Source organism: Motacilla alba, chromosome 19 (genome assembly GCF_015832195.1).
Source record: "Motacilla alba alba isolate MOTALB_02 chromosome 19, Motacilla_alba_V1.0_pri, whole genome shotgun sequence".
Classification (NCBI taxonomy): Eukaryota; Metazoa; Chordata; class Aves; order Passeriformes; family Motacillidae; genus Motacilla; species Motacilla alba.
Genome location: NC_052034.1, coordinates 1,159,791 through 1,279,390, shown reverse-complemented (window position 1 = coordinate 1,279,390; position 119,600 = coordinate 1,159,791). Strand labels below are relative to the sequence as shown.

The window sequence follows — 119,600 nt, the reverse complement described above, 5'->3', positions numbered from 1 at the left end:
GCTGAGTCATGAAACCTGCCCGAGCGAGATACCAGCCGAGGGCTCGGGCTGGGGGAAGCTTCCTGAGAGGGATTTGGGCTATTTCAGTCGGAGCGTGCGACAACAAAACCAGAAAGCGAACAAAAGCGGGCTGGGGTGGCCACGCTGCGCTCCAGCAGCCGCGGGGTTAAGGCAGAGGCTGCCCCCCTCCTCCACCTCCTCCTCCTCCCACCTCCTCCTCCTCCTCTGCCAGTGCCAGCCTTGTCCCGTCCCTGCCATGGTGGTGAGGCAGTGGCAGCAGAGCCTTCACCTCAATCCCACAGTTTGCAGCCGAAGACAAACTCTGTCCCCTGTGCTGTGCGGATCCCCTAAGCCACGGCATCCCTCCTCGGGGATCCCCATCCCTCCATGGGGATCCCAGCCTGTGGCATCCCTCCTCAGGGATCCCTATCCCTCCATGGGGATCCCAGCCCATGGCATCCCTCCTCGGGGATCCCAGCCTGTGGCATCCCTCCTCGGGGATCCCCATCCCTCCATGGGGATCCCAGCCCGTGGCATCCCTCCTCAGGGATCCCCATCCCTCCTTGGGTATCCCAATCCATGCCATCTCTCCACGGGGATCCCAGCCCATTCCAGCTCTCCACAGATACCTGAGCCCACCCTGCCCTGGGCCAGGGTCCAGCCTGGCCCCCAGGACGGTGCCACAAGAAGCCCTGGGAGCCACAGGGCCACCTGACATTCCTTCACTGTGCTCCCAGCGTGGGGAGGATTGTGGCTTGGGGTGCCCTGAGTCACAAAAACCAGGTCCATCTCCCTCTCTCAAGGCTGAGCCCCTCCCCAGTGAGCACCCATCGAGCTGAGGGACTCTGGCACATCCCCATCCCCAAAGGGACCCCACCTTGTCCCCACACACGCTGGCAGGGTCCCCACAGGGACATGGCATGTCCCATCCCTAACAAGGGATGTCCTGCCACATCCCCCATGCTGTCCCATCCTCACCGAGACCCTGCCACATCCCTGTGCCCACAGCGACCACCTGTCCCTGCCACGTCCCTTCACTGACTTCGACACACCCCATCCCCACAGGGACCCCGTCATGTCCCCACTGGGATCCCCATTGTCCCCATCCCCACATGGACCCCATCATGTCCCCACTGGGACCCTCACTTGCTTCCACTCCCGCAGGGACTCCCATTTGTCCCCACACAGAGTCACATCCCCACCGGGACCCTGATGTGCCCCACAGAACACCCCAATTTCCCCTTCCCCGCAGAGCCCCCGTGTTTTCCGTGTTTTCTCCACAGTGACACTCAGCTGTCCCCATCCCCACAGGGACCCCGTCGTGTCCCCACTGGGATCCCCTCCTCCCGTCCCCACAGCAGCCGCCGCTCCCACAGGCCGCGGGGCCCGGCGGCGGCGGCGCCTTTAAGCGGGGCCGGTCTCCCGGAGCCCCCGCCCGGGGGCCGGGCCGGGCCGCCCCCCGTAGCCTGGTAACGGCGGCTCTGCGGGCGGGGGCGGCCCCGGCAGCCGCGGTCAGGTGGCACCGCCGAGACGGAGCCGGCCGAGCACGATAAAAGTCCCGGCCCGCCGCCGCCACGGCCGCGAGGGAGCGCGGAGCCGCCGCCCGGGAGCCATGGTAGGGCCGGGCAGGGCCGGGCGGGGGGAGCCGGGCCGCTCGGGCTGGGGGATGCCTCCGTTCCCCGCCGTGTTCGCTGTCCCCAGCCCGCCCCGCTCGCTTACGGTGCCTCCGGAGGGGCCCCCGGCGGGCGGGACGGGACGCGGGGAGGCTCCGGTCCGCGGCGGGCTCAGGGTAGCGGGGCTGTGCCGCGGGACGGGGCGGCGGCGGCGCTGCCGGGCTGCCCCGAGGAGCGGGACGCGGCGGGGAGCGCTGCTCCGAGAGCGGGGGCACCTCCGAGCCGCGCCGGAGCAGCCGCGGGCACGGCTCCGCGGGTTCCTCGGCGTGGCACCGGCCCCACCGCGGGCTGTGCTGTGACGGGGCTCCAGCCCTGCATCCTGGCTCAGCACCCACCGCTGGCTCCTGCCCTCGGCACCCCCAGCCCAGCATCCATCCCTGCATCCTGCTCCTGCACCCCTGCTGAGGGCTCCCATCCCTGGAGCCTGCCCTCGCTCCCATCCCTGGCTCCTGCCCATCAGCCTGCTGGAGTGGAGCGCCCATCCGTGGCTCTTGCCTTCTCCTCTCCACCCCTAGATCCTGCCCTTGCACTCCTGCTCTCTCTCCCATCCCTGGCTCCTGCCCATCAGCCTGCTGGAGTGGAGCACCTATCCCTGGCTCTTGCCCTCTCTCCCATCCCTAGATCCTGCCCTTGCACTCCTGCTCTGGGCATCCCTCCCTGGCTCCTGCCCTCGCTCCCCTCCCTGGCTCTTGCCCTCTCTCCCATCCCTTGATCCTGCCCTTGCACTCCTGCTCTGAGCATCCATCCCTGGATCATCCTGCTGGAGTGGAGGACCCATCCCTGGCTCCTGCCCTCGCTCCCATCTCCGGCTCCTGTCCCCAGTCCCTTCCCTGGCTCCTGCCCTCCCCACCCCCAGCTCCCAGGGCACCCCCGTGTCCCCAAGCCCCGGCGGGTGCCTGCAGCTGCCCGGCCTCACATCCAGCCCGGTTGCGTGCACGGCCCTTGACTCAGCTCCGGAGCAGCTGCTTTGAGCAACACCGGTAATCAATGAGTGGCATTTGGCTGTAGGGAGATGGGGCAGGATTATAACCTGTTCGACTGGGCAGCAAATGAGCCTTTTATTCGGGAGGTTTGAGTGTTGGCAGATGCCTTAATATCATGTTGCAAGTTCAGTTTATCCCTAATGCCCCTGCCTCAGGAATGGTGGAGGATTAGCACTGACAAAACACTGTTTTCCCTTATGATACACCGGATCAGCTGCCCTTCTCTGGCAGGGAGAGCATTCCTCCCCCAGGCCTCGCTGTAAACCTCGGTGTTTGCTGTGTTCTCGGTGCTTGGGACGGGCTCTGTGGCACTCTGGTTCCCAAGGAATGAGAAGGAAGGATCCCTAATTTGGGGGACACGTGCTGTTCCCCGCTGGCAGAGAGATCCGATGCCACGACTTGGCTGACGTGACCCTGGTGGACGTCAGGGGAGCAGTAATGCAGCAGGTTTTAATCAATTTGTGCCTGCAAGGTGTGAACGTGCAGCTCTGCCTGTCCTTCCTGCCCCCGAGGGCTCGCCTGGGTCCTGGACAGGGACACAGATCCCGGTTTCCTCCAGGAACAAAGGTGAAATCCCGGGGATTTCATCCGAGCCCTCGCTGCGGGGTCTGCTCTGGGCTCTGGCACTGCTTCCTCCTTGGTCAGGGCAAGATGGAAATTTGCATGGCTTAATTCAATACCTGATCCCAGCTGGAATCTCAGAGCTGGAAGGCCAGAGAGCTCATGCTGCTCCAGTGCTAGAAACGTACGGGGTGTGGGGGGAAATCTTCTGCCTGAGCCAGGCTCCATGGGAGGGAGGAAAGGGAGGCAGAGCTGCCCCAAAAAACTCTCAGGTCTGTGCTCTGGGAGCCAGAACCAGCTTTGTCCCACAGAACCAGCCACCTGCACGGCTGGGCATGCAGGAAAAGGCTGGGAATGAGGAGTGGGGAAAAGGCAGCTGGGCAGGGCAGGGGGGCCTGGGAGCACCATGCACTGACCCCACCAGAGCCATCTACTACAGGCTGTTCACCACAGGAGCCTTCCAGGCTTCCTGCCACTGCTGCAGGACTTTCCTTCCAGGGTGGTTTTCCCTGGAAGGGAGGGATGACACCTCAAACCAGGCACGGGAGCTTCTCCCAGCCCCTCCTCTCCAGGTACACAGCACACACGCCCATTTATCGCTTCAGAAAGGACACTCTGAGCAGCCCTAACATGCAGAGAGGGCTCTGGCATTTGGAAATGGCTGAGGAGTCTCTGAACAGGAGCCCCAGCTCCCTGGATGCTTGGGAATAAAGCCAGGAACTGGGAGGCAAAGGCACTGCCCACCCTTCCTGGGGCACCTGTGGTGCAGGCAGTGCGTGGGCTCAGCTCACACAGCTACTCCCCTGCTTTAAAAATAGTATAAAATTATAATTATCAGGCAGGTTTGGGGTTCCCAGCAGGAAGGATCAACAGGTGCTGCCACACTCACCCCTAGGCCAGGTGGGTCAGAGCTCCCAGGCCAGTGAGAATTAATTCTCCTTTATTTTCCCCATCCCACCCTGCAGTGTGGGGGGGTCTGCAGGTCCCTCCCTCGGGGGGCAGGAGTCCTTCACGGAGGAAATGTGATTTTGCACAGTATCCCTGGAAAAGAGAATTCCCCCACCCTGGAGCAGCCAGAGGGAGCTCCTGGGAGCCGAGGGGCGCTGGCCCCGTGCTGCTCACAGGGGAGGAACTCCACGTGTGAGCTCCATCCTCCCCGAATCGATTGAAATGGGCCTGTGTTGGGTAACAGGCAACCCCCTGGATAGGCTCGGAGCTGCCCTCATTCCTTCCAGCTGCTGCGGGCACATCCTGCTGCTCCCACCCTGCCCAGCCAGCCCTGCCCGCCGGGAATGCCTCCGGAGGGCAAGGTGCCACCCTCGGGTCCATCAGGCTGCCCGCTCGGAGCCCCCCCGGGAAGCCAGGCAGCTGAGAGCAGGCACCAGTTGGCCCTGGCTCTGGAAAAGGCCGGGGTGAGGCCAGCCTGGAGGCACCGGAGCGTTTCCAGGACACGTTGCAGTGAATTTGCAGCTGTCTTCAATTTCATGGGCTCTGGGGTGGGCTGGGGCAGAGCCCCAGGAGCAGCAGGCACAGCCCTGGGCCCGGCAGGGTCACACACCAGCAAACACGCCAGGTCCCCGTGTTTTGTTCCGCTAACAGGGAAGAGATTGTGTCCCTCCTGTCAGCTGTGACTGCGCAGGGCACGGCTCCGGAAAAAACAAGGCTCCATCTTGCAGCACCCCGGGAGCCGGAGCCAGGCGTGGGTCTGCTCCCTGAAAGTGCCCCCCCTGCTCTCCATCCACCTCCCCCGGGGTCACTCTTGGACACAGGGAGCAGGGGATGGAGCTTTCCTAAACTCCACCTGCAATCCAGATGCCATCAGCTGGCGCTGGAATAATCTGTGGCGCTCCAGAAGAGGCGGTGTCGCCACTCGGGGCTGGAAAACAGCCCTCAGCGCTCAGCCGAGGAGGGAACTGGTGCTGCACGCACTGTCGGATCCCTTCGTGCCTCCTCGGAGCTTAGTTCTGGATTTTAAAGCGTTTCACACGCCTCCCAGGAGTTTTTGAGCAGGATGCAGTTGGCCACGGCACTGCCCCGTGCTGGGGGAGCCCCGTGCCCCCGCTGCGCTCTCCCGGCGAGCAGCACACGGAGCCCGTGGCTCTGAGAGCACAGACGTGGCGTTTACAAGAAAGATGGTTTGTTTTTCTTGCATCAAATCCTCTCGCTGCTCGCCGAGGGAGGCTTGTCCTCGGAGCAGAGCGAGGATTTATAAATACCAGCGTGCCCCGGGTTGTGCCCGCCGCCCGGCTCGCTCCGTCCCTGCGGCCGGCAGCTCTCCCCGTGGCCAGAGGTCCAGCTGGCAGGACCCAGCTGGCAGCTGGAGAGGGAGCAGTGCCTGTTCCTGCTGTGGAAGGGGTTGATGCACGGCAGGAGCACAGCAGCGTGGCAGGGAGCACAGCAGGGTGACAGGGATCACGGCGTGGCCGTGGGCAGCGCCGCCGTCGCGGGAGCGGGTGGCAGTGGGACTCCAGAGGCTGCTGGGCTGCTGCCCTGCCCGTGGTGCCAAGTGGCATCCTCAGATGAGTCCTTGCACAAAGCTCACCGCCCATTCTTCCTGCTGGGAGAATGGCAGTCGGGGAGTGATTTTGGCTGGCAGGGCACTCAGACCCTGCTCAGCTGGGCACCCCGGGCTGGGTTAGAGTCACCACCCCTGAGCCTGGTGCCAGCCCGAGGCTCGGTGCTGCCCTGTGGGAGCAGAGCCTGGCCGTGGAGCGAGGGTGGCTCATCCTCAGCAGAGGCAGGAGGCAGTGGGTGAGCCTCGCCAAGCCTGGCGCCAGCGGGAGGGACACAGGAGTGTCAGCTGTCACCCCTCTGAAGGCAGCAGGCTGGGACAGGCTCCTGAGGGATTGCCAGCCCTGCATTCCAGGCACGGGGAGCAGGCAGGACTCTGTGCTTGCAGACTAACCTGCTTGCTCTGGGCTCGTTGAGCTTCCCCGGAGAGCCCGGGACTGGTTGCAGGGCGTCTTGTTGTGCGTTTTGGGCACGATTCCCCTTTTTGTGGATCCTCTGGGAAGTTACTGGTGTGTTCTGGCAAGCGCAGGGACCCAGCTGTGCTGGGAGCTGCACAAGCAGCCAGGCCTGCTCAGAGCTCCGGGCAGACAGATTATTATCTTGATTTAACATCTGACAGCTCCCATCCTGCTCGGAGAGGCCAGCCCAGGCTGCCAGCAGAATCAGTCGGGGGTTGGTCGCAGCATCCTCTGGCTCAGCCCAGATCACCCCGCCTGCTCCCCTTCCTTCTTTCCCGTTCCAAACCTGAGCCACTCGACCTTTCCATCGTGAGGATGTGCTGACGGCTCTGACCCACGCCAGAGGAGCCTGTAATGGCTCCAGGAGCACAACCAAAGGCAGGAGAGCAGAGCCAAGGGCTGGGAAGAGGCTCCCGCTCGTTCTCTCCCCTCCCGGCTCTGCTTTGGGCTCCCTTGGACTCAGCACAAGCAAGCCCTGACCCCAGAATGGCTGCAGTTTGTGCTGTCTGCTGAAATTTATTTGAAATGCCACTCTCCAGGACCATTTCTGAAGCAATTTGCTGTTCAGCCTGGCTGGGAAGAGCCCTGAGCAGGCTCGTTCATTCAGCGCCCGCGATATTGACTCTTCTCTTTACTGCAGGATTAGAGAGCATTTGTCATCTCCAAAATGAATAACTTTTCCTCTCCCGGGAGGGGGGAGAAGCCTTGCCTCAGTGCTGACATTTTGCACACCCAGCCCAGAAATCTTCTTCAAATCCCAGATGATGATCTGGGAATTAAACCAGGGGCTTCAGTGTCTCTGTTCCTTGAGCAGGGCCCACCCTGCACTGAAGCTGAGCTCCAGAGGGAGAGAGGCCTGGGGAGCTCTCACCTGTGCAGGTACCAGCCCCATGGTTGCGTTTCTGCCACACAACCCAACAGAAACTCAAGTGCCCCAGGGACAAGCCACAGCCTCAGCTCTCGAGACAGAGGAGCTGCATTAAAAAACAAACAAACAAACAAACAAAAAACCCTTAAAAATCAGAGCAAACCACCCGGCAGCACCAGAATAAGAAGGCAGAAGCTCAGACTTGCCAGCTCATTGTGTAGAGCCCGACCAGTTCTCCCTCCTGTCCTGGAGATCACAGTACTCAACTCGCAAACTCACCCTGTTTGTCATTTGAGCTTCCAGAGGTGTTTTCAAGTCTTTCTCGGGAGGTCCAGGAACCAGCAATGCTTTCCCGTGGGAATTTCAGCCTTTGTTAACAGGACTGCATTCCCGGGAATGAAAGCAAGGGAAACAAACTCCAGCTGTTGCAAGATCTGGAGGAGCAGAGCCACGAGCATTGCCAGCAGCAACCTTTCCAAGGGGCTGCACCACCACAACACCAAGCAGGGCATCGGGACTGCTGGATTGCTTTGGGAATCCTCTTACCTGGCAAGGAGCTGCTCTGGGGCCAGGAGATCCAGCCCAGGTGGGATCAGCCAGCCTTCCATGGGAGGCACCTCCTCCTGAGACTGGGGGAAGCACGAAGCTCAGCCTGGAGGTGCAGCAGGAGGTACACCTGAGAGCTGGAGAGAGCCAGTGGGTGCAAGATGAGATCCAGGCTGGATGGGGCTGGAGAAGTGTCCCCTCAGCAGGATGAGATCCAGGCTGGATGGGGCTGGAGAAGTGTCCCCTCAGCAGGATGAGATCCAGGTGGATGGGGCTGGAGAAGTGTCCCCTCAGCAGGATGAGATCCAGGCTGGATGGGGCTGGAGAAGTGTCCCCTCAGCAGGATGAGATCCAGGCTGGATGGGGCTGGAGAAGTGTCCCCTCAGCAGGATGAGATCAGGTGGATGGGGCTGGAGAAGTGTCCCCTCAGCAGGATGAGATCCAGGCTGGATGGGGCTGGAGAAGTGTCCCCTCAGCAGGATGAGATCCAGGTGGATGGGGCTGGCCAGGAGCACTGGGAAAGGACCTGGAGGCTTTGAAGAGCAGAGTGTTCTCCAGGCTGTAATTAGCCACTGGCTTCCCCCACCCCTGATTATGCAGAGGAGGGAAATGGCAGAACCCACCAGTCTGCCAGGGAGGGAGGAGGCTGCTCCAGTCCTGCCCCTGCCACCCCAGGGTCCCCCTGCCACCCCAGGGTCCCAGCCCTCCCCTCTGGGCTCTGTGCAAGAGCAAGGCACAGTGTGGAAAGGGATTTACTGTGGGTCAGGGCTGCAAGATTGATTAATTCATTCACTGGAGCCACCCAGAAAAAGGAGGATGTGATGGCAGGAGCACCTGGATGCCACCGGCCCGCTGCCAGCCTGAGTTCTCCTGAAGGACCACCTGCAGCCTCTGGGGATGTCAGGCCTTTGCAGGAAAGCCCAGTGACATCCCAGCTCCTTTGGAGAGCACTGCCAGTGCTGCTTTGGGGACAGCTCTGGATCCAGCCCTTGGCCAGGCTCCAGCACCTTTGGGCTGCTGTGACTCCCCAGCCTGTGCCAGCACTCAAAAACCCCAACCAAGGAGCGGTGGGAGAAGAGGTGGGGGTTTATTTCCCATGAGGTGGTGCACCCTGGCTGTAGCTAGCAGTGCAGAGGCTGAAGGGGCAGCCGGTGCCTCTCCCTGTGCCCTGCCAGGAGCCTCTTGTGCCATCAGCCTTCCCGGGCGCAGCCACGCCGGGCTGTGTGAGTGCTTTGTTCCATCTTCAGCGATTTTCTCCTTTTTTTTTTTCCTGCACTCAGCAACGGCTGGGAAGAGGCTTTTCATTCCTTTTCCCTTTCTCTGCCCCAGCACAATGAGGGGAATGGCTGCGTGGAGAGCAGCAGTGTTGGATTCCAGCGGAGTGCAGTGGGATAACGAGGATGGGCTGGGACAGGCAGGGGGACTCACGGGAGCAAACCAGGGGATGTGGGATGTGCTCGACTGGGACAGGCAGCTCACAAGCCCAGGGGATGTGGGATGTGCTGGGATAACGAGGATGGGCTGGGACAGGCAGGGGGACTCACGGGAGCAAACCAGGGGATGTGGGGTGTGCTGGGATAACGAGGATGGGCTGGGACAGGCAGGGGGACTCTCTCTGGAGCAAGCCAGGGCACTTTGGGCCGGGCAGGAGGGATGCAGGGCTGCAGCCCTGGGGATAGATCCCACCTGCTCACCTGGGGGAGCCGGAGCTGCTGCCAGCCCAGGCAGAGCAGCTGCTCAGCCTGGTGTGTGTGGGCAGCAGCGTGGCTCTGTCACATGCCTGAGCCAGCACATCGCAGCCGGTGGCACACGGTGGCATCCCGGGCAGCTCCCGCAGCACGGCAGGGACACGGGGACACGGCACCCGCCCCTCTGCCGTGCTGTGCCCCTGTGGCGGGCACCGTCTGCCCCCGGGCACGTGGGCTGTGGGCACAGCAGCCTCATCTCTCGCTGCAATAATGAGATTCTCCTCAAAATGTTCCCTCCTTCGGGCTGAGGGCTGCTCTGCCTCGGGGGGAGCTGTGTCAGCCATTCCGAGCCCCAGGGATGCCGTGTGTGCCTGCCATGGAACTGGGCAGAGCAGATGTGGCTGCCCTGGGTCCCTGGAGGAGTCCAGGGCCAGGCTGGATGGGGCTTGGAGCCACCTGGGATGGGATGGGATGGGATGGGATGGGATGGGATGGGATGGGATGGGATGGGATGGGATGGGATGGGATGGGATGGGACGAGCAGCTGTTTGCTGCTGGCATGGCAGCCCCAGTTTGCAGAGCGAGCCCAGCCTGTCACATGCAAATCCCTGGATAAGTTCCTGCCTGCAAACAGGAACCACTTTATGGAAAGCAGCAGAGCCCTTCCCAAAGTGCTCCAGCTCCCCCAGGAGCAGCCGGAGGCTCTGCCTTGCTCGGAGCTGGTTTGGGGTGGCTCTGCTCTCATCCAGCAGCGTTTCCCAGGTGATTCACCTCCACTCTGGGGGCGTCTGGGAAAGGAAGGGGGTGTTGGCCCCACGCTCAGCTTTTCGGGAGCACGGTGCTGTGGCTCTGGCATCAGCTCTGCCCCTTCCCATCCACAGGAACAGGGGGTCCCCCGTGGGTGGCACAGGCACCATCAGAAGGACACAGACTGCCCCAGCTGTCTGGACTTGGGCAGATGCTAAACAAGACATTAGAGCAAATTAATTACTTAAATGACTTAATTTTTTTTTTGAGCCATGACTTCTGTGCCAGCCTCAGATTCCTCTGTGCTCACCGTGACTCTGAGTGCCGTGCTGGCAGGGATTGGTGACATTGTGACGTTGGCAGCAAGTGCCACCCTGAGTCCTCATCTCTCTGGGGAAGCCGTGGTGCTCCCTCGCAGTTCTTGGACAGCCCCTAATTAGAGTCCAGCCCAGATCCCAGTACAATCCGTGCTCTTTTGTCTCCCCAGCCCAGCGTTGGCCAGTGTCCGTGAGCCAGCCCAGCCAGCAGCCCAGAGCACCGCGGCGCCGCTCCGTGACTTAGAGCAGGACTTGGTCACCAACTGTAAGTGCCCAAATCCTTGGCATTGCCAGTAAGAGCTGCTTGGGAGCAGGGATTTCCCCTGCTCAAAGAACTTTATTCCTCTGAAAAAAACCACACCTTTCCCTGCTGCTCCAGCTGGGTGACTGCAGTGGGGGAAGCTGAGCACCCGTAGCTGCAGCAAAACCCTTGTTGGGGTAGGAACTTTTGTAGCTTTAGTCCGCAGCTTCAGGAGCTGCTCAAGTGGCTGCCAGCAGGGAAGAGCCACGTTATGCTCATTAAGTTTCTGTACCACAGAGCCAAAAATCCACTGGCAGCACCACCAGCCGCTGCTGGGACCTGCTGGTGCTTCCCAGAGCATGACATGAGGGCACACAGCTGAGGGCAGGGGAAGCCACAGCCCTTTAAAGGACCCTCTTGACATAATTAGGAATTCTGGAGGGATAGATCCCTCTCCCCAAGGCCCTGAGCATCCCGAGTCCCCTCAGCTCTGCCAGTGCCACCAGGGTGGGCTCAGAGGTGCCTGGGCAGGAACTCCCCGGCCTGCACGGACTGGAGCCTTTCCCGTGCCCTTCTCCAAACAGAGAACACACAGACTGGCAAATTATCCATACTCAGGGCTCATCCCCTTGCCTGCAGCTTCTCCCTGGCTTTGGAGGTGCCCCAAAGGAGCAGGGGGAGTCAGAGCAGGGACCCTCCTGGCCCATGTGGCTCTCACGGGCGATCCCAGGCCTCGGCAGAGCATTAGTCAGGCATTAAAGCAGGACAAGAGCCTCCCCTGTCCCAGCCTCTGCTCTTGGGTTTTACTCCCAGCTTCTGACATAACCAGGTCACTCTTTCCACACTTGCCCTGCCCCCTGACTGATGGGCATGGACGTGACTCACTGCCTTTGCTAATGAGCCACTTTCCTCTGTTTATGTGCTTTGGCGGGGCCTTCCCTGCACCTAAAAAGGAGAAGAGTGGCACGGGGGAGAGGGCAGCGTGCTGGAAATCGCTGGCATCTGCTGTTCCTCACCATCCCTTTGAACCGTGGCCAGCTGGGAGGCTGTTGTGTGTAAGCATGGAGAAGGTGTAGCTCATCTTCCACGTGCTGCTCGGGGTGAGATGCTGTCCGGGCCCAAGGTAAACCCTTGGCGAGTAATCGCAGTTAATTAGGCTGAAGAGTTTTGTTGTCACTATCTGTAACGAGCACTGCGAGCCCAGCCCCACATTCCCCACGGAGCTTTGCCAGGCCACAGCGGGGCGAGCTGGGCTTTCCTGTTCCCTGGCACAGCCACGGCTCAGGGCCGGCTCCCCGCTCACGGCCCCGCTTGTGTTTTGCAGCGACTCAGCAGCGGGAGCTCTCGCCGTCCCGCCAGGCCAGAGCGTCCCTCCCTCGGCTGCAGATCCCCTCGGCTCTCTTCCCATAATGGAAGCCTGAGCGCCAGGATCCTCCATGACCTCCAGAAGCCACAACTCCCTGCCGAGAACTCTGATGGCTCCGCGAATGCTCTCCGAAGGCGCCCTGGGGGGCATCGCCCAGATCACGCCCTCGCTGTACCTGAGCCGGGGCAGCGTCGCCTCCAACCGGCACCTGCTGCTGTCCCGGGGCATCACCTGCATCATCAACGCCACCATCGAGATCCCCAACTTCAACTGGCCGCAGTTCGAGTACGTCAAAGTGCCTTTGGCCGACATGCCCAACGCCCCCATCTCGCTGTACTTCGACAGCGTGGCCGACAAGATCCACAGCGTGGCGCGCAAGCACGGCGCCGCGCTGGTGCACTGCGCCGCCGGCGTCAGCAGGTCGGCCACGCTCTGCATCGCCTTCCTCATGAAGTACCACAAGGTCTCCCTCTTCGAGGCCTACAACTGGGTCAAGGCGCGGCGCCCCGTGATCCGGCCCAACGTGGGCTTCTGGAGGCAGCTGATAGACTACGAGAGGAAGCTCTTTGGGAAGACCACGGTTAAAATGGTACAGACGCCCTATGGCATCATCCCAGACGTTTACGAGAGGGAGAGGAGACCCCTGATGCCTTACTGGGGAATTTAACGGGACTGCGGACGGGAAGCACGACGGAAGGGACGCGCCGTTCCGAGTCGACCAGACTGGAGATGTTCCCTTCTCCTTCTACGGCCAACTTTGGTTCTCTACCACACAGCAGAACCTCAATTCTCACCTCACTAACCTGCAAGGCCAACGATTCCCTTCAAAGCATTTTTCTCTAAGGGGATTTCCCATCTGCATCTCTGATTTAGCAAAACCAGGTCTCATCATAAGTTTATCCCTTCCCTAAAGCCTCCATCTTTTTTTCCTTTATTTTAGTCAGTTTATTAGGATCCTCCGAGGAAGGGCCTAAGAGGCACTGGGCAGAGTGGATGGCCCAAGTACTCTTCCTGCCACAGTAGTAGCCTGGATATTTCGTTATAGCTCGTTTGCTTCCTTGCAAAACCCTGCAGTGGCTCAGGAGCAGCACTGGCGCGGCCCTGCTGCACAGCAGCAGGTTTTCCAAGCACCAGGGAGGCAGGAATCAGGGGCTGTGGTGCTGGTGCTGGTGTTTTCTTGAACATCCGTAGTGACTCTCAGTATATAGCGTTTGAGATCTTTAGTCAGCTCTTAATTGTATTCAAAGTTAAGGGGAAAAAAAAAAAGGGAAAAAACGAACAAAAAGATTGAATCAGTCCGTGTCGGCCACAAGTAAAATAAAAATTGAGCAATTCAAATCAAATAAATACAAGATCCTTTTTCACTCATTCCATGCCAGGGCAATAGTCCTGGAATACGCTTCAACTGCTGGGAAACGCTGGTGTGTTTTGTGGGTGGAAAGCTGACAGATCTTGTCCAGATGTGGCTCAAGGCAGAAGCAGGAGGGTTGAAGCTGCTGGGCAGCCAAAGAGACGCTCAGGAATGTGTGCATGGCCCCTGCCCCGGCTGGGCTGTGTGTGCCAGCATCCCAGCAGCCAGCCCTGCCCAGGAGGGGTGAATCCCCTGGTTCCTGGGCTGGGCTGTGTGTGCCAGCATCCCAGCAGCCAGCCCTGCCCAGGAGGGGTGAATCCCCTGGTTCCTGGGCTGGGCTGTGTGTGCCAGCATCCCAGCAGCCAGCCCTGCCCAGGAGGGGTGAATCCCCTGGTTCCTGGGCTGGGCTGTGTGTGCCAGCATCCCAGCAGCCAGCCCTGCCCAGGAGGGTGTGAATCCCCCCGGGGAGGGGGTGAATCCCCCGGGTTCCTCAGCTCCAGCTCCCTCGGGTCCTGCCTTAGCCCGTTCCTGCCTCTCTCCATTCCGTCCTCAAGGTTATGCTGCATTCCAGGGCTGCTCCTCTCTGTCCCCAGGGTGGTGACAGAGGCCTGGCCCCGCTCAGAGCGTGCCAGGAGCGACTCCAGCCCAGCCCTTCCCTGGAGAAGCCTTGCTCCAGGGGCAGGGACTGGTTCCTTGGAGTGTGGCTGGAGCCCGGAGCGCCCCTGGTGCTCCTGAGAAGGCACCCGAGTTTCTGTTGCCTCTGGAGGAGGAGCAGGCAGAGTCCTGCGATCGCTGTCTGATTTAAATGAGATTCTATACTTGTAAAAAAAAAAATCAATAAAGATTAAACCAGAACATGTGTTGGTTTGCTGTTCCAAAGTGTGCCAGTGGAGCTCCAGCAGCAGCCTCAGGCCCAGCAGTGCCTTTCAACAGCTGTGGCTGAAGGATGTTTTCTGCTTTTCCACGAGTTCTGCCCCACTGAAATAAAGGTGAGGTTTGCCATCGGCTGCTCCCAGCTCAGGTTCCAGGGCTGGATCCCAGTTCCTGTGGCAGGCAGACACAGGAGACTCATCTTCCAAATTTATCAGGAGTTAAACTTCAGCCAGGGAACTGGAGAGTGAAAATCGAGATTAATCACTGGGCTGGAGACGTTCCAACACATGACATTTTAAAGGGAAAAAATGCTAAAAACTGAAATCTGCTCACAAAATTAAACTTTACCTAAAAATGGGCAAAGTAGGGTTTAACAGCATTTTTGGTATAAAAAAAAGGAAGCTTAAAAATTCTCCACTTTGAATTATTCTTTAGACTTTATGCACACGCTGCCCGAGGACTGAGGGGAGAGGGAGATGCTGATGTTCAGCCAAGAGGGCACCAAAGGCTGGCTTTAAACACAAGGGAAAGTTAGACCTATAAAAAGTGAAATTGCCTAATAAAACACACGAGGAAACAATTCACCTGAAATCCCCATTCAAGGTTCTATTACACTCTTGGTGCTTGTAGGGATTTCACTGCCAAAGCTCCTCTTGTATTCACTACAGCAAACGATTTTACACAAGTGTTTCCCCCCTCAAAATCCAGTTTTTTCTCCATTCTCAAATCTACAGAAACCAAGAAAAAAGAGCCCTGGTTTAGCTTGGACTGCTCGGAGCACACCCACTGGCTTTGAGGGGAACAGCCCTTCTCCTGCTCCCCACAGGCCTTTCCAAACGGTTTCTAAATTGTCTGAAGAATATTTTATATCTTCCAGTATTTGGTGAGACACCTTCCCCATCCCAGCCACAGAGCAGGTTTCACATTATGATATAAATATTTCAGCTTCCCAGGCTGTTCAGATATGAAACGAGCTTTTTATTCAACACGGGTTTGAATCTCAACACAGGATTTATAAATCATTGCAGGAATTAAGGGAGTAAACAAGGTACTGAAGTCAATTAATAACACTTATTCTCACTGGATTTAAAATAGCAGCAGCAACTCCAGCACAGCACAAACCCAAACAGCTCCAACTAATAATCACAAAACATTTCTGGAAGAAAAAGAACATTTGCCCAGAGGGCAGGAGAAGAATCACAATAGAAAGAGAAGTTTTCTGATTGCTCTTCTTCATCAAATTATGACACTCCTATTTTAACACCGAGAACTGGAATTAAATACAGGTGCAGAGTTAAAAGGAAATCCAAAGCAGCCGTTTGTACAATAGCAGCTTTTATTGGGAAGGCAGGATTTGTTTCAAGTTTATGGTTCCCAGTGCAGCTGCCAGGACTCAGAGCAGTCCACGGGTGTCCAGGAGCTCCTGCTCAGCCCACGGCAGGGATGGCAGGGGAGCAGGGCTCCCACCAAACCCAGCCAGGAGCAGCTGCTGCCAGGGAGGAAAGGTCTTGGAATGAAGGGCGAGTGCAGGAGGTGACAATGCCAGGGCACTGGGGACCTCGGGGGGCACACAGCAGCAGGGAGGGGCAGGGGAGAGGCTGGAGCAGCCTCCAGCACCAGGGGGAAGCTGCCACGGCAGGGGAGCACCAGGAACACAACGGGGTTAAGCCATAAATACATTAAATAACCCAGCAAATAATTCCTCAGAACTGCAAATGTGCACAAAGAGACAGAAACCCCACAGGTCACGCCAAGGCAGCCCCTTTTATCTATCTAAAAAAACCAAAGAAAATCTCGTTTCTCTTCTCCAGTGAGAGAATCCATGCAGGAAAAGGAGTCTCAGGTCTGGGACTGGACACAAGCAGAGGGAAGGCAGCGGGGGAAGGTGGGCTGTGACAATCCTGTCACCTTGGATACAGCTTGGAAGGACACTGGGCTTTGGCTGGCAACAACATCCGAGGATGCTGAATGCTCCAGTGAGTCACTGGGATGACTGGGACGTGCAGCTGATCCCTCTCATCCCGGGGATCTCCGTGCAGACCCTCCCGGTGTTCCCATGGCTGAAGCTGCTGCCCCACAAGGACGGGGATGGTGCCTGCTCCTGTCCCTGCTCTGGGGGCAGGAGAGCAGCAGTGTCACCCCTCAGTGAGCTCTGCTGCAGCTGGAATTGTAAACGTCCATCCCTTTTTTCATGGGCCAGAGGACACGCTGGCTGCAGCTCAGAGAGGGGCTGGCCTGGTAACAGGCACAGAAAGAGCTCTACCCTTCACACCATGGCCTCTCATTTGTGGCATTTTCTTTCCATTGAGGGGAAAAAAATTCCTCTCCAGCAAAGTGCTGGGGAGCTGTGGTGGCTGACATAAACTCCCTTTTCCCAACACAGCATTCCCTCAGCACCAGCCTCTCCCAGAGAACACCTGCCAGTGGCTCCCTGTCCCCCAAACCCTGTGGGAGCCCTGGTGAGGGGCTCAGCAGCCTCACTGTGCTGGAAAACAAGGGCTGTGGGCACGAGCTGTGCTGCTGGAGCTCCTTCCCACCTAATGAAAGAAAGGGAGAGGAGCAAGGAGCTGTTTCCCTGCTTTTTTGGTAATTGCTGGGCAGGATGTGGGAAGCACAGCCCGGGAAATCTGCCTCTGGATCAGCTGGAGCTGCAGGCACACGGTGCTTGCTTCATGAATGAGCTAATTTGAGGCAGCAAGGAGATTTATTGTAATTGGTGTAAGGAAGGAGCCAGACACCTCTGAGCCAAGATTCTTTCATTTGGGCTAATTAATAGTTTGGTATAACTAAGCCTGTTTGTTTTTGAAACACAAAGCATCGTTTTCCTCATTGTAATTTCTGTTTCAGCAAACAACCACAGGTCAGTGTCAGGTACTTGCAATGGGGGCAGGATTACCTTGCAGAAGCTGTTGAGCTCTCTGGAGGAAAGGAACAGATGTGAGAGACTAAGCCAAAGAATTAAGGAGAAAGTTGCACCCCACGGATTTACAGCCCACTGCACTCCCTGCAGCCCTGGACAGGCTCCTGGGATGTCTCTTGTAACACCATGAAGCTCCCCCAGGTTTAAAACCCTGTCAGCAGCACTCCACTGCCTGCACTGTCCTCTGGACATTGGGTCTGAAGGAGGAACCGGGTACTTTAGATGCACAGGTAACATTTAGAGAGATCTGAGACACAAACCTGTCCACACAGGCACCTACAAAAGCAGGGACACGGTGCCTGCTTCAAACACAGCTTCTGAGACCACCAGATTCCAGGGTTAATTCCCCTTGGCTGTTAAATCCCACTCCCTGCTGCAGGAGCCAGGGGGTGTGCTGCCAGCTCTGAGTCACAGGAACACGTTGCTACAGGTAGCAGACTGCAGGAGTCACACTCAGCCATCCCATCCCATCCCATCCCATCCCATCCCATCCCATCCCAACAGCATCTCCACAGCCAAAAAAGGGAAAGAATCTCCAGAGCAGCAGATGTGCTGCATCAGCAGAGCCCAGCTTTCAGCAGGGCTGCAGCCATGAGCTCCCAAAAGGTCAGGAGAGACAAAACCCTGCCTGCAGCTCAGGACAAATCCAGGGAAGTTCATCTGTATTTACAACAAGGACTGTGAGCTCTGAACCCCAGCTGCCTGCACTGCAGAGTCCACACAGCACAGGGAAAGGACAGCAGTGTTCCAGCCCTCACCTTCCAGCACTCACCAGTTCTGCATCCAGCACAACTTCCAGCACCCAGCAGGGGAAGCACCAACGCCCAGCAGCTCCTTCTGAGTCAGTAATTCACTCTGCCTGGATGCTGCTGTGACTCATGGGCTGTGATATCACAGCAGCAAATACTTAAAGAACATCAAGGTCTGCGTCCCAAAAACGTTAAGGAAAAGATTTGCTTGCAAATACAGACTTCAAGTATTTAAGTGTTTCTATGCAAATCAGGCCAGCATTGCAGGATCCCTGGGAAGCTCCGTGCTGGCCTCTCCCATGCACAGGTTTGTGCACGTGGTTACCAGGCTGCTTTTAGACAGGAGAACCTTTTCATCATCCTCACAAAGACTGAAATGCCACTTTTTTTTTTTTCCATACTACATATTATCCAGTTACTCCTGAAACCTTGGCCATTACAAGTGAATTCTTCACCATCTGTAACAGTGGCTTTAATCTGTTGATTTTTGGACCAAGAATCAACCCCAAAGGTTTCAAACCCTGGCCCCAGCTGCAGCCTCTCTGCAGAGCAGTTACCCCAAGTCCTGCAGGATGAGACCCAAGGCTCCCCCTGCGGTGCAGCTGCTCTCAGAGCAGGTCTGGCAGGATGAGGCCCGGGGGTTTGGGCTCCACGCAGTTGATCCAGAAGTTGGCACAGCTGGCGTGGTACTGGTGCCCTCCGTAGGCCAGCTTGAAGTTATCTGTCTCGGAATTAAAGGCCTGCAAGAAGAATTGAAACAAGTGTGACAGTCTGATCCCCTGCAGGGTCTAAGCCTAGAGTGGGAAACGGCCCAGGACTCTCCCCTGAGCACCCCACCCCAGCAACTCCATTTGATTTCAGCTGCAGGAGGACAGAACCTTCAGCCATCACACCCGAGCCAGCCTACGCCTGCAGGAGGGAGCCCTGGCCTGACCCCTGGCAGCTAACTCACCTTGCTCCCTGCATCTTCTGCTTCTGTTCCACCTCCCTAGCCAAGGAGAAGCTTGTCCTGCTTGCCAGCAGACAGCTCCTGCATTTATTTCCCTGGCTCCAGCCTGGCTGTGGGTTAGGCAGGTGCAATTCTTGCTATTAGTGTTATTTCAGGTTGAATTTGATCAACTTCCTCCTGCTAATTGAAGCTGCTTTACAATAGGAGCCTCTGAGCGTGTGAAGCCATGAACAGGCTGAAACCACCTCGCTGTTTGTTGCTAGGAGATATTTTCCAATGCCTCACAGCTCCCTATTTAAAAAAAAAAAACATCCCAGCCCTGCTCTCCACACCCTGGATTTCCTGCAGAGATTTCTAAAAATGCCACTGCCTGCTACACAAAGCCAAGAGTCAATATTTCCAGCACAAAGCCCCTGAAATCCCCCCTCTCTGGCTACAGACACCCAGGCAGCACAAATTCAGGAAGTCAGGGATTTTCTAGCACACAACAGGAGGAGCACAAGCCCAGAGAGCTGGGCACGAGGCATGCAGACACACAGGGGGAGGCTCTGGAGCGTGTTAGTTGATCAGATCAAGAGTTAACGGCCACAAAACACGACTGGAGAGGAGGATTAATGATTGGCACCACTGAAATGACAGCTGAGAGCCCATCAGCAGCTCAGCCTTCCACACTCAAGAAGAATGAGTCTAGAAAGAATGTTTTTCACGGGTTCATACTTTTTTGGGAAGCTCTTCCACAGGTTTCTCTTCTTTCTGCAATAACGTTGAAACCAGAAAAAGTCAGGAAAAGTGCCTGGTTTTAACTGGCTGGCACAGCTCTGCACGTGTCCTGGGAGGCCCTCCCAGCTCTGCTAGTGGCAACAGTCCCCTCTGCTAAGCCATTTCATGAAGAAAAGTCATTAAAAGGTTTTTATTTGTTAAAAAAAGTATGCATTTTTAAATCTTAGTATGCCAGTTTCTCGCCCATCACAAACAATTAAGCTCAACCCTTTCTCTGCAGCTGTGCCACACCAAAGCCCAAGGAGCACTGCACATTCCAATTTAGGGTTTTATTGAGACCCAGCTACAGGTCAGAGCTTACAAATTAGAACCAGGAGGTTTTTTTTTTCAATGCACTCATCCCTGGAAGGGTCCAAGGCCAGGCTGGACAGCCTGGGACAGGGGGAGGTGTCAGGGGGTGGCACTGGGTGGGCTTTGAGGGCCCTTCCAACCCAAACCAGTCTGGGATTCTACACGTGGCAGCCCAGACTGTAAATTCAAATGGAATTCCCAGCAGCACACACTTACTTTGCTTCTGGAATCCACGTTCAGGAGGCACACTCCACAGGCAAGGTCCTGGGCGTTTTTAATCCCGGGGCGCAGCATGCAGGAAGAGAAATCCAGGGAGTTTTCATCTGGCTGAAGAGAGCAGACAGGGACTTTCAGTGCCTGAGAAAGCTGCATGATCAACATCAGTGAGCACCAAGAGCCAGGGTGGCACCAGCAGAGCTGTCAGGATGGCTCTGCCATCTCCAGCAGCACCAATCTGTAACTCTCCACGTCTTCAGAGAGGCCCCAGCCACAAAGGAAGGAATTCTTGAGCTGCACATTCCCAGCTCCAAAGGGGAAGGAGCACTGGGAGCTGGGGGAAGGCAAACAGAGCAGCTGCAGGTGTTTGTGCAGCTGTGGGGAGGGAGCCCTCCCAGCCAGGCTGGCGAGGTAGCTGCAGCAGGGACCACTGTCCTGCTCTCCCTGGCATTGCCTCAGCAAAAAAGGGCAGCTGGTTTTGCTGGTTTTGGGTTTTTTTTGATCCTACAATATGGCAGAGCAGTACAAAATGGGATATTAAGGTTAACCCAACCATGGAGTTCAGGCCACCAGCCACACACATGCTCAGGTTAAAGACAGGCAAAGGGTGGGAGAATAAACCTGTAAATCATAAATTACTGTGGTCATTTTTCCAGTACTTAACCTCACATTTCAGCCACAGGATAAATGATCAATTAAAACATTGCATAAAGATGATACAAAACTGTTCAAATTTTGCATTGAAGACAGCAATGCAAATAAAAACAATGACTGGAAATGCAAGAAGCTTAAAAAATGCTGTGATCCCAGGCCACGTGTGTCTCAATCCCACTGTGGCTGTGCTGCTCACACTGCCCTGCTGAATGGCCGGAGAGGAACTGGAATCCTGGAAGAAACCACCCTTGAATCTCGAAGTAGATCAATCAAATTAATAAAGGCACTCTAATATCTGTTTACCAAATGCATGAGTGAAGCAAACGAGAAGGTCATCCTGCAATTTGCTGTGAAAAACCACAAGGCTGTGCATAAAATTACCTTGTAACAAAATCCTTTAAAAGATAAAGTTAACCTTTCCAAGCACATGCCTGGGAGCTGGAATCCTTCTCTGCAGTCAATTGGCACTGCTGCATCCCTGAGGATCCTGTAACACCAGAGCTGTGGCTTCCCTCCCAGTGAACCCCCAGTGGGGAAGAGAGGCAGGATCAGGGGTGATCTGGAGAATCCCAGGAGTCACAGGTCCCTGGTTTGTGCGAGTTCAGCTGGACCCTGTGCTTGCAGCTCCTGCTGTGCCTCAACTTCAGCTGCAGCTACGAGCCAGGAGCTGCTGGGGCTCAGAGGACACAGGGCCAAGCTTTGGACTTTCAGTAATCCCTGTAATCTTCCCAGGAAAAGCACTTCAGCAACTGTATTTCAATCCACCTGTTTAAATTAGGAAAAGATCCTGGCAGCTCGTGGGATTGCTCCTCCAGCAGTGCCAGAGCTCTAACAGGTGAATGCAGGTTTACCAACTTCCTCTGCCAGGCAGGAGAATGCTGAGGATATGGATTTCCCAGGGTGGCAGGCTCTGTGCATCACCAAAACACCTGGGGAGGTTTAAAAGGTGCAGAAGGTGTGTAGAAAGGGACTGGCCATTTCTCAAACCTGCCTTGCAGGGAGTGACAGTGAGCTGGAGATGGGCATTTCAAGCAGAAACCAGGAATCCCAAGCCTTACTTATAAATGACTGTTTATGGGGAAGGAAAAACCTTTTGTGGCCACAGCTGCAGTGCAAGGAGGAAGCCACAGATGGAAAAGCTCAGAGGAAACCTGCCCATGGTAATGATGTGCTCAGTGATGCCTGGGGGGGTGTGCTGACCCTGAAGGCTCCTTGGACATGCACTGAGTCAGAGGGATCCATCCACTGTGCCAGTCCACAGAAAGGGGTGATTCCCCAAAATGATGAGTTTTTCCACGGTTAAAGGAAGTGATTTTGCACATTGTATCTCCTGCATCACAAACCCCACAAGGTATTTAATGGCAGGGTGCTTTTCCTGCCTCTGTTTGTGTCTGTTCTGTGCCCCTCTAGCCCAGCTCCTCTGCAGACCCTTCCCATGGCATGCTCCTGCTCCCAAGGGGCACCCTCAGAGCAGCCCTGCCTGTCCCCAGCCATGCCCAAAGCTCTCCAGCTCCCACCAGCCTGTCTGGGAGCTTTTCCTGGCAGTGCAGAGCAGGAGAGGCTGTTCAGTCTGTGGCAGGAACCAAAACAAACTCGGGCATTTCCAAATGCAGAGAGAAGGGGAAAAAAAAAAGAAGTTTAGTTGTTCCTGTGCTGCTCCACGGGGTGTTGTGGAATTGTGAGCATTAAAGCCAATTTCAGGGACATTAAAAAACAAGACATGTCCATGTCATTCTGGCTCTGTAAAATGGCTTCTTTGGGTTTTATTAAATCTGCCTTGCTGGAGATGTCCACAGACACCCAGCTGTCACTTAAACCATGGAGGCACCAAGTAAGACAACATCATGTTTGTGCATAAATAACACTTTTCTTAGAGGGTTTGGAATGGCTTTCACCAATAAGTTCATTTCCATTTCCCAAGACAAGAAACACAAACAGTCAACTCAGGACACCCAGCAAAGCCTCTTCAAATAAAATGATGACATTTGTTTTCACAACCAGGCAGCTTGTTCGGGTCTTACCGTGAGAGCAGCCAGGGACATGAAGCTGATGAGGTTGTTCCACACTTTATCAATATCCTTCAGCAGCTGCTGCAGCTTCTCACTGCACACAGCAGTTGCTTTGATGCCCAGCTCCACCCTCTTTGTGACTCTGTAGACTTCCACAACCCCTGTGGATGCAAAACAGGGGAGGATTGCAGAGAGTGCACTGCAGCCCCAGCTGGAGCTCAGAAGTGGCAAAACCAGAGTGGCTCAGCAGGGGTGGCCGTGGAGGGTGAGTTCAAAGCTGGGGTTTACATTTATTTGGCAGAAGAGTTCTTCATTATTCAGATGCAGGCAAAGATTAGGATTAAAAATAATGCCATTTGGGGAAGAGTGATTCTATATTCCTGGTTTTTAGGGAGGAACTCTCAGTGTAAAGCACGTGGAAAATTAAAACATACCCTGTAAATATTCCATGCCTTGTGCAGACTGGATAACTTCAGTGCAAACAGATGAACTGCTGATTCCATTTAAGGTGTCGTTGGCTTTCTTTATGACCTGGTGGGAATGAATTTCATAAAATGATGGGGTTTCTATCTTTAAATAATCATTACAAACAAGATTGCCCCCAGCAGAAAGCGTTACTCAGAAAAGGAGGCAAATTAAACAAGAAGTGATTGCCACACTCCATCACATGTTTTACACACTCCTGCTTAAGAATATCAGGGGAAATTATGAACATTTAAAACCTTAATGTATTCCCCCCAATAGTTTAATTACCAAAATAAGAGTTTTAAGAGCATGCATGCCTTGCTGTCTAATTTAATAAGAGCATTCACAGTTTGGGCTGTATAATACTCAAATGCAAAGAAGAAATGTTCAGGAGCACTGATGTGGCTGTGAAACGTCTCACAGCAGCACAGGAATGGTCCCTGGGCACAGCACACCAGCAGTTCTGTCCCTCAGGAAGCCCCGAGGAGCCAGGCACGGGGACCAGTGCCCTGAGCACACAACCCTGGGCACCCAAACACAGGAGCACCCTGCTAAGCAGAGAGCTGGGATATTTAGGGAAAAGCCAAACTAATGCCCAGCGCCAGGGAGATCAGTGAGGGGCGTTCAGCTGAGCAGGTGGCAGCTTTTGGTTTAAAAACTGCAATTCCCAGGGCTGATTCCCACACTTTCCCAAACACTGAGTGAGGCAGGTCCTGCAGGGAGGAGGGAAGGATCTGGAGGAGGAGGAGCAGCCACACTCACCTGCAGGGCACTCTCCAGGCACCTCTGCCACTCGTAGGCGTACCTCTCGCTCTCCTAGAGAAAGAGAAGGACAGGCTCAGTCTTGTTCCTGCACACAGTCCTCTCCCTCTCTCCTACACAGCAGACACACAGCAGACAGGTACTTCAAAAGACCGTTTGCAGATCAGCTGTGTGAACTTTTAACAGATCTGCTCCTAATTTCTCCCCATTCTTTCAAGATTCTCCATGCACCTGAACTCTGAAATTTGATTTCTGGGAGTGGGACTGAGTTTCAAAGGGAGAATGTATAGGGGTGGGGAAAAGTTTCATTGCACACACCTCGTCCTGACACATTTGTTCCAGTCTGCTGTTCTAGCAACGGGGATTAGCAGAATTTAATCTGAGTCCTTTTCCCATCTCTTCTCAGGATGAGCGAGAGAAATAACTACCACACAGCCAAAAAGTGATGCCATTTCCCAAAGCAAACTGTCTCTGCCAAAGCCGGGATTAGATTTAAACTGTAACTAATTTCCAGTCATAAGCTTAGGCTGCAAGGTCAAGTGATTCTGTGTTTCAGACAACACTCTGTGTCTTCCCACCTCCCTTTAAAGATGTAAGAGAAGAAACTCCCAGGTTCCACTCCAAACATCCGACTGCAGCCGGACACATCTCCCAGTCACGCCCACACTCAAACAGGAAAAGCCCCAAAAGGTGGGACACAGGAGGCCCTTGATGTCAGTGCCAGCTCCAGAGAGCTCCTCACCTCCACCTCCCCAGTGAGGTCCTTGTACTTGTCCCTGATCACGGGCAGGGCTGGCTTCTCGCTCAGGGTGTTCGAGCGGTCCCTGAACGGCTGCTCCAGGGCTGGCAGGGGTGAGGAGCGACTGATCTCTCTGTCCCCCAGGCTCAGGCTCCTCTTATGAGACCCTAAAAAGTCAGGTTGTAAAAAGTTATTCCTTGGCTCTAAAGACCCCAGGCTATTTAAAATGAACGAAGTGGCAGCAAGGGTTGTCCCGTTCCTCCAGAAGAACAAATATTTCTCTTTACTCAGTCACTGCTGCAGACCTCCCCAAGTCCCTCCATTCTTACAGGTTTTTGGCACAACAAATATTTCCCTTGTAGAAAAAGACCTGCTCCAAATGCCACGGAAATCAATGAGAAGATTCAGGTCGTTTCCAGCAGCCTTTGGAACAATCCCCATTAGCTAATTTATAATTCGATTAGGAAAATCAGCCTTTGATGAGCGCACGCATCGTGAGGTTCCTCCACCGTGGGCAGGCTTACCTTGCACAGACAGGTCAAAGGTGGCCAGCTCGCTCTTGATCATCTCCTCACTGGATTTCACCTTGCCTTGGGAAGTTGCCACCAAGAAGTCGAACTTGCTGATTTTCGGTTTTTCACTTTGGAACTCTCCGAAGTCATCCGCGGCCTCTCTGTGCAGCTCGGAGGAGGCTCCAGCGAGGAAATCGGCGCCCGGGGCTGCGTCAGCCGCTGCTGCATCCTGACCTTCCGAGGGAAGCCGGGCAAAATCCCCGAAGTCCCCGACGTCGTCGTCGCCGGGACCGCCGCAGAGCGGCCCCGAGTCCCGAAAGCTGGCGAAGGCCGCGAAGGAAACGTCCTGCAGAGCATCCTCGCTGGAGAAGGTTGTCACTTTGGAAACTGTCGTCATGGTGATGTTTTCCGAGCTGCCGAAGAAGGTCTCCTTCTTCTGGAGGACAGCGGTGGCCGCGGGCTGGGCGAAGCAGGGGAGCCTCTTGCCCTGCTGGCCGTCGTCCCTGTCGGAGCCGGAGCAGTCGAAGCTCGCCAGGCTGCTGAGGGCAGAGCCGCTGTGGCAGCTTCCAAACGGGGCGCCCTTTAAGTCATCCACATCTGAAACAAAGCCCCACAGTTAGGAGCTGAAGTTCAAACCCTGAACTCTCCACGGCGCCCAAGAACGACTTTGCCGAGAGCCTGGAGGAACTGCAAGGACAAGCACAGTGAGTCGGTGTCTCGCTGAGGCTTGGACTGGAGTTTGCACAAAAATAACCTGGAAAACACCTGAGCGTTTCATGCAGAAATTTCACTGTTCAATGAATGTAAGCCTCGACCTTTGAATGCTGCCTTACATTTTAAGCTGAAAGTCACCATAGCACTACAGTAGTGAAGAAACACTAAAAAAAAAAAAAAATCAGTTTCTGGCCAGTCCAGGCTGCACAGATCACCGGTTGAGTTTTCTGGCTGCAGGATCTACAATCAAAATATAAATGTTACAAGTCAAACACCTTTAATGCGTTATTTCACCTTATCAAATCCAACCACACAGAAGACCGGGCTGACTTTTCCATTCCTCTGATAAAGTATTAATACACTTTAATTTTCTATTCGTGCTTTGATACAAATAACATGTAAAAATGTGCTGCAAGGATCTAAAAAAGCCTAGAAATCCTGTTTGAGCTTATCAGGGCTCCCGCAGTGCTGCACGGCCGACTCGTCAAACTTCCAGGTGCCAGCACTGACAGGGATATTGCAGAGATCATGTTTTCACCCAATAAATAGTTTGTAAAAAGCTAAGTCTGGAGAAAATCCAATTATTTTGCAGAAAGCTCCAAACATTTATACCCACCTGGTGATTACATGGCCCAATAGGTTCTTCTCCCTGCCAGGGGCAGGTGTGAGGGCAGAGGGGGCTCTGGCTGCTGCCACCCCCCTGATCTTTCACCTGCACACTCACACTGATCCCCCAAGGCACATGGAGCCAGGGCTGGGCAGTTTGCACTGCAGCATGAGCCCCCTCCCCAGCAAAGCAGCCCTCCTGCCCTACTTTTGGCACTGTTTTCCAGCAGGAACACTTGTCAGTTCGGGTTGCTCAGGGTCTGGTGGCTGCAGGGACAGCAAACCCAGAGCACAGAGAGTTTTCCCTGAGCCTCCCTGGGGCTGAGATGCTGGTGCTGAACGGGCTGGCACACGGGGCTCTGACAGAGCCACGCTGGGAACAAGCTGAATGCCCAGCTGTCCTCTTCCTTCACTCCAGCCACCAGCCCGGGGATGAAGCCATTCTAACAAACCTTTTCTGCCTCGGTTTGTTCATCTCACAGGAGGGGGAGAGCAGGCCAGGCTCCAGGCGTGCCCCACACCCGTGGGTCAGCGAGGCACAGCGTGTCACCCCCTGCTGCAGCTGCCACCTTGTCCTGCCAGCATCCCAATCCCAGAGCAGAGCCCCTGCACACAGATCTCCAAGTGCCCCTGGAATTGTGGATGTGCAGAGCAGCAGTGGGCAGGGTGAACAGAGAGATGGAACCACCTGAGTGAAAGGAGCCACAGGGGCAGGTGATTTATCACCACACACATCACCCGGCGCTCTCCAGCTTCTGCCTGAAGAAGGGAAACGAAAGCTTTGCATGAAAGAGAGAGCCAGAACCACCTCCAACACATGAGCCAGCTGTAACTAATCCTGGGATCCTGCAAACACCACCAGCTACCAGGCAAGCTCTGCTTGCCTTCACTTGGGGCTGGCTCCAAACCCCGGCACAGAGCTGAGCCTCTGCTCCAGACAGAGAGAGGAGGGCTGATCCCACCCCGAGCACCTGCACACTCTCATCCTGCTGGGAAGCATCCCTTTGGTCACTGCTAACCTCCTGAGCTGCTAGCACATCCTGAAGGCCCGGGTCAGGGCACTGCTGATCCAGCCCTGGCTCAGGCTCCAGGGGGAACCCTGAGCTGCCCTGCAATCAATAGGGCAGGGCAGGCAGAACAATAGTTTAATTATTCACAAACCAAGAGTCAGGATTCTCTGTCCGTGAATTCAGGCAGACACGAAACCTCTGCAGAGGTGCAAGGGCTCAGGAGAAATGTAATGGTTCAATTCTGTACATTTGATTTTTGTTTTGGATAATTCCAGAAGGATCACTCCAGTGAACAAACCTTTTTCTAGGAATATTATATTACTGGAAAAACACTGCATCCAGAGCCAGTGTTACCAGCTCAAGCAGTCCTAAAACACCTTAGTGAGAAGTATGAAAAATAAGAAGGTGGAACCCGAAGTCCAAGGTGCCTGATCATCACCTGGGAGCAGGTGCACGTGCAGGAGCCAGGCAAGGGAAAGCAGTGCACAGCAGGATGAAATACAGTTTAAAACACTGTTTCCCAGCGTTATCTAAAGAAAAGCTTCCCACCCCTGATTTGAGCCAACTATAATAATTTATTTCAGCTACCAGGGATTAAGTTATGGCTGGAGGCAATTTACGAGCTGGAGCCTTCAATGTCAACAGTTTAATCATTTCAGGAAAACCCTTGACAGCATTAGCGACTGTCTGAAGAAAACTGAGAAAGACAACTCAGGGACATGGGAATAAATCTGGGGATTTCAGGCAGCACAGGAGGCTTGCAGGTTTTCGTATTTCAGTGGGTGTTAGAGTCTGATGAATAAACCCAGCTCTGGTGCCACGGTTTGGTTGTTAGGGTGACACAGGTGGCAGCTGGGGAGCTCGGTGCTGTTACCCTGGGAACATCCCCTGCAGCCTGAGCAGCAGGCAGGGCCAGCTGGGGACAGCTCCACGGCTCCCTGTCCCTCACAAGGGGACAGAGGCTGCAGCACACACAGCTCCACGCGCTGCTGCCAGCAGTGCCGTGCCTGTCAGCAACCTGGAAAACCCCAAGCCTGCTTCTCAGCTGGGGAAGCCTGGAACAGTTAACTAAAAGGGAATTATTCCCATTTGCTTCCTCTAAAGCATGGCTGCAGCTAAGGAGGAAACCACCAAGAATGCCGACTGTAAGACAAATGAAAATGAAGGAAATAGGAGAGAAAAGGCTCCAAACCTTGTGGAATTACAGGATTTGCTAATTATTTTCAAATGATCATGACGAACAACGTTTCACAGCAGAATAAAACCCCAGAGCTGACACTGGGAGCACAGAGGCCCTTGGGAAGGCCGTGGCAAACACATCCACACCCTCCCTGGCAGAGCCTTCCCAGATAAACCAGGGGGGATAAGCTCCTCTGTGTGCAGAACTAACCCCGACGAGGGCAGGGGAGTCAATCTGGCTGCCCAGTCTGGACAAAAACAGAATAAAGACAGTCATGAAGGCTCCTCTGCCTCCTCCAGGAATGACTGGCTGAACAAACACAACTGCACCAGCCCTGCAGAACTAGGTCTCAGCTTTACGTTCAAAGCTTTGGTTTAAAACCTTGAGGGCAGGGCATGACCTGGGATCTCCACAATCAAGGAGGGGTGTTATGTTTTTCTCCCTTTTTCTTTTTTTTTCCCTTTTAAAGCCTCTCCAGCTTAGTGTAAAGAAGAAAAGCCACATTCTGCTTCCCGGGCTGGTTTCTGCTCTTGTGGCAACTCCAAAGCCCACAACAACATTTTAACTACTCCACATCTCAGTTATTTTTAGCTTTTTTCCTTGTCTGCTAATTTGATGCTAATCCCAAGCTGTCAGTGGCTCAGGAGCTGGAGGAATGAGAAGTGACATAACTGCATGCCAAAAATTTGCAGCTGTCATTCATGTTTGAAAGTTTCAGTATTTAAAAGGTAGAACTTCCCAAATGGAAAATGTACTTTGGGGTTCTGGTTAACTGACACTGGATTAGGTAAATAAAAATCAGAATATCATTGAGTGGGCTTCTACTCATAAAAGTCTAGACAGCAGCACAGTTTTTCAGTGCCAACTCACAGAAACAAGCCTGCCACCACACATTTCCTCCACTCCATCCCTCTCAAACACAGATCTCTGGAAAAATGTTATTTAGTTTGATATGTAAAGATTCAGGAGGCCACAGGGAGCGAGGTCAAGCGTTGGAAGAGGAGAAGGAAGCTCACCCACACCCTGCTCTGCAAGAGAAAGGCACCCACCAGCTTAAGGGGATACCAGAACCTTAAACTCTGTATTTTTGAGGAAGAAGAGATACATCGCTAGTTTGCAACAAATCACACACACCCCCACGTTTTCAAAATATGCCAAGATAATATTTATTAACACAGCAGGACTTACAGATCACAAAAGATAGTGATACAGAGGAGTCGGAAGGGCGCTATCAGAGAAAAGCATGCAGGGCAATACTTGCAGAAGAGAGATACCAAAGCAGATCTGAAAAGGCACATTCACACAGGAAATGTTTAGTTGAAATCAGACATTAGAAAAAGCAGCAAAAAAACCTGAAGTTGGTTAAAATTTACAGAGAATCTCCAGTAATGCCAAAGAAAAAGGTACTTTACAGGTGTGTGAGTGCAGCAGGTAACCCTTTGAGGGCGTCTGGGGCAGGGATCCCCTGGCTGCAGCCTTTGGCAGAAGAACAGATCAGGCTCACCCAAAGCAGCAGGTGCCCATTCAAACCTCTCAGCTCGGAGTGAAACGGAAATTTGGTGTAAAAGAAGCAGCCTGGTTCAAACTAACAGCATGCAGCCAGTGCTCAAAGGGTTACAGAGCAAATGCAGGGGAATCAGGCAACGTTAGTATCATCCACCTTCCAACTGAGATTAAGAGCTGAGTTTAAAGAGACTGTATCCCCTTTGCAGAGAGAAAATCTGGAAACCTTTCACCCCTCAAGAGAGGGCCCTGGCACGGGAAGCAAGGCAAGGATCTCTCCCTAATTCCCAGCAGAAGCACCTACCTGCCCAGACCTGGAAGCTACAAATGTCAAAGCTCACAGCCCGGGGACAAGCAGCTCTGTGTGGGCACGGCACAAATCAAACCATCTCTCTGCTCCTCGGTCCTGCTGCTGCTCCCCGGGAGGTGTGACACAGGGGCAGCTCCCCAGGACACTCTCCCATTTCCCAGCAGGGAGGTGACAAAGGGATGCTGTCCCTTTTTGACATTAGAGTGACAGATCGAAGGGAACAGTGAGGAAAGAGGAAAAAAATCTGCTTGTTAACTTCGTGTAAACTGAAATAAATAAATAAATAAATAAACAAACAAAGGACTTGAGCATCAGCAGTTCACAGCTTGAAATGCATCAAACACACAGAAAGGAACACATGAGCACAGGAGTGTTTGTAGCAGAGTGTCCAGAGCACGTCCTGCTACCAAATCCAAACACTTAAATGGAGCTAAACTCTCCCTTTTGGAACAACGTCTAACTTGGCACCATAGGAGAATACAGACTTGTTTAAGTTTAATAAAAATAGCTTCTAAGTAATACTTCAGAGTTCAAAAGTTTAGCAACAAGCACATGAAGGGCTAACCCCTTTAAACAAACCAAAAAAAGAGAGGCTTTCCTGCCACAAACAGCAATTATTCACCACGGATTGCTGTGGCAAAATCACACGTCCTGTAAAGAGCTACAGAAGTCAAACTACCACCAAAAGAGGCTAGAAAAATATTAGGAAAAAGTGCTTTCAAACCCAAAGTAAACATTCAAGAATACACTGTTGGTGCTACGTTTTGACAGCTCACTCAACTTGGAGTTTTCCCAAGCAGCAATATGAAAATTAAATGTCTTTGCTAATAAATTATTCCTGATATTTTGTACCCTGTTAGAGAGTATCTTCCACATCGAAGTTGCCGACTTAATTCTCTCCCCTACTTAAAAATATCATAGAATGCAAAATTACAGTACTGTATATCTTTTCTCTACCCATATCTGCAAAAAATGGAAGAAATATTTCATGTGGAAATAACCAATTCTTGCAGTAAGAGCTTTTACATGTACAGTTTGGGTGTTCCCCCTGTTCAGAAAAGCCTCTGACTGCTTAAAACCTGTCCTAGAACACAGTAATGGTTCCCGTGTTGTTGAAGGCCACAGAACATTTAACTACAGCTTATCTCCTATGTATATATGAAAAGAAGAAGCAGGACACTTGGGAAGTCTGTTTTATGATATGTGATCAGGTCAGAGGTGGTCAGTTCACTCCCTCAGGAACGCTGTCATAAAGGGAAATTAAAGGAGGTGGAAACCTGATAAAGTGAAAGTCCCATGGTTTAAATTTAGGTCCAAGAGCTCCCAGTCATGAGACCAGCACTCGCAGCCCCTTGGCACAACGATTTCCACGAGGGATTTGACACTGGAAGGTGTGTGAAATGCTCTACAGCTGCAGTCCTGCAAAATGCTGCCCACCCGGACTGAGCCCCGCTGTGGGGGAACACACTGGTGTTGGTGATTAGTCAGCTTCTCATTAACAGCCCCAATTAGTGACCCTTGGGAAGCGCCGATGGGGAAGTCCCCAAGCCAAATGCTTTGTGGAAAACAAGAGATGAAAGTGAGACTCTGCCATCATCTTGCTGCTCTAAATGGAATGACACTGTTTGCACTGGAACGTTTTCCACTCGAGTCCCTCAAGTGCCAATAGCGAACAGGTACCAGTATGATGCTGTTAAATCTCAAAAATAAACTGGCCTGGAGTTCAAACCGTTCCAGCTAGTTATATTTATAGTCTTCTAAGACAAAAACTAAAGAGCGCCCTGCTGAGGGGCCGTGGCTGGCGGGGACACACACTGAGGAGTCTTCCACTACCGAAAGACGAGTGCATAATACTGTAATTGAGCACAGAGAGCACGGAATCTGCACCACCTACGTTACCAGAGCAATCTAACCAGTTCCTCACCTGCTGCTGGTGGATGCTGGCCACTAACTGTTGGCAAATCCAAAGAGCTATCAGACATGACATGCTTAAGATCTCCTCCCACATCAGCCAGTTTCATGTCAAACTGAACGGACAGCGCGTCTTCGGAGTCCTCCTTGCCCACGCTGCTGCCGCCGATGGAAGGCAGATCCAGGGATTTCACTGAAGCCGAGTCTTCTTTGGCCTGCTTGAAAGCCGCCACTTTGTCCACCAGCGACTTCTCGGCGCCGCCGGAAGAAAACTTGCTGGAGTGGAAGTCGGCAAAGTCATCGTCGCTCTTCGCCGAGGAGAGCGCGCTGTCCTTGGCCTCCTCGAAGGCCGCGCCTCCGGAGCCCTCCAGGGACAGCTGCTTGAAGATGTCGTATTTGGTGGGCGTAGCAGTGGCGGCAGAGCTCTGCCCACCCTTCGCCGCGCTGCCTGAGGAGCCAGCCTGAGCACCAGGGCTGGCCTCCAGCTTGAGCGCGTTGTATTTGTCGTCAGGTTTCTGTTCGGAAAAGCCCCCGCTGTTGTTGAAAGCCATAAAATCTGCAAAGTCATCTTGTCCACCGGCTGACGCGCCGTTAGAAAATTCCCCAAAGAGGTTGAACTCTCCAAAGTCATCGGCTAAGCTTGAAGTTTTGCTGGGCGCTGGCTGGGCAGAGGCGGATGGAAGGGGTGGCGGGGGAAAGGAGCCCGGTTTTGAGGTGTTAAATGCAGGTGGGAAGGATGGCTGCTTGTTTTCTCCAGGAGAGGAAAAGAGCTCCAAGTCTGCCAGATTCAAAGGGGTCTTGGCTTGCGTTGGCTGTTTCGGCTGAGCAGGCAGAGGAGGGAAGGGCGCAGGGAAGGTTTTGTCTTTTGAGGGTGGCTCTAAGGGGGAGATGCTGTCAGCGGTTTTGAAATCGGTGAAACCATCGTCGGCTCCTGTGGGCTTGAACTCGGCAAGGTTCTCTCCTGGGAACGAAAACGGGGAGAAAACAACAATTAAACCCTGCACAACAAACACAGCGCACGCACACCATGCCAGCAAGCAAATCATTCCATGCAGTGTCAGAAGGTTTTAGGCAAATTGTTTAAATGAAGACCTCGGGGTGCACACGGAACTGCAAACTCAACCTCCACGAGCCACACGAGTGCCAGGGGCAGGGATTCTACTCCTCACTCCAGCAAACTCCTAATTCTCTCAAATAGCCTCAAAGTCATACTAAACTCCCCTTGCACTGAGTTAATACCAAAACACACCACGACAAATGGATTCCAAAGGAGATCGATACTGCCTCATTTGGCTTCCATGCAAGTTGTTCTCCCCACCTCATCCTCTCCGTGTTTGCCAAACAATGAATGTAATTTTGAATTTCACCTATACCAATACAGTATTTGCTTTTTATGGAAGCAATTCCTCCCTTCCTCCCTCTGAAACACTGCAGCTTTTTCAGGGGGGATCACCAGATGGCTGAGACAAAACCAACATGAGGTAAGAATGTTTTCATTGAATTTGCATTCAATATTTTGGTGTGCTAATTTTATAACTTTCTTCTTTTGAACATGAAAACATTGTTTAACCCATTCACCAGCATGTACATACTTGGACTACTTGTAATTTTCAAGTATTGATGCTTACTTTAAGCCAAGTGTCCAATAAACAGTTTTTTTCTGTTTTAGAAACACACCACTAGCATTTAATTACTGAGCTACCACAGTGTCACACTTGAAATCAGTTTCACCAAGATTTAAAACAATACTCAGTACTGGCAGTAAAGGAGCACAGCTACACCTGACCTTTTGTTCCATTCTCCCTCCCCTCCAAACCAATTCATTTGGCTCAGCAGCAATAGAAATATTCCTGAAAATGCTACTCATTGATCAAAACTGCAACAGCACAGCAAACTAAACTTACTGAAGAATTGCAAACTTTTCCATTAGAAATGTAAGCTGGTGAAAGGGTTAAGAGTGGTCAGACTTTGACAGCAGGCAAATACAGCAACTTTCTATATTTTAGAACATGTACAGAAAGAGATCAAATGTTATATTTCACTTTACTGCAAGCATTTAATCCTGAAGAGGTTCCAAGCACGAGAAGCTCACAAAACACCACAGGGGTTTCATAAATGAATGACTCCTTACTTAAAACAAATTCCAACCACATCATGACTTTAAAATAAAACTCAGGAGCACCCAGAAGAGATGCCAGCCTTCCAGAAATACCATCAGCACATCGTTCCAACAGGATATTGCCCTGTTTTTTCAAGATACTTCCTACCAAGTTTTTTTAGAGAAGCAGCAGCACCATTATTTTAGAATGGCAGAGACGGAAATTCTGCAGCTCAAAGAGAAATGCTACAAATGATAATGAAACCCAAGAAAGCCCCAGTGCTTACCCAAGTATTTGCTTTCTGCTGGTTGCTCCAGTTCCCGGAAAGCGCTGTACTTGTCCCCTCCATCTAGAGAAGAGGAGAAAAGAAACACATTTACACAGAGAAATGATCAGTTCATGCAGCAAAATGATGAATTCATACAGCAAACATTACATTAATTGCTCTGATTTTTAAAGATGAATATCTTATCAATGCCAAAAAGAAGACAGGTGAAATTGTACAATAAATTGCTCATAGTGGTTGTGTATTTATCCCTTTACCTCCAAAAGCAGCTGCGCTCTCAGAAGGCTTCTCAGCTGCCATTCCTTTAAACACAGCATATTTGTCAGCTGGTGAAAGTGGCTTAGTACCTGGGAGTGGCATTAGTAAAGAAGGAACACTAAAAACAAAAGAGATAAAAGCAAAGTTCCTTTATTCATCCATTAGAAATCTGCATTTCCAGGTTTAATTTAAAAGAGCCCCTTATTATGCCTACACAATTTGGTTCCTAAACATAAGCTTATGCCTTAATGAGTTTAATCCAGCCCCTGATGTAAGTGACCTCAGCTGGGTAAATTCCCACTTTATCTCCCCTAATCATATTTCTTTAGCTCAAAGTCAATTTGCACCATTCTTGATTTTAATTTCTATCAAAACCATGAACAAAACCCTCCGGAACTTCATCCCAAGGAATTGGTAGCCCAGGAGAGAACAAGCACACAGACACACCCCAGGAACCACTCCTGCCTAATTTATCCCTATGGAAATCCCCCTGATAGAACCAGATACAGGAAAGAGTTAAAACTGCATGAGATTTCAACAGCTCCACACTTTCAGCTTATCAAATTCTGATTATATCTCATTACATATTGTACAATTAAGATAATAAAGCGGGATCACTGTTCAAAGGAAGGGAAATAATAACTCTGAATTTCTGTCAGTGCCAATCAGCGAGTTCAGGCAGGTATCTAGTCAGCAAAATAAGGATTAGTGCACAGTTACACAAGCAAGTCTTTCTGCATAAACACACTCTATTTTATCCACTAAAACTGCCACAACAACCTAACACCTTGTTAGCAAAGGCTGGAAGATTTAGGAGAGAGCTTTGCTTGCCCTCCACACGAGCCCCCTTATCAGACCTTGGCAGCTCCACACAACAACATCCTTTCCATATGAATGATGCATTCTACCTCCAGTTTGTGTCACTCACATTGAAAACCTGAATGAATTTCTATTGCATTCTTCAGCCTGGAGCAAGAATCTTTCCAGAGCCATTTAAATCTCCTTATCAGCAGCCTACAAGCAACACACAAACCCAGCACTTGCACACATGTGCTGATGCTGGGGTGTGCTGCTTGCAGGCAGACACAGTGCAACGGGCAAAAAAACAGAGCTTATGGTAATATAATTAAATTTCCCATCCCTGCAAAGCAGGCTATTAGATATGCAATCTTGGCAAATGGAATGGTTAATCAGCTGTACTCCACAGATGGCTTTTTTTTTAAATAAAGCCCCATAAGCAATTAGATTATAGCTCATTGTAACATTTTGTTCAAAACTGAACGCTTTCACAACTGAATAAAGAGAGCTGCTGCAGTGAAAAAGAAACACCATTTTTTGAAATATTTCTTTATGATCCTCTGCTTCCCATTGTGCAATTAACAAACAGTTTTCTGTCAAAACTTTCATAACAGATTAGCTTCAGCTGCAAAATGCCACCTAACACAAGATACACTTAAATCAGCATCTTCAGAGCCGTGTGGCATGGACTGACACCCCTGGGAGTGTCCAAGGCCAGGCTGGACAGGGCTTGGAGCCTTTTGGTCTAATGGAAGGTGTCTCTGGCCCATGGTGGGGGGTGGAACTGATGATCTTTAATGTCCTTTCCAAACCAAAACATTCTGGACTTAATATATATTTAAAATGATATAAAATATAAAATTCTATTTCTTACACAGAAGCCATTTGCCACAGCATAAGAGAACAACTGGGTTGAGCATCCCCCTTTGATGTCACTGCTGAGGAAGCAGCTGGTAATCAGGGCTCACATGGAATTCAGAGCTCTGTTTGCCACTAAGAACTGCCAGTTCCCACCCAGAAAATGTGTCTGTCTACAATCAGACACCTGGGAGGTGCATAAAGAGGAGAGAAGGCTGAAATTTTGTAGTCTTTGTAGACCCTGAAAGGTCGATTGTAAACTATCAAAGGGAGGAAACATGTTTATCTATTTTGTTATCCAAAACCTGCCTGATCAGGAATTACATCTTGTCTCCCAAAGGAAAAGCCAGGACTGCTGGAGTCTGACAGATGTCTCAATTGAGATTTATAGTCAGGTATCAAAAGGTGAGGCACTGGCCAGAGAAATGACAGAAACACCAAGGACCTGGTACCTGCTCCGGTGCTGTGAGCTGCCTGCTTTGGCTGCCTCCCCCTGGAAATCAGAGAAGGAGTCATCCAGGGAGCCAGACTTGGAGGCATCCTGAAACTCCTGGAAGTCATCATCTTCTGGTTTTACCACCTGAGTTACAAACAACACATGAATTGCTACGCTGCTGGCTCTTCAAATTGTCATACAGCACGAAAGCAGCTTGAGCAGTGTGATTAAGAGGAAAAAAAAAGGAAAAGAACCTTTCAACACCAGCATCATCAGCATTTCCACTTGGTCTGCACCTCGCCCTACTCAAACACACACAGGATTACAGGGAGCAATGAACAATAGTTCATTATTTCACAGTAAATGTCTTATTGATCATAGCCATGTCATCTTTTAATACAAGACAAATATTAATAATTTAAATCAATAAATAATTTAAAATTAATAGCACCAGAAAAAATATTTTCTGAAGGATGAAGCATGTCTGCAAACAGCAAATTTATCCCCCACATGATTTACCTTTGTAAACTGAAGGTTTCCAGTGTTCTCAGCTGCTCCTGAAACTCCTATTTTACCAGCTATTACAGTCTGCTGTGCAGTTTAACCTAAAATTCCATTTTACGTGCGTTACAAAATCCTAACTACAGCTAAAATCCTCTTCGGAATCCAGAACACTTTTGTACCTCTTCTAATACCACCAGAAAGAACTGCAAAAATAACAGAATGCCGTTCATGGCACTTCACATTTTCAGACGTCACGTGCCGGATTTCAGCTCTGGGGTTTTTTTGCCATTTACTTAAAACCCGTTCTCACCATGTAAGTTTGGAAGTGCCAGGCTAAGCTCCCTTCCAGGGAAGGGGGTTTTGCAGGCAGCTCACCTGGCCGGGCGGGTAGGAGGGCAGGAAGGCTCCGGAAGGCTGTGCGGGAGCTCCTCCCGCTGGAGCCGGGGCCGGAGCCGGGGCCGGGGCCGGGGCAGGGCCGGGGATGCTCATGCCCATCACGGAGGGCCCGATGCCCAGCCCCACGGAGGCCGGGGGAGCCGCGGGCAGCAGCGGGGGCTGGCTCACCCCGCCGGGCAGCGGCACCGGGAAGCCGGACAGGGTGGGGACGGGCGCGGCTGGAAACTGGTTCAGCACGTCGGGGCTCACGGCAGGGATCCCTCTCTGCAGGGGAAGAAGCACAGTTAGGCACAGGTTGAACAAAGGCTGCAGTGTGCTCTCAGCTCCGGCCTGCAGCTCCTCGTGCTAAGCCAAACACGAGCAGGGTACTGATCAGGCTCCCAGTAAACCTCCCACAGCCAAAGATGCCGTCAAGGTCCATGCAAGTGAAATATATTCATCACAGAATTACTGAGGTAGGAAAAAGCCTCCAAGGCCATGGAGCCCAGCCTTTGACCCACCCTGTCACCCAGCCCAGAGCACTGTCCTTCCTTCTTCAGGGATGGGGACTCCACAACCTCCCTGGGCAGCCCCTTCCAGTGCTTAATAACAATGACCCTTTCCATGAATCAATTCTTCCTCGTGCTCCAGCTGAAACTCCCCTGGCACAGCCTGAGGCCACGTATTCTTGTCCTGTCATGTGTTGCATTGGATATTAAAAATATATATACATGAGCTTGGTACCTGTACCTAAGAACTTCAGCTGACACTAAAGGCAAGAGTCATTGAAACGTAAGCGATGAAGTTGTAAGATTACAACCCCACTGAAGTCACAAGGCGGGGAGGAGTGCACACAGGCACACAGCCCAGGCGGCTGCTCAGGGGCTGCCAGGTGACAGCATACCTGGGTCACTGCTATCATGGCCAGCACGCAGTAGAGCTCCTCCTTGGTGAGCTTCCCAGGCGTGGTGCGGTTGGCCAGCGCCCAGATCTGCCCCAGCGTCTCCCTGGGCAGCCCCGAGGACATCAGGATGGGGTAGAGCTTGGCTGTGTCAATTCCAGCAGGAGTCAGAGTGGTTTCTAAGATCTTCTTGTACAGCTCTGTCGTGAGGGAGGCAGTGTTAGACAGTGACAACTGCTCTTTTCAAATATTATTGCTTTTTTATGTTGTCTCAAACTCAACACATCGAATCAGGAGCACTCAGTGAAAGGTAAGGCAAGAGCATTCTGGCACTGTACTGTATCACCATGCTTCATCTAAATGTGTTATTGGATGGTCTTCACAGACAAGTTTAACTCGAGCAGAGAAATATTTTATATCAAATACACTTAGTGCTGCATTTCAAACCACTTTTCTTTAATGAAATTGCAGAATAACCCATATAAAAAGATAGTTCTAAGAGCCTTATGTACTTAAACCTCAGTGTAATCAATATTTACTACAGCAATTCATTTCCTATTCACTGTGTTATTTACACACAGAAGACAAATAGCCTTCAGAAATGAGCCTGCCTAATTACAAGACATGCCAGAAACCAGAATACCCATGAAAGCAGCATTATCAGCAATGCATCCTCTGCTGGGATAAGCTGCTGCCATAAATGTTTAATCTAGAATTTGTTAACATGCTGGAGTAAAACCCCTGTTTCTTCAAATGCAGATAAATACATAACATATCAAAGATCCAGGAATCTTTTGATGAGGGAATAAGGCTTTGATCAGTAAGTGGCCATCCAAGCACAGGTACACTCACACCTTGCACTGCCCACCTGGCCAAATGCCCACTGGTTGCTTTACCTGGGACCAGGCTGTCGTTGTAAATCCAGGGAGGCATAATTTGCTGGATGGGGTCCTGGGGAGGGAACACTCCAACTCCTAAAGGTATTCCATTCAGTAAGAAAAACAGTTGTGTTAGGATACAGAGCACAATGATCTTAAGAGGCTGCACCACAGCTGGGCAGCATCATTCAGCATTTCAGGCAAAGATTTCAGATAGGAATCACTGTGCTCAGAGGAGAAACAGATACTGCAGGAATGTGAAATAATGACTAGAATGATGAGCAGTAATAGATTATAGTTATATATGTAATGAAGTAAGGAGCTCCTCATGTGCCTCCCTCTTAAAATCCAGATGTACAGAACCTAAAGTCTCACTGTCTTCAAGTTTCACAGCAGTTCTGTCAGAACAAATTCAGCTTGCCATCAGCCCCCTGCTATTAGGGCTATTTGTGGAATAAATAAATCCATACCTACCATAAACCCCTCAATGTTCCCCCAGAACATCCTCCCCTGGGAAATGCACAAACAGCCCAGGGACTGAACCTCAGCAAGATCGTACCCACACCCACAAACCTGGATCCACTGCTGCCAGTCTGCAGCTCCAGGGGACACCACAGCCACCTTCACTCCTCCAGGCTTCTGTAACATGATCTGCCACACTGCGCTCCCCAAAAATCAGTTATTTCCTTCTCCACCATGAGGACTCTTCCCCTCAATCTCCCTCAGCAGATTTTATGCTCATCTTGGAGGGAGCTCTGACCAAAATCAGCATCATTTCAGATTTCATTGTCTTTCCAGTACCCTTGCATCTCCTCATCTTCCACATGGATTCCCTCTTGACTGCAGTCTAATTTCTAATTATCCCACAACTCCAAGCACATTCTAATATAAGCAATTCCTTCCATTTCACCAACCAAGTAAAATAAAGTTGCCCCTTCCTCAGATCTCATTATTCTTTGGTTTTAACCCCCCTTCCATACACAGTCAACAGTTTCAACAAAATCCAAACTGGAACAAAGCCTTGTTTAAAGTTTTCCTCTAGACCATCTTTTGAATGTTCAGCCCTAAATCACAGGTAGTTTTACACATAATGTGTGTAAGTAGCAAATACTTGAGAAACAAGTATTAACTAGCTAAGAGTTTTAACCTGGCAAGATTTTATCTCCTCAAGGTTAAAAGATTAAAACCCACCATGACATTGACCATCTTTAGTGGTAAGTTTCCCTAAAGAGTTTTTTTAAAACATCTTCAGACAGCACAACTTCTTTTTCCCCAAGACAGGACAGAATATTTTAAAACAGCGAACCTGATTAAACAAACATGTTAAAGGTGATTACAATAAACTCACATGGAGAAAGTTCAGAGCAAAATCACGGCAGTTACACTTTGAGCAAGGAGCAGGAGGCACTGACACATTATTCAAGCAGGCGCTCAGAGCAAAATTACACAGGGTTGGCCTTGGAATTAGTGAACAGAGCGTTAGCACCAAGCAGCATCTCATTAGATTGAAATTCTGTCAAACGTTTTCATTGCTCACCACACTCTTCAACTGCTCTGTTTTGTTCTGAAGCCTTGTGCACCTCTGCAGCAGCAGTGGGACCACTTTCATGTCCACCTACAACATCCCAGTCACTGCTGGGGAGACTGGGATGGGCTTGGCTTGCAGCCGAGGCTTTGTGCCCAACTTCGGACGTTTTAAGTTTGGTTTGCTCTTGTTCAGATTCATCTGAGCCATTAGCTAAGGCTTTCTCCTCCAAGGAAGAGCCTGAATAAACAGCAGGAGGAATGATTTATACTTTGTTATGAACTGCCCCAGACTGCACTTCCACACTTTTCGTGGGAGAAGTACTTTTGGTACCACTGATGAGTTAGAGATGATCAGCCCCAGCTCAGACCAACAGCACCACCCTCTCTGGACACTTTCAGAGCCTGGTTCTGCCCTTTACTTACCACAAACACAACAAATTCAACAAGCAGAAAACAAGAGGAGGAAGACACAAAACTATTTCCCCTGTTAGGATTATTGTTGTGTAATCATCCAGGCATCAGGAGCAGAAGTGCCCAAAATCTCCAAAATTCTTCATGTTCATCTCACCAACATCCCTTCAGCCTCCAAGGCAGGAAGCACACAAGTGCTCCACATAATCATTATTTCATATACCACCATCTCAACTGTGTCTTTTTCTACCCCACAGATTTAGGATGATGCTAAAACACAAGATTTAGTTCAGCTAAGATCAGGCATGTGTATATTTAGCAGTATTTGGATCCATACATGACTTGCTTTTACAGGCAGTTCTAAGAGAAGCAAGAAAGGGACTTAAACCATATTTTCCCATGGATCAGCAGGTTTCTGCTTAATTGCCTAAATTATTTTTTCCAGCCAGACTGAAAAAATAAAAAATACCCCAACAAATTAAGGAAAGACTTTGTGTAGCTCAGAGGGTGACACGTAAAAGAAGATACTTTAGAGTTACCTGTTTTATGGGTATTGGATGGAGATGCAGAGGTAGGAAAATAAGGAACCTGCCCAGTTGTACCATGCAGGGTGGATAGCACTGGAGCCTGGGCTGGAGGGACAGGTTGGAGCACAGCCCTCTCTGAAAGCAGCTGCCCAGCCTCAGTGGCAGGATGGAAAGGCTGAGAGGTGGGTTGAGGCACCAGTTTGGGGGTTTCAACAGGCCCTTGCATAAAGTCACTAAATTCTTCATCATCGAGAAAAGCAGAATGGGAAACAGATACAGCACAATGGGATGGTGTGGGATGATCTGCAAATGGAATGAACACACAAAGTGATGAGGAGTGGGGGTGGGAATGGGGGGAAAGTGGCAAACACTGGGAATACACAGCAAATGGGCGAGGAGGAGCAGCGTGGAGTCTGTGTGGTGACACCTGCAGGGTGTCACTGGCACAAGGTAAAACTGAGCAGCCCCTTCCAACCACGCATCTTCTCACCCAGGTTTTCAGGATGTGAACACTGAAACTTGGTTCTTAACACTGGCTGTGAAAGTATTCTGTCTGTCTTAAGCAGACAGGGTCAAAACAAATCCAGAGGTAATATTAGGTAATATTTCAAACTGGACATAATGGGGTCTGTCAGGGGGACATTCTCCCTCAAAGGAATGTTTTATCCACAGAAACTCAGCAATGTATATTAAAGCACAAAAGAAATGTCTGCTCATGTAGACAATTTTCTGCTTGATCCCTTCCAGTGTTACCCATTTTAACAGAACTGGTGAAGGACAGGCAAATCTACAGACAGAGGGAAGACCACCTGAAACTGCAAACTTACCAAGGAGTGAATCCACAGCAGAGACACAAATTTTATACAGTAAAAAGCTGGCCTAGATAAGCTTTGTTTCAGGCTAGACACTAAAAAAACTACACTACAGACCATAAGAAATCTTAAGTGGCAATTGTTGCCAGTGTAATTACTGAGAACAGAGGCTTGGTTTGACCATGCCCAACAACACATCAGCCAGCTGTGACACTCCACTCAAGCCTTTAGATATGGTTTTGATCATTCTCAGCACTTAAATGCCACTTCTCATCTTCAAAAGCACTCTGCAAAACATTAATTAATGCTTTGACTAGAAAAGAACAAACACTTTATCAATTTCCTTGATGTTTCACATTTAGCACAGCACATGAGGCTCCCTGTTAAAGATTTCAAGTCTTTTAATAAAGGCTCATATCTATCAATATTTCACCCTCATACCCTGACCTAGCAAACAGTTGCCAGAATGACATTTGATTTTACAAAACTGTTAATCCACTCATTTTGTAACACCAAATAAAAATACTTGTTGGAATTAGTTCCCCCTGCTGAGGATTTCAAATGTTAGAGTTTTATTTTCAGTTGGAAAATGAGGAAAAATTACAAACCTGGCTTTTTTGGATGTGTTGCTGGTGTTGGGTGCATTTTAGCATCTCTAGAAAAGCCATCTAAGTTCCCTTTAATGGCTTCCAAAGCATCATCTCTGCTTTTTTCACCTGTCTGAAACAGCACAGAAAAAGTTTTGAAAAGTTGACAGAACAGCTCTGTTTTCTTCCAATACCCACACTTCCTCAGTACCAGAATGAACAATGCCTGCTGCTGGCAGAGTGTGGAAAGGACTGACTCTTCCAGAGGCTCTTCAAGCCATAATCTGGCATCTCATGCAATTCCCACGACTTGCTTGTTGAAAGAGACCCTCCCATAAAATCTATTAAAAAAAAAACCTGAAGAAAGAAACACCCCACTCATTATGAGGCCATACCTTGGGTTTCACACTGCTCAGGAGCCTCAGCTTTTGTTTCTGCTCCTCAAACTGCCGCCGTTTTCTTTCTTCCTCTAAGAACTTCTGCTGGTGCTCAAACCTCTTCCTGAAGGAGAATGATTTTTTAAAAATTATATATAACTATAAATAATTTTTACAAGACTTGTCATGTCAGGTTTTGCTTGCTTTCTCCATTTCTACTGTCTCAAATTCAGACGGTTTGGTGCACACACTCCCACTTCTTCTCAGACCTGCACCAGCACCACAAACTTCAGAGGCAATGCAATATCCAGCAATATTCCACAGCCCCAAACAATGCTGCTCCAGAGAAACCACACCTCCTTCGCCAGGAGGAGTCCCCAGAGTCAGGGAAGTGTCACTTACTGCTGCTCCTCTGCAAACTGCTTCTGCATGTCGGGGCTGTACTGCGGGCCGGCCGGGCGCATTCCCAGGAAGGAGGGCTGTCCCATGTAGGGCATTCCAGCTGCTGGCATGGGCCCCAGGGCCATGCCACCCTGCAACAAACACAGCACACGGCTCCAGGGCATTGCTTGCAGCTCCAGTGTGGTTCTTTTCCCCCGTAGGAAAAGCCAAAGCACGGGCAGTGCCAGTACAGTGGAGCCTGCAGAGTGCAGTCAGGGGTGCTGGAGGAGCAGAGCCTCAGTAGATGGCACTCTTCCTCTCCACAAGCACTCAAACTCACAGCTTTTGGGAAAACTGGCAAAAATCAGCTCTTCAAATCCAACCTGCCCCAAGAGCAGGAAGGCTACAGCCGTCCTACACCGCTCAGTATGGGTTTTCTTGGGATTTCTGGCTCCTACTCTAAAGGATTTAATAATATTTTATATTCCCTCCTACCAACCACAGGTGCTGGAAAATGTCTGGTCTAGGCATTTCCCCAGATATATCCAGGGAACCAACAATATATGCCAACAACCAAGAGGAACCTTGTCTGAATAAACTGTATCAGAAGCATTTTTTGTATTTTTGTATTTTGCATTTTTGTATTTTGCTGAGAAATATATTCTGGGACATTCAGAGCAGCAAAGCTGCCGAATACAGAAGGAGCCAGAAAATAATTTACTTTTCTTACCATTCATTTTGCATTTGGTCTCAGAACACGTAGGAAGAGAACAAAAGTTGTTTATTATTTTTAGACCAGCTCTCATAAAAACATCTTCCTACTATAAATTTTGCCAAAATAACATAATAAATTCCAGCTGGGGGAGGGAAGGGAGTATAAGGACATGGCAAAACAATAAATTCCATTTGTGACACAGCAATTTGGTTAGAAAGTCAGAATGCAATGCAGAAACACTGAATTTCAGCAAAGTGCAAATTTGTACATAAGCACATATAGTGCTAAATAGAAAACAATAGATTAAAAGAGAGAAAGCAGAATTTTATCTGCTCATATTTCATTCTTATCCCTCAATTAGCAACAGCAGCACTAAAGACAAAGTCACTTTAAGGAAAAAGAAAAATGATAGCGATAGGACAGAGGAAATGGCCATAACCTGAAGGAGGGCAGGCTCAGATTGGGTATCAGAGAGAAATTCTTCCCTGTGAGGGTGGGGAGGCCCTGGCACAGGGTGCCCAGAGAGGCTGTGGATTTCCCATCCCTGGAAGTGTCCCAGGCCAGGCTGGGTGGAGCCTGGAGCAGCCTGGGATGGTGAGAGGTGTCCCTGCCATGGCAGGGGGTGGAACTGGATGAGCTTTAGCCCAAACCAGCCTGGGGTTCTGCAGTTTCAGCCCACGTTTCACTGGCACACACCTGCATGGCCATGGGTCCAGGAGGCATCTGAGAGCCATAATTCATTCCCATCATCCCTGGCATGTTGGTCTGCATGACAGGAACCATTGGAAACCCTTGCTGCTGCATAGGAATCATCCCTGCAATGGAACATTAAACAAGCTAAGTGCCCAGTTAATGTTAAAAGCTTTTTTTTCTCCTTCTCTAACTCTACCTCCCCCATTTAATTGATCATTTTTGTTTACCAAACCAGAGGAGGAAAGTAAAAAACTCTGAGCTGTGCTGGACTGTTTAAAAATAAAAATAATGACATTTGCTACTCTGCAGGGAACCACAGAATCTACTTAGTTTAGACACTGGTCAGTCTACAGGGAAAAACATTACAGGGCTTTTCAGTAACTAAGCTGATGAATTATCCCACCATCCTAAAGATTCTCTGTGGGTTTCTTCCCTCATGATTTTGGAAGGGTCATTTCCAATTAAAAAGATTTAATTAACCAGGGTGACTGGTGCTGGTAATTCCCATTTCTCTTGAAACCAGCAGCTTCTGAAAATAAATCTTGGGAAATAAAATCAACTTTTCACAAAGCAACTTCACACTCTGACCTGGCTGGATAACTTGTCTGTAAGTTAATTAGCACACTTTAGGTTAATTAGCCCACTACACGTGTTAGAATGGTAACAATTCTTGTCAGTAAAAGCTAAACATGCACAAAATTGGACAAATCAAGCTGGAATGTGCTAATTCACTGAATAAAGCAAGTGTGTTTTGTTTCAGTGTCTTCCTGTCCACATTTTGCTGTCCTGGGAGACAAACACTAACGTGCACTTGTTACCAGCACACCATGAGGTAATTATGCAAAAACACTCCAGGAGGCCATGACACAGGCAGGAATAACCCATGAATCAGTCCCTGGGATTTTAATAAAAAACTCTCCATTTTCCCCATAAATTCTCTGCATATTTTCCCCTAATTAAACAAACAGCACTGCATCAGGAATGAGAACAAAGGCAATTTAAGGCTGAGGCTCTCCCATTGTATTAATACTTTCCACACAGGTTGTGACTCTTGTCCCGGGGTCTTGATGTGCTTTGTAAATATTTACCAGGTCTTGCAACACCCCCGCAGTATGGGTCTACACAGCTGGGAGATGAAGCAGAGAGAGGTGAAATACCACACTCAAAGTAACAGCAGAATCCAAAAGGCCAGTTCAGGTTAAAAAGGGAGATGTAGTTTTCCTGGACCTTTAATCCAGATTCTGGGGATGCTGCTTCAACAACACACAAGAGGTTTTCCCAACAGAGGAGCGAGAGAGCCGAATTCAAGGGCAAAAACCAACCAGGGAGTTCAATCAATAATCAGACCAGGTTTAGGCCTAATTTGTCTGAACAAAACCAAGAACTTTGTGCTCAAAATGTGAAGCTGATACATACCTTGAGGGGGGCCCAAACCGCCTGCGACAGGAAACATGAAGCTGCAGGAGGAAAGCAGGAGTACATGAAACTCTGTCACTTCAGCGCAAATGGAACATCCACCTCGACTTCCACATCAGCACCATCACCAGGGGCCTCCCACCTTCTGGCCAGCACTTGCTCCTGCAGGTCCCACAGAAGCCAGCCCCACCCGAGGGAAAAGGTTATCCCTGGAAAACCAGGAAACCCAGATCTGATCCTCCCAGCAGCCCTGACACGGCTTTGACTCATGCACATCACCCACAGGAGACTTTCAGCACCCACACAGCTTGGGAACAGGTCAGTTTGTTGTGTGGGCTAAGCATGGAATGAATAAACATCTCCTCTTGGAAGTATCTGACTCAGCAGGACCACCAGAGAGTACTTCTCAGCTGCTTAGGAACAGCTTTTCTGAAGAAAAATAAACTATCCACAAAACCCCATCACTTTTTGCCCCCTTTAGAAACATTAAGTACCACAAAATAATGGAGCTTCTCTTTTCTCAGTTATCTAATTACAACAAAAATAGCACCTTGGAGAAAACATTTATTCATATGTCAAGGGTCAAGTGCACCTAGAGCAAGAACCATTAAAATTTCAACTAAAATCCTAATGGAAATCGCTAGCCCTCGCTCTCAAACAGCTGCCAAACAGCAAAAAAGGACCTAGTTTAAAATTCTCGTTTGCAAGCAACTTGCAGAAACCCACGTCAGCAGCAATTTCCCAAACAAGAACCTCACTCAGTGTCCCAGGCAGTTATTACATCAAAGTGCTGTGGAAGAGAAACACACTTATAGATATTCAATGTTCAATTCCAAGGGTGGATGTAAAAGAAACTGACGAAGGGTACAAGAGAAAATGCCATCAGAAATGGCTGCAGGAAGTCCTGAAAGCCAACCTGGTTCATAAATATAAAAGAGCCGTGTAATATGAGCACTAAGATAAAATAAGGAATTTAAATTATGCATTTATCCAGGAGCAAATTGCACCTCCTCACTGTACAGGCAGCAGGTCACACGGTCACCAAGACAACCCATTTGCTCTTCACTTCATCCTCTGCTCAGGATCTTCATCATCCTGAGGGTTCTCCTTCAGCCCTGAGCACCGTGTGCTGATTTCTCCTTCCACAGCCATCACACCCCTGCGCTTCCAGTGGTCCATCTTGCCATCCTCCACCCCACCATCTGGGGCTCTGCCTCTGAAGAACTCTGCAGACTCACACAGCTCAGCCCCAAACACGTGCAGGGCTTGGTTCTCACCACAGCCAAGGTCTGTCTAACTCAACCCAGTCATTTTAACCCACTCCTCGGCACAGAGAATCAACACGAAAACAAACAGACTCGCTTTAGTCAGAGTGATGAAATACTAAATGTAATTTCTGAAGAGCTCCTAATCATGCAGAAGTGTTGTAAGCTTCATGCTTCCCTTCCTGTTGGGGAACCTGATTAACAAGAATTCTCCAAACCAGCCAATGCAATGTAAACTGAACAAGCCTCACGAGGTACCACTGCTTGTTGGGAGCAAGTAAAGGCCAAACTATTAAATATTTATCCCTTTCTACAGAGCTCCTGGTTTATTTATAAGTCTCTGCTGAAAAAAAATAAAAAGAAACAATCAACCAAAAACCCCTCAGCTGATTAGAGGGCACTGGAAGAGGAGCTGGTCCAAAGCAGCACAGCTCTGGCAGCACAGCCCCGTCCGTGCCCAGATCCACCAGGGATTCACTCCAGGACTCAGCGTGCAACTGCCAGCACCAGGCACACTGGCACGGCCACAAACCACTCCACCACTGGGAATTTCTGACTGAGCTGCTTTTTTGGAGATGCAGAATTGCCCAGAGCAATCAGGGAAAGCAGCTGGTTCTCGTGGCTGAGGGAGCCAGCAAAGGGACAGTCCTGTGTGAGACAGCCTCGGGTACGCTGCTCAACCACAATGAGGGGAAGGGAACCAAGTGATCACCCTGCAGCAGACCCCTTAGAGCACTACTAGGAATCTGTGCCTTCCCACTAAATGAGTATTTCAAATACGGAGCTTAAAAAGAACACCAAGAAGCCCCAAAGCAACCAAGCAACAGCTTCAGCCAAAACACAGGAGCGTGGGGAGCAGCAACTCCTTTTCTGAACTGAGACTTCCCTGTAACAGCTCCAAACCACACAGAACTTGTTTTCCCGTCTACAAGTGGATTTTTAAACCCCTTAATTCCCAAGCAGTACAACTCCATGCAACAGACTGTCAAGAGTATTTTTGAATGGCAGAAATGCACAAAAATTGAAGTGAAATCAGGCAAAGAACCCACACAGACACAGAACAGAACTCTTCCTCTACCTCCAGACTTTGTCCTCAAAGAAACCAAAATACTATCAATGGGCAATGGTGATTTGTAAATCCTTTTATTTTTCAGAAGCTTTATTTCTGAAACTGACAATAATGATAACACTCCCAATAACACTGACAAAACCATGGGATTTGGACATCCAAGACAACTCAATGAGCTTAATTGTCAAATGCAAAATTTCCTCAGCCTCCCTGGAAGTAGGACAAGAGATAAACAGCAGAAGAGAATCTACATTGAAAAAAAAAATTACTAGAGTCTTCAAAGGTGGTGAAATCCAGTTTTCCAGCCTTTCCAGAAACACAACAACATCTCTTTTGACATTGGTTTTTTTGTCTCCTGACAGGATTCCTCAGTCCTCTCTGTGGCCAAGGTGCCCTTTGTGAGAAGGAGGGGAAAAGGGAAGTCCCCAGGGAGGCTGGGTCCCAGGAGGCCACAGACCTGCCCAGCGGTGACAGGACATTTACTGTGGCAGCACCGAGTGGGGCTGGCAGAACCCCCAAATCCTTCCCACCCCAATACCTGAGACTGCAGCTGCAGAGCCTGATGGGGAGCGGGGCTCAACTGCCCAAGCCTGGACACACGGGGGAGATCAGCTGGGCCCCCAAAATGAGAATAAACCTCAGCAACACGCAGAGCTACTGGGGCTGCACTCCCAACAACACACCTGGGACCTCCCCACCCCACCCAGGACCCCACCACATCCTGCCTGGGCCCCCGGTGCTCCATCCAGGATCACAGGTGCTACACCTGAGACCCACACACCCCACCCCAGACCCCACAAAGCTCACCTGACAACCCACGAACCCCACCTGGGACCCCCAGCCAAGATCCCACGAACCCCACCTGGGACCCCCGTAGCACACCTGCGATCCCCGCATCCCACCCAGGATGTGCCACACCTGAGACCCTGCACGCCCAACCTGGGACCCCAATAACCTCGTCAGAAACCGCGCACAGCCCAGCCGGGCCCTGACCCCCCTGCTCTCACATCCCACCTGCACCCCCCCAGCCCCCTCATCGCCCCCCATCTCTGCCCCTCCCCGCGTCCCCTTCACTGCCCATCATCGCTCCCCTCCTTTGTCCGCTCCCTCTCCACAGCCCATCGCCCGCCGCTCCCGGTCTCCACCGACCTGGCGGCCCCGGCCGCTCCGCCGCCCGCCCCGCCGGCGCCCCCCGCGCCGGGCCCGGGCCGCAGCGCCATCTTCGCGCTCGGCCCCGCCGTCTGTCAGCGGAGCGGCGGCGGCGGCTTCCGGGGCCGGCCCGGGCAGGCACCGCCCCCGGCACCGCCGCTCCTCCGTTCCACGGCCCCTGGGTTCCTGTGTCCCACAGAGCCACGGCCCCGCAGAGCCACGGCCCCTGGGTTCCTGTGTCCCACAGAGCCACGGCCCCGCAGAGCCACGGCCCCTCGGTTCCTGTGTCCCACAGAGCCACGGCCCCACAGAGCCACGGCCCCTCGGTTCCTGTGTCCCACAGAGCCAGCGATGCACAGAGCCTCGGCCCCTCGGTTCCTGTGTTCCACAGCCCCACAGCTGCTTCGTGTCGCAGCCCCACAGAGCCACAGCCCAACATCCCCTCAGTTCCACAGCCCCACATCCCCTCGGTTCCACAGCCCCACAGCCCTACATCCCCTCGGTTCCACAGCCCCACAGCCCCTCAGTTCCACAGCCCCACTCCATTCCTCCGTTCCACAGCCCCACATCCCCTCGGTTCCACAGCCCCACAGCCCTACATCCCCTCGGTTCCACAGCCCCACAGCCCTACATCCCCTCGGTTCCACAGCCCCACAGCCCCACATCCCCTCGGTTCCACAGCCCCACATCCCCTCGGTTCCACAGCCCCACAGCCCAGCTCCATTCCTCCGTTCCACAGCCCTACATCCCCTCGATTCCTCTGCTCCACCAAACCAAGGCCCCGCGAGTTCTCGGTTTCACAGCCCCACATCCCCTCGATGCTTCGGTTCCACACTCCCCTCGGTTCCTCAGCCCCACATCCCCGCGGTTAGCGGGGAACGGCCTGGATGGGGATGAGTAGCCCCGGCTTCCCCTCCGGTTCATTTCCAGCATTCAAACCACCACTTTTCCCCACCGCTTTTCCATAAAAATGAAAATCAAGTGCTGCCTTTCCGCCCGACCTCCCCCAGGGGTCACCTGGGGACATGCGACAAGAGCCTGAAAGTGACAGGACACGGGGCAACGGATTCACAGCGACACGGGGAGGGTTAGATGGGATATTGGGAATAAATTCCTCCCTGTGAGGGTGCTGTGGCTGCCCCATGCAAACTGGATTAAACCAAGACAATCCTGTCCAGAAATTCTACCTTAAAGGATTGCAGTTGCAAAGAAGCCATTCCTGCCTGACTGGAATGCTGATGACAAAAGCAGGGACGGCTGAGAACACGCTGGGCAGATGAAGAGAGGGAAAACACACAGAGCTGGGCCTTTTTTGCCTGCAGACTTGTTCCACCGAGGCTGCACAGACACACAGATCTCTGAATTAGCATCTTATGACCTTGGTTATTCTAGTTTTAGGCTCAGTTATAAAATCGTACAAAATTAATGGACATGTAAAGTATTTGTTTATTTCAAAATAATTTTATAGAAGAAAAACAGTAGAGCAGGCTTTACTTTCACATACAAGTGGGCTTGTTTTGGCTTTTCTGAAGTGTCCAGGGAGGTCTCTGACAGCTGCATTTATCAAACCTGAGGGCAAACATTGTGTGGTTTTTGTCTCTGAATCTCCTGGAAGTGTCTAAAAAATGTATTGGGGGTGATCTGAATGCAGACAATATTTTCAAGGAGCAGTACAAAACTGTGTGAAAGTAACACAAACTGATGCTGGTTTTGAACTACTCTTAGCAATACACAGCATTCACTGCACGAGCCCATGCTCCAGCTTCTATAAGAAGCATCCAGGAATTCTCTTCTGGCATTGCAGTAGAGACTTTCTAGCATGGAAACCTCCACCTTCACCCCAAAGGAAACATGAGAAACGTTTTTCTCCCTTCACCATCGCTGCCATCTTCATTCTTCTGCTCCAGCACAGACAGAGGTGTCAGCCCCAGCTGACCAGCCTGAATTCAGCTTTCTGCAACAGTCTGTATTTTACTGCCATTTTTGTCTTCTTTACCTTTCTTCTTCCCCTTAGTATTTTCCTTTGTGGTTTTCCTACAAGAAACACATTGGAGATCAAGAGACCTGAACATAACCAGTGGTTTAGATCCAGGCTGCTGTCACCTGACACGTGGCACCACACAAGGCAAAATGCTGTCATTAATCCAAGCTCCAGCAGATACTGACGGTAAAACTTCGTCACTAAAATCATTCTGACTGGGTACTTCATCCAAACAAGTTATCTGTTACTTTGCTTAAATTTTCCAGGCTGTTTCTGGATAAACAGCATCTCTCACCTCCTCTTCAGCAAAACCTACTTACATTTTTCTTTTGCCTTTTTTCAAGAAGCACTTTGGGGTGGTGCAAATGGATTCTCTCGTCAAAGGCTTCTTAATGAATTTCTTCTTTTGTTTGCTGAAAACAACATTTAGTGAAGAAAGGTGAAATTACTAGGGTTCCTAGTTCTAGAAACTACCACAAGTCATTAGAAAGCACTGATTAAAAGACTGGTTAAGTGCCCAAATGAACATACCTCTGCAGTTTGGGCAGGTGTTTTATGTATTCTGGCACAGGACAGCCAGCTCGCTGGATAACGTTGGCAATACTGGGAAGGAGAGGAGGGAAGAGATCAACTCCAGTGCTTGCACAAGCGATAAATATTTTTTTGTGGAAAACAGCAAACCAAACAAACTGACTGGTTTGTTGTTGGTCTTTTGTTTTGTGGTGATTTCTTTTTAAAGCAACAAATAAAGATATTATTCATCCAGACATATTACCTCCGTAATAAAGGTTTGTCATCTTCTGTAAAGAAAGTGACTGCCTTTCCTCTGTGTCCTGCTCTTCCAGTGCGACCTGCAAAGCACACATTTTGCAGAGTAGAGATTTTACTGCAGACATCTCCCTTTATTCCTCCTCACAGCCCCATTATCCCAATGCATGTTCACAGACCAAGGATATACCAAGCAGCCACCCCCCAACACTGCTCCCAGTGAATGAGAGCACAGCTATGTCTGAAACATCTAAATGAGGTTCAGAGTGCTGACAAAAACAAATGCATCCACATTAAAGACCTCAGAAACGGGGAAAAGGAGGTGATTTGAGAGCCATGCCTCACCTATCCTGTGGATGTATTCCACTGCACTCGTTGGCAAATCATAATTGATGACCATGTTCACACCTTTGAAGTCCATCCCTCGAGCCAGTAACGCCGAGCAGATCAGCACCCAGATCTTCCCAGCTCTGAAACTCTGCACTACTTTGTCTCTCTAGGAAAAGAACAGAAAAGATATTTGGAAACAGCCGCCATAGCAAACTGAGAAAGGAGGTGAACTTGTTTCCTTAAAGCTGTCATGATGTTAAGGAATAAAACTAAACCTCTGAACAAAAACCTGCAGGAATTTGCTGCCACGGTTACCTGGAGTTGCATTCCAACACTCTTGCTTTTACCTTTCTTTCTAAAGCATTTCTTGAAAAGAAATAAAATCCTCTTACCTGTTGCTGAGTCTTGTCTGCATGGATGACATCCACATTGATGCCTTCATAAATAAGCTCATGGAAAAGCTCTTTAGCCCTCTCAATAGACTGTACAAAAACAAGGACTGGAGGAGCAAAACCCTGCAAAAGAGTAAGTTTATCTCAGGTTCCAAAGTCCTTTTCCTTGCAGAAACTGAGACACAGCAGATTTGGGCAATGGTTTAACATGTGTCCCAGAGAAGTGTTTGAAAGTGGGAGTCTCTGACAGACCAGAGCTCGGTTGAACAGGAAGAGGAACACGCTCAGTCTCTCCAAAATACCTTTTTAACAAGCTCTCTCATTGCTGTTAGTTTTCCTGTCTCAGATCCAACAAACAGCAGCTCTTGCTCTACTGTCTCTGCTGCAGAGTTTCTGAAACCAGAAATCCAACAGAAACACTTCCGTATTTTTACATACATTTACAAAAACTTATATATTAATAAATATACGTAGTATATATAACCCCCATTAAAATATAAGCTGGTGGATGAGAAATACTGCACAACAAAACCTATTTCACCAGTGCACACTCCTAAGATTGATATTTATTTGATGATAAAGTAATTGGCAAAGGAAAAGAACACTTTATTCAACACAAGAGAAAGATCTACATGCCTACACAATTTTCTCTGGAGACAAACAACCTGCAGTGCTGACTAACAACAGCCACACAACCAAGCAGGCTGACGATGCAGAGAAAACAATTTCCCAGGAAATTTTTTTTAAAAAAAGAAGCAGACAATACCTACCTTGCCCCAACAGACACCAGCACAAGGTTGTCCAGGTTGAGCTTACACCACTCCTCCACGTCGTGGGCAAAGGTAGCACTGAACAGGGCCCTCCTGGCCAGGTGGGAGGTGCATGCCAGGAAGATTGTGCCCAGCTGGTCCCTGAATCCTGACTTGCCATCCTCAAACAGCTTGTCTGACTCATCCACCACCAGCCACTCCACGCTAGGAACAAGAGGTTTGAATTTCAGGAGAGCCACTGCTGAGTGGCCAAGCACACTGCAAACAGACTCTCCTACCTGCTCAAGTCTATTGCTGGAGGATCTTCTTTCAGCAAATAAATGAGTCTGTTGGGAGTAGTAACCAGTATATCTATTAAAAGAAAAGAAGCAGAATGTCAAAGAAAGACACAAAATAAACCAAACAGAGCCCTGAAAAGCACCAGATCCAACCCAATGTGCCAGAGGTAGAGTTTAGCAGAGTCCATGTCAGGCTCACTTCCCATTTCTTCCCTGCCACTGTCTGACCATCTCTTTAAAACCACACAGCCCAAAGAGAAAGGTCAATGACCCTTTTTAATTTTTAGAAGCACTTCAGTCATTAGAACAGTTACCAAATTTCTTGGAAGACTTGGGCCCAAACTTCTTGGCTGCCTCAGCTGCCTTGTGGATCATGTGGATTCTGAAGCCTGTGCCCTCTGCCAGCTTCACCAGCTCCCGGTGGGTCTGAAAAGGCAGCAGAGATTGGCTTTCCAACCTGAGCTGATGAGCTTTTCCAACCAAAAAACTGCTGGCCATCGTGGACTCATGGAATGCTTTGGGTTGGGAGGGACATTAAAGCTCTTCCAGCTCCCCCTGCCACGGCAGGGACACCTCCCACTGTCCCAGGCTGCTCCCAGCCCTGTCCAGCCTGGCCTTGGGCACTGCCAGGGATCCAGGGGCAGCCACGGCTGCTCTGAGCAACCTAATCCTGAAGCTAGAGCTTCAAACCTCACCCTGATCTCAGAGTAAAGAGAAAGCTCTCTGGTTTCCTTAGCATAATAAAATGCAGCTCTCTAACAGGCATTATTCACATCACTGCCACATGTGGCTGCCTCTTTCCCATGAATAAAAGCTGCCCAAAGGTGTCATTTTTATTTCATTTTAATAACACAGCTTTGTTATAAAGTTATCCCTTGAAATTCCAAGTTTGGGACAAACAGATAAATCTCTCACAGCACTCTCAAGCAGGAAAGGAGGTTTTAAGAACACCTGAGCACTGGGCAGTTCAAAATATGATCAAAGAATCTTGAGCCTCTAATCTAATCATTGAGATTAGACTCAGATAATAGATATGTACCTACTCCACACAAACCAAAAGACTTGAAAGAAACATTTAAATTAGCTTTCTCTGATACGTGAGGGCAATAAAGGAAAGCAATATTTGCTAAGCTGCTCTTTTGCTGATGCAGAGTGAAAACACCTCAGCCCATCAGGGTGAGATTCCCTGGGCACACACCTGGCTGGCGAGCTCTCGGGTGGGGGATATGATCAGAGCCCTGAATCCTTTGTTCCTGGGCTGTTTCAGATGTGTTAAGAGAGGGATACAAAATGCCAGTGTTTTCCCAGACCCTGTAGGAGCTGAAGCCAGAAGCTCCCGGCCCTGTAAGAAAAAACACACTTGTATTTCAGCAAGCAAAATAAAAAGAAAAAAAAAAAGAGTAAAAATTCCGTTCCCATCAACATCAATGCTGCAAACTGACCCAAAACACCCCAGGGAAAGTGAAAAAGCCAAGCTTTCCATCTGGAGGAAGCTGACCCAGCTCGGAAAGCGCCACAGAGGCAGCCACGGCCCCAGATCCTGTGGGACCCCTGGAGCCCCAGGGAACTCACGTGCAGCATGACAGGAATTGCCTGCATCTGGATGGCTGTGGGGACGTGGAAGCCCGCAGCCCGGATATTCTCCAGGATTCTAGGGTGGACTTGGTACTCCTGCTGAAGCTGCTGGAAGGTGGCAATGGGGTCGGGGAGGTCTGTTCCCTGAACGCTGATCCTGTGCTGGTGCCTGAAGCGATTGACCTGCGAGGCAAGAGACAAACTCCTCTGGAATTTGCACCACAAAGCTCACCACGTATGGATTCCTCTCCTGGGTCTTTCCCCCACACTCCATCACCCTCCTCCCGTGAGGAATCACCATAAATAAACCCCACTTTTGGATCAAACACCCACAGAACACCAGGAACCCCTTGCTGCATCAGAACTCCCTGGTCCCACCTTTTCTCTCCTCAAGCGTTCAAGCTTCTCTGCAGTAGGTTTTTTGTCTTTTGCATCTTCAAATTTTGCTTCCAGAGAGGACATCCACTTTATTCCATTGTTTTCTGACAGCTCTGGCATTGATTCTGCTCCTGGAAGTTGCAAACAAATTGAAATTTCCTTTAGTAAAACACAAGCAGGCGTTACTTGGAGACAAAAAATAAAAAATAATCTCAGAACCTTTTTTCTCTCATTCCCAATAAAACTAATGAAGACTCCAGAAGGATGGCAACCACATCCCCAGCTCTCAGCACTGAATCCTGGCCCAGTTATGGGATCAGCTCTGAGCCAGGCCAGCCAAGGAACTGGATGGGCTGTAAGGTCCCTTCCAACCCAAATCTGGGATTCTCTGATGGTTCTGCCAGGGATACACGTGTGGTGTGTACAGATACCTCGTGTCTTTTTCTTTTTTCTTTTCCCTTCACTGCTTTCCGCCGTTCTTTTCCTCTTCCCATCGTTTTTCCCTGCTCCATCTTTCTGCTGCTCCACCTCCTCTTCAGCCCCTGCTGAAGACCCCTGAGGGGCTCCCTCCTTGTTCCCGAAGAAGTCGAGGCTCTCCAGCGGGACGCTGCCGCGGTTCCCTTTCACCACCTGCGGGAGAACAGGGAGAAGGCTGAGACGCCACGGCCGGGCCGCGCTCCTCACCGCCGCTGCCGGGGGAGAACGCGGCTCCGGAGCCTGGCCCGCGCACGGGCCGCTCCCCGAGCTCTCCCCTCGGTGTCCCCGCACCCCGAAGCGCCGCGCGTCGAGCCCGAAGCGCCGCACGTCGAAGCGAGCGCCGGCGCCCAGGCGGCGGAACAGCTCGTGGGTCTCCATGCCGCCCCGCTCCCGGCAGCCCCCGCGCGCCGGAAGCGGGAGCACTTCCGGCCGCGCGCCGGCGCCATGGCAACGGGCGGCACGGCGGCGCGTTACCATGGCAACGGCGCGGGCAGGCCTCGCTAGGCCGCGGCGACATGGCGACGCTGTCGCGACAGCGCGGGGGTGGCCAGGGACAATTCCTTCCCCCCTTGCCTCCATGTGGCCCCGCCGGGGGCCTGGAACCTGTCAGGGAGCAGAGGAGGGTGCGGGCGCTGCCCTGTGCGCGACCACTCTGCTAATCCTCGATTTCTACTCATACAATGCCGCCTCGCAAGGTGCCCGAGGAAGGAAATGCTTGAGGCCGTGGCAGGAGCAACCTGGCAACTGGCTGAGCTCCTCAGGGCGTTCAAGAAAGCTTGCCCAGATTAAGATCAGAATTTATTTCATTAATGTATTTATTCATTGCGGTAAGCTGTGAGATCCAATAATGCAGGTGAATCTAGTACCCTCTATCAGATCAAAGAATGCAGATTTTCCCTGGTTGTTCATGAAGGACAACAAACAGAAATTTAATTAGCAGCAACAGAACTTATTTAATGTAATAAAAGTCTCGTGGGCTAAAGGTTTATGTTGCTGAAATCCAAGAGCTTTAAGACACATGGCTGTTCCTCCTGTAACATTCACTACTTTAATAACAAACTTTGAGATGAACAATTGGGTAAACCTGATCCTCCCCTCCGCCCTTCTCTGCCTGATTTTTGCACTTTTGCTTTGCCAGACCTTTAACTTCCCAGACCCAGGGACCCAGAGCACCCCAGCGGTGACATTTCCCTTTCTTGTGTCCCCAGCAGAGCATTTACAGTGAATAAAGACCCAGCTCTGCATCCTGGGTGCAGTTCCCACTGCTTTCTGCTGGGAGCAGCGACTAATGGTTGCTGCGAGAGGATGGGGAAGAATGTGCGGGCATTTGTGTAACAAAGAGCCATAAATCATCTCCAATATCCATCACTCACCAAGGGATGCTGCTGGCAGATGCAGGAGTGAGGAAACAGGGAATATTCTCTCTCTGTGTCAGGGTGAGGAGCTTCTGAGGGCAGAGAGCCCTGTGCCAGCAGTGAGGGACCGTGGAACATCCTGAGCTGGGACCCTCAGGGACCACCCAGCCCTGCACAGACACCCCAAAAATCCCACCCTGTGCATCCCTGAGAGCGCTCTCCCAAAGCTCCTGGAGCTCTGGCAGCCATTCCCTGGGCAGCCTGTTCCTGTTGTGTTTAGGAAGTAAGATTTTACAGAATGGGGGATAAAGCTCTGGAATGTTCTGCCTGGGCAGGTGCTGGAGTCCCCACCCCTGGGTGTGTTTAACACAGCCTGCGTGTGGCACTGGGGGCCAGGGTTGAGTTGAGGTGCTAGGGCTGGGTTGGACTCGATGACCTTTAGGGTCTCTTTCAACCTGGTGATTCTGTGAATTCTGTGAATTTGTGGGAGTTTTGGGAATTCCTGGGGACCAGGAGGTGGTGGAGTCACCACCCCTGGGTGTGTTTAACACAGCCTGCATGTGGCACCGGGTGCCAGGGTTTAGTTGAGGTGTTAGGGCTGGGTTGGAGTTGATGACCTTGAAGGTCTTTTCCAACCTGGTGATTCTGTGATCCCTGACCACCCTCTGCAGCTCTCGTCACTCTCCTGCTCTGAGCACGGTGCCTAAAGCCTTGCAGACAAGGGCCTCCCTCAGGTGCCAGCAGCAGGAACCCCACAAGGCAAAGGACGCCTCGCTTTGTCCCCTGTCCCTGACCCAAACCCGCGAGGGAGAGCACAGAGCCTCCTCAGGGGCTCCCACTCCAGCTGCACCATGGCAAAGAGGAAACATCCTCCTGTGCCAGGCCAGGGGGGATCCATGGGGCCTTCATGGCAGCCCTCGTGCGTTCCCTGAGCCCCCTGGCCTGGCTGTCCGTGACACCGGGGCTGGGGACAGCCACGGCAGGGGAGCAAAGCAGCGCCTGCTCTGCCTGGAGCTGCTGGCAGCATGCCCACGGGATGCGGGGCCCTGGTGTCACTGGTGATCCTCGCAGGAGCACAGCAGGTACAGGTGGCTGGGGAATGGCCGGGTGCTCTCCTGTGCCTGACACGGCCCCGTCCCTGCAGGGCTCAGGGATCCGGGGTGGTGCAGAGCAGCTCAGGTGAGGTGTGCCACGGGGCAGGTCACCGGGCTGTGCCAGTGGCACAGCATCTTAAAACCCCATCGGATGGCAAAGCAGGCCAGGTGGGTGCAGATCCTGGCATGCTGCAGAGCAGCTCAGGTGAGGTGTGCCACGGGGCAGGTCACCGGGCTGTGCCCCAGGCAGGGAGCTGAAATAAAACCCCATGGGATGGCAAAGCAGGCCAGGTGGGTGCATTTATTCCACCATGGGCACAGGCAGGTCCGAGTCCCTGCTGCCGTGGGCTCCTGCAGAAACCCAGCCAGGCCAACGTGTGTGTGTGTCCCTCTGTCTGCAGAAACCCAGCCAGGCCAACGTGTGTGTGTGTCCCTCTGTCTGCAGAAACCCAGCCAGGCCAACATGTGTGTGTGTGTGTCCCTCTGTCTGCAGAAACCCAGCCAGGCCAACGTGTGTGTGTGTCCCTCTGTCTGCAGAAACCCAGCCAGGCCAACGTGTGTGTGTGTCCCTCTGTCCCTCTGTCCCACAGGTGTCGGCAGGGATGGCAGGACAGCGTGCCCCCCACGGCCTGCCCGTGCTCCATCACCATCCCTGCATGCAAACGAGGGTCAATTAGCCCGGCTGAGGCACTGCTGACCTCTGAGCCCTGCTGTGTCCCCCGATCCATTAACAGGCCCGCGGCCCTCAGCTCTCAGTATGAATTGATGTAGCATCCATTCTGTTGCAGCACAGAAACATGCGTCCTCATTCAGCTGTCCGTTTCCACTTTCTGTTCCTTTGTCCTGCCCTTCTGTTCCCTGTGTTGCTAACCTGGTCACCACTTCTTGACCCCACGTCCCCGTCCCTCCCAAGGGTGTTGTAATCCCAACCACTACCAAAAAACTTTTACTTTTTCCCCTTTTACTCACATCTTGTTTAGCAAAAAATGGTTTCCAGCAGTGTGGGAGCTTTGATCCCCTATTCAAGAAATCCTTGCAATGTTTTTTTAAAGACTTTCTTTCTAAGGCAAATGAGTTCTTCATAAAGGGGGAAATGGTGTGCTGGTTGGGCTCTGTTCATCTGAGGAAGACAAATGATCTGTTTTATTACTTGAAAAGCAAAACAGTTGAGTATGTAGATTTGTGATTTATCTGTAATTAAGAATCCATTTGAGCAGCATATTAATTACAGAGAGGAGGATTCGTTTTGCTGAGTAGAAAAGTAAAATCAAAGTTCCTTGAATTAGAAGACAGCGTAAATTTGCCTGAGGCTTTGGTTTTCCATGGCCCTGCATTGCACCTACACTGGGAGAGGACAACTCTAGGGCACATTTGAGTTTTAACACTTTTAAGTTTCCTCTCTGGGTCAGAGAAATAAAGTCGGGGGGCTCAGAGACCTCTCCCTGCCGGTGCTGGTGGCTCCCCCAGCGCTCCCATTCTGCCTGGGCTGCTCCTCTCCCTCGGGGCTGCAGCAGGGGAAAGGATGCTGCGGGATTCACGGGATTCATGGGCTGCTGCGGGGAGCCCAGGGCAGGGCAGGGAGCTGCAGGAACCATCGCAGACACACCGGGGTGGCATTCGGGGCAGTTAGGATGGGCAAGAGGCATGAAGTCTTGACTTTATGTTTCAGAAGGCTGGTTTATTGTATTGTGATATATATTATATTTAAAATGTTATATTAAAATTATACTAAAAATGAAAAAAAATCAGAAAATGAAACAAGAATAAAATAAAATAAATAATAAAATCTTATAACTAACCAAAAACGATCTGAATTGCTGGACTGTGATTGGTCATTAATTAAAAGCAATCACATGGGCTCCCTTCCTCCCACAGTGATAAAAAGACAATGCCAAACCCTCGTGACAACCCGTGGATCCTCACGTGCAAGGAATTCCCTTATAAGCAGCTTTGAACTGTAAAATAATCACTCAGCCCTGTAAAACTGTTTTGGTCATAAATGAACTTTGTCATGGCTCTGCTGGTTTCTTTGTCCCATAACAACTGCATCAGATGCAAACACCACGTGCCCGACAGCAACTGGAGAGAAAAAGTATCTTCCGAGAGCTTCATTTGACATGCCATGGCATTTTCCAGCATTTTAATGAGGCAGCCAGGGCACCTGTGGGAGCAAACACCCCACCCAGGGCTTCTCCGAGCAAGGTGAGGTCCAGGGACAGTCCCAGCCCAGCCCCGCTGCTGCAGAGGCTGCTCTCCAGAGTTCTGTGTGGTATTTGCCATCCAGAAAGGCTTCCTCAGCCTGATTTTTAACTCGAAATCAGAGGAAGCTTTCTCCCCACGCAGGGATGTGTAGCACCCACAGCACCCTTAGCAGCCTGCCCTGCTCTCCCCCTTCCCAGGCCCCGCTGCCCAGGGATGGGAAGTGGCAGCGCACAATCCCTGCTCAGCAGCTTCAGAAAGCCACACCTCTGGGGAGAGTCTCTGTTATCAATCATTTGTTCTACTCACATTATAGACTTTATCCTGTCTGCTTCATCACACCGTGCTCCGTGGGAGTCACCTGCTCCATCTGTGCCTTCATTTGTTTGTATCCTCTGCCCTTTTTCCCCCTTTTTTTGGCTCTGTCCTCTCTTCCTTCACCACTTCCCTCTCTGATGGGGTCACTTCTCAAAGCCTCTTTTCCCCAAGGTTTTCACTTACCTTTTCTGCAGGGCAGCACTGACCCTGGACCATTTCCCAAATTTTCTTCACACCCCAAGCTCCATCCTTTCAGTCTGCAGCTCTCTTACAGCTGCTGCAGAAATCAAGCTCCAAAAGGCTGCAGCACGTCTAGTGCCTCCTTCTCCCACCTGCCTCCCTCTGGGTTGCCCATTCCTCCCTCAGCAGGGCCAATTCCACCTGGATTTGCACCAGCCAGGGAAAAACCTCACATTACTTCACCTGACCATTAACTCCACAAAGGTTCCACCCTTTTCCACTGCTCTGCTCAGAGTCACTCAGCCCTGTTAGCCCTCCACAATCAAGGATCTTCAAAAGCTCTCCAGCCCCTGGAGCACACCCTGCCGCCTCCTCCCGGGGCTCAGCATCCCCGGTGGATGGGGCCTGGCTTTGGCACTCCCCTCCTAATTGGTTTGCTTAGCACTGGGCTGCTAAAGCCAGCAGGGAATGAGGGAAGCACTGCTGGGCTAAGGGCAGCATCATTAGGGCATCATTAGGAGGCTGAGGACATGGCTCTCCCCACCTCCAAAAGCCTCCTGGCTGACACCTGGGGGTTCACAGGGAACCCTGGACTCCCCACACGCAGGCAGGTATAAATGGAGGTGGTCATTGCACGGGACAGCAGGGGGGACGTGCCACCAGCCCGTGTCCCTTTCAGCCCCACCTCTGCCAAACCACCACAGATGGTCACTGTGGAATTCACAGACCACGCAGCAGCAAGGGCTCAGAAGAAATGGTGTTTAATTATGGTATACATTAAATTAAATGTAATTCCGAATATTGGTCTCCAGATTCCTGATGACTTATTCGCCGGTGGGCAGCTCCCGTCAGTCCCAGCGAGGGTGAGGGTCCCACTGTGCCAGACACTGAGTCAAAGAGCCTTTGTCAGCCCAAAGACAGCGTCCAGTGCTCTCCTTCTCAGCACGGCTATGTGTCCTCTGCTGCTGTCCACCTCTCTACATCCCTCTCAGCAGCTGGCACAGGCCACAAAGGTCACGAAAAATCAGCACAACTGGGGAGCATGAGATCCATCTGCAGAGGGGAGCAGGCACAGAGGAGCTCGTGTCTCACAGAGGGCAGACGATGCCTTCAACAGCTTCCGTGGCTTTGGGAGGTTGGACTGGGCACCCAAACTCCTGCAGGGCTCTGGTGTGTGTCCTCAGCGGATGCCTGAGGGGCTGGACATGCCCTCACCACAGAGCTGGGATCATTCACAAGCTGGAGATGTGTCTGCAGAGCTTTCCACGCAGGAGCTGGTGCCAGCTGAGACAGGGCAGCAGCTGGGGCCTTCCCACCACAGCCCACATTCCATCCATCCATCCATCTGTCCATCCATCCACCCACGAGGACCAGAGCACCCTGTGCACTGCTAAGGGTGGAGCCAACAAGGTTCATCATCAACTGCTGAAGGTGGAAAGAAGCCACCTGTACTGGCCATTCACTGGGCAGGAGATGAGGCAGTGACTGGGCACACAACCCCTTCTGTGCCCTGAGGGAGGAGAAAAGGGACAGTCTCTGAGCCCATCCGGGGAGATCCCATCAGAATTCCCTGTGGCCTCATTCACTCTGTAGTGGAAATGCTGCAGGCACACCTGGAAGCTGCTGGCACTTCCCAGCAGCTGGGTGTGTTCACCAGGCTGTGAGTCCTTCCCCACCCCACCAGAGCCCACCTCAGTGTCCCCAAAAACAGGGAAGTCCATTGAGATTAATTCATGGTCGCAGCTCTCCCCACATGGATCATCCAGGTCCTGCCAGGGCTCCTCTCAGCTCACCCTGTGCCCTTCCTTCACGTGGGATGTCACCGTGCAGGGGACACGTGTCTGCCCGTCCTCCTGCACAGCAGAGCCCAGTGCTGCCTGACCGGGGTCCTCGCCAGCCCCAGGACTGGAATTAACTCATTTAAAGGAAAAAGAGAAATACAAAACCAAAACCATCCTCAGCTCTGACCTTTACCATAAAAAAAAAAAAAAAAAGACAAAAAGAAGATATTGAGGACCAATATATACAGATGGGGGAATTGCACTTAATTACAGTAGTTTACATCCATTGGACAAAATTTACTTCTTTTTTTATATAAATCTCTATGTATAGGAGTGGGGAGGGGGGAGGATGGAGCAGACTGTACCTATATTTACAGTTTCATTGGCTCAGTTCAACAACACACGCAGTTCCTCCCTCCAAACGCCAAGTAACAGACCCCGGTCCCTCTCAGTCCGAGTGGAGGAGTATAACTTAAACATGATCCATCTTCCCCTTCTGCCAGGTCCCAGCACAGCTCGTGCCTTGCTCCTCGGGAGAGCCTCTTGGAAGGCGAACACTTCAGCAAAATAATCCCCAAGACAGGTCTTGGAAACACTGCGTGGAGGGATGGAGAGGCGGGTCCCCGGGAGGGGAGCCCCGAGCCCCGGCTCCGTGTCGGGCTCCTCGCTGCTGGGCTGTGCTCTGGCAGGCGACTCCCGGGCTGTGAGCGCAGCTCGCCGGCGGGACGGTGTGGAAAACAAGATCCCGTTGCTGTGTGCAAAAGCAGCGAGGTGTGGAGCATCACCAGGCTTGCAGGGGACACTGGGGAGGGAGAGAGAGCAGCACGGTGAGCGGCGCCGGGGAACGAGGAGGAGGCAGCACCACAAGGCGTTTGGAGGCATCACCTCCTGCGCTGCTCCGTGACCACCTTGGTGCTGCCCTGCCCAGCCCCGAGCCCTCCCTGGCACCCCTGTGGGGGAGGCAGTGGGAAAATACTTTCTTAGCCAGCTATAGCCACCCCCTCCCAAAAATAATAATACTAAAAAAGGTCCTGTTTGTGCCCAGGCTGTGCCAGGCAGCCCGGGAGCGGCCAGGCGTGAGGCTGAGCTCGGCTGGGGTGGGAGCAGCTCCATCGCTGTCCCCAGCAGCGCTCTCATCTCCAGGGACAGAGCCAAGCAGCCCCCATGCCACGTCCATCCCGCTGCAGAGGCCCCTTCTCCATCCCTCTCCATCCCCGGGGTCCCCCCAGCCCCCGGTGGGCGGGGGGCAGGGGTGGGGTGACCTTGTGGGCTGGAGCGCACGGCAAACATCATCAGGCGGAGATAAGGAGACGCCAGGAGCCTCCCGTGACATGTCATTAGGGACTGGCCGTGGCTATCAGGTGTTTGCCAACGTAATAAACGTGGTGGCTCGGCCTCGAGCGTTGTCAAAGGAACGGGGAGGTATTTGCCCCTTCCAGGTCTAATGACAACATCTGATAAGAGACCCACAGCAAGCGAGGGGAGAGCTGGGGGTGACCAGGGACATCCCTCCAGCTCTGTCCCCCTGGCAGGACCCAGAGCAGCCACCTCCACCACAGAACAGTTTTTGGGGTCTGGTGGGGGCTGCCTGCCTTGTGCCAAGACAAAATGTGGAGGAGTCGGGGCACAGCCCCTGGTAGCCCCAGTCAATGATAGAAACCCAAATCACCAAAAATATTCAGGTATTTGAGCAATTTGGGTGGCGAGCAGCATTTATGGGGCCCCTATCTGCATCCGTCACACTCCATTCACCTCTGGCTAATGAAACTGCTGACCACCAAGAAAGAAATCCATGTCCAAAGATAGATTTTTCCAACTGCAGCCTGGGCACAGAATGGTTGGTAGGAAAAGAGGCCCTGGGGGCTGGCAGGTCACATCCTGCCCTGGTGCTTGCAGGATGGGGGTCATGGGGGGGTGGGTGCCCCTTCACCACAGCAGGTGAAGGGTCCTGGCCCCATATCCCCCCTCCTGAGCCCTGACACCTCCTCCTGCTTGAATGAGAGTGCAAGAACGTGATGGAGGCAGAAACCCGGGAGCCGCTGCCCGCTGGTCAGGGTAGGGTGATCGCAGGGCAGCGGGGATGGCCGGGCTCGATCTCCCTGCCAGGGACATTTCCTGTGTCCCGGGGCTGCCGCGGCCAGCCCGGCATCAAAGGCAGGAGAGCTCGATTAATCAGGGGCAGTTCGGGCTGAGCGCGCAGCAGATGGGCTGATAAAGCTGCACGGAGGAAATGGAGCTCGGAGGGGCGGCCGTGCCTGAGTGCTCACCCTGAGACCTGCCCAGAGTGGCATCCCCGGGGGGGTGGCATCTGTGACCCCTTCCCAAGCACCCCAAACATCTCCCCTTTGCAGCCCCAGCCCCTTTCTTCACCCTCGCCAAGGATCTCACGGCGATGCTGGGGGGGTCTCACAGCAATCCCACGCTCTGTTTACTCTGTGGCCATTGCAGACATTTTTTCCCTGTCCCCTGTCAAACCTCGGGAAGAAAGTTTATCTGAATGCAAGTTCAAGGCTCTCTCTTATTTATCTAGCGATCAATAAGGGCCACATATTTCCCACAGTCCCCAGAGCTGGCTCTCAGAAAGGGACTATTGTCTAAGGAAAACCTCACACACCTGATTTGAACCAGGATAAGTCTGGCCTTACACCTGCAGTGGGCAGATGATGAAGGTTTATGGGCTGGGGGAAGCTGGGGAGCCTTGGACTCCACTTGGCTCCAAGCAGGGTTGATCCCCCTGGACACGGGCAGCACAGCCCGCTTGGTTCTGCCTCCTCAGCCCCAGCAGGATGCTCCCCCTCTCATGGGGCTGCCCCAGGGATGAGCAGGGCCTGGCTGGTACCACCAAGCGCTAGCCAAAATCACCCAAATCCCCATCCCACCACGGCAAGCAGGTGTTTTGGAGCCCACGACAGGGCTGCGATGGGGTTCTCATCCTCAGCTCCCCAGGGAGTGGAGCACAGGCAGCAGGACAGGGTCTCTGCTACTCCCACCTCCAGCCCCACATCCAGAGGGGGAAAAGCTGCACTCCAGGTTCACAGCCCCAGCCCGTGGCCCCTCAGCCACCCCTGTGGGGCATTACCTGCTTGCTGGAAGACATGTTGGTGAGTGTGCTGATGCTGCTGGTGTCCGTCACCACCATGGCCGAGGGGAAGCGCGAGGTGTGGGAATACTGGGGAGGCTCCTGCTTGTGTGCATACACTGCGGACAGGAGGGGCACAGGTCAGGGAAAAGCCACCCCAGCCCTCGCCGCGGCAGCTCCAAGCATGGGAACGGGCAGCAGGGAGACGGGGATGGGATAAAACCAGCCAAGGGAAGAACCCACCACCTCCCTCCAAGCCACTGCATCCTCAGGCAGCAGCTCACCCCCAGAAACCCGTGGGGATTGAGGGGCTGTGGCTGGAGCAGGTGGAGGAAGGGATGAGGCAGGATGTGAACAGCCTGCACTGCTGAGCATGCCATGGGCTGGGACCACGAGAGAGGCGCAGCAGCCAAGGGCAGAGCAGGAGCAGAGCACAAGCTGATTTCCCATCTGAATTCATGCAGGGGCCCTTTGCAGCTCCCCCAGGCCTTACTGTGTGAGTTCTGCAGCTGGGTCACGGTGGCCATGAAGGGCTGCTGTGTCATGTGGCCCGGGGACTGCTGCATCAGGGGCTGCTGGTGTGGGCTGTGCAGCTGCTGGGAGAACTGCACCGGCTGCAGGGCTGCCAGGCTGCCCGCCACGCTGTTGATGACAGGGACACTCTGAGCCTGCGAGGTGTTCAGACCTGGGAGCAGGGAGAGAGCAGAGGGGGCGTCAGCAGGAGCAGGCAGTGTGTCCCCCCGTCAGGGGCAGGGCACGGAGGTGAATTTGGGGTGCACTTACTCTGGGCGATGGCCATGACTCCCGAGAGCGGCGTCATGATGAGGTTCTGGGACTGCTGCGGGTTGTGGTGGGACAGGCTGTGGATGTTGGTCAGGGTGCTCACGGGGGGCAGCCCGCCCCCCGACACGGAGATCTGCCAGGCAGGACAGGCACAGTCAGGGCAGAGCCACGGGGAGCCCCCAGCCCCCTCCTCAGCTCCGTGGGGACATCGGGGGCGTCAGCAGAGCCCCCTGCCCAGAGGGGAGCAGGCTGCAGCCCAGAGAGCCCCCACAGGGCTGCACACCCCGACTGCAGCACCTCAACTCCGTGCTGACGCACAGCAAAGCAGCTTTGGGAACACTTTGCTGGCTCCCAGCTGCACTGGAGCGTGGCACCGGGACACAGCCCAAGCCTCTGCTGCTCCGTACCCCGAGTCCAAGCTCCAGCCCACGGGGACAGCCGAGGGCTCTCAACACTCATTAACTTCTAACCATCATGCTTGTAGGGGAAAGTGGGACTTATAAACTCAGGAAAGTGAAGAAAAATGACAGAAGGCAGATTAAAAGGGCCTCGTGGTGATGATCTTAGTCACCAATCTGGCAGGATACTGGTGAGACGGGTGGGTGTGCACAGCCAGAGCCGGGGTTTCGGGCCAAAGTTTAGGGATCAGACAAAGGCGCTTGGCGTGTGCTGTGAGGACTGGAGCTGCTCCCCAGGACGTTTAAGTGCCTTAGTTCTTTAATTGCTGCACCTTCCCCTAATTCCTGCTGTTAGCCCTCTTGCACTGGGTGACCTCAATCCCAGCTCAGAGCCATCCCTGCGGCCCTTCAGGTGACATTTCTGGACACCAGTTCCGAGCACCTTGTTTATTTTGCACATGTGAGCTGGAGATAGCAATTGAAACAAATCCATCAATAAATTCCAAAGCCCGGGAGTGACTCACATTTCCTGATCCGGTATTTTCCACTTTCAAAGTCCCTTCAAGGCCGGGTTACACCACACTCGGCTGCACAAGTCAAACAGCTCCCGGCAAGCACACGCTGCTCGCCTGCAGCCCCGGCTCCTCTCACGGGGTGTTTAGCCCCAGAGCACTGCACCTGGATTGTGCATGACTGGAAAAGACCCTCCAGGCACTGGAGCCTCAGGGTGGACCCTCTGGCACTAACACAGCTGAGGCAAACACTGGAGCATGAAAGAGTGAGCCTCCAGAGATTTCTGGAGCCTCGGTAATGCTCCTTCCTGAAAGATGCAGCAACTTCCTTGGCAGCTCCTTGTTTCATGTGGGGCATTAAAGGCACATGTTTACTTACTAGAAACCACAGCCTACAGCATGTTTCTATTAAATCACTTGCAAGCACCAGCTAGCCCTGCCTGGAGATCAGAGATAAGCTGGCAGAGCCGCGGTCCCGCAGGGTCCCCACGGCGCTGGGCAGTGTCTGTGCCTTGGGGAGAGCTCAGCAGGGCTCTCCTGCTGCACTTTACCGAGTGGCTTTTCCCAGTTTAATCTACTCTCTTCCCTCCTCCCGTGCTGCCCAGCCCCTTCTGGGGGTCTCTGCCCCGGTCCCAGGAGCTGGCAGGGGGTGCTGGCATTGCCTGGTCCTCGGGGACTCCCACCCTGGGCGTGCAGTGCTGCTGCTGCCTCCTTTATCCCTGACTCATTTTATGGCTTCCAGGCTCAGGGTTATGAGGCTCAACACACCCTGAGGTGAGCTGGGCGTGCTGGGGCAGAGGCAGTGGGCTGGGAGGGCTGCGGTGTCTCTCTGCAGTGTCCCCCCGGCCTGGCAGGGGACGTTTGGCTTTGCAGGGTGAGTGCCAGAGCCCGAGGGGCTGCACAGAGACCCTCTCCAGCCAGAAGGAAAGGCACAATGAAATGGTGCCATGGCTGAGGGAGGGCACAGTGAGCCCCTCCATGGCCACCCGGCTTCGCCAGGAGACTGACGGGATGGCCCAGGAGGCACAACCCTCTGAAAATGGAAGTGAAAACCGGGGAAGAACCGGCTTGGCCCCGTCACCCAGTGCCATGTTTGACTTTCGATTTCAGCAGGAAAAAAAAACTCCCGGAAAAGCAGCAGCTGCAGGCAAACCTCTGCCAGCCTGCTCCAGGGACGGGCTGTGCTCTGCTATCACATCCCATCCCGTCCTGGCCTGAACCCCTGTACCCCCTCCTTGCCCTGCTCCTTCACCCACCCCTCCAGGGGCTTTGTGCCAGGAAGGGGCAGCCCAAGTGCCACGGCCCTGCAGCACCAGCATGGGGACATGTCCATGCTGATGTCCCACCTCCACTCCTGCCACGCTGACACTGACAGCTCTGGCCAGCAGAGCCCCAAAGACATGGCAAAGGCCAGGGGGAGAGGCAGGAGCTGTGGGGCCAGAGCCAGCACGAGCAGCTTCAATCCCCTGGGACAAGAAGGTCCCTGCTGGCAGGGGAAGCTCTTCCCAAACTTGGGAGGGCTTCGGGAAAAAGTAATGAATGAGCATTTTATCAATACCATGTCATGGGCCGGGGAGAGCAAACAGAGATCCACCCAGCACCTTCAGCCTGCGATCAATGAACCCCGGCTCTGGCAGATCCACCTGGAGCACACTCCGTGTCCCACCTCAGAGGTGGGGACAGTGGCACCCTGGTCCCCCACAATGCCCCATTGTTCAGCCCAGCCGCGTGTGAAACCCGGGGAAAGCGTGTTTGCTCTGCCCGCTGGGCCCTCTTATCTTATCAGCGCCGCCGCCACAATGGGCCAGGTGTACTCACCATTTTACCTTCGGGAGAGAGCAAACCGTGGCCCGGGTCCAGGCTGGCCGGGGAGACCTGCTGCAGGACAGCCTGGCTGGTGGTGACCATGGCAGCGCCGCCGTGGTGGCTGATGGCCCCCGAGGACGCCGCCTCGCCGCTCGCCGCCTGGCTGTACCGGACCCCTGCAAAACACACGGCCTTGGCATCCCACCACACAGCTGTGCCAGCTGCTGCCCAGCCCCTGGGAGCCCCAGCCCTGCCACGGGGTGTGCAACGAGGATGCAGATGTGCGCCACGGCTCCTAAGTGACACCCGTGAGTGACAAACAGGGATATGGTGTCCCTTCCTCCGGCCTGTCCCTGGCCCCATCTCCTGGAGTTACTGTGAGCAGTTTATGGCTGGAGCTGCAATCCCACACTGCCCCACGCCACGGGGGGAAAGGCAGCCCCACACTCACCCTGCACCCCTCGTGTTTCCACCTGCACAGCCCACAGCTGTCCTGCAGACTCCTGCCGTGGCTCTTGGACGCTGGCCCGGGGACCCTGCACCGTGAGGAGTGACCCTGCACCCCCAGCTGACCCCCCGAGGCTCTCCCTGCACCCCCAGCTGACCCCCCGAGGCTCTCCCTGCTCCCCGCAGCCCCAGCCATCCCCAGCTGCCACAGCCATGGCTCCCACTCTTTTCTCAGGGCCTCCTGCAGCCAATTCCCTCTCCACAAGTGTGTGACTAACAGGGCACTGCAGCAAGGGGACAGAGGGACCAGACACACCCCAACCCCCAGAGCAGACCCCAGCCCTGCACTGCCCTGAGGGAAATCTGGCCCCAGCACAGGTCTTCTCTATAAATATATTGAATTTGGCTAAAGCACCCCGCACTGATAGCCATATGATCAGCCATGTGCCATGGAAAGGCATCTACAGATCACAAATAATTAACTGAGGAAAACCCATGGCAAACAGAAGTGTCTTTTACAGGGCTGCCTTGACAGCTAGGGCGAAAAGCCATTCATCAGGAGGAGTCCAGCCCTGTGCTCCCAGCCAGATTTACCAAACTGCTCTGGGATGGAAGGGCTGGATGATGGACAGACAAACCATGGCTCTCCTGGGGAAAGATCCCATGGTGGCAAAGCCCACCTTGCCAGGCACCACGAGCACCATCCACCCCTGGCCAGTGCACAAGGACACTGGGACAGCTCCTCAGCATGACCAGCACAGGGGAGGCTCAGCCTGTGGCTGGCTCGGTGAAGGATGCTCTAAGGGCGACTCTAAAATGAATCTCTGAACCAAGGAAAAGCAAAGAAATCAGAACTGGAGTCCAGGAGCTTTCCCCCCAGCTCCAAAACCATCTGCCCAAGCACAGACCCACCCACACCCTCCACCAAAACCACAACACAGTCGCCCCGTAATCGCCTCCGAATTTCCCCCATCAGCTGGTTAAACACGACCCACAGATAGGAATCTCCTCACCATGTCTGGTTCCTGATGATTTCCCAGCAAACCCCTTTATCCCTGATAATAAAAGAATGTCCTCTGGCAGGTGGATATTTGCCCGAGTGGACGTCCCCGCCGTGAACAGGGTAAACATTACCCAACCCGGGCACTGTCACAGCATTCCTGCCGCGGCCCCGGCCCTGCAGAGGGTGCTTCACTCCGGGCTGGGATCCCGCTGCTGAAACAATGGCAGGGCAGATAAAACAAAGCCCTTTCTTCTGGGCGTGATCTGAGAGATAGACCAGGGCGCAGACGGCTCCTCTCGCTAAGGAGATCAGAGTTTCTGCTGTCTCCAGGCTCTTCTGGGCCCAGCAAGAACAACAAAAAAAGTCCATTTTAAATGCAAAATCATGCCCCATGCAGCTGAGGGGGTGGTAACTCGCGGGCCAAGCCACCCAAAGCTGTGAAGTTGGCTTCAAAACACACAAGAGGTTAAACGCTGATTTTGAAGCTCTTCCTCGAAGCCCCAGGACAAGACTCTGATTGTCTGAGGAACAATAACCAGCGCCCAGATCCCCAGATAGGCTGGGGACTGAGATCTTGGGTCTCTAGATAAAACCACTGAAGACTCTGTGCCTTGATGAAGAGTCTTGATGAAGATTAACCCTCCCCAGGAGAGCCAGGTGGGGCTCTGGGGCTGGTGACAGCGGTGTCACTGCTGCCCCACCAAGGACCCTGCTCAGGAGCCACTTGCTGGGCAGGCAGAAGCCTCCTGCCAGGAATCCCTTTAGGAAGCATCCGTCCTCACTGGGTTTTCCCCATCCCCACGGTGGGAGGGGTGTTATTGTTTACGTGTCCCCAGGGCTGGGTTGCATTTGGGCAGAGCAGATCATTAATATCAGGAAGCCACCACAAGGCATGGCTGCTGCTGTCACTGCTGGAGCACACGGAGCTCCCTGCTGACGGGGGTGCCTCTCCTCTGAGCTCCCCAGGCCTCCCTCCATCACTGAAGCTGGGATCCAGCCCTGCCCTGGCAGCACAGCCCCTGGGAGCCCCCCAGAGAGCCCCAGAGCCGGGGTGAATGCAGGGGCACAGCTCCAGCTGTGAGCACCAGCACTGAAGGATTCCCCCCGGAGCTTTGGCATCCAGGCTTTATGAGCTGGGCTCAGACAGCCATCAGAGCCCGGCACAACGGTTCTCCTGCTGCTCTGCTGTGCCTCCACAGCTGGAAGCAGCCCTTGTGCAAAGGGATTTTATTCCCCCTCGGTCTCAGGAGAGGAGCCTGGATGGGAGCACTGGGAATGGGTCTGGCCGTGGAGCCTTCCCTCCTCGAGGCTTTTTTCTTTAACTGGAGCTACAGCCATAATATAAAAGTCTGTTTATGGGACGGGCCATTGTGTGGCCCCTGAGCTGCACAGCCTGTGAAATGTTTTACTGCCTTCCCCTGCCCCAGACGAGCCGCAGGGTCCAGCTCCCGTAGCCTTAACCCTGTTCCAGCCGACGGACGGGGACAGCAGAGTGGCAGCCCCCAGGGTGGGGTGTCCTGTGCACCCACAGACACCCCCAGCACCTCCTGACTTCTCTGGGGTACCACACTCATCCTCCTGACTCGGCCTTTGGGGGCAGGGGGGTGCTGGAGGGAGTTTAGGGAAAGGATGGGTCTCTTCATCGCTTTCATCGCATCCCTGTGTCATTTCAGAACACACCAGGCCCGTGCCTCTGGCAGGCACCAGCACTGAAGCAGCTTGGTTCAGCTTTGCTTTATGTTTGATATTAATAAATTGTATGTATTAGAAAAAAAACCCTCATTGTACTTCTGTCTTCCCCATGCAGCAGAGCCCTGCTGCCACCATGCCACGGCACATCCCAGCCTCCAGTTGGGAGGCACATCCCAGCCTCCTTCCCCCAGCTCTAGATTCCTGCCCAGACCTTCACCAACGTCCTGCACATCACCAGCAATGCCAAACCCCAAAAGAGACCCCCAAAAATTCGCCGGTGATCTGGCGGTGAGGGGATGCAGCTCTGGCTCTGCCTGACCCCTCCAGGATGCAGCCAGCAGCGTGGACCAGGGTGTGAAAGTGGGGTGAGAAAAGCAAAGTGTAATTTTTGGGGTCATGCTGGACTCAGTGATGCTTCACCCATTGACAGTGTGGACAGCCAGGTCGCCGATGGGACAACTTCACCCTCCCAAAATTCGGATCCAGGCAGCACTGAGGGCACCTCTGATTTTTGGGCTGCCACTCAAATTGTCCCTAAAGTGTTAATCCTGCTCAGTTACAGAGGTGCATAGTTTATATCCATTATAAACCCGTTTATGGGGACTGGACCCTCCCATTTCGCTGCTGTCATAAAGTTCTAATTACCCCCATAAACCAGGGAAAAGCTCCTAACAGTGCACTGTACCCAGCGAGCCCCACAATGTGCCCGACAGTAAAATATTACAACCACTGGCACGGGGTCCCGGGCAGAGCCAGCACCCCCCAGGAACACGGGGAGGGAGCCAGGTGTAAACCAGGGTACCCAGAGCGAGGGCTTGCTGCTGGGCTCTGCTTTTCAAGGGAAGTTAAAACCCTTCAGCTGCCCTTTGGGTTTTAGGAACAATCTCAGGGGTGGCACTGGGTTATTTTTATGTTTATCTCCATCTATAGAGATATCTAAATATATATATATATAAGTAATTAATTTTAACATATATGTATAAGCACGTATATATGTATATAAATGGGAATGCTCAGATATTGATCTGCTACTCTGATGTTTGCAGAGCAGGGATGGATGGATGGATGGATGGATGGATGGATGGATGGATGGATGGATGGATGGATGGATGGCACCCTGACCCCCACAGGTCTGGAGCCCCCCAGGACAGGCTGCAGGGATGCTGTGCCCCCCATGGGGTGTGCAGCCCCCCAGGACAGGCTGCAGGGATGCTGTGCCCCCCATGGGGTGTGCAGCCCCCCAGGACAGGCTGCAGGGATGCTGTGCCCCCCATGGGGTGTGCAGCCCCCCAGGACAGGCTGCAGGGATGCTGTGCCCCCCGGCCACGGGCCCGGGGCTCTGCAGGGAGGGCGGCCCTTTGTATGCAGGGCGGGCTCGGGGGGCGGGCGGTGCTTCCCCTAATCTCATCAATGCCCCGATTGTCTTCGGGGCTCTTGAAAGATAAAAATGGCATAAGCCAGAGTCTGCCATGGCACCGAGATAAAGCCCCGAGTGACCTTCAAATCAAACAGGGAACCAAGATCGCTGATAAAACCCAGAGTAGGGGAAAAGTCCAGCCTCGGAGAGGAGCCTCCGAGATAGAAAGGCTTTAAGTATTTACCTCCAAATAGTTAAAAACTACAGCTCGAGGCTTGACAGATGGGTCCCCAAGAAGAGGCCGGAGGATGTTTGACTTTTACAGCTCTCATCCCTGCCCCGCTGACATTCCGCCCCATTGATGTCCCAAGGAGAGGCGAGCCCTCTTTGTCCACGGGCACGGCAGAGCTTTGCAGCTGCCCCAGAGCTCCAGCGCCACCGTTTCCTGCCGGGGATGTCGCAGGCCGGTGGGACAGGGACAGTGTCCCCGCGCTGTCATTAAGCTGTTAAGGCATTGAGCGGCCCAGACGCCGCCACCTCGGGGCAAGGACAGTTCAAATCGCAGCACGGACAGCCACCACGGGGTCAGCCCGGCAGCGCTGAGCGTGCCCCGCCAGGAGGGCATCCCCAGCATCTCCTGGAGGCGATCCAGCACAGACGGACACCGCGGGGTTTGGGGAACGTCCCGGACCCGGCTCGGTCCAAGCACCCTGAAGCAACGAGCTCCATCCCCGCCTGCTGCCCCCAAATCAGCCCTAAAACCGCAGCGTGTCCCTTGCCATGCCCATCTTCGCCTCCTCAGGATGCACACAGGCACCGACCGCCGAGGAATCCCCGCAGCCAAGCCCTGCTGACCCCTCCGGAGGGGCTCTTCCCCGCAGCCATCCCTCCTGCCCTGCTCCAAAGCCCCTCGGAACGGGCTGTCAGCCCCGGCCGGCCCCTGCTGGCACCGCTCCGACGGGAAAATAAAGGTTGGGGCTTAAGGGCCCTCCAGCCCCGAGATGAATGCCCGCGGTTACAGTAATTGCTGTCCCCTAATAGAAGAAAACAAAGCCTCTCGGGGGGGCCCGTGTGCGCTGGCAGGCCGGGGGCACATCAAAGGCGGCGGGCTTCGTTCAAAGCCCCGGCTTAATTGTCAATTAAGCATGCACGGGGGACAGCGCCGTGACAATGCGGGGCTGCATGCTGGTGGGGCATTGTAAAGCCCGCCGCGACACCGAAAACAGCTGATTCTGCTGACAATGCGCTTGTAGGGCACCTTGTAAGCAATCAGCCGGTGACAGCAGGGCAAACGTCCTCCCCGTCCCCGCCATTGTGCGGGGCATTCCTGGGGCAGGGTCACATTTTGGTCACCGCTGGCCGGTCCCCGGGATGCTGCCGGCTCCTCCGGGGCCGGGAGCTGCCCACGCTCATCCCCGGGTACCGCTCGGGGACTGCCACCTCCTGCCACCAGCCGAGCGCCGGTGTCCGGCCACCGCTGGCAGCGTCCCCAGGCAGCCTGCCCTTCCCGCGGGGACTCTCCCGCACGGGTTCCTCCGGGTTCGCTTTATAATATGTGTCACACACGCCAGGCAGGGGCATTTCCAGGAGGTGGCCGGGCCGTGCCAGCGCCGGGGCAGTGTCCGAGGGGACGCCCCCGTGCTGTCCCCCCGCCACCGAGCCCGCTGTGCCACCCGCGGGGCTGCAGAGGACAGGTGAGGGACAATGGGGATTGTTCTCCCAACAATGCCTCTCGCCCCTGCCCGCCCTGATGAGCCCCCGGTGCGCAGCCCCCTCCCCACGGCGTTATCTCCCATTCAATCCCCCGGGGTCCCTCGGCGGCTCTGCTCAGCTCTGCCACGGCGGTGTGGGGAGGAGGAGGAGGACCTGGGGTCACCCTGCACCCCCGCAGCTTTCTTCATCCACCTCCCTGCGCTCTGGCACGGGGATGCTGCGGAGCCGCGCACCCAGCCCGGGGCGTGCCCAGCCCGGCAGCGGGACACGCTGCCACCCTTCCCTCTGGCACTGCACCCCCCTAACCAGGGCTCCCCAGCGGGCTGCATGCCATAGAGTGGCACTGGAACAACACGGCAGGCACCGGGCAGCCCCTCCTGCCCTGCTGGGCACAGCCTCTCCCTGCCCAGCCGAGCCCACGCGGAACGCCCGTGAGCTAAAGCAACCAAGCAAACACCGATTTATCCCCGGCACGGCGGAAACCCAGCCCTCACCATGTGGCCACAACGCTGCAGGGACAGCACGTGTGCTCCCCATCACCATCAGGACAGGGTGAGCATCCTCTCCCTGCACACACGGCATCCCCGAGCTCTGCCATCACCCCAGCACCCCGAGCTCTGCCATCACCCCAGCACCCCGAGCTCTGCCATCACCCCAACACCCTGAGCTCTGCCATCACCCCAACACCCTGAGCTCTGCCATCACCCCAGCACCCCGAGCTCTGCCATCACCCCAACACCCTGAGCTCTGCCATCACTCCCCGAGCTCTGCCATCACCCCAGCACCCTGAGCTCTGCCATCACTCCCCGAGCTCTGCCATCACCCCAGCACCCTGAGCTCTGCCATCACTCCCCGAGCTCTGCCATCACCCCAGCACCCCGAGCTCTGCCATCACCCCAGCACCCTCGGCGGGGCCTCACCTGGCATTTTGCTGGGCGGAGAGGCGCTGGGCTGGTTGTGGTGCGGGGAGCCGTGGGACAGCAGCAGGTTCATGCTGTGTGGGGGCTGGCCCGAGCTGTAGGCATCCATGGCCAGCTTCTGGCGGAAAGCCTCCTCCTTGCGCCGGTTGGCAAACCAGTTGTACACTCGCACCTCCGTCACCAGGTTGGAGCCCAGCCCGTGGGCCTTGGAGGGGGACACTCCTCGCTGCAGACACTCGGCCCTGCGAGGGCAAGGGACACGTTGGAGCAAGGGTGCTGCTGGGGGCACAACAAATCTGGGGGAGTTTCAGCCCTTCCTGCACGCCCAGCTGCTCTCTTCAACTACAGCCATACTGCAAATACCATCCCTGCTCTCTCTGATAATGCTGCAGCATCCCTGTGCTGTCCCCTGTGTCATCCTTGCAGCATCCCTGTGCTGTCCCCTGTGTCATCCTTGCAGCATCCCTGTGCTGTCCCGTGTCATCCTTGCAGCATCCCTGTGCTGTCCCCTGTGTCATCCTTGCAGCATCCCTGTGCTGTCCCCTGTGTCATCCTTGCAGCATCCCTGTGCTATCCCCTGTGTCATCCTTGCAGCATCCCTGTGCTGTCCCCTGTGTCATCCTTGCAGCATCCCCATCACATCCCTGCCCGAGCATGGAGCTCACTCTGCCCCAGACATCACCCAGAGGGGGAAAACATGGCAAGGAGAGGCCTGGCAGCTCGGCAAAGCTGTGCCATGAGCTGGGAGCCGGGGTGGTGAGCCGGGAGCATGGCATCTCCCACGGCATCTCCCACGGCATCTCCCATGGCATCTCCTGCAGCATCTCCCGTGGCTTTTGGAAGGAAGGCCGAGGCTCTGGGCAGGGGAGGCAGCACAGGTGTGTGGAGCAGCCATTACCTGTTGCACTCCTCCACCAGGGTCTCCCTCTCCTCCTTGCTGGGGTTCTTCTGGCGCTCGTAGGCTTGGTACAAGATTTGCTGGGAGGCCGGCCCCCACTTGAAGCGGTTGCGCCTCATCTTCTTGCTGGGGGTTTCAGAGCAGGCGTCGTCGAGCTGGGCAGCCCCCTGGTTCTGCTGATTGAACTCTGGAAAGAGAAACAGCAGCTGATCCTGACTGCCTTTGTCTGTCATATTTCCACAACCCTGGACTGCCTGGTTGAACTCTGAAAGAGAAAGGAGCAGACGTGAGCTGGCCTGTAGCCGCCGCTCGGAGTCACTGTCCCGCGCCGAGGGGCCCCCCGCGTCCCCTCCCGCAGCACCCCGAGCCCACGGCAGGCTTGGAGCGAGCCAGGTGCTCCCTGCCACCCACCCCGGGAAGGGGCCAGCCCGCTGCCATCCCTGTTTAATGGGGAGGCATGTGCAGGGCATGCTATGGCCATGCATATTCATGGGCAGGGCCCCTGCCAGCCTGCGCTCGTTTCGGGAGGATTTTTCCAAGCAAGGAGCCGGGCAGGACGGCTGCAAAGCCCCCCGAGAGGGTGCCCCTCTCTGCTCACCCTCCCACTCCCCTCCCAGCGTGGTGGGACGCCAGCCCCGTGCCCGGGGCGGGCAGCAGCAGAGGTGACCTTCGGCGGCCGCCCCAGCCCCGGCGCTTGTCAGCACGGCAGTAAAGGGAGATTAATGGGAGGGTTTTATTATTCCCAGTTTTGCAGGGGAATTCTCCCTCTTTTTATAATGGCTTTTCCCCCCCACGACGGGGGGGAAGCACAGGGCAAGGCTGGAGCAGGCTGTGTTTGCTCTAACGTCTCAAGGTGTGTTTTCAGAGCAATGGTATTTGGTGCTGAACCCTTTTCTGCACTTCCCCTCTGCTGGATATTGCATCCTTTTAGAAGAGGGAGGCAGAGCCCTTTCCTGGGGGGTGCCAGTGCCACTCGGGGCTGCTTTGAGAGCTACGGGACAGATCCCAGGGCAGGGAAGAGCGGGAGAGGGGCACAAAGGAATAGTCTGTGTGCTTGTCAAAATAATCTGCATTTTAAACAGCACAGACTGCCCCAAACCCTGCTACACATGGCAGCGATTCAGGGGCTTTTAATTTTCTCTCTCTACATTTTTTGCACTTCGTTGAAAAAGAATGAGCAGCCTGAAAAATAACAAGGAAAAGGGGCAAAGGTGGGAAAGGCACCTGATTGTGAGCCATCATTAATTGCTTTCCCAGCTCCAACAAACACAGATACCCAGCAATTCAGCTGTGTGGATGCGCCAGGGGGAACCCTGCCACCAAGAGGGGCTCTCACCCACTTCTCCCGCACCTTCAGTTAATTTTACTTGGAAAACTTTGGGGAGGTGCTGCACAGCTGGAGTCTGGGGGCTGTGCTGGTACCCAGGGGCAGGACGGGGACACGGGGACACGGGGACCCCCTCTCCCCCCACGTTCCCACAGGTACTTACGGCGGAGGATCTCCCGCTGCTTGCGGACGTACCACGTGTACAGGGCAGCTCTCTTCTGGGTCTTCATGGGGGTGCCCTTGTTGAGGTGCTGCGAGAGGTGGGACTGGTTGAGGCCGGTGACATCCACCACCTCCCTCTGCGGGATGTTGTGCTGCTGCATGTAGCCCTTGATCATCTTCGCTGCCCGCCACGGGTCCTCGCTGTGGGCAGGGAAAACAAGGGTTAATATCTGCTGCCAGGGAAAAGCCCCCAGGATTTGCTTCTTCCCATAATGGAAACCTTTCATTACTATTATTATTATTATTATTATTATTATTATTATTATTATTATTACTGTTTCAGAAGGACACAAGATCCTTAGAGTGGATGTTTTTCCCCAGGCCCCCAAAACTGGGCTGGCGGGATGGGGGCTCACACCCACGCCAAGGAGTGCCAGCCAGACTGTTCCCCCAGGGAGGGAGAAGCAGAGAGGACCCCAGTGTCCTGCTGGGACACACCAAGGTGCCATTAATGCCAGCCAAGCTCCCCCAGACCCTCCATAGAGGAGCACAGCCCCATCCGTGAGCGGCTGCCCTTCCGTTCGGCGCGATTTCTCCCGGGGAAGACACGCACAGGCAGTGGGACACACACATGGATGGGCACAAGGAGCCCATCCTGGTCCACTCATGAAGAAAGAGAAGAGCTGGGGATGCTTTTCCTGCCCTGCTCAGGGTGCAGCACCTGCACTGTGCCCGTGCCCCTGGCTGGCAGGGACCCCGGCACTGCCACTGAACCCCACCCGCCGCACCTGCTGTGCAGCTTCTTCCTTCCACTCCCACAGGGATAATGACCTAAAAACATCAATATCCCCTTAAAAAGGACCCTATTCCCCCACTCCCACGGCTGTGCACGCACTGACCACACGCAAAAGGCTGAGAAGCCAAGGTCAAACCAGGCAGGCAAACCCAACGAGTCCCCGAACGCAAAACCGAAACCAAACCCCCGAAAATATTGAGTCGTTCCTGATTATTATTAAACACTTGAATTTGGCTCCTGTAGGATCCAGGTGTAAATGACTCTTCTCTAAATCTCACCGCTTTACTGTCGTTGGGGTAGCTGACGCCGATTTAGAGTCGGCTGATCAGGGTATTTTTATTTTAGAACAAATAAAATTACAGCTGAAAATCCAAATGCTGTCTGTGGCCTTTAGCTCTATCGAATGCCCAGTGACAGCAGAGGAACAGACCAAAACACCTGTGCTGTATCCAAGACCCCCAGGGTTTATTCTGGGCTAAAAGGGAGCATTTTAAGCACTGAAAAATCAGTGTGAGCCCAGAGCTGGTCACAGTCCTGCACTCAAATAATGCGATACCCCAACGCCGCGCTTGGAACGGCCGTCCGACTGCTTTCCCAATCCATTACCTCTTTGGATCCTTCACCTTGTCAAGTGAAGGGGAAAAAAAAAAAAAGAAAAAAGCCCAACAAGTAGATTTCTTACTTTTTTTCCTGAATGCAGCTTGAAAACAAAGCTGGTTGGATCCACGGCAAAATACCGGAGCAGAGCCAAGCAGGGCTTTGTCACACGCGGGAAGGAGCCACGGAGCCTTCCTGGAGGGGCCGAGCCTGTGCCCAAGGCTGCATCCTCCAGGCAGGGGAACCCCGCTGGTTTTGGGGGTCCTGTCCGTGGGAGGGGTCCCAGGAGAAGGTGGGAGGTGAGGGGAAGGATGTGGAGGGAATATCCCTCCCGGTGGCACCGGGCAAAGCCGCCGCCGTGCCCCAGCTGAGGGGCTCGGGCAGAGCTTTGTCACCAGCGGCTCATGTCACCCAACTGATCCCACTAATTACTGATTAATAACAGGTTAATGAAACAGAGCTCATTATCATTTCTAAGAGCGGTTTGGTTCGCAACCGAGCCCAGGGCAGCGTTCCCTCAGAGTGAAACCGAGAGCCAGAGAATCAGAGCACGTTGGAAAATGTCAAATGAGGGACTCGGGGGCTACAGAGGGATTCTGAAATTCAAATAAAATTTGGCAATATTTTGGTAGGAAAAATACCTGAGAATTAGTTTTAAAATGTCCCAGAATTGTTCTCCATTTAATTATTTTTAAAAAGGCTTCACCTTGACATTTCCAACGTGTTTCACACTCACACTTTCAAAACAATTATTCAGGTCTTAATTTCTGAGAAGTGATTTTTCCTTTACGAATCAACTTGACCGTATTCAAAAGGGTTAAACAACCTGAAACCAAACCCAAACATTTTGTTTCATGTTAAACAAAATGTTTGGACTTGACCCAAAATGAAACGTTTGAGTGTTTGTTTGGCCTCTTTTTTTTTTCCTTTCTTTTTTGGTAACCTAAAAAGCCAGAGAGGAAAACCTTTTGAGTCAACACCAGCCCTTATTCTTTGATTCTGTCACCAAAATGAAATAAAACAAACATTAATTGTCCAATCTTCAACAGGACTTTACTTACAAACAAAACCAAAACCCCGACCCAACCCAGGAGCGCTTTCTAACACTGGAAAACCAGTTTATAGCCCTGGCTCCACGCTCCTTCTCTCCAAACCCATGGAAAGGTGTTTTTCTGGCACAAAATTAGCCCCACAAAGCCTGGCTGCCAATGCTGCCCGAGAAAGAGCCATTTCCCCATTCAGCCTCACACACGGCGGGGGCCAAAGCCTGTTCCTCTCCCCAGGGATTCCCAGACCAGCTCACCCATTTTGTCAGCCTCAAAACCAGGTAAATACACTCCACATCCTCAGAGAAATATGCCAAGAATTTACACAGATGGATTATAAACCCAGCTCCCTGCAGAATGCCACCCTGGCCAGCATCTCCCTGCACCAGGGACCCGTCGGCTCTGCCTGCACTCCCCACGCACCTCGGGGTGGCTTTGCTGTGTCCCCAGGGCCGGTGGCCTTCCCAAAATCCCCAGCCCACGGACAGGATCTGGGCGCTCCTGGGATTTATTTCCCTGAGCGAGGTGTGGGTGAGCCCTGGCAGGTGGGATGGGGCAGGGAGGGAGCTGTGGGGTGTCTGTCCCAGAGCTGGGCTCTCCGTGCCGCCACCCGGGGTGACCCCACGGCACCCACCACGCCACGGGTGGGCAGCAAAGCCCAGACCACGGTCCTGGAGAGCTGCAGGGCTCCTGAGCAGCCCCGGGGATGTGGGGACAGCCCGGGAGTGAGCCTGCCCCGGGTCAGGACACCAGGGGAGCGGGAGAAGAGGGGCTCAGCCCCCAGCACGGCTGCAGTCGGTGTCCCCCGGCTGCCCTACCTGCTCCCTCTCCAAGTACAAAGGCCTCTCTCAGAGCAAACACGAGCTCTTTGCAAAGGCTCCTCAGGGACATGTGCCCGCTCTTGTTCGCACCCAAGGCAAACTTTGCACAGAAACACCTGCGGGAGCACAGGGATCCCGGGGCTCAGCCTGCTCGGCACCCCCGGCCACCCCGGCCACCCCCGGCCGTGGATGTGGCCAGCAAGGAGGGCACCGGGGACAGGTGGGAGCACCCAGGGGTGCAGGGCTCGAGGGGTGGGAGCCCATCGGGAGAGGCCTGGACGGACCCTCCCTCGCACGAAGCCCCCTTGGCACCCGAAGGGTCCCGGTCTGGGCGGGCACGGTGGCACTGCCCCGTCCCCAAAGGACACCGCCTGCCCTGCTGGTACCGGACTGCGGCGCGTCCTGCCGGGATCCCGGGGGCCGGGGGAAGAGCCGGGGCCGTCCCCGGGCTCAGCAGGCTGGCGCAGGGTACACACGGCCGGCAGGAGCGGGGCCGCGCTGCGGGCACCGCGCTGGGCAGCGGGACGGGCACCGGAGCGGCAGCGCCCGCGGGGCTCCCACGGACGGACCCCGAGGCGCGCCCGCCCCGCGGGGCTCCCACCTGCTCCCGCCGGCAGAGGCGGCCGCCGCTCCCCCGGGGCTCCGGAGCGGCGTCGGTGCCGCCGGGACAGCGCTGCCCGCCGAGCCCGGGGCTGCCCCGTCCGGCCCGGCCCGGCCCGGCTCGGTTCGGAGCGCAGCCGCATCCCGGGCCCGGAGCGGAGCCGCCGCCGTCGGGGGTTCCCTCCGCCTTCCCCGCTCCCGGTCCGCTTTACAACCCCGGCAATGAATAACCCGCCGGCCCGATCGCCCCGATCGCGGCCTTTTGTGTATCTTTCTGTTGATGATTTATAGAAATAAATTAATAACGCCCCGGGCTCCACGTGGTGCGGTTTATGTTTGAGCCGCCGGCGCGGAGGGACGGAGCCGGCGGCCGCTCCGAGCCCCCGCGGCCCCGGCGGCCCCGGCCCCGCCGCCACCGGAGACCGGCAGCCCCGACGGGGCGGGGGCGACACGGCCGCCGGGCCCGGCTTCCCCCTGCCCGCTCCCCTCCGCCGCGGGGCCCGCACAAGGGAGCGCCGAGCAAGGGAGCCCCGGGACCCGCCACCGGGAGGGACTGCCCGCGGGGCGGGCAGGGAGCCCCGGGACCCGCCAGGGGTGGCACACACCGAGCAGGGAGCGCCGGGACCCCTCGCCGGGCCCGGCACCCCGGGAACCACCCCCGGGCAGGGCGCTCGGGGCCGGGGCCGTCGGTGCGAGCGGCCGGGGCGCGCCCGGTGCCGGTACCTGATCATCCTCTCCACCTCCGCCCGCTGCTCCACGGCCTCCTCCGTGTTGAGCGACTGCAGCTCGCGGAGGATCTGCGGCGTGTCAAAGTCGTCGCCGTCCTCGGAGCCCTCGTCGCCCGAGAGCTTGCCCTTGCCGTGCCCGTTGGCCAGCGGCGGGAGGGCGGCCCTGCCGTCGGGGGCCCCGCCGGGAGACAGCGGAAGGCTCTCCAGCTTGACGCCGAAGCCGGCGGCGGGCACCATGTCCTCCAGGGCGCGGATCAGCCCCTCCTTGGTGGCCCCGGAGCTGAGCAGGGCGCCCAGCAGCTCCCGTTGCAGGGCGCTCAGCTGGGACACCATCCTCCCGGGGCCGCGGCCGCTGCGCCCGCCGCTCGCCGCCCTCCTCCCGCTCCGCCCCGGCCGCGGCTGCTGCGGGCCGCGGGCCGCGCTCTACCAAGCCATGACCGCCACCATAAGGCATTATACCTTATGCAAATCAGCGCCAAAGCCTCTCCTCCGGCCCCCGCCCCGGCCCGGCACGGCTCGGCCCGGCCCTTAGCGCCCGCCGGGGCGGACTTTGCCTCGCGGCCGGCGGGAGGCCCCGGGGGAGCGGCGGGGGCAGCGCCGGGCGGGACGGAGCGCACGGGACGGCGGCTCCCAGAGCCCCACGGCCGGCGGCCCTCGGGGGTCCCGGGCCGGTCGCACCCCGGGAAGGGAGCGGCTTCCTCTGCCCGCGCCCCCCGAAGCCCAGCCGAGAGCCCCGGTGGGTTCGGCTCCCTCGGGCGCTGTGCCCACGCTGGAAGGGGGCCAAGACGAGATCCCCTCCTGCTCTCGCAGGGGAGGTTTCTCCCCACCATGTCCTCCAGTGTGGGGGGTCGTGCTGCCCGAGCCCCGGCACGGAGCAGGAACAGGGTGTGGGGGTCCGGGGGAGCACCCCCAGGATGGGGGTTACCTGTGGGGGTCGTGGCCCCCGCTGTGAGCAGCTCTGGGGACAGGCTCACTGCCGTGCAGGACAGGGAAGGGCACCCAGTTAGCAAAGGGGACACTGCGGGGACAGAGGTCACAGGGGACACGAAGCCCCCATTGACCCTTGGCAGCAGTCAGGGCTGGGAGCAGGGAACGGGTTTGGGAATGAGATCCAAGCTGTGCTCTGGGACCTGAACAAAACCTGCTTTTCCCATGGCTGCGAATGCACCGAGTCCCAAAGATCAGCGAAGTCACTGAAATGAAAGCAGCACCGGGCAAGAGGCAGCACCACACCCAGAGCAGGGCACAGGCGAGCCCGGGACCCTTCAGGGGAAGGCAGGCCTGAAATCTCCACTCATGACTGCCCAGGTGCCCAAAGCACTTCCCGTTCCTGCCGCTCTTGGCTGGCACCTGAACGGCCTGGCAAAGGCCACCAGCTTTAAACCCAGCGCTCCCAGCCCAGACTCAGACTTTTCCAGGGCACCCAGAGCTACCCGGCCATCTCAAAACACACGGAAAATCCTGCCAGCCACCAGCACCCATGGCAGACCCCAAATGCAGCCCCAGAGCCCCTCAGGAGCTCAGCTGCTGGTCTCTGACCCTGCTGGCCATGGATCCCCTCTCAGCTGAGCACCCTGGGGAGCTGGTGGCAGTTTGGGTCCTGCAGAGCCAGGCAGAGGCAGGGAAGGGAAGGGAAGGGAAGGGAAGGGAAGGGAAGGGAAGGGAAGGGAAGGGAAGGGAAGGGAAGGGAAGGGAAAAGCCCCGCGGCTGGGCAGGGAACAGCCTGTGCAGGTGTTGGGGGGGAGCTGCACGGGCTGAACAGGCTGAACTGTCCATGGAACCATTCCTGCTCCGTGGAACAGAGCAGCTTGGGGCCAGGATGGCAGCACAGCACCCTCAGAGCCCCCTGCCCTTCGGGGAATGGGGCAGAGCCACGGGCAGAGTGGGCTGCTGGGCATCAGCAGGGAGCAGGAAACCTCTCTGTGTCGGGAGGGAGGCTGTGGGTGAGCTCAGCATGGCCACACAGGGTTTGTCCATGGCCACACGGCAGCCTGAGCACAGCCTAGAGAAGAGAGGACTGAAAAACCCCAAAAAACCCTTTCCTGGCTCCCAGCTTGGAGCCCTCGGCCCAGCCGAGCCAATTCCCAGCTCTGGTGGTGCATGCACAGGGAGGGGACAGCAGCTCCCTCACACCCCTCTGGCACCGGTGAATCCTCGCTGGGAGGCTGAGGGGCTCCCCAGCTCTGCCGTGCCCTGCACCCTCAGGGCTCCAGGGAGCCGGGAGCAGGGAGCAAGAGCAGGGAGCAGGTCACTGGTGAGTGTTCCCCCTGTGCCCGGCTCTCCCACCTCTGACGGTGTCACCTGCCCACAGGTGCCCTCATCCTTCACACCACAGCAGGTCCCTGATCACCCCAAAACTCTCCAGATCCCAGGAGATGGAAGAGGCACCAAACCACCCACCCGTGGGGCCGAGGGACCGTGCAGATCCCTTGTCACCCGGGCAGCCCCTCAGCGGCACCAGCAGGGTCTCACGGCCGCCGTGCCCCCGGGCTGTGCTCCCGGCGCTGCCCCTCCTGCCCGGGGCGGTCTGCGGGAGGCTCTGCAGGTGCCAGGGCAGAGCAGGGGCCGGGCTGAGCGCCCAGACCCCCCGGCACGGGCTGCGACACCCCCACCCCGCCCGGCCTGGGAACAGCCTGGCTCCCGCTCCCAGAAGGTCCCCGGTCCCTTTCAAGTGGGCTGCTGAGCTTTGACTTGGTCTTTGCACAGGCTTCATGGCATCGCATGATAATCGTGTTCTGTCACAGTGGGTGACCTGGACCTTGTCCTGTTTCCACACATTTGGAACCACCTGGCTAATGAAGTGGATATCGTTTTCTGGTCCATCTCTCTCACCCCGTGGCTCTTCCCCCTCCTTCCACGCCCCGCTCCTCGGAGCGGTGTCTGAGCCTCGGAGCGAGCGCCCTTTTCCCATCGCTGTCCGGCACAGCTCATTAACTCCTCCGGGCAGAGGAGCTCGCTCGTCGCGGCTCGGGGGGCCGCCGGCTGCCCCCGGGGCTGGGAGCGCATAGTTTCCCAGCCCAGCCCGGCGGGAGCACCGGCCCGAGCTTCCAGCGGGAGGTGGCTGGGCTGGGAACGCAGGGCCGCGGCCCCGGGAGGGTTTTTCAGTGTGAGCACGCTCTGCTCTGCCCTCAACCCTCCGAAGCCGCCCGGAGCTCAGCCAGCCCACACTGGGCGGCAGCTCCCAGGGCTGGAACGGCCTCACCTCCCGCTCCCCATCATCTCAGAGACTCCAGGCACCGAACCAGCAGCCCATCCCTCCACACTGCCCACGAGGAGGGAAAAGCCGTCCCGCTGCGACCGCCCCGTCCAGGCAATCCCTTCCCCACGGCCGCATCCTCCTCCATCGCGGAGGGGCCAGCCCTGAGCCGCAGCTCCCCCCTGGCAGCAGAGCCGTGGGTAGCGTGGGGTCAGCCCCGGGCACGGCTCAGGCACGGGGACTTTGCCCTGGCACGGCTCGGCGCAGGAGCCAGGCGCCAGGACACCCCCCTGTCCTGGCCGGGACGGCCTCGTGTCCCCCGGCAGCGGCCAGAGCGGGGCCACAGCGGCCACGGGGCACCGGTGGGACTCTTCCTGCGGGCACCGGGGCGGGCACAGCGCCGGGGGATTTCTGCCACTCATTTTTTCCTTACAGTTTGTTTCATTTAACGCCTGAGCGCGCCCAGACACCTCTGACCCCGCGGGCAGTGGGCAAGAGAGAGTTCCCACCAAAGCGGGCCATTAAACCCCCTCACGGAGATTTTTTTTTTCTCCTCTGCCCCCACTTGCGCTGAGATTTTCGCATTCCCCGCCTGCCTCCGCCTCCCCCACACGAGGTGATGTAATGTTTTGAGCCTTCTCCCATCCCCACCTTTATTAAATATGACCCGCGGTTGATCCCGCGCAGGGCGAGGGGAAGCTGCGGCTTCGGGAGGGGTCAGACATGAAAGGAAGAGCTGCCCGCCCCGCCGGCCAGGGCCACGGGGAGCCCTCCTGCCCAGCACCCCGACAGCACGGCCCCCAGCCCCGCAGAGGTGCCGCTCGCACCCTCCAGGGAAGCCAGGTCTGCGGGCACCTTTGTTTGGGATGCAAATTACCTTTTTGCTCGTCTCTCCCTCCCAGATCATGGGCGCAGCCTCGGCTCTCCCTCTGCAGAGCTGCTGGGGGAGAGGCTCAGTCCTGGGGTGCCTCTGTCCCCTGCAGTCCCCAGCACAGACACCCCACTGACACCCCAGTGACACCCCATCACGGGCTGTGCTGCACAACCCACTCAGCCCCCAGGGAAGGGACATGTCCCAGCTGTCACCAGGCTACGGAGCGAGGCTTTGGGGTGGGAGCCTCTCCTCTTCCCCCTGTGTGCCCCCTGCCCCGAGCACAGCAAACACCAACCTGGGCATCATCCAGGCAGAGACGCCCTGGGGCTCAGGGCTGGATTGAAGGGCTGGACTGCAGGGCGTGGATTCATCCCCATCTGGTGTCCACCATGCCTGGTCCCAGCCCACGGGAGCACTCGGGGGGGCTGGCACCGGCTGGGCTGTGCTGGCAGCAGCGTCAGCACCGGGGACACAACGGGGACCCCCGTGTTGCCCCTCCAGCCATGCAGGCGCACCCCTTCTGGGGACATGCACCCCCCTGGGGACACCCATCACCCAGGTGCCCCCAGCCAGAGCCCCACAGGTCCACCTGGCACAGGAGGAGGAGATGAGAGAGGAGCTGGGGCTGGCCCGTGGCGGGGACAGGAGGCACCAGGACCTGCTGGGACAGGGCGCAGGGTGGGCAGGAGGACACCCAGCAGCAGCTTTGTCCGTCACACTGATAATTAATGATAATTAATGTTTCTCCCCTACACTTTGCAAATAACTCGCGACTCTCTTTGTCTGGTGATAAATGGCCCCTTTGAAGTTCTCCTTTCTCAAAAGCAAAGCAAAGAAACACTTTCATAATCCCTCTTCACCTCCCGTCCTGCGCCGAGGCTCTGCTGCTCTGGGGGGGCACGGGGGGCCTGCTGGCCCCTCACCTGCAGGTGGGACCCCTCTGGGGCTGCTTGGTGTCCCTTTGCTCTGCCAGGGGACAGGCAGCGGGGTCAGGACCACCTCAGCTTGTCCCCTGCCCGTGGCCATGACAATGTGTCCTTCTGCACTGGTGGCTTTCCCACCACATCCCCTCCCCGGCAGTATGGCCCCCCCAAAACCCCAGACCCTTCATTTTCAGAGCCTGGGGGCTTCCCCCAGCGTCCCCAGGTCCTGAGCTGAGGGGAGGGCTGGGGCCGGGCAGCGGGGACCCTCTGCAGGGCAGCTGGGGCTGCAGGGGTGCGGACGTGACCCAGCTCCCACGGCGAGCCACGCTCTCGTCCCCCCGCAGCTCCAGCTCGCGCTCCGGTTCTGCTTCGCTGCCACAGCAAAACAAGTTCTGCTGGGCTGTAAAACGGCGCAGGGAGCAGGGCAGGCCGGGAGAGCGGGCGGAATCCATGCCAGAGCTCCCGAGGTTGTCACTGGCTTACGTGTCAGGGCAAACAATGCTATCTGCCCGTGGGATCGCGGCACAAGGAACACCACAACAGCGGCCCGAACCCCAAACACGGGGTCACGGGGCACCACCGGGCAGGCAGAGGGTCCCCGAGCAGAAATGGGCTCCTCCATGCCCGCAGGCACCGGCCCACGCCTGGCCGTGCCCGATGGCTGGCGTGGCACGGGCCCCGTGGCCCCTGCCGGGGCCGGGCAGGGTGGCCCTGCTGGCCACCATGTCCCCACAGGGGCAGGCATTGCACAGATGCCATTCTGCTTTGCCGCGCGTCCTCTGACTCTTTATTAATTTTAAGACAAAGCGGAGGGAAGCGAGCTGGAACCGGCGCGGAGGTGGGGTTGTTTTCTGGGAAAACAAAAGCAGCGTGGCCGCTGCCAAGGCCCAGGGGATGCTCAGGGCTGGAGGAGCTCCCTGAGGACGGGGGTCCCAAATCCGGGGCAGCTTCAGTGCGAGTGCCAGCTGCACTACAGGGAGGCCCAACCCGAAACCTGGCCAGCCCCACGCCCCACGTGCCGCCCCGTGGCCGTGGGTGTCTGTGTCACTTGCCCCTTCGTGTGACAATGGTGGCACCAGACGTGCCCCACTGGTGGCTCCCCAGGCTGAGGGCAAGAGCTGCCACAACGGGACCAGAGAAATTCAAAAGGCCCCAAGAAAAGTAAAATCCAACTCTCCACAAGGAAATGCTGTCGGAGGCTGGCAACATCTGCCCACCTGTGAGCCCCCCATGGGCACAGCCCCGCTCAGCCCAGCCCCTGTTGCAGGTGAGACCCCCGCTCCAAGCACATTTCCCTGCACCGGGTGCCCTCCCTGGGAGGGTCCAGCCCCGGCCCCCGGCGGGGTCCCCACCAGGCCGTGGGGGGAGCCGGGAGGGCAAAAATCAAAAGCAAATTGCGGGAGTCAATGGTGCGGAGCCGCGGGCGGCCTCGGCGGCTGCCGTGTGACTTTGATTCCCCTATCATAACCCCGAATTAAAAATTCAAGCAATTACTTGCATGGCTTCCCTCCGATTAGGCTGGGCCTCGCGTTCATTAATGCGGGCGCACAGAGAAAAGCCATTAGGGTGGTGGTGGGGACGGTTTCGCTGAGAACAGTTCCGCTCCAGGAAGGAGCTGGGCCAAGGCCGAATTTCACACATCTCCCAGGCCGCCCAAGCACGGCCGGGGCCCTCAAAGCCGCCTTTGTCCCAGGGATGGGTCCCCCAGAGGGTGGCACCCAGAGGGGCATCGCCTGGGCAGGCTGCTGGTAAAAGCATCAGCCCAGCGGTGACAGAGGCGAGGGACTGACCCGAGGCACGGTGATGTTTCACTACTGAGCTGGGCGCCCCCAGAATATTTACCCAGCCCAACCCCAGCTCGCAGGGGCAGCAGGAACGGGGGTGGTTGTTGAATCACCCGGCCCATCGCAGCTCCCTGCACGCGGGCCAGCGCTCGAGCAAGATGTGGCAAGCCTCCCACCCTGCCAGCCCGGGTTTATGAGCAAATTTCAAGTTCCACATAGTTTTCCCTCCCGTTCCAGTGCAAACGTTTTTCCTGCCGCTCCAGGAGAGGGGACTGGGGACGTCGCCTGCCCAGGCCGTGCCCCCTGTGCCCCCACGGGACCCCCCACCCCGCAGCTGCCGCGGTGCCAGCCAGCGTGCCCCTGCTCCACCGCCGGGCCATCAAGGAAATCTGCCGGACTGAAAAATACCAGCACGTCTAGACTGAAATACCAGTCTGGGCTCCCACAGGACCCCCCCGGAGCAGCGTGGGCTCCCTTTTCCCGGGGGTGGCACGGGAAGGCATGACCCCAGGGACAATCCTGCTCCCCGGGGCTCTCCAAGCCCCTTCAGAATCTCTGTCCCCCTCCCCACTCGGCGCTGCGGTGCCCACGGTTTCCTTCCACGCTCCTTCCCTCCCTGCTGGGCTTTAGCCCCCGGGAGGAGCGTGGTGACAGCCGGGTCGGGCCACCGAGGGTCGGGCTGTGCCCAAATCCCCTCGCCAGCCGCCGGCTCCATCCATCAGCGCGACCCCGGAGCCGCCCGAGGGGGAGCGCCGGGAGGCTGCGGAGGGCAGAGGAGGCAAACAGGATCAAAATCACCGGATTAGCGGGAACCGGGCAGGGACGGCCTGCGGGAGAGCAAGGGGCCGTTTTTTATGGCAGAGACAGCAGGCGTGAAGCGAGGATCAGCCTCTCCCCTTTGACCCCGCCACTGGAAGTCACCCCTGCCTCCGCCACCGCATCGCTCACGGGTGTCACCGACACCGCAGCCCCGGGGCCAAAGCCAGCGGCCGCGCTGCGGGAGGGGCAATGTCCCCATTGTCCCGCGGGGAACGCGCCGCTCGGAGCGGGGCTGCGACCCGCTGGTGGCACCCGCGGCACCCCGCGACAGCACTCAGGGGACAAGCGGGACCCCGCCGAGGGGACGCGGGCCGCCGCTGCCGCCGCTGTCGCCGCTGTCGCCGCCGTCGCCGCCGTGCCCGGGTTGCTGGTGCCACCTCGTGGCCCGGGGACCGGCGCCGCTCCCGGGACACGGCGGGGCCGCCCGGGGATGCTCAGCCGCAGGTGACCGGCGAATCACCGCCTGTGCTCCGCGGTCACAGAGGGAGTTGTCGGAGGGAAGGGGGAATGGATTAAAAACACAGCCGGCAATCAGCAGCTCGGGTGTTTAAAGCCCGCAGGGACGCGGCGAGGGACCCGCTGCGGCCGCTCCTCGCTGCGTGTCCCAGGGCACAGCCCGCCACCGCAGCTGTCCCCAGGGCCACCAGGTGGGCGACAAGCCCGGGGCAGCCCTCCCGGGGCCGCTCGGCCAGGAGACACCCCCGGGCTGCGACCAGGCCGGGCACTAAAGCCCTTTTGTTGTCCCCACCCAGTGACCCCGCGGCAGAACGGGCGGATTGTCTTTCAAACGGAGCCGATGTGGAGCTGAATGTCCCTTGCCACCTTGGCTATAAATCATCCTGCATGTGATAAGGTAATTACCTTCTCCTTGGAACTATTCATAGGAAAACCTATAAAGGGCCTGGCTTGTAAACACAACAATAAAGAGGCAGTACAATAAAACCTTGGCCGGGGTGGGGAAGGTGCTGCCTTGCCCCAGCCCCCAGCACCTCGTGCCCACCGGGCCCCGGAGGACAGGGGAGCAGCCAGCCCTGAGGCTCCCTTGGGCAGAGAGGGTGGCACGGGGCACAGGGGGCACATCCCTTTGTCCCCAGAGGGTTGGCAAAGGGGGATGCCCTATTGGGAGTAACAGCAGCTCCCATTTGCTTCCTGGGGTGCACAAAACCAGGGGTTTCTCTGTTCAGAGAACAGCCTGACGTTGGACGGGGCTGCTGGAGCACACTGAGCTCAGCTACACCCTGCTGCCACGTGCCACAGATGCCTCAGCACCAGCAGTCCTGCTGGAACGGGATGGAGGCAGCTCTGGAGATGTCAGCAACTTTGGGAAAGAAATCCAGGCAAAGCTGTGCTTGCTCTCAGTGGCTGTGGGACAGATTTCTCCCCAGGGCAGTGGAGAAACACGGGCTTGGTTCAGGTGTGGCAGCTCAAAGATGGGATCTCTGCAGCAGGCAGAGAGGAAAGGAGCGAGTGGAGCTGAAGGGCAAATGTGCCACCTGAAGCAGAGCCAGGACAGGCCCAGCAGGGATGCTCAGCTCTGCCTCCAGGCCAGGGTCTGCAGCCTGACCACACACACGGGGCTGGTGCAGCAGGAGACATCCCTGGCAGGGAACTGGCTCCATCCATCCATCCCCTGGAAAAGGCTCCATTGCTCCAGGAAGTTTTGGATACTCTCAGCACCTGAGGCCTGCTGAAGCCAGCGGTGAGGGTGGAAGAACAAAGCAGATGAATTTTGCATCCCCCAGAGGTTTTACGACAGGCAGGGCTTGCCCTGAGCTCTGTTCAAACATCCAGCCCGGGGTTAGGACAGCAGGCACTTAACTCTGAGAGCCCCAGAGCCCTGCTCATTCCTGGAGGTGCTGGTTTGTCCCCAGCAACATCAGAGAGCTCAGCACTGCCCCGGCTATCAGCAGAGTAAGCACAGAGCAAACACAGAGTAAGCAACACCAGCGGGAAGGGGACAGAACTCCAGAACCACAAACAATCCATGTGCTGTCAGAACACCACTGCACCTCCCACAGAGGTGCTTGGAGAGCCAAAATTCCAGCCTTGGAGAACCTACTTTGAATTTTCTGGCTTAGGCAGCACGGCGTCATCCACCTGGAAAGAAGGAATTCTGATTTTTTTGGAAGAAAGGATGAGTGGAGGCAGCAGGGAGGCTCAGGCCAGGTGTACAGCACTGGGAGCACAGACAGCTAGAGGCAGAGGCTGTTTGCTCTAAGCTATTCTTCAAATATTGGCATAATTGGGTTTATTGCGGGAACACAAGAGTGACAACATTTGCAGTGCTCTGAAAAACAAAATTCTTCCAGCCCCCTGCTTTACAAACACGATTCTGGATCCTGCAGCAATAGGAACAAAATGCTTTGAGATAAGCTGAGGGAACAGGCAGCTTTATAAAACACACAGAGGAGGAAAAGGTGTTTGTTTTCCAAGTGGCGACGCTGTGACAGCAAAGTGCACAAACCAGCCCCAGGGAGGGCAGAGTTCCCCAAACACAACAATAAAAAATGGTAATAATATAGAAAAGAAGTCCTAGAGGCATTATTAATAAAGTCAAACAAAATACATTGTATATGCAGCAGGAAACTTTTCCTCTGGATGTCCCGTGCAAGGGAACACAGCTCTGTGGTCCCTGTGAAGATCTGGTCACTGGAATGGGCATTTCCTTCAGGCTTCTGCCAGCTCCGTGGCATTGGTGTGGTGTGTCAGGACATCCTCCAGGAACAGGGACACGCTGACCCTGGCCTTGCCCTGCAGCTCTCTCTCTATGCCACCGAGGTGGTCGATGGCTCCCTGCAATCCTCTCTGCCTCTCCCCCAGGTCCGTGTGCCCTCCTGCCTCGCTCTCCTCCCCCGAGGAGCTCAGGTACTGCAGCACGTAGGGTCTGATGGCCTGGCCGTGCTCCCGGAGGCTGCCCCCGAGCAGGGGCAGGTCTGTGCTCCTGGCCAGCCGCAGCAGGTGCAGCAGAGCCTGGCAGAGCTGAGTCCTGAGGCTGGAGCTGTACTTGAACTCCAGGAAGTCCTCGGTGTCCTCGCTCCTCTGCAGGGCCACCACCAAGGCGCTCCAGATCTGGCAGAACTGCTCCGTGGAGCCGTAGCATTCCCTCCTGCTGGGGATGGACAGGGCCATGGCTGACTTGATCCGCACTTTGAAGTTCTTGCAGGACTTGACCACGGAGGAAAGGGCACTGAAAGCTTGCGTGGCCCAAGGAGCCTCTCCTGAAAAAAAACAACCCAAAAAACTCCCTTTTTTAATCAGCCAAAATATGCAAAACTATAAATGTCTCCTGAATATTTAATGGGCTAACATTTATTGAATTTATTGTGGTTTAAATCAGAGAATCAAGGGTTATGAAATGAAATATTAGTTAAAACAGTTAATCTCCTGAAATTTTACAAGAGGGCTGAACACAGCAGTTACACCTGCACTGCCACTGCAAGGAGCTGAGTCTGCTGCCCTGGGAAGAGCCCTGGGAAAGCTGGGACAGCCAGACTCAGCTCCGTTGCCTTCCCCCTTCTTCTCCAGCCCCCTGGCAGCAGAGATGATGATGTGCTCAGCCCCACAAGCGCAGGGCAGCCCGGGCAGGGGAGCAGGCTCTCACCCAGAGGCAGGGCAGGGTTCTTGAAGACGTTGCCCAGCGCGTAGCACGCGTTCCAGCGCACCTTCATGGTGGCCTCGCTGCCCACCGTGGCAATCAGGGCCTGCAGGGACTCCTCGATGGCCTCCCTGAACCTGGGGTTGGCCACGTGGCAGGGCTGCAGGAAATGCAGCACGTTCCCCAGGGCACGGACAGCGTTGCTCTTCACCTGGAACACACGAAAAGCTCTCTGGTTTTTGGGTTGTTGGCAGCTTTGATTTCAAGCCTGCTGTGAAACCATCTCAGAGCCAGCAAGCAGCACAGCTGGAATCACACTGGCTCTTCCTGAATGCCACCAGAAGGATCATTCTCTGTAAATGGCCACAAACCAAACCAAAACCCCCTGCGCTGTGGAAAAGCCCAAATTCCCTGCAATTCAAACAGCACAGGAACCCTCTGAAGCACAGGAACCCTCTGAAGCACAGGAACCCTCCTCCCCAGGGGAGGATCTGAGCTGCAGCTCCCCTCCAACACTGGGACAGAGACCTAAAGTAACTGGTGCCTTTTTCCTTCTGTTTTTAATGCAGGGGATAACTCCACCAACCCCACCCTCCTTCCCCCCAGCCTTACCTTGTCTCTGTCCTTGGATGCTTCCGTGGCAGAGCGCAGCAATTTCAGCAGCAGGAGATCAGAAAGCTCCTCCTGGAAGCTTTGTCCCATGGTTTCCCTGGCAGGAGAAGCAGCCTGTGAGCACCCAGCTGGGCTGCTCCATCCCCACAGATGTGATACCACCCTTTATAAAGGCCCACGAACAACCTTCACTCTTTAGAGGGCTAATATGTAAGGCAGACCTTTCTGCATGTGACCACTACGTTTATTAATTTAAAACCAAACTATCAATGCAAGAAAGCTGGTTAGCAATGGTTAAATCTGTAATAAAAAACAGAGGGCAAGGAATTGCTCAGGGGCGATTCTGCAGCAGGAATATATGATAGCTATTTTCCTGTTAAAAATGTAACAGTAGGTTGGGCTTCCCTCAGTCTCCGGCTTGAGGAAGGGTTAAATATTTATTAATTTTACTTGTGTTATGTTGAAAGTAAAGGAACACCATGTAATGACACCAAGGAACACACAAGAAATGGAAAACTGAAAAGTGAAAAGTTTTAAAGAGTCTCTCCTTAGAGTGACAAGGGGGACAAGGGGGAATGGCTTCAAACGGAGTAGGTTTAGATCAGGTATTAGAAAAAACTGATCCCTGTGAGGGAGCCCAGAGAAGCTGTGGCTGCCCCATCCCTGGAAGTGTCCAGGGCCAGGCTGGACAGGGCTTGGAGCAAGCTGGGATAGTGGAAGGTGTTCCCAGATGGATACAGGATGCTCAAACAGTGTCACACTGGCAGACACGCAGGCAGAGGGTGGTTAAAAAGAAGGATCCAAGCCAAAACTCAGCTTTTTTTGATGTTAAGGATCACAGAATCATTCTGGTTGGAAACGTCCTTCCAGAACATCGAGTCCAAGCTGTGCCTGATCCCCACCTTGTCCCCAGCCCAGAGCACTGAGTGCCACCTCCAGCCCTTCCTTGGACACCTGCAGGGATGGGCACTCCAAACCTCCCTGGGCAGCCCCCCCAGTGCCTGAGCCCCCTTTCCATGGGGAAATTCCTCCTGGTGCCCACCCTGCAGTTCTCCTGGCACAGCCCGAGGCCGTGTCCCCTTGCAGAGCCCAGGCCTGGCCCGTGTGACACTCGGGGCCAGGGCAGGGAGGTGCCAGCCCAGAGCAGGCTGTGCCACATACATGTTGATGATCAGGGTGTCTGTCAGGTTGCCCAGGGACCAGGCTGCCTTGGCACGGACGTTGGGAGACTTGTCCTGGAGGGAATTCAGGATGGCATTTGCTGTGTCTGCCACAAACATCACATCCTGTCAAAGCAAAAACGGCTGCAGTCACACAGGTGATTTTCTTAGCAACACACTCTGCTTTTTCCAGGGAAAATGAGAGAGAGAGCAGCTCTGTTCATTTACTTTCCTAGGTGACACCTTCTGATGAGCTCACAGTGCTCTCTGCAGCTTTGCCTGACCTTTAATTAACAATCCAAGCCTGAATGCTGACCAAGTCCACCCCTCCTGGGTAGCTGTTGCTGAAAAGCTTCTATGGATTATTTAATTCCATTGGTGATTTAGTTACTTTGGATTTTAACAGAATTACATGGACTGCCAACCTTATACCCATCAAATCCCACTCTTTAAAGTAATTGCTTCTCCAAACTCCCTGTTGAGCTGCCTGTCTAATCTTCTCTTCTATGGCACATTACATGTGCCTATGGTAAAGGATTTTCTTTAAAAATATTTTGGAATTAAACTCCAAAGTCAGCTACTGCATATTTTTTTATTAAAATCATTCACTTAAAGGTTACACTGTAAAAACTAATCTTCCAGCTCAGCCAAGTTAAGATGATATTTTGTAGGAAAAAAATCCTTTTTTTTTTTCCTCCAAATAAGCTTTATTTCTTAGTTTTAAGCAAAACTGAACGCTTCACATTAAAAACTTGTTAGAAAAATAGAATCCTGGAGGTTGGAAAAGTCCTCAAGGATGGAGTCCAACACCAAACTCCCCAGAGCACTGCAGAGCTGCTCCCTTCATCCCAGCTCCCCCTCACCTCCTGCAGCTCCTCTGTGCCAACCTACCCACTCCAGCTTCCACCCCTGAGAGCCTGGGAAGATCCTCTCCTCTCTCCTTTCCCTCTCTTCTGCTTCCCCTCCCTCAGAGCTGCACTGATTCTGCTCTCAAAGGCAAGAGCAGGTCTGGAGCCAGTGAGGAAAAGTATAAATATGCTACAGGCCCAAAGTAAAGCAAATTAACTGCAAACAAATCCATGTTCCACATCTTATGGCACATCACAGAATGGCTCAGAAGGGACGGGCTGGCTCTGACCTGCCTGAGGCACGGGAAGAGGATGTAGACTCCCAGGGCACGGGCAGCAGCAGCTTTCACCAGGGGGTTCTCGCTGTGGTTCAGGCCAAGCAGCAAGGTGACACACAGGATCTGCTGGTCACCCTGCAACAGGAGCAGCAGCAAGGTGACACACAGGATCTGCTGGTCACCCTGCAACAGGAACAGCAGCAAGGTGACACACAGCATCTGCTGGTCACCCTGCAACAGGAGCAGCAGCAAGGTGACACACAGCATCTGCTGGTCACCCTGCAAAAGAGCAGCAAGGTGACACACAGCATCTGCTGGTCACCCTGCAAAAGAGCAGCAAGGTGACACACAGCATCTGCTGGTCACCCTGCAAGAGGAGCAGCAAGGTGACACACAGCATCTGCTGGTCACCCTGCAACAGGAACAGCAGCAAGGTGACACACAGCATCTGCTGGTCACCCTGCAACAGGAACAGCAGCAAGGTGACACACAGCATCTGCTGGTCACCCTGCAACAGGAACAGCAGCAAGGTGACACACAGGATCTGCTGGTCACCCTGCAAAAGAGCAGCAAGGTGACACACAGCATCTGCTGGTCACCCTGCAAGAGGAGCAGCAAGGTGACACACAGCATCTGCTGGTCACCCTGCAACAGGGACAGCAAGGTGACACACAGCATCTGCTGGTCACCCTGCAACAGGGACAGCAAGGTGACACACAGCATCTGCTGGTCACCCTGCAAGAGGAACAGCAGCAAGGTGACACACAGGATCTGCTGGTCACCCTGCAACAGGGACAGCAAGGTGACACACAGCATCTGCTGGTCACCCTGCAACAGGGACAGCAAGGTGACACACAGCATCTCTGGTCACCCTGCAAGAGGAGCAGCAAGGTGACACACAGCATCTGCTGGTCACCCTGCAAGAGGAGCAGCAAGGTGACACACAGCATCTGCTGGTCACCCTGCAAAAGAGCAGCAAGGTGACACACAGCATCTCTGGTCACCCTGCAAGAGGAGCAGCAGTGGCAGCAGGGGGGCTGAGGAGAGCTCTGTCCCACAGGGACACACACTCTCTCTCAAACACCCTGTGTCTGCAGGAGCCCCCACTCAGAGCATCTCCAGATGAAGTGACTCGAGGAGTGATTCAGAGCCCAGGCAGGGAACTGGAATGCTTCCAGCACACAGGATCTCTGCTGCTGGGTAAGACCAAGAAGGCAAGCAGAGCATTAGCTCTCACCCAAAGCTGAAGGAAGGGTAACTCAGAGAGGATGGCTGCTCCTGCCTCCCCTCCTCCCTGCCCCTGTTAACCAGGGCAGGCTGAGCTCAGCCTGGGCAGGTTGTCAGTTCACCAGTCCATGACAGAAGGTCAGAGTGGGCACTGACTTGACCCCACTTGGCCACAGGGACAGCAGAGGGGATGGGATCAAAGTACAGGGGGATGAAGCACACGCTGTACTTGGAGAATTCCAGAGATACTGCTGGAGCAGCAATTCCTGGGCAAATGAGATCTGGCAGAGCACTCCCCAGCAAGGGCACAGTGACACAGAAGGAGCTGCACAATGCAGGGGGGATCCACTGCCAAGGCTTTCATGTTTAAAAGCATATTTCATGTTGCAAAGGGAAAAAAACCACACATGCAAATGGATGCACAACATCAGGCCCTGGCTATTGGCTCAGCTGGCTCTTCAAAGGATTAATCAGCAGAATAACAATCCTTCAGCCCTCCCTCATGCCATGAAATTCTTGTTCTCCATCTCCTGTGCATCATTGCCAAGGCTGGGTGTTCATGGCAGGTCCAAACTGCTGCTGTGACCCACAGTTTAATTGTTCTGACAGGCTAATTACTCCCAGCATTGCCCTTTCCAGCCTTCAACAGTCACAATGTGCAGAAAGGAAAAAAAAAATTTGGGAAGGTTTCTTTACTTTCTCCTGGCAAGTTTTAAAAGGCTTTTACTACTGTAACCTGGTGGGCAAGGACAAAGGCTCAAAGGTAAAACCACCACATTTAAAGGTGTGCTCTCCTACCTGCAGGAGGCTGAAAGCCTCTGGTAAGATAGAGGACAGGGCATCACAGGCACTTGTCTGGAGAGTGGCATGGGGGGAGTTCTGCAGGGTGCCAGGTAAGGGGCCATTTAACATCATGGTCCAGAAGGTCACAACCTGCAGGAGAAGCAGCCAGGTTTATCTTTTAAACTCAGCAATTAAGCCTAACTTCTTGTCTTAAAGATGATCATCATATGCTGGAATTTAAACTGCATTAAATAGAGTTGCAATCCCACTCCTGAATCCACACAGCTGAGTGTTTTCATCTGCCTGACAATTTACATTCATAGCAAATAACAGGAACCTGATGCTACTGAATACATTTCCTGTCTTGTAGGCTCAAAACTTAGCACGAGCCAAAGAAATTTTTAAGCTTGTCGTCTGCTCACAGAAGGAAGACTTAAAGAGGCCCATATTACTGAGCTTCTGCAAACTCAGCCAACAAACAGCTACTTAATTTCTCTAAATCCACTTATACTGTGGTTCTGGCCACTCTCTTTGCACTTGTGACCAGCCAGAAAATGAAGGTTGGCTCTCTAACAATGCAAATTCACCAAAATTCTACAAATTTTACGCAGCAGTAATGACACACACAAAATCAGTGCTTTCTTCCAGCTCTCTGAGCTACAGCAGGCTGCAGGAGTTGGGAAGAGGAGAGGCAAAGACACAGGGTTAACATCATGTCAAAGAAATAAACCCCAACACATCTGCCCACAGACAAGAACAAGTGCCAAATGACTGCAGGAAGTCTCCAGAAACTCCATCCTGGCATCCATGAAGCTGCAGTCTCAGTCCCTTCCTGCAATTGTTCATTTGCCTGTGCCTGTGCCAGTGGCTTTGCAGAGGGCAGGGAAGGAGCTCAGTGAGTGGAGTCTCACACTTACCACGCTGACAGGCACCCTCTGCTCGGGGGCAGTGGGGGAGTCAGGTTTGTGCTGCTGCAGGACACCCGTGCCCAGCTCCTCCAGAAGCTACAGAGGACAAAAAGCAAGGGGGTTTCCATCAGGGGTGACTCAAGGACCATGGAACTACAGAACCTGCATCTACTCGCCCAGGGAACAGAAAGAAAAGATTCAGCACTGGTTTGGGCTGTTCTGTCCCTGCTGGTACTGGAATTAGAGGGGAAGCCTTTCCTACATAAAGTCTCCAGCAAGCACAGCGTAACAAACTGCTGCACAAACTGGAAACCTTTGGGTCACAGAGCCCAGCCCCTGCCCCAGCTGATGCTCAGCCAGGGAAGCACCAGTGCTGTGGTCCTTGCACTTCCCAAGCTTCCTGGTGACTCAGCAGAGCAACAAAATTCTGCTGAGACTTCCAGACTGGAAGCTGAGGGTGCATTTCTCAAAGTGTCAGGGTACTGCATTTCTGTATCACACTCACAGATGCTCTGAATATTCAGCACCACTCATCTGCATTTGCAAAGCACACAGACAGATAAAACTGACTTGGTAACACAAGGTTGATGTGTCTCCTGCTCTTACTTTGGCTCCATGAAGCTGAATGGATGGATCCATTTCTTCCATGCATCTGCAAGCCACTTCTCCAAGTCCCAGGAAATAGCTCTGAGCCACAGGGAAATAACCTTTCACAAGAAGAGCCAGCACCTAAACACAGACAAAAGAAATCCCATTCAGCATTTCTTCCTTCTGTTTACCCAAAATACCCCAACTACACACTGAAACGATGTCAAAGGGCTAATCAACCCTGGCACCGTATACTGAGCTCTGATGTAACAGATACACCTTGCAGCACAGCTTCTGGAATACTAGAGCTGATTAAAAGCCTCCCTGTTCCATTACATTGTTCAAAGAAGAGCCACAGAAGCACTATCAGGTAGCAAGGCCATGAATTATTTAGTGTAAGTGAGGGCTCCTGTAGCCAAAAAAACTGTGAGCAAGACATTCTGTGCCTCCTGGAACACTGCTGCTGCCTTCTGGGAAGCTGGATTTAACAAATATTTACTGCTCCAGAAAAAGAGTGAGACTTCTTGGGATGCATGTTACAAAATCTTACCCTTTGCTGTGGCTACATGAATTAAAACAAAGCCAAGCCTCAGCATCCACAGGTACTCCCTGAGTCGCTCCTTGCAGACTGTTTTCTGACTGCAGGGCTCTTCCCCACTCTTTTCCACCAAAACTTTAATTTGGATTCTGTATGGAGGAGTTTGCACGGGGAAGACTCACAGTCTGCCAGCACACACCCCCAGATAATATTGAAAAAAATACGGAAGACAAAAAATCCCAGGCAGATGAACTTGCTGCAGCGGGTTTGCAGCGGGACAGTCACGCTGCGGCCACGGGACCAAAACGTTTCTCCTTGAGCCACAGCAGCTCAGCCCCACTGCACCAGCACAGGCCTCAGTGTCCCTGAGAGAGCAGGCAGCAGAGGGAAGCCCCAGGCGAGGGAGGCAGCAGGGTGTGAGCCACAGCAGCCCTCCCACCTGCAGGGCCTCCAGGCGCAGGGGACAGGGCTCGTAGACGCTGCCCAGGGAGGGGAAGCTGTCGCTGTCAGAGCAGGAATCCTCCCTGGGCAGGACGATCAGGGACACGCAGAGGTGCAGCAGCCAGCAGGGCTCAGGGGGGGCACAGCCTGCAGGGCTGTCCTGGGGGCTCTCCCCTGCCCAGGGCACTGCTCTCCTCCGCTGCTCGCGCCCGGGGGTCGCGCTGCCGCTGCTGCTCAGCCCCGAGGAGCTGGGCTGCTGCAGGAGCAGCTGCACCTCTGGCAGAGGTGCCTGCACAGAAATGATTGCCCCCAGCAGTGTCAGGCTGGAAACTCGAACGTTGACGTCTGCAAGAGACAATGGGGGGAGAAGAAAAAGCAAAAAAAACTCCATTAGAGCATCACTGACAGCCCAGCACCCTCCCTCAGGGAGATTATAACATATAACCATCCACTGCTACTGAATTTTGAATTATGGAGCACAGAGGAGGGGAGGAACACAGCAGAGAGAATGCAAACCTTTGTGAGAGATGTAGGGCTTGATCTGGTTCCACACCCTGGTAAGCAGCCCGGGTTTCAATCTGCTGTAGGGTGCGTTGGAAACCAAGTTTGCAAGGCACTGAAACACAGAGAAAGGTGCTGGTTACAATGTCAGCCTGGCCTCCATCAGGTCTGCTTTTACATCTGTAATTTAGGTCACTCAAGGAGCTCATTATCTGAGGGCACCTGAAAAAAAAACACCCCAATTATCTGCCCTGTGAACACTGGATACAAACTTGGTTCCTAAGAACAAGGATTTAGCTCCTGTGAGGGGGCACAAAGACCAAGGAATTTTTAAAGCCCATAGAAGGATTTGTCAATTTGGATTCCAGTTTTAAAGTAAATGTGAGTCTTGAGAATAATTTTATAGGTTCATTCAGCTCTGAAAAGACTAAAAAAATGCAGAAAAAAAAAGAGAACTGTGCTGAAGAGAAAAGAAACCCCCAGACTCTGGATGGAACTCTGAGGAACCCGGTCTGATGGAAGGTGTCCCTGTTCACAGCAGGGGATTGAAACAAGGTGATCTTTAGGGTGCCTTCCAACCCAAACCATTCTGTGATTGCATGGTTCTGTAGGATGAACTCTTGTGAGATGACAAAGGTCTGTTTGTCACCACCACCACCTCACTTCTCAACAGCAATTCCGTGCAATCTTCCTTCAGGACTTAATCTAGAGAGCAGTGTCAGCCCTTGGCAGCATGTGGCAGGTACCTTGACTATCTGTGTCAGGGTCTGAGAGGAGGACTCTGCCACCAGGGCCAGCAGCAGGCAGCGGTGCAGCTCCCGGATGCTGGAGGCCATGGTGACAGAGAAGGGAGTAAAAGCTCTCTTGTGGTCATTGGCATCTTCAGCCACAGACAGGAACTGCTTAGAACCTTCCAGGAAGGCTGAGAGGACTTGAAGGGCACAGGCACGTGTCTGAAATGACAAAACATTTGTGATACCTTTTAGCACCTCCTTTGAGCAGGTGGAGAATTTAAAAATATATTAAATACTCTGTAGAAAGAGAAAATTCAACTCCAACTATCGTTTTTTCATAACTTCAGGCAATACAGAACCAATCCTTTGTTTCCTTAGCCAATGCTTCCTATTTGTTTCTTGGGCAGTAGCCAAATGCTCACTGAAGGCCAGAGAAGACAACTCCTAAGATTAATGAGGGAACACAGAACCATTTTTGTACCCAGAAAAGCCTCACCTTTGGAGAAGGGTCCTTTAGAGCAATAGTCATCAGGGACACAGACTGGGGGCTGCCAATACCAGGGGCATCAGGAACAAATGCTGACCAGTAGCCATACAGAACTCTCTTTTCTATTGACTTTATAGTGGAGAGGAAACAGGCCAGAGCCCCTTGGCGAACATTGGCTTGGTAGGACCTTAAACACAAACAAAAAGATTCATGAAAACAGCAGGGACAAGGGCTGGCCTCCACCTCTTTCATGTGTTATTAGTGGCTGGCTGTGAGAGGAAATCTTTAAGACCAAGAACAGGAAGAGTGAATTTACTTCCAAACCAACACAGTGGCTGTGCTGAGCTGGGGTCAGTCTCTTTCTCTGGGCAACCACAGACAGAACAAGAGGACACAGTCTCAAGCTGTGCCAAGGGAGATATGGGCTAGAATTAAGGAGGAAGTTTTTCACAGAAAGAGTGGTCAAATACTGGAATCATCTGCCCAGGGAGGTGGTGGAGTCCCCATCCCTGGATGTGTTTAAAAAAAGCCTGGATGTGGCACTGGGTGCCATGATCTGGTTGAGGTGTTAGAACATGGGTTGGACTCGATGATCTTAAAGGCCTCTTCCAACCTAGGAATTCTGTGATTCTGTGAAATTACTGCATTCCAGTTTTCTCATACCATCTCAGGATCAAAAGGGACAGTGAGTCCCTCGGCAGTTTTGCTTAGGAACAAAGGATGGTGTGGAAGGGATCCGAGGATGCCACGTGCTCACGCACACAGCAGTCACCTCACTTTGCTCTGTATTCCACCTTCAGTGTCAGAATACTCCGACTCGCTGCTGCTGAAGCGCTTCCAGGGCTGGGAGCTCGGGGGGTCCTTCCCAGCACACACACCCGGCCGAGGCTCGGGGCAAGGGCTGCTCTGCACATCCCCCAGCTGCAACTTCAGCATGTCTGCTCCCAGCACCGACTCGTTTCCTGCATCCCCTGAATCTTCTCTTCCTTCTTCCCCAAACTCTCCCTTCTTTTGCTTCCCTTTGCACCTTTTTCTTCGGCTCTAAGAGAAAAAATTGATTTTTCTTAGTCAATGCTCAACGAATACATAAATGCAGTTACATGTCTCTGCAATACTCTACACACAGTCACTCTTTAGTATCTGAGCTTTTATATTCTTCAACAGGCACAAAATGTCAGTAATACCTAAGTAAACAGTTTATAACTGAATAGCCTCAAAAACTAACCTTTGGCTTCTTCGTCAGTAAAGCAAAAGATACCCAAGGAAACTTTTAGCTAAAATTCATATTTCACACGAAAGTGATTAAAGAACAACACTAAATACTTCTGTGGTTCTTTTAGATTTACAGTAGGTAACACTAACTAACCTTCCTTTTCAGCACCTAAATAAAAACAAGTCAACATGACTAGATAACCCTATTTCCTCTAAAGTCTTTCAGATAATCAGTAATCCAAAGTTATTTACACGTTAAAAAATAACCTGTAGAAGGACTGAGCAGAACAGATGAGGCAAGAAATCAGTCTTAAATGAACTTGACTTCCCTAAGAAATAGTCCAACAATTGTGCAAGTGTTAGGAGAGAAAACGTGACTTTTAAAATCAAAAGCTTTGTCGAGGTTGCACGCATCAATCCCGTGCCTGCAGGCCAGGAATTCTTGGCTCTGGATGAATAATTGTTGCACAGAGCTTAAGTGAGGAAAGCCAAGCCCTGCAGAGCCATTTGTTCCTGTCACTTGAGTTCCCAAAGCAATTTTACCCGGTGCAGAATTTGTAATCATCACCTTTGAAGCAAAGAATTAAATGTGCCACATGCTCAGGACATGAAGAGCCACCAAGACCATGACAGGCAAGACACAACACAACAAAGAGGCTGGAGAATCAGGAGCAGCCCAGCTTACCCCTGTCTGCTTCGAGGTGGCTGGTTCTGACTGCTCCTGCTTGGCAGGTGACCTTTTATCATACTGAGGTAAGGGAGCAGGGTACAGGGCTGTGGGCACCTCTATGCTCAGTCCTGGCAGCCCATGGAACATGCATTTCTGCAATAGGAACACAAAGGTTAGAGTTCTGTCCCTTTTCTCACGCACAGATTTACTGAATTCACCCATTTTCAGCTGTGCTCCTTCCCCCAGGTCCTGCCTCTCCCAGGTACAACATCTCCATGCAACATCTGAAATCCAGCCACACGGAGAAGGATTTCAAGTAGGTCCAAAAAACCCCAAGCCTCCCATCCTCCTCTCTCATTCTGCAGTGGGAAGTGCAGTGAAGATGCTGTGACAGAAACTCAGTATATTTTTCTTTAATAACTCACACCCCATCTCCCCCCATGCTCAGGCTTCTCTGCTCCCTCTTGCTCATCCTCTACTGTCTCCCACTGAACAGCACCTGGAACCTCCCAGTGGCTGCCTCCTCCTCCAGGTGGATTTAAGGATTTACCTTTAGCACTGCCAGAAGAGCTCCAATTTGGTCAATCTGCATCAGTTTCATCTTCCCACCATTGAGAAGCGACTGGACACCTTTCAGTGCACTTTGCAGTAACTGAAAATAAAGAATTATTTACTTTTCCTTCCCAAAATGCTGCAGGTTCACATCTTTCAAGTAACTTTCTAGGCAGTTACAGTTTTGCTCAGCTGGGACAGTAGTATGATAAATTATGGACTATTAAAGCAAAATCCTAATTGACAACATTCCAAATTCCATATATTCCAGCAGCACAACCTCCTAATTAGACTATTTTAGACAATTAGACTCACACTTACCATGCAAAAAGTGATGTCATCCACATCAGTGGTTTTTGAAGACTGCAGAACACTTAGGAAAGTTTGAAAACAGACAATTCTGTAGGACTCATCCAGGTATGGCTGCCCAGGGACACTAAAATTAGAGCAGGAGGAGACACAAGGTTTGTTTACAGTCTGTCCACAGGTTCATAAAGTTACACAAAGTCCCACCCAAGCCCCCTGTTAGCCTGCAGAGCCCCCAGATGGATGGATGGCTGATGGAAAGGACCCAGCTCTACCACAGAGAGGACAAAAGAAAACCTTCTGCACGAAAAACCAGACAGCACAAAGCTTTTCTTTTCTTCCCCAAACTAACCCCTGTAACATCATTTCTGGAAGACTGAGAGTTTCAGGGTTTATGCACAGATAAAGCTCTGCATTCCCAATTCATGCACCTACGCCTTGCTGGCCCCGTGCTGGCAGGTGCACACTTTGTAACCCACCTGAGAAGGGCTGTACACACCTGAGACACAGGTTTGCCATGCTGCGCACGGCTGCCCTCCTGAGCTCCACGTCAGGCTGGCCAGGGTCACTGAACTGCAGCAGGAGCCCAGCCTGGCCCAGCAGGTCCGGGAGAAACTGGAAACAAACCACCAGAAGCCATTAGGGGTCAGTGCTCCTCCCTCAGCCTCCTGGGGCTGGTGTTTGGGGGATGAACATCGTGGGAGATGGCTGGAGCCTGGCTGCACACTGGGTGCCCACCAAAACTGCCCCTCAGATGGGCAGGGGAGAGAAAATCTAAGGAAAGGCTCATGAGTCAACAAGGAGAGGTCACCCACTGATAACCATCACGGGCAGGGCAGACCTGACTTAGTGAAATTAGCTGAGTTCATTACCAGTGAAAAATCAAAGCACAATAATGAGCAGTAAAACAAACCCTAAAAATTCTCAGCTGCAATTTCAGATTCCAGAGACAGATTTATGTTTATAAAATACAGCATGAAAACCTTAACTCCTCAAGTCCTCTCATTTTGCATTAAGAAAGGACAGAGTGGAGCACAGTTCAGCTGAGCCCCAGTTTATGCTCTCTTCCCAGACATGAAGCTAAGCTAGGAACAACTGCTGCACCAAACTGCTGCCACTCCATGGGCTACAAGCCCACACGAGCTGGCAGCTCCCAAACTGTGAGCATCACCACCCCATGCTCAGCCCAGCAGCAGAGACTGCTTTGCAAGCTGCCACGAGCTGCTGACAGCAGGAGGATTCAGCTTTTCAAACACTGTCAGCTGCAGCAACCAGGAGCTCACACAGGATTGATACTCGAGAGCCTCTGCTTTGAAAGGCACTGAGAGAAAGCCCTGATCTGGTTGCAGGATGGATTTCTGGAGCCTGCATGGGGAGTTATGTGCAATTTCAAGCTCCCTGTGGTCTTCCTGCCTGAGGTACAGGGTGGTTGGTCTGCAGGCTAAGCCTGTCCCTTACTGAATGGTGATCCCAACAGCTGCAGCCTGCAGGTACAGGGTATTCCACATGGGAATAATAATTATTAATAAATACAACTGAAATTCAACTTTCCCATAAATATCAGCCACTATTTAAATGGGATCTGATCTTAGCAAGAAAGGTAACACGATTTGAGAACTTTTTTATTCTTTCTCTCAGGAAAAAATAAAGTGCAAACAGCAGTGGTGTAAATACTTTAGTTGTTACTTTCTCTCTGTTTGTAAACTCACCTTCTGACACTTTGGCCCATTATTGTAAACAAGAGCTGCTAAGGCTTGCAGAATTTCAACATGTGTCCAGGAGCTGCACTGCCTCAGAGCAGAGATGCAGTAGGAGAGAAGGAAATCCAAGTTCTGCTCATCAACCATCACCTGTCACAACAGAAAAGCTCAATATAAACATCATGGTGTACTGCTGCAGTCAATAAACCCAGAGAAACTGCTCAGAGATCCGGGTGATGGGGCTGTTAAAATCACACACCAGCAGAGACCACACCTGACCAGGAATGGATAAATCTGTAAAAGTGCTCTACAACCAAGACTATTTCCCAAGGTGAATCACTTCTGACTGAGAGGTGGTTTAATGAGGAACCATGCTAAAACCAGATCAGAGCCTCAGCTACCCAAAAATAAGTAATTCAGTGAAAATCCAAGAAACTCTGCCTGAAGGTTGGCTCCACAGCCCTGGAAAAAGACAGAGTTCCACTGGCTTATTGAGGGACGTGGCCAAACCCTACCTGATATCTGTTGAGTAAGTGATGGATAAGCTGACAGACTTTGCTGACAAGATGTTCCTGATCAAGGGGAACCAACTGACAGGCTTGGACAAGCACAGCACAAACATCCTGGAAGAGAAAGCCTCAGTTTATTATTTAGGGACTACAAAGACAGCAATAATGGCTCAAGAAAAACACCAAGTTAGATCAAGGAACACAAGAGTACTGTCCAAAAATCAGTTAATTCCAAAGTGCAAAGTAAGCCTGCTTTGGAAATAAAATGAAGACAAACCAGCGTAATAATGAAGTGCTGTGTGTTGCCAAAGGAGCAGCATCCATGCCGCTCATCTAGAGTGCTCAGCTTTCAAGGGCTTGCTTTAAGGCTTAAAAAATTACTATTCTTCCAACATCAGACTGTGAAAATTGCCGAGTCCCACCCATTGGTGTCACCCACGGCTCCACCCGGCAGCGCTTCGGCACGGGGCAGCAGAGCTCAGAGGCACCGAGGAGCCGGGAAGAGCCCGGGGGAAGGTGTGCGGGAACATCTCGCCCGCAGCGGGGCACAGCCCTCGGGGGTGCCGAGGAGGGGACACGGGGCTGGCACAGGGGGGCACCCGAGGAGGGGACACGGGGCTGGCACAGCGGGGCACAGCCGCCCCACGCCGTCCCCACAGCGGCCCCCCCCCAGCCCCGCCACACGTGCGCTCCCACACGGGCACGGCCTCCTCCTCCTCCTCCTCCTCCTCCCCGCGGGGACACAGCCCCGGAGCCGCCGCAGTGCCGGTGCTCCATCCCGCGGTACCTGCGGGCCGGGCGCGGCCGCGGGCTCGGGCCCGCAGCTCTCCGAGATGAGCTGGTCGAAGAGAAGGTGCAGCTCCGTGCGGCGGCCGCCGTCGGGCCGGGCCCGCAGCGCGCCCAGCCGCGCCAGGCAGCGCCGCAGCGACCCGGCCGGGCCCGGCTCCCCCGGCTCCCCCGGGCCCGCCGCCGCCACCACGGCCCGTGACCCGGCCGGGCCCGGCTCCCCCGGCTCCCCCGGCCCCGCCGCCGCCATGGCCCGCGCCCCGCCCCGCCGCTATGGCAACCGGAGCCCTTCCGGGGCGGCCGCGGCTACGGCGGCCCGGCGGCGCTGAGGGCCGGGCACGGCCGGGCAGGGCCCGCGGCAGGTGGCGGTGCCCGCCCGCCTGTGGGACGGGAACAAGAGCGAGGGTTCCGCCGCAGGGTGACCCAGGGCGGGACAGCCCCGAGAGAGCAGCCGTCACTGAGCCGTGTCCCCAAGTGCCACATCCACGCGGCTTGTAAACCCCCCCCAGGGATGGGGACTGTGCCAGGGTGGACAGGGTGTTCCGTGGAGAATTCCCCCGGTGTGCAGTCTGAACCTGGCCTGGTGTGGAGGATGTGAGGGCTGTAAGGCAAGATGAGGGTGCTGTGCTGCGAGAGGCTGCTCCTGTCACATAGCCCTGTCCCAGCCCTGACTGTAGCCAGGCCAGAGAACACGCTGCCATCGCTCGGCACTGGGGACACTGGGACCGGTGGTTGTGAGCAGGAACCCGCTCCCCTTAAGGGGATGGGATCTGCATTAACATCTCGCTGAATGAACAGCTGGGCTCCCGCCATTCCCTGTGAGCAGGATCGGGGACAGCAGCCAAGGCCTGGAAAGCCCTGGGTGATGGGGACATTGGCCCCAACAGGGCTCAGTGCAGTGCTCCTGCCCTGCTGCACACCGACTGCTGCCAGCACTGCACCCACACCACCTGGGAAGGAGCGGCAAGGCTCCCGGGCAGGACACGCTGCTTTCCCTGTCGCATCCAGGCAAAGCCTCACCTCTGCTTTACCCTCCTTCCATTTCCTTATCACACCGACCACCTCGAGTAAGAAAAGTACATTCTGTGCCACCAGTGCCGTGGCCTTGGTGTCCTCCTGTGCCCTGCGCTGGCTGGTTCTGGGTAATTGCTCTGCTCCTTCCCTTTATGGTTCCATTTGTCCTGTGCTGTTTGTTCCTCAAAGCCCCTAAAGGCCTCTGAGGCAGGCACAGGAAAGCAGTGCAGAGACAGCCCCAGGCATGCTATTACTGTGCAGGGATGATTTTCACAGAATGACAGAATATCCTGTGTTGGAAGGGACCCACAAGGATCATCAGAGTCCTGAGAGATTTTAGAGAGCTCCGTGCCAGCCCAGCTTAGACACTGCTCCAGGGAGAGCAGCTGCTTGAGATCCTGTGAGTGCTCTGGGAGGCAGTGTGAAAAAGTGATGTGGCCTCCTTCATTATTGATTTGAGATTTCAAACCCAGGAATGTCAGTGTTGCCTCCCCAAGTTCTCTACTCTGCATAAATTCCTACCACACCCACACTCAGAGACCTTTTTCAGTTTTGTTTATTTTGTCACCGTTTTATTTTTGTGATTTATTATTTTAAAAACATATTAATACATATTTAAAGCTGTTTCTTCTTTTCCTCTTTTTTTAAATGGTGCTGAAATGTGCATTCTGACAGCATCCCCTGCTTTGTGAGCAATAAATCCATGACTGACAGCATCCCATGGGTTGTGAAGCAACAAAACCAGCTGAGAGCTGGGTGAGGACACTGGGGTTTGGGGAATAATTCCGCTGAAGCCAGTGATGTTACACCAAGATACATTTTGCCAGTGCCTGGCAATACTCCAGGTTCACTCACCCCTCCAAATCCCCCAACTGCAGCATTCAGCAGTGGCCAGGAGGGAAAATAGCACAAGTCCTCCACTGTTAAACGTGCACTGCTACTATCATGCAAATCCATCTGGTTCAGCAGCTCTAAGCAGACTTCAAAGGACAGAGAAGTCATTAGAATCACAGTTCAAAGAAAAAAGTGAGCAGCTGGTCTAGGCCATCTGGTAGGGGACATAAAATGGTCTCTTTCTTCTCCAGTCAGTCTATGAAATTTTCATTAATTGTAGGAACATCTTCCAACATTAACCAACATCATATTGTTAAAAATGTAAGTCTTAATAAATCATCAAAACTGATGTCTTAGGGAAGCAAGGAAGCTGCAGTCTGCTGGGGTCTCCCTCGGCAGTGAGACACCAGGCCATAATTACAATTTTAAGTTGGTGTTTTCAAAGCAAATTAGTGGGAATTAGATTCCTCAGCTCCTTTGAAGGCCCCAGGGAAGAATGTGGACAGGGTGGTTCCCTAGGCTGCAGAGGAATCTCCTTTTGTATTGATTTCAGGAGACAGTTCTGGCTTAAAAATGTGGAGCAAGTGTCCCTGTGCTGCACGCCCAGGCTGGATCCCAGCAGCTGGGATGGGAGCCCACTCCAGGACACATGAACCCCAAAAGGACCAGGGCAAGTTTCAACCACCCCCAGCTCCCTGCAGCCCATCCAAGAGGAACTCCAGCTGTGGTGGGGGGAGCACAGCTCAGCAGAATCCCTGTGTTGGCTGCTGTGGTCTCAGGGTCCCCCGGAGCTCCTGGACATTGACATTGCTGTTGAATATATGGATGACTTCCTCGAAACCCAGGCAGGTGGTTTGAAAAGGCAGGGATAGTGACAGCTGCCACGGGGAAACCAAACTGAACAGGAGCCACAGGAGAGCTCCAGGATGTGGCAGGGACCTGCTGAGCCTGAAAACACGGTGACCTGGAGCTGCTGCAGCTCTCCTGGCCTCCTCCTTGCCTCTCTGCCTCACCAGCTGTGTCCTTTCTTCAAAAAGCAAACTGGAGAGTTGATCTTAACCTGATCACTGGGAGCACAACTAGCCCAAATCTCAGCAGGCAGTTTCAGGGGTTCCAAGCCCAGGCTTTCCAAGATGCCCGTTTCCATCAATTCTGCCTTTGCTCCTCTTTGCTGTGACTGCCCAGATTTACTGGCTTTTCACTTCCTACCAGCAGCATTTCAGATGGGAAACACCTGCATGTAGAAAAATCCCAATCCTCTGAGGTATCCCAGGGAGCCCCAGGGGTACCCACAAAGGTGCACATGCAGGTACCCCATCCCTGGCAAGGGGATTCAGCCCGTGCCTCTCCTGCACCAGCTCCACCTTTCCCGCTCTCCAAAGGTAAGTGCAAATTCAGCCCCTGGTGCTTAGCTGGGTGTCTCCCACTGCCTTCCCGGCTGTTTTCCCAAGCTTTGGGCCAGCTGACAGGACAAACAGCACAGGCTCCAGCCTTGTTTGCCACTGAACAACAGGCACAAATACTTGAAATACTTTCCTAATCTCATTTTCTCATGCAAACAACTGCTGGGATGTCAGGGATGTTAATCCAAGGCAGCAGCAGAGATGGGGCAGCAGTTTGGTGAGGGAAGAACCCAGCCAGGGAGCATTCACAGCCCCTCAAGCCTCCCCACGTGGCCCCAGCAGAGGAAGGTGCCCTGTGCTCACACCCACCCAGCCTGGCCAGTGAGGTGCCCTGCTGACCTGGCCAGTGAGGATAATTCCCTCCCTAATGGCAATGAGGGCCATTGAAATTCCTTACAGATGGAAACATCCACGGCCTGGGGTCACCACTCCTCCCAGGGAGGGAGCTGAGGATTCCCAAGCAGTTTTTCCTGGAAGGATTGCTGGCTTTACTTGAGTGTGTGCTGGGATTGCAGTTGCATCTGGCGAGATTTTGGAAGCCCTGCTGCTGCCTTCTGCTTCTCTCCTGGGTTTATTTCCCCAGAGCTGTCAGAGGCCAAGATGTTTCCATGTCTGCCGTCCCCAGGAGATGCTGGGGACTCGAGGGACACCGCTGAAGGCTGGCTGGTGGCAGCACAGCCTCCAAACACCTCCCCCTCTGTACAAAATAGAGCAGACCTGCTTTTTTAGTTTACACCCAAATCTGTTGTCATCCCTTTTGTTTACAGAAGAAAGGCATTCAATTAACACAGAAAAACGACTTGCCCAGCCTGTGAGGGGAGCAGGAGCAGGGGCTGCCATCCTTACTGGGGGGCTGGAGCCCCAGGAAGCTCCGGGAGCCCTTGGGAAGCAGCTGCCAGTGGAGCAGGGACCACAGGACCCAGAGCCGCAGTGACCTGCTGGGAGCTGGAGCGCACTCCGCCAGCACCCTGCCAGGGATGCACACCAAACATGAGCTAATCCGGACAAAAATAGGAGTGAAATCATAATTCAGATGCATAATTCATGTGCATAATTTGTCTTGCTGTATATTCTCCCGGGATGTATTCTAGAAACTGCTTTCTTTCCCCTCCCCTCCCTGCTCCCGTCCTTCCAAAGAGTGCCGTAGATGCAAATCATTGGAGGCAGCAAGAGGTAGTAGCTTTGCTGGGTTACTAAATAAATGCTAAATTTGTCTGAGTTTCTAGCCTACATCTTGGCAAGTGATGCAGATTGAAGCTGGTGTAGAGACACGCAGCCTTGTGATAATCACAGGATTTTAATTGCTTTCATTGTGAGCCCCGGCTACTGATTGTATCTGCACGGAAAACTGTAACAGTTTGCACTTGCAAATACTAAAAATGTTAAACAATAATGGCAATTAAGAGATAATTATAGTTATTTTGAAGCAAGGATTGTAGTTAAGACTCCAAGAAGACATCCCAAACGAGCAGGAAGCGTTGCCCTGTTTACTGCACAGGCTTCAAGCTGCTTTTCTATGATGTGAGATCCACCAGATTTAATTGCTTAATGATTTTCTATAAAATATTTAAGTACCACGGTATCTTTAGCCAGCCCAGGCTCTGCCTGAACTGCGTGTGTCAGTCCTGCCCAGGACAGAGGCAGCGTCTGGCACCCCCTTGCTGAGTCACCCAAAGCTTTTCTTCTGCTAAAGACAGCCCAGGAGAGCTCCAGGGGCTCCCCAGCAGCACCCCTGGGTGGGCACCCTTCTGGAAGGGGCCGCACGGGTGCCATCCCTCTGTCCCCCTGCCAGCTTCAGAGGGAGCCCTTGCAAGGTGGGTCAGGGTTTCCTCCAGCCGGGCTGACCCACGGAGAAGCAGATGCTTTCGGCCAGGTCACTTTGAACCCTCTGAGAAAGCAGGGCTTTGAAACCCAGCTTTAGGAAGAGGTTGTGTCCTTGTCGGAGCGTTCTGGGCTTTCCTCAACAACAACAAAGGCATTTCTTTTTTTCCAGAGCCATGTTCTGGGCCAGGCGCCAGCCGGCCGTGTGCAGGCTGCGGCGAGGCCCGGCCTGGCTCCGTGTCAGCCCCCGACCTTCCCCGGCCGGGCAGGCAGCAGGGATCACACCCCAAAGCTGGAATCAAACCCCGCGGGGAGAGGGAGCCCTGCGAGGAGGGATTGCTGTCTCTGACTCAGCTTAGGCAGCACGGGGCTAAGGCTGGGGTGGCAGGCTCGGTACAGCCTGGGGAAGCCTTTCTCCAGCGCCCTGCTCGCCCTGGCTGGGATGAGAGGTGGGAAAACCTCTTGCCGAGGGCCTGAGTGCAGCGTGGCAGGCAGCGGGAGCACACATCCAGCTCTGCAGATTCCAGCCGTGGGAGGGTGTGTGGGACTGGGCTGCAGGAACAAAGGGCGTCTTTCACTGGCTCACCCCGCACAGGGCCGCCGAGGCGAATTCCTGGGATGCTTTTATGGGCTGCTACCAATGCACAGGCAGAGCCGGGCTCCCAGCAATCTCCTCCCCCTGAAAGCGCTTCATTCACAGCCGGGCTGCAAGGAGGTGAAAGAAAAGGCCAAGCACACGGTTAAATGCAAGGGGCCCGAATGCAGGGGGTCAGAGCACTCCCCAGGAGCTCCCTGCCCAGGCTGGGAGCGAGGGCTCGGAGCCCAGGGGTCTGGACGAGCAGCCGAGCCGCAGCCAGGCTGCTCCGCAATGGCCATAAATCATGGCAGAGGCGTGAGCAAGGGAGGGAACAAAGGACATGGAGAGGTGCCATGGCATCTGGCAGGGAAGGACCGCGGCGGCTGCACCAGAGGATGGCGTCTGAGGAAAGCCTCTGAGCCAGCCCAAGAGGGCCCCGGCCCCAGGGACGAGAGCTGGCCCTGCTCTGCCTCTCCCCAGCCCAGCCCTGTCAGCACGGGGCATGTGGGGACAGGGGACACGGGGGATCATGACATCCCACCTCGCCCATGGCCCCACAGCACTCCTGGGATGTCTCTCCACGCTGCCCTGGCCCACTGCTGATTTTTCCATCAGGTCACAAGGAGCTCTGGCACTTTTCTGAGTCCCCAGCACCAGGATGGAACAACGTGGCATGCAAGGGCCACTCCAGCAGCCTGATTCCACAGGCAGTCGGGAACATGCTGCACCAGGGCTGGAGAAAGCTGTTCCTCCAGCTTTAATCCAAACCCCACTGAGCAGCAGAGCACAGCCTGGGGCTGCCCAGGCTGCCCCAGGGGAAGGGACAGGGACTGGAGGGGGTCTTCTTACCCCCTGTTGTGGGTGCTGAGCCCACCAGTGCTCAGAGCACCTGCCACCACTACCAGAAGGGCTGGCAAAGGCACTGACCTGATGATAAGCAGTTATTTGTCTCGTTGGTAATGAGTTATTACTCAGCCTCAGCTAGACACTGCCTTAAGGAAGGAAACATCTGATCATCTTTTAATAAACACAGTTGGCTCCTGCGAGGCTCCTGCAGCTCCTGCATCTACAAAGTGCTCCAAGACACATGGCTTCTGCACAGACAGAGCTGCTGTGAGTCACTGTCTGGGAAAGGGTGTCAGGATCCTTGCTCAATAAATAGAACAAAGCAGGGAAACCTCGGGTGGGCAGGGATGGCACAGCCCTGCTTCCTTCACTGTGTGCCACCGTCCTCCTCAGGATTTACCCAGCAGAGGCTGAAAGTGAGATAAAAATGATTTCCATGTTCTCTCTCACCTGCAAATGCACTGGGAGAAGGAACAGGTCTGCTGGGTACTGGGTTTTCCAGCCACGGGCTCTGCTTCCACGTGCCTGGAGCACAACACTGCAGCAGCAATGCTGCAGGCTGGTTGGGAGAGAAGGACAGCCCTGACCTGCAGCCTGGGTGTTCCCACAGGAGCAACGTGCAACTCCCAGGCCTAGGCTGCCACTTGTCCCTTTCCAGAGTCCCAGGTGGTCACAGAGAAGGGGAGAACATTGTACCAGGCAGGCAGGGAGATGGACTGACACCTCCCATGGCTTTACACAGTGCTCATTCTGCAGAAGAGTGAATCCCAGGCAGTGTCTAGCAGTGATACCCACAGAGCACAGCTCCCCAGCCCCAGCCTCTCTGCTCCCCGGTGCCACACAGCCCTGCTTTTGTAAGGCACTTCCACATCTGGAAGAAATACTCGGCATGAGGAATTGAATGACTAGGCTGGTAAGAGAAAACAGTGTGACACTCTCACCAGCCACAAACCACACGGTTCCCCGCAGCCAGTGCACATCTGCAGGCACATCTGCACCCAGAGCTCGCCCACAGCAGCAGCCTCAGAGTCCCTCCCTGCACTCAGGCGCTTTCTGAGAGCTTGGGAGGCAGCACAACATAAGCTGAGTTTACATTTCAATAGCACTTTTGCCCAAACACATCTGGAAGCAGTTTCTCCCTCCAGATGATGCCCCTGCAGATACATACCTTCCAGGTCGTGTCCCAGATCCAGATGTTTCCAAATAGCTTGAAACTGAGCGGCCGTCCTGGGAATGCCATTGGTTTCTCCAGCATGGAAAGAGTTAATGCTCCCAGGCATCATCCAGAACACCTGTGCCGGGTGGAAACTGGAGACAAAGTGGAGCCCAGCAATGGAAAAAGTCAAAGCCAAGAGCCTTGTCAGCTGCTGGGGAGTGGGAGGGGAGGGAAGTGGGACACAGCTCCATGATCAAACCTCCCCCTGCTCTCAGCTGTGTAGAGGGAGGCACTGCTCAAATTCAGGCAGTTTGTGTTTTCCAGGGCCCCAGTGCTGCAAGGAAGATGGTTTAGGGGAAGGACTGCTCTGCTTCACTGCCTAGTTCCTGAAGATGTGAGCAACAGCTCCTCTTCCTCAGCCTGAAGCAGGACTCCTGCTGCAGAGACACGTCCAAGGAAGCAGCAAGCCCGCTTTGTAGCGGTGTGTGCCAGCTCCGGGGCACACCATCCCTCCAGCCCCGGCAGGGCCTCCCCATCCCACCAGAGATGGATTTCCAGCAGTACCACAGCCC

General features: G+C 54.0%; 5 protein-coding genes across 12 annotated transcripts; 1 reads left to right on the top strand and 4 right to left on the bottom strand.

Annotated features, from left to right (window-relative positions):
- Positions 1-1,452: 1,452 nt before the first annotated feature.
- DUSP14 (dual specificity phosphatase 14) lies at positions 1,453-13,306 on the top strand. The gene is made up of 3 exons (XM_038158310.1): positions 1,453-1,615; positions 10,523-10,617; positions 11,918-13,306. The coding sequence occupies exon 3, from the start codon at positions 12,030-12,032 to the stop codon at positions 12,624-12,626; it is 597 nt and encodes a 198-aa protein (XP_038014238.1). The 5' UTR covers positions 1,453-1,615; positions 10,523-10,617; positions 11,918-12,029; the 3' UTR covers positions 12,627-13,306.
- Positions 13,307-15,140: 1,834 nt separating this feature from the next.
- On the bottom strand, positions 15,141-50,864 carry SYNRG (synergin gamma). Of its 6 annotated transcripts, none has more exons than XM_038158002.1 (23): positions 50,786-50,864; positions 47,303-47,343; positions 45,890-46,008; positions 44,500-44,630; positions 44,116-44,221; positions 43,742-43,853; positions 42,334-42,624; positions 41,394-41,621; positions 39,875-39,952; positions 38,982-39,178; positions 38,078-38,362; positions 37,215-37,342; positions 35,106-35,224; positions 34,849-34,911; positions 32,477-33,424; positions 25,242-25,826; positions 24,721-24,884; positions 23,979-24,032; positions 23,186-23,282; positions 22,764-22,912; positions 20,089-20,199; positions 19,519-19,554; positions 15,141-18,592 (listed from the first exon to the last, which is right to left on the bottom strand). In XM_038158002.1, exons 1-23 carry the CDS (start codon positions 50,854-50,856, stop codon positions 18,461-18,463), a joined length of 4,245 nt encoding a protein of 1,414 aa, XP_038013930.1. In that variant the 5' UTR covers positions 50,857-50,864; the 3' UTR covers positions 15,141-18,460. The 6 variants fall into 6 exon arrangements, with proteins under 6 accessions (XP_038013930.1, XP_038013932.1, XP_038013931.1 ...); XM_038158004.1 differs by lacking the exon at positions 50,786-50,864 and adding an exon at positions 50,175-50,315; XM_038158003.1 differs by lacking the exon at positions 19,519-19,554.
- A 1,284-nt stretch (positions 50,865-52,148) lies between these two features.
- Positions 52,149-58,133, bottom strand: DDX52 (DExD-box helicase 52). Its single transcript, XM_038157912.1, has 15 exons — positions 58,026-58,133; positions 57,689-57,887; positions 57,258-57,388; positions 56,877-57,062; positions 56,503-56,646; positions 55,619-55,730; positions 55,305-55,377; positions 55,027-55,230; positions 54,559-54,649; positions 54,257-54,379; positions 53,880-54,030; positions 53,542-53,617; positions 53,298-53,369; positions 53,087-53,179; positions 52,149-52,819 (listed from the first exon to the last, which is right to left on the bottom strand). The coding sequence occupies exons 1-15, from the start codon at positions 58,110-58,112 to the stop codon at positions 52,732-52,734; spliced, it is 1,830 nt and encodes a 609-aa protein (XP_038013840.1). The 5' UTR covers positions 58,113-58,133; the 3' UTR covers positions 52,149-52,731.
- Positions 58,134-63,625: 5,492 nt separating this feature from the next.
- On the bottom strand, positions 63,626-85,843 carry HNF1B (HNF1 homeobox B). Of its 2 annotated transcripts, none has more exons than XM_038158208.1 (9): positions 85,342-85,843; positions 80,760-80,959; positions 79,270-79,534; positions 78,372-78,613; positions 71,252-71,415; positions 68,524-68,656; positions 68,234-68,425; positions 67,741-67,859; positions 63,626-65,463 (listed from the first exon to the last, which is right to left on the bottom strand). In XM_038158208.1, the coding sequence occupies exons 1-9, from the start codon at positions 85,677-85,679 to the stop codon at positions 65,443-65,445; spliced, it is 1,674 nt and encodes a 557-aa protein (XP_038014136.1). In that variant the 5' UTR covers positions 85,680-85,843; the 3' UTR covers positions 63,626-65,442. The 2 variants fall into 2 exon arrangements, with proteins under 2 accessions (XP_038014136.1, XP_038014137.1); XM_038158209.1 differs by having other exon boundaries at positions 79,270-79,456; positions 85,342-85,836.
- Positions 85,844-95,150: 9,307 nt separating this feature from the next.
- On the bottom strand, positions 95,151-111,654 carry HEATR6 (HEAT repeat containing 6). 2 transcript variants are annotated; one of them, XM_038158065.1, is made up of 20 exons: positions 111,379-111,654; positions 110,598-110,705; positions 110,092-110,232; positions 108,882-108,997; positions 108,398-108,512; positions 108,075-108,176; positions 107,540-107,677; positions 106,415-106,683; positions 105,652-105,829; positions 105,168-105,374; positions 104,437-104,536; positions 103,919-104,265; positions 102,960-103,082; positions 102,363-102,449; positions 101,461-101,595; positions 99,448-99,570; positions 98,311-98,435; positions 97,150-97,246; positions 96,605-96,748; positions 95,151-96,160 (listed from the first exon to the last, which is right to left on the bottom strand). In XM_038158065.1, the coding sequence occupies exons 1-20, from the start codon at positions 111,625-111,627 to the stop codon at positions 95,804-95,806; spliced, it is 3,261 nt and encodes a 1,086-aa protein (XP_038013993.1). In that variant the 5' UTR covers positions 111,628-111,654; the 3' UTR covers positions 95,151-95,803. The 2 variants fall into 2 exon arrangements, with proteins under 2 accessions (XP_038013993.1, XP_038013992.1); XM_038158064.1 differs by having other exon boundaries at positions 96,544-96,748; positions 111,379-111,653.
- Positions 111,655-119,600: the final 7,946 nt, after the last annotated feature.

Bases quoted from the DNA above. Each gene is read 5' to 3' on its own strand.
- DUSP14 (XM_038158310.1), top strand. From the start codon at position 12,030: ATGACCTCCAGAAGCCACAACTCCCTGCCGAGAACTCTGATGGCTCCG.
- SYNRG (XM_038158002.1), bottom strand. From the start codon at position 50,856: ATGGCGCTGCGGCCCGGGCCCGGCGCGGGGGGCGCCGGCGGGGCGGGC. The intron at 44,222-44,499 runs GTAAGTGACACT...ATTCTCCTTCAG, and splicing joins CAGTTTGCAGAGGAGCAGCA to GAAGAGGTTTGAGCACCAGC. The intron at 34,912-35,105 runs GTAAAGGGATAA...CCTCTTCTCTAG, and splicing joins GAGCGCAGCTGCTTTTGGAG to ATGGAGGGGACAAGTACAGC.
- DDX52 (XM_038157912.1), bottom strand. From the start codon at position 58,112: ATGGAGACCCACGAGCTGTTCCGCCGCCTGGGCGCCGGCGCTCGCTTC. The intron at 55,231-55,304 runs GTAGGAGAGTCT...TCTTGTTCCTAG, and splicing joins CCAGCAATAGACTTGAGCAG to CGTGGAGTGGCTGGTGGTGG. The intron at 54,650-55,026 runs GTAGGTATTGTC...TTCTGGTTTCAG, and splicing joins CTGGTGTCTGTTGGGGCAAG to AAACTCTGCAGCAGAGACAG.
- HNF1B (XM_038158208.1), bottom strand. From the start codon at position 85,679: ATGGTGTCCCAGCTGAGCGCCCTGCAACGGGAGCTGCTGGGCGCCCTG. The intron at 80,960-85,341 runs GTACCGGCACCG...CCCTGCCCACAG, and splicing joins GAGGTGGAGAGGATGATCAG to CGAGGACCCGTGGCGGGCAG. The intron at 71,416-78,371 runs GTGAGGCCCCGC...TGTGTTTTGCAG, and splicing joins TCCGCCCAGCAAAATGCCAG to GGGTCCGGTACAGCCAGGCG.
- HEATR6 (XM_038158064.1), bottom strand. From the start codon at position 111,627: ATGGCGGCGGCGGGGCCGGGGGAGCCGGGGGAGCCGGGCCCGGCCGGG. The intron at 103,083-103,918 runs GTGGGAGGGCTG...GTCTGTGTTTAG, and splicing joins TGCGCCTGGAGGCCCTGCAG to GTGCTGGCTCTTCTTGTGAA. The intron at 101,596-102,362 runs GTAAGTGTGAGA...CTTCTCCTGCAG, and splicing joins AGAGGGTGCCTGTCAGCGTG to GTTGTGACCTTCTGGACCAT.